The sequence below is a fragment of the Cinclus cinclus genome, chromosome 12 (genome assembly GCF_963662255.1).
Source record: "Cinclus cinclus chromosome 12, bCinCin1.1, whole genome shotgun sequence".
In the NCBI taxonomy this organism is placed as follows: Eukaryota; Metazoa; Chordata; class Aves; order Passeriformes; family Cinclidae; genus Cinclus; species Cinclus cinclus.
The window spans coordinates 6,818,421-6,948,503 of NC_085057.1; the positions used below are offsets into that span (position 1 = coordinate 6,818,421).

The window sequence follows — 130,083 nt, forward strand, 5'->3', positions numbered from 1 at the left end:
CCTGTGCTTGGACCCCTTGGTGCTCAGGGGCCATTACTTTTCTCTGATGAACTTTTCTGAAACCCAAAATACAAGCTCGGGGGTTTGGGTCATTTTTACTACTTACTGGAAGCTGTTTTGGTTGTTACCCCCTCCAAGAAGCAGGTGTTTAGCCAGAGTTTAAAGATTTACATTTGAGACAGTACTAATTAGAAGAAAATTCTGATCTTTCTTGAAAATAGGCAGAGTAATAAACAAGAACTCTAGTCTACCACCTGGTCAGCTATGAGTCTCTGTTTTGTGTGTCCACACACATGCCATTTCCTATAAATTTTTAATTGATAAAACCCAATATTCAGTCTTCTCAGACCTGCAATAACTTCTCTTGTTTTTCTACATCTGTCCCATGCCAGATAAGTAGAGGAAGGCTTTAATCAGTCTGACTTTTGGGAACATTTTTTCCGTCTTCCATAGGTGCAGGTGTGAAGCCTATCAGAAAACCATACTGTCTTCATGTCTCCACTGCCTTGAGGAATTTCTGTTTGGTGCACAAATAAATTTTCCTTTCCAGCATATTTATACATGAACTGACCTTAATTAACTACATCAAAGTTTCCATTCAGTATATATATTACTATGTATTTTTTAACTGTAAAGAGAATACAAACCTACTCAAGAAAAATTAGGCTAACAGGGGCTTCATGCATTCCAGAGAAATCTGGCTGCTCTCTTAGTGTAGGTAAGAGCAGCAGAGAAAAAACTGGAAATCCCTGCTCTGTGTGAAAAATAAAAGCACTGCTAAGAGTTCCAGTGCTCTAAGATACTTGCAGAGCTATCACCCATTTTGTCCTAACCATGGCTGTCATCCTGTGGGAGCCAAGCATTTCAGGATCCAGTGTTCTCTGCTCAGGTGGGTGAAAAATAATGCTCCAAACAGAAGTGTACAATCCTACTGCAGCAAAGAGCCGCCTTTAAAGATCCCAGCTTGCCTTCACATTTCCTGATCTCAGCCTATGTCCTGCAAAAAAGGATCCAGGGAGAGCCTGGAGATCTTCAGGATAAAGATTTTTGTTCCAAGGCCTGGCAGGAAAACATCACAGCAATTTTAGTTGAACCTTTTAAGGCTTTGTGCAGCAGTTCAGCCTCTCAGCCATGGCAAATAGTGATGGGATAAAATTCTGTGAAAGGTGAAAAGCAGCACCTCCTGAAGCCCACAGCTGGAGGCACACAGTGGAGCCAGCATGGCTGTTCACATTTTTCTGGGGGGGGGAAAAAAAAGGAAAAGAAGCAATCTGATACACAGGTTTTCCAGAGCAGGAATGCTGAGGGGGTCCAGGGTGGTCAGGCCTTGAACTGATCAAGGGAATAATTCTGTCTGTTCTTCCATGTCAAATCAGAAGCATTAGAATTTCTACTTCCTGAAGTAATTTCAAGCTGATTTTTACTGTCCTGTGATCATGTTAGTTTTCTATTCTGTTTATCTGATCTCATGGTTTCCCCTTATTTTACTCTGATTGTGAGCAGCACTCCAGACACAGGCCTTCATGCCTCGCTTTTGACACCTTTCCATGGATTTATAGTCCACATGCCAAAGTTGTACATTCTCTCTTGTAATTTAAGCTTGGGCAGTTCCTTGAGCTAATGCCATTCTCCAATTTCGCTTTGCAAGGCTGACTTCACCCTCACTACAAGGTAGCCAGAACCAGACAAGAGATTTCAAGCCGCAGCTTGAACTTCTCTCTGCAATTCATTCCCTGCATTAATGGTGGGAAAGCAGGTGGGAAGGGAAGGAGATGGGGTGGTTTAGGATTTGTTAGTAAAGCTCTGCTACAAAGCAGTTGTAATGTTTCTGTGCAAGTCTCTGTACAATTTCTGGCTCACCTGTCAATACCTCCAGTGCTCTCACTGAACACAAGAGCCAGCCTTGCCATCAAGGGACAAGGCTTTAGGAAAGAGCCACCTGTCATGGACAAGAAGGGTGAAGGGACCTAAACTCCAAAATGGAGGACAAAAAACTGCCAGCACTGTCAGAGACCACCAAGACCAAGCAGCAACACAGTCCCTGCTGATCGTGAAGAAAATTTTTGTATCAATTTGGGCACAAATATCAACACCAGGTATTTCTTATAGGCTTGGACAAAGCTTTTTACCACATTTCTCAGGCTGTGTTTCCTCCTTGGCAATAAAGTTTTAATCCACATTAGTTTGAACAAGTTCCCTAAAGGTTTTCAAAGTCTGTTGGGTCAGAAAAAGACCAAGCATATGCCACTTTTCCATGACAAAGCTCCCATGCTGCTTGTTAGGAACAAATCCAGCAGCTAACACAGCTCGGAGCCAAAGCACTGAAAAAAGCATCCAGTCAAAATAAAAAGTCCCATGGTGGATCCTACAAGCCACATGTGTTCGATTATTTGTTGCAACAGGAATTTGCATTTAAATAAAGCCAGGGCAAGCCCTCCTTTGGGTTGTTTTGGTACTCGGTGTAAACGCTACGGCCTTCAGAGAGCCCCAGGGCACCCGGCCAGCTCCACACCCCTCATCCAGAGCCGCACGGGCACAACCAGCGGCAGATCTGCCAAAGTCGGGTTGTAGCCTTTGAGCACAACACTGCTCCCTCCACAGGGGAAAGCCAAACAGCTTCGGGCTCCCAGGACACATCTCCCCAGCTTTGCTACTAAATGCAAAGGGCACTGACAAGATGCACAAATACACAAACCCGACACACAGGGAACCTCTGACCCTGGGGGTTCATCGCATGCATTGGCAGTCTCCTACATCACCAAATATTGTCCCAAATATAAACTAGAGTATTTTCCTATGAGACAGTCACTGATGGGAGAGAAACTGTTTTCCACCCAGTTTAGGGACATCTGTGCTTACTGGGTTCCACTTCAGCACCTGGTCAGAACCATTTTTCATCACTCATTCCTTTAGTGAATAGTCACCAGAAGAGAGAACCCAGGAAAGGAGCAGCTCTGCTCTGCCCCAGGGTCAGGGTGCCCTGGCACTGCACTGCACCAAATGTAGCAAAGGAAGGGGAGAGAAGGATGCTCCAACTCCACAGAGCTCCGAGAGCTCAAGGTTACACAGGGTGAATGAATGCACCTTTTTTTCCTTTCTTAACCTTGCCAGTTTTAGAGGACACTGAACCCTGTATTAAATGCAGAATTACTCCTTCAGTGTTGAAGCACTCAGAGTCAGGAACCTGCCTGAACACGATGCCAAGCAAAGAGCCCTGCTGCAAACACCCAACTCCCACGCGCTCCACGGGCTGTGGTCACTTGTACAGCTCTGCAGAATCAGCTGCAGCTCATGCAGGAAGACACAGGTGCTAGAAACTGCTACTAGGAAGAAAAAGGATTTGCAAGAAGGCAAGGCAAAAAAATAAAATACTGAGTAATACAAAAAGTAAAAGTAGAAATACTAGAAGTGCTCACTATAAAAAGACAAAGCAGAACTTGCCTGTTGTCTGCATCCCATTTTTATCTTGTACCATTTATACTAAATATTAAGAAAAACTTGTTATAAGAGGAGGAAAAAACCCAAACCAAAACAAAATAGAGACAGAATAAAGGAAGTTTTGCCACAGATGTCACTCTGAAGTCCTGTCCCACTCACAGCAGTTTTACTGGTTTTACAAAGGGCTCCAAAATCGCCCACGACACACGAGTCCAGAGTCATGTGCAGAGAACAGCTCTGCAGGAGCTTTTAACCTGCTGAATTCACACACTGGATCTTCAAACTCTGAAAACACAGAAGACACTTTTTCTGGGAGGAAAAAAAAACAACCCAGGAAACACGACGACTCAACATAAGCACACCTGTGGCTGTAAAGGCTGCTGCTCATTAGTCTGATTAGAAAATAATATAAAGTGTGAACCTTCAATAACAGAAGGTCCTTGCACAGGAAAATGCTGCAGAGGTGACACAGGCACCACCCAAAACCAGGTACCAACCCCCTGCAGGATGGAAAGCTCTGAGTCTACAGGGCCGACTTGTGATGCCAAGGGACAGTGACAGAATTTGACCACATCCAATTCTCAGAAATTAGTTCACATAGGCACCGATACAGATAATGTTTTCCTTTAATAGCGAAGGATTTTATAATGAAGCAGAAACATATAATATATTCCATGCAACCAACCTCATTTATTGAAAAGTCCTAATTTTATTGCCTTGTTTAGTAACATGTTTGTTCAACAAACTAATCTTTTTCATGAAGCAAAGCACAACTTTTTCTTATAAATAGTATAAATTATTTTATTTACAGAAACTTGTTACAAAACAAATAGACTATATATTTATTTTTCTTTTAAATATCCAAAGTAATTTTTCTATCCCATGACATTTGTTCATGTACTATACAGCAGCCAACACAGAGTTCAGCTGATCAGATGCTCTTGATTATGTATACAAATTATCAAACTATTCACACATTTTACACAGGAGATTGCTTTTAGAACCAGGCTCAACACCAAGCAAGATGCTTCCAAGGCCTACATTCACATTGACATTATGTAGTGCTCATTTCAAAATTATCTTTAAAACATAAAATATCTCGCACAAAAGGTAAAAATGATTATTTTCTGCTGAACAGTGAAACATTTAAGAATCTTTCTAAGCCCAATTCCCCTCCTCCAGGACAGAATGAGTAAAAGACGATAGATTCCTTGGCAAGAGAACTCTTACAGGAAGACAAATGCCTTAGAAATGTTATTTGGAAATCACATCTTAATTTTTTTCATTGTTTTAAGAGGTACTTACTTGGGGTTTTTTCTTCATTTTGGAATACCAACGATCCTGAACATTTTCTAAATTATTTGATTAATGAATATTGCTCTCCCCCCCTTCCCAAAATGAGACAGTTAAATAAACTTCTGGTTAAAACCATATTTCAAACCCTTGGCATTATACTAAGTACGAGTTATCAATGGGATTGTTCCAACATAAGGTATTCAAATTAAAGGATTTTACAAAAGCTACCAGCAAAATTTGCTTTCTTTTGTCAATCCATCTCATTAATTTCAGAAATATAGATATATGCATGTGTATATATATATACACACATACACATATATATTATATATAGGTGGAAAAAGCAAGCTCCAAAATTTCAACTGAACATTCAAGTCTTTTAAGGAGAAGCTGTCTAAACAGTCCAAGCTTAAAACTAGTTATATCAGGCACTTTCAGTTTTTCCGTTAGTTTTAAACCACATGAGACCCACACGGATGCGCACGCACACACACGCACACGAACACTACAAAAGGAGAAGCAGTGTGTCACTTAACTAAATGGATCTTCTGGGAGTCAGGCAACTGGTAAGCAATGCCACATCCACCACGTGGGCTCCAAGCTCCCAGGAAAGGACCTGGCCATCCTTGGTGTGGAGCCACCCACTCCCAAGACAGGGAAAAGGGACACAGCTTTCACAAAACGGAGGCATCCCTTACATTGCAAAGTAGGCATGTTAACTATTGGCTTGGCAGTGAACCACTTCAAATTATAAAAAGGTATTTGCTTTTTTTTTTTAATTAATTAATAAATAAATACTAGATGATCTCAATTGTACCAAAACTGGATATAAGAAAAAAAGACCTGTGCAAAAATACATATTTAAATATGTACAATCAATTAACAAAATATGTCTTCTGAAATAGGGATACTTCAATATTTATAATAGAACAAGAAATTCCAAAATAAAGATACAAAAGTATGTTTTTTTTCTTGTATAATTCTTTGTTCATCATTGCAGCAATTTTTAGGTTAAGAAAACTGCAGGAGTCATAACGAGAAGTTGGAAAGACTATAAAAACCTGTATCTCTTAAATTAATACCAAAATCTGTCTAGAAACAACCCAGCCACTGCAAATTCAATTTTGCAAGGAAAATTAATTTTAAGCTTCCTTAATTATTTACAGTAAGAACTATGTGACAATAAAAGCTTCAGGAACAATGTTCTGCTTATAACCAAGATCTAAAACATACTTAGAGCAGGTCTAGGGCAGGCAGAATTTATGCTCGGACTCTTTGCTCCAGTGGCTCAAGCCCACATGGTGCAGGTGGCTGCACACAGTGGCTCTGGAGGAGCAGCCATCAGGAATTCACTTTGTACACATCTGCATGCTACTGAAGGAGCACAGATTTGCCATTTTGCTTTCATATCAACAGGACCTTAAAAACCAGAGGACAGTTCAATCACAAACTCTCCAGCATCCAATCTTGCCGCATTTTTGTTTCCTTTACCTTTGTTTCTACCAAGAGTTGAATTGCACTTGTGACTGATGCTATCCTGAAGAGGAAGCTCTGCCCCAGGGACTCCATGAGAGCATGGATTTCTCTCCAAACGTGCAGAAATTATTACACTTGGGTGTCTTTTTGTGGCATTTCACTTTGGTTCCTTTTACGTTAAACCAATCGCAGTTCTAATAATCCTTTCAACAGGGTGTCCTATTAAATACAAATCCTTTTGTTCCTGAAAAGTTGTCTACTGTTTTGTTTTTTTTTTAAGTTTGCATAATGAGTCTCTAGTACATTGCTTTCTCAGTGTGATCTTTTCTATCAATTCAAAGCTAAAGTGTCTGCATAGAGGCTTCCTGTTGTTTTGCTGTATAACAATGATTTCATAGGAAGTTCAGGAAAAACTGAAAGCATTGTTACATAAACAACTAAGCAACTGCTACTCAGAGTGGCTTTGGATTCCCTGATGTACTTACTACTTGCCACCAGAATGGGGAGAAGGCTGGGCTACGTGAACAGTTGGACAGGCTCAGATTGTCTCTTCTCAGCAACAGCTGATGCCCCTTTAAGGCAGAAAATAAAAATCTTTTTTGTTAGGATTTCATCTTCCTTTGCTTTGCCCCCTTAATACAAGTTTAGTCAGTTTTGAGCCTTTACCTGTTTAAAAACTTAAAACATCCAGATGAGTCAAATCATAATAGAATGAGCCCTTTGGCGGAATTCATTTTTGAGGTGTTTTGAAGCAAGACAAAATACTTCATAAAAATTGGCTGGATTATACAAAACTCTAAAGCCCCCCATGCTCATAAAGCCTGGGATGACTGTGATGCACAAAGCAGTGCTTCACAGTGAACTCTGCTGTCAAATTGGCATTTATTCCAGAATTTTCACTAAAAACAAACAAAAAAATCTTACTGAGTGGTAGAAGGCGTCACACATCAACGATTTCGTTACACAAAGCAGAAAGAAACTAACTTTTATGGTTATTAGAAAATATTTAAATATTTTAAAAACTCAGTTTTAAAAGGGCTAATTTTATCAGCTGGAAGAGGAAGACAAATCCAGCCTAATTTTACCAATACAGGTATTTTTTAAAAAAAACAAAACAAAGGCCTGTGGTATACAGTATAGGTCAATAAATACGTTCTTTGGGCATAGAGTTTTAGAGGTTATTTGCCTTTGTCTGTTTGATATTTTTGGAATTTTTAAGGAAAAAAAATTAACTTTTCTTCCACAATAAAATCTCATTCAAAAGAATAGAAAATAGGTTTTGTATTACACAAATATGCCATTTTTATACTTGTTTTCTGAGCAGTGGCCTCAAACAAGTTTTTCTGGTTTCATTGGGTTTGTTTTGTTTTAAACTCCTGATAGCTTCTTATCCCAAATCACCTGCAAAAGGCTGGGCAAAACAGACTATTTTTTGAATTGTGCTCTTTTTTATATTCCATTAAAGGAACGTTGCTATAAAAACACTAAAGCCATATTCCCTTCTTGAGGGCTTCTTTCCATTGTGCCTCACACATTTTTCCCCTTGTCACGGGGTCCTCTCCTTTGAGGGTGTCTATCTGGTTAGCTATCACCTACAAAAGACACCATCAGTATAAAAATAAGTCCACAGTAATGTTTATTTCCCCCCAGAAAACATTCGTTTGCCCAGCCAAACTATATCAAATAGTGGCAAGATGACGTACTCCTGTAAGGAAAATCTCACAGATTTGTAGCAAACAGTCCAGACCACTGTTAACACTGATAAGAGCAATTATGTGGCTGAACTTCATCCAGTGTCCATTTCTATAATATTCACTGCTACAGACATGGCTTCAGGGAAATTCCTTGTTTAAGTGACAGTCCAGTAGATTTCCACACCTGAGGACCATGGGAAGTTGGGAAAACTCAAGGCATCTTGGAGTCCAGAAATCCAGATGGAGGTTTTGCTTGTAGTGAAAACTGTCCAGTTTGTTTCTCACCGTGGTGCTTTCAGCTATCAGGGACGGGCCTTTGGCTTGGGGGCAAGAAAAGAGACAGCCATCAGTGAGACAACCATCAGTGGTTTCAGAGGCACTGAAAACAAACATATTTTGTGGCTAACAAGGGTATATTTGGGGGAAAATCTCAGGCACAGAGGCAACCTTGATAACACGAGGCTGGCCTCTCTGAAACTTAAAAATCTTCAACTCTTCAAAGTTATAATGGTTTCAAAGCATGCTTTCCTCTTAGTTCACAAAAATTGTATTTCTCTTTTACTTACAATGCATAGTTGAAATAGTAATTATTAGGTGAGTCCGAGAATAAACTCAGCCATTTGAAGGCTTTTTTTTTGTTAAGTAAACATACACAAAGGTGAAAATCTTTCTCTGTGGCTGAAACTGAAAATTAAGAAACCACTCTCAAAAAGTTCTTAATGACTCCCGATTCTCCTGCTACAGAGATTTCAGTTTTTAGAAGCATAGAAACAAAGTTTCTTGGATTTTTAATCCTGAATGCACTACTTTTCCAGTGAGATTTGTTTTAAAAAAAAAAAATCAAAACCCCAAACTAATTTTTAAAATGGGATCTTACATACTCCTGAGATCTGCTTCTTTTATAGTGTATCTGTTTGCCTTACCAACTAAAAAGGATTATTATCTGATTTATTACTATTTAATCTCATTATTACTAAGAAATTAGTCAATGACACCTTGGGATAATAGGCTTATTTTATCACAGTATCACAGTTCTGTTATCAGCATCGTTATGTTCCACTCTGTAGAATGACACAGAAACAAGGAGTTGGGCTGAGGCACACAAGTCAGTTCCACAGCAGGCTGGCAAGCTTCACTTTTAATATTATGGTTTAAAAATAAGAGGAATGAATTTTATCTGAAAGCAATTCACAGGCACCAGCATCTGAGGAATTTGAAATAACCCATTTAAGGTTTCTTTCCTACAGTGTAGCTTTTTAATTTAGAATGTTTATAAAAGTATCACAAGAACACTCAAAATGAGTACTGGACAAAGAGAAGAACCACCTTTTACTTGAGCAGGATCTGGAGCTGGCTATTTAACACTTTACATGCATATTACAACCACGTGAGGAGGCATTTCATGCTGGCTTAATCTGAGACAAGATTTCCTACCTGATGAAACAGAGAATTGTTCATCAGTCCTTGCGTCCCTGGGATTGCACCAGTGTGTTTTGCATGAACATTGTTCACGGATGTCAATTTGGCAACTTTGTTTGATTTGCTGCTGCTGCTGTTGATGCTGCTTGAACCAGGTGAGCACTTTCTTTTCTTTCCTATTAATTTGTCAAGGGAAGTATGTGAATGTGAAAAACTGCTGTGTGAATTTACAGTCAGCTCACTAGACTGATGAACAAATGGCCCTAAGGAGAGCGTGGAGTCGCTGCTGTTCATCATCACACTCATTCTCTTTATGGATTCTGCAGGGCTCCCGGTTGGAGGACCCCTCCCTGATTGGTCATGTTTGAGGCTAACAGAGTTAGCTTTGCTAGTCATACAGTTGAGGCCAACGCCGTGGGACGAAGCTGTCACTGAAGGATGATAGGAGGTCCCAGAGTTTCCAGAGTTAACCACACAGTTTTTTCTAAAGGACTCTGTGGAATGAGAAGGTGCGAGCAGTGCGGAACTGTTTTTACGCTTCTTTCCTGAGCCGCCGCTGCTACTGACGCTGCCGGTGCTGTTACAGGTGCCACTGCCAGCAGAAGATTCCTTAGGTTTAAAAGATTTGCTGGATTTCATTTTCTGAGGTTTGCTGGGCATAGGTGAAGGTACAGAGGAAAGCACTGTAGGTGTCGAAGGGGAAGAAGACACTTGTCTTGATTGCATACTGCAGACAGGATCCACTGCACCCAGAGCAGCGGGGTTGGCATTCAGTGTCGTCCCATGGGATGGTACCGATTTGCTGTGCAGAGACACACAGGAGGGAGAGACCAACGCTGGCGATGACATAACCGTGGTGGGCAAGAGGAACCCTGCTGCACTGACACCGTGCTGAGAAGCAGGCATCGGGTTTGTCCGATGTGGGGCACGGACTGATGCTGTGTTACTGGATGCTGGAGGAATTTTCCTGCAGGTGAACAGAAAAACAAAGATAAAACCCCCCATAGCCACCATTCTTCAGACTACTACAGACTACCCAGTCTAATAATGCTACCTTAAAATGACTGTATCGTGGGGTTGATTAATGCCTCTGAAAGATTTTATTAAACTGATAGTTAATTGTTGCAAAAAATGTAAAGCACAGACCATCAACCTTCCAATCTGAACACAAGATTACTATTAACTAGAATCACACGGTTCCACGTACTTCTACAAACACCAAGAAGAGTAAGAACTTTTTCACTTCTACTCACTTCCACATCTGTGAATTAAGATGCTTCTCCAACATGTAGTCAAGTGCACATCGAATATGGTTCCACCGCTTGTCAAACACGTAATAACCTCTTCCAATTTGCTGACTACCAAATGTGCAAAACTGAAAAGACATGATTTTTATTGGTGTTTTCTACTTTCAATGACAACTCTCTGAATAACAATTTTGTAATGATAAATATGCTTTTAGATGCTTAAGTAGAGGATAAAAAAATATAGTTTTTTCATATTTATATAATTTTTAAAATATAATATAAATTTAGGGTTTTTTATGTCTATGGCCCAACAACTATTTAAAATTTTTGGCCTTGGTATATTGTGATAATTTTATTGTCTTCTGATACTCCCATACTTAATAGAAGAAGTCAAATTTGAGCTCCTCTGATTAAAGAGAGAAGATTAGCAGTATGTCTGTTTATGTATAAACATTATACACACATATTTATGTAACATCTACTTCTGAGGACCTCCCAGCTATCAGCTGGAAGTGTGTTTAAAAAAATCAAAGGATATAATTTGACATCCAGGCTGGGCAATAGATTGGCTAACTATACTAAATTTTGTGAAAATTTAAATATTAACATACCTTGCTGCTATCTTTATGGTGATGTTGGTAACTTCAGTAAAAAATGTATGTGGGTGTGGAGGGGGAGTCCAATAAGAAAACTGCACCAAAATGTCCTTATTCCAAAACCACAGCTCTTTAGAGCAGTTACCAATTTCATCCTTAGTATTCTGGCATTTTGGTTTCTTTTGGATTGGGCAAGTGAGCTATGAACACATCTTTTTAGCATTTTTATTTTGCAACCAGTTAAACCTTCACCGCCTACTAGACCACAAAATATTTTTTTCAAAATATAGGGAGGAGAATTAAAAAAAAGGAAAAAAAAAAAAATCACATACCCACAGAAAACCACCTGTAAAACCCCAAAGTAACTTGTTTACACAATGAGAGCCAGAGAGAGACTGAGGTTAACTTTGAAAACATACAGCGGCTGGTTGAGGATGATGACCTGAATAATGACAATCCAGTTTTTCAACAGGCTCTTCTTTTTCATCACATTCTCCCTCATCACTGGATAACCGAGATGCTGGCTCAGCTGCAGGCAAGGGAGGGTGTGGGGACTCGTGGACAGAAGGAGACTCACTGGGGGCATTTCCACTCTGCTGGGCTGGACAGCCTGGAGGCCTGGGCAAGGCAAGAAATAACCAGGTGTTATTGAACCAAGCCCAGTTAAAAATCCCACCCTCTGAGTGCTTACTACTACTGAGAGAAAGAAATCTACATTAACAGATCCCTGGTGTTGTCCACGGTCTCGTAACCTGCCAAAGGGAAGCACAGAGGATGGCTGTACCCCTGGAAAAGCAGTGCAGCCCAGTTGTTGCTTAACCACTTCCACTGATTGCAAGTCAGTTTTTACTACTGCAAACACCAACCCCTCCTGGGCAGGAGATACACTCAGCAGGTAATTGCTAATTGCAGATAGGCACCAGGCCTGGAGCAAACACACTGCCCTGTCCTACAGATCCATACTGCTCCCTCAAAATCCACCTCACCAAGCTCCCAGTATTCATTTCACAGCACTGCATCTGCAGGTCTTCCTTACCTTGGAAGACTGGGGGGATGAGGTTTGGGTTTATTAGGTAATAAAGGCTTTGATTCTGTAAGAGTAACTCCATGAGAATTTTGGTGCAGCTCCTGGGAAGTTTTAGTAGGTGAGGGATGTGGTTCCCTGAGAGGGGGCATCTGCTGATGATGATCCGAATGTCGAAGAAGTTCCTTTTCCCTGGTTTTGCTTTTGTGCTCAGCTAATAACACATCAAATCGTTTTCTTCGACCCTGTACAGCCCTCCGCTGGGTTAAGGAATGTGTCTGCAGAACCAGGAATAAATCATTAATCCCAGGCTATGACATTTGTGGAAGTCAAACACTCAAAATCTGTGTCTAGAGCTCCAAAACAGAGAAAATCATCACAGTCCTGCTTTAGTAAACAAATGGAAATGTGACTTAGAAAGCAATCTTTAAAATTGCTTGGTGGATGATTATATCCTTGTTTGATACAGAGTAACAAAACCACAAATTTGGTAAAAGGCTTTTTTCAAACTTCTTTTTAAAAATCAAACTCCCAAATTTTTAATAATGTTAAGACTAGAACCGAAAACTTGTTTGCACATTGATATTTCAATTGCCAACTCCTGTAAAACCAAAAAGAGAAAATATTTACTTTCACTTAAAAAAATATTCAACAATATAATGTTTAAAATCAGACTTCTAATGGGAGACCTGAAAAATATTTATAAAAGTACTGTGTTGCCTTCTATAAACTAATATATTTATTGAAAACCAACGTAATCAAATAGATATTGAGGAATTCAAAACATCCAGCTGAATCCAGAGTCAGTCAGGACTCAAAGTTCTTTGAGTGCCCTGAAAACTACACAGTAAGATGTGTATGTGTACAAATGGCACCAATTCTAAGTAAGGTGAAATAAATTGAAGCTATTTTTCTGAATTGTTACAGTCACACACGATACCTTTTTAATATGGCACAAAGAGTTTGATTTGGCTCTTTTTAGTAGGTATAAATTTTTATCACACAATTCAGACAAAAATAGCAATTCCAAAAAATATTTTATGAGTGGTATATTCTAAAGCATTCTTGAGAAATGTTTTTACTCTTTCACTTCTGATTTGCCTATTTCTCTTGTAAAATCTTGCAGCTTTTCCCTCCTCTATTAGCAAAACAATTTCCTCCCCTCTCTAATTCCAAAAGGGCAATGTGTTCAAGTTCAGTTCCTCTGGGTAATTACTGCCAGCTTCATTTACCTTTGTTCTGTACGTGGTTTATTTACCAGACATTTCCCAAACTGAGGGTAGAGCTGCTTTACAGGAAAGCAGCAAAATATTACACAAGTGCAGGGGATCTGGATTCTTGGTTCCTTGGGAGCAAGAGACAGCCCTTTGTCCCCCAGGGTTTTGGAGCCAGAGGATACAATTTGTCTGGCTGAAAGTTTTTATGATTATTTAATTTAGAGTTTGACCTCTAGGTGTGCTCCATGGCTCTTTCAGGAACTGGCTGTAGCAGTTCATCCAGCAGCATTAGCATTAACACTAATTCCTACCAAGAACCTGCTGCAGACTCTGCTGGTGGGACAGAAAAGGGTGTAAGAGGGGAAGGGGCTTGAATTATTTAAATTCCTCATACGCAAAATTTTCAATGCTTATGAGGAATTTTAAAATTCATAAAGGTTACCTCGCAAAGAGAGGAACAGGCTACCCCCTGCTACCTACATGTAGAGCAACACAGTTTGTCCCAAGTCAGCATCCATGTTTAAAGGATTTATACAAAAACACAAATCTCCAGGTTACTTTGAGAAATACTTTCTGAATAAATAATTAACTGAACTTCAGAAACAATTGCTTCTTGGTTCTGGGCAACATGTTTTGAGAGGTACCACTTAGAGTGGTAATTACCAACAGCAAAAATTTGCAGTTCTCCGTTTTCTATCATGTTCCTCAAGAATTTGAATAAAAACTTCAGATAATCTTATCTTGATTCAGATATCCTACCTTGCATGTTAAAGACCTAGTACAAGGTTTCCTGGTTTCCACATCAATGACACCACAGTATATATCAGGATCAAATTCTCTCTCTGTCAAAGACACACAGTATTGGAAAAATCATCAAAAAACATTCTGAAATACTAATATTTAGTTTAATAATAAAAATTAATCATATCGGAAACTTTTCAAATATGACAAAGGCAAGTGTACAAATAAAAACGCACAAGAAAATGTACAGATGAATTTTTCTACGCTCTCAGCAAGCTTAGGGTGTGCTGAAATACAGCTCTCAAGTCTACAAACACCTGTAAGTGACCTCAAAGGTGGATTTGATGCTGCCTGTTAGGAGCAGAAATACCATTATGGATTGTGACAAATAAATGGTGCGTTTTTGCTTGTTGGCTTTGGTGGCAAGAACTTTTCTACCATTCTACTAACACTCAAAATAATTTTCTTGAAAAGTGTGAAGAGCAGACTGGATTTCCATTGTTGAGTTTATCAGGTGCTAGTTGTTCTGTTTTCTGTGTACATTTAGACCTTCCATATAGAAAGAAGGAAACTAGAACCTTTACAGATAGAAGAGTGTAATTTTAAAACTGTCAGAACTGACAGACATTTGAGATCTGTACAGGTTTCTGAAAGAAAAAGACAATTCCAAGGTATTTGCATCCTTAAAGTGTATGTCAAATTCAAATTATAGACTTAAATATAATATTTAAAAACTCTTACTATAAGTTAAAGTATTACAGGAGTTTTACTTCTGGAACTTATTTCCATATATATATTTCTACCAAGAGGAATATAGCTAATAATAATTTTTTAAAAAATTACCTGACAATCTTTTATGTAAAAATTTCCTATTATTCGTATTTTCTTCAGGTTTCTTTTCCAAAAATGGAGGCACAGAGAGAAGACCTTTACCATTCAGTATCTGTCCAGGGGAAGGCAAGGGTGGCTTTGGTATTGAGGGACAATTAAGGCCAGTCTTTATTGAGGAACTCACAGTAGTAGAACAAGTTGGACCAACAGCAGCTTTCAGTTGGGCACCATCTATCTTTGGATGAATCTTTTCCACTTTGACAGATGGAGTCATACTGTTATTTATGAAAAACAAAGAGAAAAATTGAAAAAAAAACTAGCTAAAATATGTTATTATTCAACAATACTCTGATCCATTCCCAATATAAATGTAGATCTTCTTCCTATTATCTTTTCAGTTTTCACATTTTTTTTTGGATGCCCATAATCTCTTCTGTCCACTTGTCCTTCAGAGTGTCCAGGGATTTTAGAAACCATTATTTGCATTCATGGACAGAGAGTATCACTGTGAACTGTTGAAAGCAACTGCAATGGACCCATTAGATCCAGTCAGAAATGCACCATTCTGTATCAGCAGTGCTGTTATCTCACATATGCACATATGCAGGTCAAAAATCACCTGAATCAGAGCAAAAACTCCCTTATGATCAAAGTATGCAGATTACATCCAAGAATTAGGAGCCTCTAGTAAAATGACCTTTATCCATGGTGATTTAAGATGCAACTTTGCAAGAGTTCTTCAACACAGATATGAGCATTAACTATAATCTTTGACTAGGCTGTGGGAGAAGATCTGGAGGAGTTTAAAACTGTTATCTCCTAAACCAAAAACACTCTGAAACAAAAGGAAACTTTCTTGACATAGCAGTGTCCATGCAAGTAATGACATTTAATTCTCTTTCCAAAGTCATACTCACATTTTGTCATGGGGAACTTTGCTGTGCTGTACCGAATGCATTAACCTGTTGTTTCCGCTGATCTGCAGCTTGTCTTTGGGTGATTTCAACAACTTGGAATTTGATGATGATGATGCACTAGTACCTCCACTGGATGAACGATTGCTCCCACTTCCACTGCTACCTTTGTTTTTTGATGGGAAAGATGAAATGAGGGAAAATACTGAAGAAGAGGGAGGAGTCAAAGGTGGCTTGCTAGAGGAGCTGTGTCTTCTTTCTGAAAGAGTAAAAAGGGGTTTTAAGCTCCCATATAGAAAGAATTTGTAAACACTTCATGTAATTCACTCCATTAACATTTTTCCTTATTGACTTGGGAGGTTCCCTGCCACACACAGAGCAGAGGATTCAAGCCCCTCTGTAATCCATGAGGTGCCACTCAACACTGGTCTCCGGAGGAGTACCGGAATCTCTTTGAGCTTTGGGAGCTACATATCTCAGCCACTAAAGTTTAACTCTCCCTCCATCTCAAACAATCAGCTCTGGACCTCAGACACACAAAGCCAAGAGATCCCTATCCTCAGGCCAGGCAAGCTTAAATATCATATTCCCATACAGGATAAGAATTATCTACAAGTATGTCTTCTAAATGATATTGAATCCAACATTTTCACTTTTACTTAATGACAAACTTTTGGTATGATTGATCAGACCTCCAGTATGGAACACCTCTGAGAACATCAGCTGAAATATTGACCTACACTGGGGTTTTTGAGTACCGGTGTTTTTTGTTAGGTTGGGATTTTTTCCTTCTTGTTTCTATTTATCAGCATGATCAAAAGCAGCAACAGATATTCTTCTACAAAAATCTGAGTATTTGAATTAAGAGAGGCCAGATTCTGTCACTTCGTTTTTCAATTAGCACCAAACCACGAAAACTTCTATGTTGCTAGCACTATTTCAGGTGAAATAGTGTCTATTGTAAAGGCAGTTCTTCAGAACCATGAATTCTCAAAACACCTGACAGCTTCCAGCTCTGCCTACACCGACACAGTAATGGACTGTGCTCACTGACACAGAGACACCTGTGACTCCTCGAGGATCTGTGTAATCAACACCTACTTAAGTGACACTTCTGGCAATCAAGTAAAGGAAAACCACAGATCTAAGAGACACAAGAAAGAGCTGTGTCAGGGGAGTGCAAAGGCAGTGGTACCACATCTTTTGCAGCCAAGTATTGTTAGAGGTGCCCAAATCCACACCGATCAATCTCAGGATCACCTTACACATTTTGACTTAAGTGAACCGTGGAAGCAGCAAGCTACTCATGAAGCTACAACTACAGCCAAGAGTGACATCTAAGTCCAGTGCAGAAGCCTGCAACGCTCTGGGAAATGTAAATTAGTACATCTGTGCTCTGCTTATATGACCTATTTGGAAGGAGCACTTGAAATGTGTTCATCAGCTCAGAAAAATTAAAATAATGAATGAATATAGAGCTTGGACTAAGAAAGAAACTAAACCAACTCCTTTGTGTTTCCCTGTTTAACTGCAAAAACGGGTGCAAACCACCTTCTGCAAAATTTTGCAAAATATTCATCACTTTGGAATGGGTAATTATAGTCAAGAAGTCAAGTGTGAAATATCTGACAAAAATACCAAAGAAATTCACTAACTTATCACCCATCTCAAGAACAACTGCTTTAAAACTGTAGTACTTAAAACTATTAGTTATCCACTTAGTTTTCTAGAACCAGCTGCCACTGAAGAATCTGTGAAATATTTTAGCATATTTATGTTCTAGTAAATGCCTGTGCTTCTAATGTGACGCAGTGCTTATTGCCAAATGGCTTTTTATAGCAATGGCAGGAATCCCTGAGCAGCTCTGTTCAGTTACTATTTGAGGGCTATTAGAGTCCAGTGATGGTACACCCTGTGAGGTGAGAAACATGACTCAATACTCTTCCACATTCTGTATTTAGAAAATACAAAATCCAAGTGGTTATCACAGTTACAAATAATCTCCAATAAGCAGTGGATGATTATGCAATCCTTGGGAGGTTATGATGACTTTTGCTTTTTGAAGGAAGCGAGTATTACTTTCTTGATAAAAACTAGCAGATGAAAAGAAGGGACTAGAATAAAACTGACAAGCTCCTTGCATTCCATCATTAGGAAGAAACCAGACAGATTAGTAATCTCAGCTATTTATCTGGATGATAGGAATATTTCTCTTCTGGCAACTGTACTTGGCAGTGTTCTGGTACCAAACTGAGATGCTACTGCTATTTGCACAAATGTTCAGCAGCACCAGGCTCAACCAAGTGAGTTTAATAGAAAGTGTTTTAAATTGGCAATAACAACAAAAATTACCTAAGAGAACTAAGGCTAATGGCTGATCACACACAAATTTACAGTCTACCTGTCAGAGAGGATTTCCATACACAGACACACACATCCAGGAAAAAAACCATCAAGCAAACCATTTCTAGAATTCTGGGACAATTTCTGAAAGATATATTGTAATAATGCAGGGTTGTGAAATCTTCACTTGCCACTTCTGTGCATAAACACGACTTAACAAAACAAGAAGAATTTTCAGTTCATTTTTCATAACCTGCCTAGACCTAATTTTTTTTTTGTTGACATACATACAAATTGAGGTAGGGCTGCTACTACAATTTGCTTATATTTAAAATTTCAGTCTTTTTATAACATTCATGATCTCAAGTGAAATCTACTTAAGAACTGTTTTACAAACCATGGGAAGAGCAGTGACATCTCATCTTAATGGAGGAAGTTAATATTATTTTTGAAACAAGACGTGTTAAGAATTGCATATATGATCTGATGAATATAGTTACTGACAGACTGACACAGTTTTTACTGGAAAAACTACTACACAAACTGTCACTGAATAATCAAGACCACCATACTTTTTATGCTAAGCATATTACAATAATAAATTCTACTAATCTGCCAATTTAACTTAGTTATATTTTTAAAATTTTGGGCTGAGAGAGAATTAATGACAAATGGGAACTATCTCCAGGTGTTCAGTTTTCAAATTTTAAACGTTGGCACTCACATGCCTTCCCTTCACATAACTCTTGAGAGGAAAACAATTTTTTACGTTGTGACTGCTTATATAGCATATCAAAGTGGTATTTCCATTTCAGCAATTGTGTATGATGATTCTAAACTCTAAAATTTAGGGGGAGGAGGTATCTTATTGTTGCTGCTTCTTTTTTTCTTTTCTTTTTAAATCTATTTTAAAAATTTTGTTGTTGTTCGTTTGTTTTACTTTTTCAAATATCAGAAAATTCTAAGTTTTGGCTTTGGACAAAGAACGAGAACGTCTTCCTTGATGCCACAGCACTGGAAAGAATCTGATCTAAAATGAAAGCTGTGTTCAACACTAACAGGTAAACTCCTCCTTAAATACCTTTGCACTTATACAACAAGTTTGTGACACTATGAAGAAGGACTGGACAGAGTCAGAATGCTGTGAAAAGAGCATCCCAGAAAATGATGTGCCTGCTCCAAACTATCAAGTTGGAAAAACACAGCATCTCTGTGCTGTAGCTGAGCAAGTATTATATATGTATCAGGCCAGAGGACACAGGAGTTCCTGATAAAATAGATATTGATAATCTAAATCTCTTCCAGAGCTTAAAAAAAAAAGCTTCACCTGGCCCTTAGTCTGGCTGACGATTTTCTTGTGTTTAAAAATCCTATTTTCCATTGTCTATTTCCTACTAAACATGCAGCAATCTCTGACAAAACGCAAAAAAGTAACCTGGAAGGGGCAGGATAAAAAAAAAAAGGAAAAAAGAGCTTCTTATTGTGTTTGGCTACTACTGCGTATTCTTCTATCAATGAGTAAACATTTGGACATACTGTGATTCATAATTTATTGCTGTATTAAAGGATTATACCCTTTTATAGAAAAAAACATTTGATTTTTTTCATAAAATGCCACTTTTTTTGCTTCATGCTTACAAAAAAAAAAATTAAGAAAAAAAATAAGAGCAATGATACTCTTAAAAATTTTCAAGACATTCCTCCTAAAGTCTATGCTTATTTCCCAAAAGCTAGCAAGTATTTTGTGCTGTTCATTCTCTCTGGGCATCAATTAATAGCTTTGGGCAGCAAATACAAGATGTACAGATCAAGTTTCATAAACCCATTTTTTTTATTCTGACTCCTTACATAAGTACTGGGCAAAAAGTCAAAGTGCCCTGTGTCAGTGCTGGTGCAGCTGCAGTAAAAATGAAGCACACCCAGGAGAACACACACGACTTTGGTTCAGTTAGACATGTTGGAACTTCAGTGAACATTCAGAAAAAAGAGTTAACACAGGTTAAGAGTATTGTGTAGAATAAGTGTAAGAGTACTCCTCAAACTATAGGATTAGATATGCATATTGAAACAAAGCATAAAAAAACCTTTTTTGCTTATGCAATTGTTATTTCATGTCTGTATCACAAAGTATAAGCATGATAATCATGACACTTAAACTTGTCCTTTTCTCCATCATACTGAACTACTGTGTGACTTGTCATTTGAGAAATTTTGACAGGCATATTACAACAAACATATTTTACCTGAGGATAAAAAATATTTTTTTCTGTCAGTAAAAGTATTTCATTCCTAGAATAATGGAGACTAATTGACTTGGACAGTTAATTGACTTGGTCTTCTCATTTCTTCTCAGGAAGCTCTGATTCATGAAATGACAGCACAACACAGACACTGCTATGGAAGGGCACCTCAACATAGCTCCAGATTTCACTCAGCAAGCAACTTAAATCCTTTTTGCAGCTCTAGTCCACCAGCACTCTGAGCTCACCATAACAGATAAAGAAAAAAAAAATAGGTCCATGAGGATTTTGCAGGAGAAACTGGGAGCTAAAACAATCACAGGCAAATTACTCTTCCTTTGCTGGCACCCTGGCAGGGTGCAGCTGCTTGGTCTGTGCAGGAGCTTGATCTGCTGCTCACTCACTTACTGCTGCTTCATTATCCTGCTCTAATCACGGGACCTAGATACCATGGATTCTGCCTTAATCTTCCACTGATGTCCCTTTAATCATGCCATCAATTCTGTGCACACTGTAAGTCAGGATGAGGTCACTCCATCTTCAACTGTGTGGTGTTTGACCTTACACATTTAGCTGAACAGAGAGCAGCTGAACAAAGTCATCACTTCAGCAAGAAGGTTACAAAACAGAATATTTACGGAGCCCAAACAACCAGTATGACAGACCAACAAGGCCTGATGGGCACCAGTACTCTCTGTCATGTCCTGAAATGCTTTGTCTTACTGTTTCCTAAAAAACCACTGGTTTGCATCTGGCAGCTGATATTATTGTTTATCACTCAGTGTTAGCAAAACCACAAGAAGAAGCCAACTGATAGTCACGTGTGCTTGTGGCACTAAAAAACAACCATACACAATATCTCTTAGAAAGATAAAGGCCAAGCAATACTGATGCAACCTTATGACTTGTACTTCCTCACTTGAGAAATATTCAGCACAAGTTTATAGTTTGTCTAGACATTTATTTTGGAGAACTAAAACCCACTCCTAAGTGATCACTGTGCAAAATATATTAAATAAAACTGCATCAAATTGTGCACAACCAGGGTCAGTTTTGTTGCTGCCATTGAAGAAAAGAGAAGGAGAAATGGAATGATCATCCTCAGTAGTAAGATTCTGAATGCCAACTTCAGTACTGTCAAATATTTCAAAGAGGAGATAATTATGTACCTATAATTTAGCATAAATTATGCTTTTTAAGGTATAGCTACAGCATAGCCAGGATAGGTTTTCATTCTCTAGCAGCACACACTACCTGGGCAGGAATGCCATCTCTTCTATGGTACCTGCTGCAAAACATCCCCAAACCTAGCACACCTCCCCTGACATTCAAGACTGCCACCACACTAGAGTGAACAGCAGACTGCAAACACATTTATTAAGAATATAACAATAAATTAATGTATTTAAATAATAACCTTCAATTATCTCCCTTTCCCAGCTGCTGCTCCTCCACAACCAGTTTTTAAATTTTTCCTTATTTGCAACTAATCCTTTCAAAAACCCCTTGTAGTCAGCACACAAGTAGTACTCTAATCAATTTCCACAGGATTTAAAACTCCTCCCTAAAATACATGGGGTTTCTCCCAAGAGATGTACAATAGCCCTTGAAGAATCAAGCATAGTGCCATCCCAAGCCTGCAGACTGACTGGGGTTGTCTGTGTTGAGCAGTGGCAAACTGGCATTAAGGACACTCCCATCAGGTGTGCTTGAGCTATTCAGAGCCCCCTTCAGAGCAGTAAAACTCTTGAGAACAGTTGGGAAAACTGACAGAAGCAGGACACTAAATTATTCATGGAGCAGAACCACAAGCAAAAATGGAGCCAGGGAGACCAGCTGCTGGAATGCCTCCCCTCATCACCCAGAAAAGGATGTTCACCCCATCCTTCTCCCTGCTCAGGTAAACCCAAAGGCAAGGGCTTTAACATCTCCAGAAGACTGTGTTGTAACATCCAAGCTCAAACTTGTGGTACCATTTCACAGTGAACTTGCCAAGAGGTGTGGCCAGTAACTGTCCTGTAAATCTGTTAGGCACTGAAATACAAATATGGCAAAGTTATTATGGAAGGACAGTAGAGTGTCTTGGATTGTAATTGGGCCATGAAGAGATTATAACATCCACACTATGAACACTAATCTCTGTGTAGCCTGTTGATGACATGACAATACCTGCACTGTCTGATTAAAGGTATTGAGTAAGTAATTCTTTCACTATTAAAAAAAATAATTCTCATTTGAAATAAACTTCAGAAAAGCCACAGTGATGACAAACATGAGCATCAAATAGACAGAGGTAAGGTACAGATCAGCAGTACCTCAAGATGCACTATGGGTCAACTTTCTCAAAAACATAAGACAACAGTTTTTCAGTTGCTTATGTTTACCCTGAATGACAATAAAGAAAAGCTTCAGTTTTTCAAAAAAAGTATAAAGCAAATTCAAAATAAATACCGCACCCCAACATTATTGCAAAGTTTAATAAAAACTTTGGTAAATAAAAGATGAATAAAGAATGGTGTGTTGAAAGATGCAAATAAAAAAGGGAAGAACCACCACCTAATTTCTGCTTCTCTCTTTCTGCCCACTCTCTACTCAGAAATTAGATTTACATCTTTAACACCATGTTCTTCCTCTTCAGCATCTACAATGTTCCTTCGAAGACCTTATCACATAGTATAGTACTGTGTCATGACTTCAGATGAGCTCACCTATCCAAAAGCCTGCCTAGCTTTCATCTTCCTAATAATTCTATTCACGCCAGATTGGGGATTAAATATTTTCCCCTGTAGCTATTTCTTTACACCTTGCAAACTTCAAATGTTGTATGTTGACTGTCAGACTCAGTTCTGCTACAAAAGAAAAGATGCTGACAATGAAGACTTGCTTTAAAAGCTGTAAGTGAACCAAAATACAAAGGGGGCGACATAAAGTTCTGAAGATGGGTGTAAAAGAAAAGCCTTGAAATAGAAAGCTCTCCACACGAAAGAGATCAACAAGAAGGAATTGACTTTGTTTTGAGCATGGAAATAGGAAGAAATATCACAGTGTGTACATGAAAATAGTGATGTCAGCTAAGGAAATCACATTCTTTGATTTTGTCATTAAGAAACTAGAGGATAAAAAAGACGCTGAGCACAAATATTTTTCTTGTGTACTGCACGACTAATTAGCGACATCCACTGCCATGATACAAGAGCTAAACAAGTATTTGAACTGGCCAACTACAAAGCCCCTCTCTGCTGATGGAACTGAGGAGGGAGCTCCCGGGGCTCTCTCTGATGTCACACCTGTCCCTGCACACCTACCGATGTGACATCCCACTCGCTTCCCTTTGGCAAACAGGACACTCTACACTGCGGGGCAGTGCCCACCTACAGGAAAAACTCGCCAAGAAGAGAACAGCACAGGGCTCTGCCTGCACAGCTAGCACCCCTCTTCCTGTTCTGAGGTTTTAAGTGCAAAATTTTTAACTCTTTCACAATGGAAAAGGATGATAGGAAGCTAATCAGTGTTGTTACAGTATTTTTCAAACTTCCAAAATTTGAAATCTCTTGAAATGTAAACATGCAATTTGCAATATCAGTGGAAAACAAATAACTTGGTTTCTTCTTCTAAGTCAAATCCTTACATTACTTTACCCCAATTTAACATATTTAGGCATTAGTAAGTTTTGAAGGATAAAAAAGAATCATTGCTGTTTATCTCATCATCACTGGTCAATCACAACTGGCATAAAACAACAGTTCTCATGTTTAAAAACACTGACCAGGTTAACTTTACACTAATTAAAAAATTACTGCAGCAAAATCCAAGGGATATCACCAATACAGTCAAATGAGGGCACAGACCTACCGTACTTTCACAAGAGCGTCTTTCAAATTAAATATTACCAGCCTTTTCACACTTCCTTTTGAAAGAATGGAGCAACGCTGTAATTAGGATGTGCTAACTAAAATGTTTGTGCAGTTTAACCTTTTAAATGAAAAACATGACTGCACTTGACACATGCAGGCTGTGGCTGCATTTCCCATTTCCTGCGGGGCTGAGACACACAGCACAGACCCTCCTGCCCACAGCCAGAGCTGTAAGAGCACCGTGTTCACCCTCTGATTTATACAATTACACGGGTGAGCACACTCACAAAAACACGCTAAAACGAACGCACGCACTCTTACTAGTTTCTTTAATTAACATTTTGATGAACAGCTGCCGATTTATCTAAGGGGCTGACAGGACTGCAATTGGCTGTCGAATGCTGGATTGCTGTTTTTCTCTCTCGCCAGTCTGAGCTGTGGCTGTGGGGATTGTCAAGTTTCCGCAGGGAACCCGCTCATGGCGGAGTCCGGCGCTGTCGGGCCCTGCCTGTGCCCGGCCTGGAGCTCCGGGCCCTGCCCCTGCCGCGGCCAGCTCGCTGCCTGCCGCTCCTGGAGCAGTGCCACACGGCTCCGGTGACATTTCAGTAGGGCTCACGGGGCCGCTTGCAGCGCTTTAATCCCTGGCTGTGGGATTTTCCACGCCGTGCAGCGCTCGGCCGCAGCCGGCCGGGGAGCTGCGGGCCGGCCTCGGGCAACCGGCGGCCCCCAGAGCCGTGCCCAGCCTGGCTTCACCGCAGGCCTGGTGCCGGCCACGGCCACGGCCACGGCCACGGGCACGGCCACGGGCACGGGCACACACAGCCGCGGCTCTGTGCGTGCTCCTGTGATTGCCACCGACAGCGGCCAGGCCTTGCCGGCGGCTCCAGGCCATTTCCCCACGGCCCAGCCTGAGGGCACCCACCGTGCCAGAGCTGCAGCTCCCTGGGTTATCGGGGAGCCGCACGATCCCCGCCACCCCACTGCATGCTCCTGCTGTGCTTTTCCACTTTTCCAGCTGCAAAAAAATCGCTATTTACTGCTCTGAACTTCCACATGGGTCTCCACATTTTAAGTCTCCATGCTCTAATGTCTGACTGTCAAGGTCTGACTTCCACCCAAAACCAGCACATGGACAGGAAAATCTAATTTTTACCAAATGATTAATCTCACGACCATTTCCTAAGTAATCGTTTACAAAAATTACGGCATATCTGCTGACAACAGGAATAGGAAAAACCGGTTTGTGGCTTTTGCTCTTATTTTAAGTTACCATAATCAAAGCTGAAACTTTTGGTCTTCCCTCACTTACCGATTACACACAAATTCATTTTTAAAACCAAGCAAATTACTTTTTCACTAAAATCAGAAGTTTGCCAGGAAGAGAGGCAGCTGGCTTGTACAAACACCTTTGTGTATTAGCATTAGTGTGCTAGCATACTACTTTACTTCATTAAGAAGGTTTAAACAGAAGAAGGGAGTACCATTTCAGCAGACTGGGCTTTGTTAGGGTTGGGGGGGTTTCTTCTTTATTTAAAGAAACTTGCAGAAACCTGGAGGTTACTGCTCCTATTACCAAGCTTAGAAAGTAATAATAAATCCTAAACCACAGATACTAAATATTAACATTCCCATGTCTATGCATTCAGAATAGAAGACAACAACCAGCTCCTCTGTGGCTCCAAATTTCAAGAAGCTGACAGCTCAAGTCACCTACCCATTAATTGTTAAGGACAACTCAGGAATACAAAGACATTTCCTTGGATTATGCTGCTTTTAAAACACTACTTCTTCCACCACTAAAATCAGTACCAGAGGCATGCATGTTTTTGGAGGATTTGTTTATACTGTACACTCCTCTACTTCACACCCATAATTAAAACTGGGTAAGTCTCCAACAGATTTTAGTGGTTCACAAAATTTTTTACTTCAAAACACTGTGTGGAGAACCAGCACTGATGTACTTGTTAGAAACTAGAATTCTTAGCCTTTGATTTGGCCCATTCTTATTTTAGGGACAAGAGAGAAAGTAAGTTTTATTTTGTTGCTTATTCCACAAATAAACTGACCAAGATCAGGCAATGTAATTCCCACATGGAACAATGAAGAAAGCTGTCTTCCTTCTGGGTAAGAGTGAGGACAAAGAACCCAACTGCTAAGAAACCCCAGCAGCTGGGCATCAAGGCAGGAGCTGGAATGGAAGGGAGAGGCATGACGGGACACTCACACAGGGAGAGAGCAGCCCATGGGAAGGCACACAATGGCACAGAGAATACAATGGGATGTTTTGCCTGCCTATGTTACAGCAGGAGCACATTTGCCAACTGCCTCGATCCATGCATTTTACCTGCTACATTCCAATGTCTAAAGGCTTCTGAGTAACACTGCGCAGTAAATATTCACAAGGTTTCACCTTGAAATGGATTGTGCGTGTGGCACAGTGAAATCACATGCTGCCAGAGTACTGTGACAAATGCAGAAGGTAATTTTTCTCAACGTAGTAAAAGCAACCCATTATGTAAGGCAATGAAATTAGTAAGTTCCTGGTACTAAATATTGCAAGAGGTTTTATTTTCTATCAACAGTACTTGAAGCCATTGAAAAAAATCCCCAAAGCATCAACAACATTAGATTCAATGTAAACATTCATACCATCAGTTAATACCTGAGTTCAGAAGCCTAAAATTAGCCCTGCAAGCTGTGATAATGCACTGTGCAGATCCATACACAAAGAACACCCACCTGCTCACACAGCTCACTCCCAGGGAATGAGGCTGCAGAGGAGACTCCTGCTCTGACATCAGGACAGTGCAGGAGGGAGAGAAGCAGTTTGATATGAATCACTGCAGAGAACCTAATTTCCAGGTCTTTGGTATTACACAATCACCCAAGAAGGACAACTTGAACTGTGGCAAAAGCATTGCAATGGAAGAAAGTTTGCTTCCTACCACTCCAGATAAAGAACAACATCAGCCCCCTCTTTTTTTTTATTTTCTCACTGAACATATGTAACAAAAAAAGGTATTTATATAAATTTGTGATGCTATCACTACACACACACACACATACAGTAGCTCCCTTGTATGAATGAGTACTGCAGAATGTCAAGAAACTGAAAACAAACAAACAAACAAGAAAAAAAATGGTAAGTGGAGAGAATCCAGAAGTTGAAGTATCCTGCACATTTTGCATTGGCAGGAAAATTGATCTTAAGAATAAAAATTCTTCACCCAATCTTTTACTTGCATTACATTTCTTGTCTAGTTTTATAAAGTGAGATAAATGCAGCTCTATCACATCTCCTTTCACTTGTCTACATTATAGTGTTCTGCATTTCAAAATTAGGCTTATTTTTAGTAAAACTGAAGAGCTGGATTTGAGATGGTGCCCTCTCACTCCTTACTGGGAGATATCCCGAAGATACTGGTATTTATCATTAACAATAAAAGCACCATTCAGACAGCACAGGTAAGAATTCTTGGTGCTCTTACACAGAAGAAAGGCAGGAAGATCTTTGCTTTGGACACCATGAGCACGTTCCAGCCCAGCTGTGCACGTGTCTTATTAAATTGGCCAGGAAAAAAAAGAAGGCAAAACGCGACATGAAACCTGAAGCTATGACTGTGCACAGAGCAAGAGGTGCTGCAATGGGAGAGCCATGGCAAAACACACCAGACAAAGCCACAGACAACCAGGCTTGACTATCTTCACAGCATATTAAGACTCACTTAATCCTTTCTCAAAATTCAGCAAACTCAGGCACCAATTTCACAACCACTTTAAACTAGCTGGTGCGAGCTAATACTGCCACAGGCAAAAAGCATTCCTGCCCTCTCCCCCAACCTGAGCACTCAGTCTGAGCCTCTGCACCATCGGCTGGCTCCGTCCACAACAAAGAGCAGAACAATCCGCTCCAAGGCCCGCCGGTGTCACAAACCAAACGCCTGCTGGTGCCAAAGCCCGCAGTGAACTGAGCTAGGACTAGCAAGAATTAAACTGTGACTTGAGCCCAGGGAGAGGGGCTGCAGGGTGTAAGAACTGGGCACAAAAACGAACTGGGTTCTGAGCTGCAGTAATGATCAGTTTGCCACTTCCTAAAAGCTTTGAGGGGTACATAGAAAAAAGTCAGACTTGCAAGGAATTCCATCTGACTGATATCAACAGTGCATAAGCTGGGTTTGCTTATGCTACAGCCTGCTTATGTTTACATTTAGTACTGTCTAAGATGATTTTGTTGTAAATATTTTGCTTTAAAGAGGTTGTTTGGTTATTGGCTACTATTATTATTCTTCCTGGAAGGAAGAGAATAATGGGCCTTGAGCCAACATCAAATATCTCAAAGTTGATCAATTGAGGACTCCAGTGTGGTTACTTAGAAAATCAACTTTGCTGCTATGGGAGGTGCATGGAAAGAACGTCCTGATTTGCTACATGACACCATAAAGCTCCTTAGTAAAGGAGCAGTGAAAAAATAAAAGAAGTCGTGCCAGTGCCTTGTATTTGGAAACGACTGTTCTGAAGTTCCAGCATGAATTAAATTCCCAGAACCTCCAGAACCACAAGACAATGGATTTTGAAATACGTGGATTGGATTTTTTTTCTCTAGCAGCTGCCACTTTGGAGAGTGTTTTACATGCTGCAGAACAAAACAAATATATTGGGCAAGATTACTGGTTTTGATGTTTTCTTTTCCAAGTGAGCAAGCTCAGAAGTTCCTCAGGTTTCAGAAAACTGGAGGGAGTCCAAAATAAAACAGATGACTGAGTACAGAGGAACAACTTGACAGGCTTGTTGGTGCACAATCAAGTGACAGAATTTTATGCCTTAGTATCAACTCCACTTACACAACATACTTGTTTACACCAGAAATACAAAATATAACTGCTACTCATGTAGCACGTGTGTACACATAGAATGAAGGTTTCTGTACAGAATTGTGTCATTTCCAGGGACTAAAATCAGGAAAGGACATTGAGTCCATTAAATTTCAAGTGTACAGCCACAGCTATTGTGAATCTCTGCCACCTGGACAACTGGGACAGGGCATAGGAAACAGCAAACAGCCCAGGAGCTCTGCAGGGCTTTCAGCACATCACAACTCTCAACTCCAGCCTCCCTGGACATGTTCTTGCAATTACAGAAAAAGGGGATGAGTATGGCCCTAAATGTCAGTGGTCATCTTTAATCTGAATAGAGACCAATCCTACAGAGAGAACTGACCAGTTCCTAGGTGTCACCAGGTGTCATTCTCAGTCTGTGGCAAGCAAGATGTGAGCATCAAGCCTTGCAATACCACACACATATGTAAGTTTATATAATTTCTATGGCTATTAAAGCAGTCCCAGGTATTTTTAGAAGCTAGCTGGTGGATTTTTTCTTGATCCACATGATGACCTTTGGTCAAACAGTACATGTCACTGTGATGGGGAGGGGACTGAACTGTGGCAGTTTAAAAACCTTTCCTCTGACCTGAGAGGCCAGGAGAGGGCCAGTGTGGCATCTCTCCAGGCATATACATGGTTACATGTGGCTTGTCAGAGGCTGCAGGCCAAAATGAAACTGAATGAGTGCTAGCTAGTCCCAAGCCAATGAGCAGGGCCAGAGCTTCAGAGCTTTTCCACAGTAAAAGGCTTCTCATTATAATCTAGAAAAGTGAAAGAAATAAAAACAATTACCTCATGAAGCCCACCCTTATTCAGCAGAAAACCAAAGTGCTTAAGAACTCAGGCGACAACTTCAGCCATGTAGTAACAAAAGAAACACAGCCAATATTCCTCTTAGCAAGGAGAAGAGCCATGAATTCCTTGTGAAGACCATATGTACCATCACACAGTAATGAACAGCTCTCAGTGTACATCACATAAAACTGACAGCTCCAACCCAGCTCTACAGATAATTCACAAACATCGGGAAGTTTTAGACTCACAGGTGGAAAGGTGCCCTGAAAGGGGTACACCTTCTACCTAATGCACAGAATTCACCACAATGCTCCACAGAAACCAGGGCTTTTCCAAAGGCCAGACATGACAAACAGGTTCTTTGCAACCAGCAGGGTCACACAGAGAGGACACAGCACAAAACCACTCCTGGCCTGGAAGAGGGAGAAAATCCTGTGAGGTAAAAACATAACAAGGTGATCTAGCTAAAAGAGAAGGCTTCATTGCAGAAAGCCATTTTGTATAGAAATGTGAGTTAGAGGTTTTCTGACAATCTTGCCAAACAACAAGGAAAAACTCAGTTATGTAGGAACTGCTTCAGCCCTGCAGGAGCCTGGTCTAATTGCATCCTTTTACAAAGCAGTGCAGAGGGAGAGTGTCATACCGACCTGGGCAACTCGTTATCTGGAGAAGAGAGAACAGCAAATAGGACAAGAATCTCTTGACAGTGATCCTTCTTTCTCTAATACAACTTGGTGATACAAAACATTACTGAAACAAAACATTTGAGGCCAGCAACACTCTCTGACACAGCAGAACTTGCATAGGGCACCAGAATAGGCAAAAGTTTATCAGGATTTTACATATTAGACACACTGATGGCTTTTTCCTACATTTTTTTTTGTATTGTTGAAAAGATGAACCTGCTTCCCAGCTGCATGACAACTGCAGGAACATCGACACAAATTATAGAGTAAAAAGAATTATTTTCTATACAAACACTACATTATATATTTGTTTCATCAATAGGAGATAATAGGGTTTGGAAGTATTTTGACTGTTACTGCCTGAGATAGCTATAGCTAATGATGGCCTATTAGACAATAATATCAAAAACTTACATAAAACTATATATAATATTTATCTATTTCTGTTTATTGTCTACATTTTTAAAAGATATTTGCAATTGTTCCATATTGTTATGGAGCTCTCACAGAGTTTGATAATGCAAGAGCTAATGAAAGACTGCTACTGAAAAGCTGTTTGAATCTTTGTTACAGGTAGACACACCACTTAGAAATCTAAATTGCCTTCCAGGCCATTTACATTACTTGGATATAATTATTTAGTGTTAAACTGAATGGAGGCTAATGAGAAGCTTAAAAAGGTGGCATAAATGGTATTATTTTGAAAGTGAAACTGACTCTACAGTTATTTTTTAACTTAAAAACAAGTCACATGATTATTGATTGTTATTCATCAATAAACTTACAGGTTTCACTGTATAGAAAGTGTTATACACTCCCTCTTTCAGTTATATCTGCAACACAGTTTCTAGACTTAAAGTGTATCATATGTTAGATTTTAAGTGTATAGTATTGCTTGGAAGAAAAAAACCCTCAAGGCAGTATCATGTTTCTTTTTAAAAAGCCAGCAAACTGGTGATCAAAACCAAATAAATAACAGGTGAGAACTACTTGACATAATGCCCAACTAAAATAAGTAGCAGCTACTTTTCAGCTGCGCCTAAAACCAAAACATTATAGATTTCTTTTAATCTGGTAAGAAAAATATTGTCCAAATTCCTTGGAAAGTTTGACTTGTGCCTAATGCCTGGTTACCATTCTGTGCACTACTGCTGTAGGTGAGAATATAGATTTTAAAATGCTGCCAACTTTTCCTGAGATGGCAGATGAAGTTCCTACAAAATATTGTTTTTATGTTGGTCCAGCATGGATAACTTCCTTCCACCTAGTACACTATACCTTATCTTCTCTGGGGGGCATTCTTCTAATAGCAAAAGCTGCTGAAGGCTACATATACAGCCTACTGATTAAATCATATTATTCACAGTATAGAAAGTGAGAATTGTGAAATAACATTAAGAAGTCCAAGCAGAAACAGTAAAAGCAATGTGTAAGAAACCAAAAGATGAACTATTAATAAGTGCACACACATGCATATATCCATCTCTTCCCTTGATGCTCAGTGCCTGATAAAGCCAGATGTGTCACAAGCAGGACACACCCTTGTTGCCCTCACCTCCCCACCAAAATGTGCAAAATCCAATAACACCACAGCAGTACACAAACCACATAAACAGTATTGCTGCCAAAACATTGGGAGAGGAAAATCTTGTGAAAAAACTTTTGTTTGTTTTGCCCTCTTTAGCCTCTCCTCCTTTCTACCACTTTTACCCCTTGTTACAAAGTAATAAAACCAGCACTGTACCTACTTCATTTTTTCCTCCTCTAAGGAACGTAATTCTGTCTTACCTTCCTTATTTAGCTTCCTGCTTATTGTCTTCATCTATTTCTTTTTACATGTATTTTACTCAAATTCTTTGTTTCACGTTTCCCTTCTTAGCTATTCCCTGGCGTCCTCTCTTTCCCCTCCTCGGACACACACACACAGACTGCAAACCATTAATTCCAGCTGTGCTGAGGCAGCCCTGCCAAAGCTGCCATCCCCCTGCCTGACAAAGCTGGGCACCACTAACCCAGCAAGGTACTGCACAGTCAGTAATTTTGCAAAAAAGTAATGTAAATGATGGTTACTGATGGGATTTCCTATCTGACCTACGAAGTTGTGCTTGCAGAGAAAGAGAGACCATCCCAAACACAGCATTTGTTCAAGAGGCAGATGCTGGGATGAGAGGGTACAGTCTGTGCAAGTGGAAACTATGTACTTCCATTGGGAGGAGGGAGGGGGAAGGCAAAAAACAACCAAAATTATTTCCTTCATGACAGTTCAATACTCCAAACAATTTTACAAGCTTCCCAGAATACTCCTCCCTGGAATCACAAAGCGCTGTGGTATTCAACTGAGGACAGCAGTTATTGGAATAATCTACACAGTTCATGAGAACACATACTTCTCCCCAAAAAACAAATGATAAAGTCCTTATAAATAATTCCTCTGCATGTGGTTAGCTTTTGACATTAAACTACTACTAACCCCACCCTCCAACACCAAGTTGGTATCTCCGTGGCTCTGACACATCCCCATCTCTCCAGAACAGCAGAAATGTGTCTCTTTTTTTACTTCAACTCAGACTTCCTCCAGCTCCCCAGCTCTTGAACAGGTTGCAGCTTCGTTCTCCTGCACTCAGCTCAGGGCAGTGTGCCAGACCCTGTGTGCCCATGGCTTGCCCTCAGTGTGTGCCACCTCCCCTGGCTGTGCTCCAGCCCAGAGGAGTGGCTCAGGTGGCAGAAAGAGCCCTTTTAGTCGTGAAGGAAACCCTCCAAGGATGTGGATCTCATAAGATGATGCAGAAGAGCCTTCCCTGACCCTGCAGAAAATCAGGAGTGATGGCTGGGAGAGCTGTGTCCTGCTCCACGCGCTGCTTCCTCTCACAAAATGAGTTCTGAGTGATGAAAACAATCTAGAAGCCAAGGTTGAGTAAAGTCCTCTCATTATCAGTAATTTTTAATTGTAGACTTGATGCAACTATCCCACCTGGCTTCTTTCAAAGTGAAGCTGCAGTCAAATACACTCAATAGCAACTTTTTATTGGAATTACTTGTTCTCTTTAGATCTTATTCCAATCTATTGATCAACACGCTTCCTCCCTCTTGCTGAACAACTGTTTACTGTGGTAGTGAATAAGGCACTGCTTCTTCTTTTCCCACAAAAATAAATATACTTTTTTGTTTCTTTCTTTCCATTTGTTCTACGCATCAACATTTATTTTGAAAAGCAAGCAGTCAGTATCAGTGTCCAAGCCAATACCCAGCAAGGAAATCACTATAAAGGAGCAGGGCTGTCATGGAACTCTTGCATAATTTTGTATGTTAGACTTGTTTTAAATATTTTATCATTTCAGTAAGAAGAGACGAAAAAAATATACTCTCTCTTCAGCCAATATTAAACCAAAAGGACTTTTGCATCTAGGTCTTCTGCTATAGCAGAACAGCAAAAATTAATTTCACATTAACCAGAAGTTAGAAGAGCACATCAAGCACTTGAAGTTTGTAGAGTTTCAGCACACACTGTGCTGTAGAGAGAATAACATGAGTTACATGATAAGCAATAAACTGAATAATCAGTATTTCTTATATCTGAAGCTGAACATCACCTTTTTCTTAGCTAATACTTTAAAAAAAAATGCTTTATGTCTTCAACCAGTGCTTGACAAACTCATGTACTCACAAAAAAGGAGGAAGTTTTACTACAAAACTGCCATCAACTTCTCAATAAATACTCCCAGTGCTTTCATGTAATAAACAAAGACTACAGCCATTCTGTGCACAAAAAATAATCTCCTGCATGTGAGCAGTTTTTGATGATACAAGTAACCACAGCACTGAACTCCACCACTCTGTAAAATCTGCATGGCACATTTGGTATTCAGCTAATGGCTTGGGGGTGCACATTTCAAAGCTCAAAATATGTTTACAGAGTTTATTTCCACATAATAATAATTTCTTATTTAATGATGCATTATTTAAAAATTACTAAATAGTCAGCTGAAACTTTTCCTTCTGAAACAAATCCTGTGCTGACCTCTGAGCACATTCCCTGCTATATTCCAAGACGATTCTTGCAAAAGGTACAGAATATCACAAATCTCTACCAAGAAGTTAAACTAGTTGTTGCTGGACCCACAGATTAAGATCCAGCTGCTGGAACTTGGACTGTGTCAACTACTGCAAGAAGACTGTGCATTTAAACAGAAGCTGCCAATGATAATTTGTTAAAACATATACTTTAACTGAAGCCATAATATGCCAAATGTCACCTGTGCATATTTGGCAATATGATTGGCAGATTGTTCCAGATTGTGTGCTACACCACAGAATACTGAGGTTTTATTTTGGTTATTAGACCTCTACAGAAGATCAACGATACCCAAGAAAATTCTTATGATTTATAAAAAAACTTTTTCACACTGTTTTAGAAAGACTTTAGTGAACAGTGGACGTTAATTACTGAAACAAATTGCTTGCTGCCTAAAGTATGCAGGCCATAATGAAGGCTTATCCTTCCAAAATGAGGATGAGCTCAAGAAATCTCCCACGAGGAAAAAAGCCACACACACAAAAAAAAACCCCAAAAAAGCAGCCCAAAAATCAAGCAACAAACAACCGAGTCCTCAGGTCCAATGGCTTTGGAACAAGATTCAGTACATTCCTTTCTTTTCTTATCAGCTTCAAATGCTGCCTTGTACAGACACTTTATCTTTGACTTTGTAATCCATGAATCCACGCTAAATAGACTCTCTTATTCTACTCTAAACCAGCAATACATACACAACAACTTAAAAGCATTAAACACTGACAGATTTTTCAGAACCATTTTCTGCTGCCAAATTTAACAAAAATACAGTAGGACAAATTTATATTCCATTCATAGTGTGAGAAGAACCCAAACTGTAGAGAGTGAAATACTTGTTATGTATGATACACATCCAAAATACATCAGCACACCTACAGAGATAGTTAACAGATTGTTTTCCTCAATTAAAAGTCACAAGTATCAAGTGCTCATGTTCTCTCTGAATCCAGGCACTTAACACCAACACAAAAAAAAAAAAAAAAAAAACATCTTTAGGACTCTCCAAGTGGAGATCTGCAAATGAAAGGTGGGTGTGGGCCCTGGCAGAGGGAGGAAGGACCTCGGTTATACAATTAGATGGAGAATCACAAAAGACCTCGAACAGACTCAGGGGATGGACCCAAGTAACCAGCAAACATCCCTTTGTCTACTGCCAGGATCTGCCCTCTGAGTATAAGGTTGTGTGATGCTTTATTCCAATTCCACAACCTCCTAGAAACCACAATAGATGATGGGTATATCTATATAGTAACCCCGTTTCTGATTCCTCTACTTCAGGTTTAAACCTGCACTAATTGGAAAGCAAAATGTTTAAGCAATTCCCCATCAGCTCTCAGGACAGCAGCAGCAGGCAAAGCTCATGGTGGTTGCTCACCTTTGCCACTGTGCCAAACCCATGGAAGTAAATTAAAACACTTGACATAGCTTTTTAATGACTCAACAGCCCAACACACTATCATCATCTCTTTCCAACACGTACTGTACTCATGGTTTTCACAATCACTACATGAGTCACAGGCACTCTCAGTGTAAGTTTTACAGGTAGCCTTCATTATTATTCCTGAGAGTTTAACCCTATTTTGTATTCATGGAAACTAAGGCACAGAGATGAAAAAAAACCCTCTGAAAAATAAAAATAAGGAAAGTCAGAAGGAAGAAACCCCACACATCTCTATGCTGATGCTACTTTCACACTGCTGAGTTCTTTCTGAGCCAGAGAGCAGCCCAGCCAGGGCAGAGAAGCAGCTCTCAGTAGCCAGGAGGCTGATAACCACAGGGAGATGAGATAAACCTGTGGAACAGCTGAAATGCCAACAAAAGGTCACACAGCCTGAAAACCACAGCACTTCAGGGCTTCCACGAACAACCTGAAATAACTGTCACGATGGCTTCCTCAAAGAGCAACCTCTGGGTGCAGCACAAGAACTGTATCTAACATGTCTCTGGGGAGGAAGGAATAGAAATCAAAGGGAGACAGGCACATCCCACGGTCCTGAGGAGCGTGACATGACAGCTGGCACATGATCACCCAGAGTGTAGAGAAATACTCCTGGAGAAAAACACTTTCTGGGAATAGGTCATCATGATAAGTGATCTCAGGTGCTTCACCCACAAGACTCAATGCCTGAACATTATATCTTTTCCCATCTTTCACCTCTAAAGTAATCTTGACTCACCCAAGGAAGATGCTGATACCAAGAAAGTGCAGCCATTCACAAAGCAACAGCAGGAACAGGAGCAATAAAGGGCTGCAATCACTTGCCTGCCCCCCACCTCAAATGAAAACAGCTGTGATGTGACAGAAGAGAGGATTTCTCTTGAAATAACTTTTCCTTGGCTGGTTGGCTTGTTCCTGCCCCACCATGTCCCCAGCAGCACTGCCACCCTAAGCCAAGGGGCTAAAGCCACTGGACTGCACTGCCAGCCAGCCACTATACCACAGGCTAGAAGGAATGGCACAAGTGACTTCAGATATCTCATTAGATTAGACTGCTCTTAAACACAAACCTGCACGTGGTGTTATGCATACCAACTTTACAAATCAAGCACTGTACGTATACCAACACCACTGAATAAATTCTTAATAAAATTTAAAGCCCAAACACATGCTTGGATTGCCTAAAAAAGTAGAATTTAAGTTTAAGTTAGTGTATTTTCTAGTCAAATGCATAAAATAGAAAATCAGTTACATACACAAATCTGTAAGTTTCAATAAAGTATTTTACTAAAAATGTGACATATTCTAATTAATAAGGTTATATTTAAATTATTTCTGACTATTTAAGGTCCAGAGAAAAGCCAGCATATATCCTGCAAAGCACTTTCAGCCTACCTAGTGAAGTAGTTTATCCCAAATATGCTTTGGAAGAAATTAATTAGCTCATTAGGTTTAACTAATAGTTTGTTTAGCTTTCCTTTGACAAAAGTGACATTTTAACAGAGCATATTCTACTACTTCAGAACAAAATTTCATATGACAAATTTCAAACAACAAGTACAGCAACACACAACACCAGGAGCTGTAGAATATTTTAAGATGTTAATACTTCTCTGGCAACAATTAAAAATAAAAGACCCCAAGAACATAACAAAAAGATACATTGATGGACTGCAAATATTCAGATTTTTTAAATCCCTGAAAACAACCCATCTATAAAAAACTTAATTCAGGGTAAACAGGCTGTGGTGAATCCTAACAGCGCTTTACTTTCTTGCTATCATGATAACACACTTTTTGTTTTAAAATAACCATGTATTTTGAGGACTTCAGTAATTTCCTTCTCCTGAGCTATAAAATATTTTTTAAAATAGATAATTATCTGGTAATCATTCACCTGCCATATTTACCAGCTTTCATATTTAATTTTCTAAATTAAGGGAAACTGTGTAAGGATTTTAAAAAACGGGAAGGCTGATATAAGGCTTTCAGAATTAGTGTTCCACAAAATCACCAAGTCAGCCTTCTTACCTTTCTGAGGCTATTAGATTGGCAAATTAAGGTCCTTTAATGATGTTCACCCCACCCAAGCCTGTTTTTCTCATCAGAATGACCCCGCCTGGCCTGTTTCCTCTGCACGCCACAGCCCGTGCCGAGAGACTCTTCATTGTTCAGAACAAGCTTAAGAAACACTAAGAATAACCTCATAATTCCTACCCACTCCTTCTGCATGTCTCTTAAAGCATGAATCTGCCACTGATGTAAGGCTTGTATCAGTGAAATTTTCACGTTCAGAGATATTACTTCCACAAAGTAATACAGAATTGAAACATTATGTTAGTATTTATTACGGCTTTTAAAGATACTTTCCATATCTTCATTTTGCAGTTCTCTGTTCGCTCTGCACCTTTTAAATTGCATACAGGGCTTACAGAAGAGTTGGAATTAACTTCACGTAACAAGTCTAACAGCAGCACAAGCAGCATTACAACATGTCATGCTTTCATGTCCATGCTCAAGACACAGTGCTGCACCTAGTCAGCTCCTGAGCTGCTTCTGCCAACCTGCCCATAAGGACAAACACGATGCTGCTTCCTACCAGATGCCTGTTTGTCACACAGTGTTTGGAGATCACCTGCTCATTTCATAAAGACAGCCTTAAGTGTCTGCAGCTATCCGCAGCTCTCCGTCACTACAGTATTACTGACTTCAAGATGGAATATTCAATATGCCATCACTCAGAACTTGGTATCATCCACTCCTCCCCCATAAATTTATTTTTAGCTGTCAGAATCAGTTTAATATGATATTTTAGAAGGAGTATTGGACGTCTTATGTTGATATTCAGTGACACGTGAGGAATCTCACTGGCAAGGGGTAGACTTGCTCTTGACTAGTAAAAAGGCTTACAGCAACCAGAGCAAGAAAAGCAAGATGGCCTTTTCTTCTTCTGGTTCCAAACAGCTCTGGAGACTTGCACCCACAAAACTGTGTGTTTAAAAAAATGATTAGTACAGCTATCCACAGAATAACAAGCAAACTATTAAGAATTATGACACAAAACCTATTCAGGTTCTTCTCTGAGTCACGCTGTGTGACACAACTGCAGGATCCAACAGCAAGGGTAGGGCTATAATCCATAAGGCAATATAACACAGAGCCAAGTGAGAGGGAGAAAGGAGAAGTTCGCCCTCTACACAGCCCAGAAAGGCCCTTCTCCAGTCTTGAGGAAGCAGAAGTAAGTATGTATTTTCTTGCCAAAGCGTTGGATTATTTAAGGCAAGGAAGGTTATCCCTTTTTCTCAATGCTAGAAGAGGTTTCCTGCCCATACCCAGCTCATATCCTTATGAGCACCAAGCCAACCAGTAGATGCACTGGCCTAGAGAAGAGACAGTGTAAAAATACATGCACACATAGGGAGGAAGGACTAGTTCAGAAGATGCTTTGTCCATCACATTTATTAGGAGTTGGTCAGAAAACATCTCATGAATTTCTTAAAAAAAACAAAAAGCTGAATTCCAAAAATCCTCTTATCCAAATACTGGCATTTAATTGTTCGAGGTTAATTTTTAGTCTTGAGAGGAGCATGGAAAAGCAGAACTGCCATCCATCCCCAGTCAGGCTTGGAGGAAGTAACCAAGCACTTGAACTGGTGTAGCTCTTCACATTTTCTGTCCTCACTAAACACTGGCCAACCAACACAACAAGAGCTTCCTTACATAGTTTATATACAAAACCACTGGACCAGTAAAACAAATACAAATTGATAATTCTGAAAATAAATAAACTTACTGGCTATTGGAAGCTTACTACATTTTACAAATTTCACTATAGGTTTAGCTTTCAGTTCAAGTTCACACTGTACCAGAACCCATGTAAAAATAATCTGTATAAATACACAAAGAAAAATGACACACTACACATATTGGCTGTGTAATACACTAGGTATGTAATTTTGAAACTGAACTGTAGCTACACAGCATTTCAAGAAAGCATTAAAAAACTAAAAAGAACAAGATCTTTATGTAACTGCATTACAATGTATATAAAATTATTAAATACAGGTTATGTTCTTTGATTTTTTTTATAATTTAATGATCTATTTACCATCAATTTTTAAAAAATTGCCAGGCTTAATCCTGATTTAACCTCACCCTTAATTATTAAAAATAGTTAAGCACTTACCATAATGTGATTGAAATGCCTGTGGTTTTACGACCTGATTACAGTGGTTACACATCACCAAATAGAAATCATCATGAGCCGGGCAAAGACCAAATATTGGCATATCTAAAAACAAAAAGACAAAATGGCATCTCTCAGCTGCTGACAATTATAGAAAAACAGTTTAATTACAGAGCCATGATACTAGTGTTGAATCAAAATTGTAGAGACATTTGTATCAAATTTGAAAATGAGGAAAAAAAAGAGCATATAATGCAATAGATAATTTTGTGCTGGAGTATTACAAAAGCAAAATCTTACTACAAAGATAAATGTAAAATGAGTGATTACTTGTAGAAAACATCTATTAGAAAACTGATTTAGGACTGATTATTTTATACCAGATGCAAGAATGTAATAAAAAAAGACTGACTTCAATTGAGACAAACATAACATGAGGGGATGTTTTATGTATTCCGAAAAGGGCTTTGCATTTTATTCCAACGTCATTAAATGAATTCAAAAGTGAACTTCATTTGCTATTTAATTTTTTTAAACCATTTTAAACACACAGTCATTCACCGGGCAGAATTACATGCCTAATGGTTTTATTTGTTTAACAGTGCATTATAGTCCAGCCATCTGCTGCCAGAGATCCATGGAACAGCTACACAGGAGAGAGAACCAGAGATAACAGCATGTCAGAGCATGTGTGGATTGCAGAGATAACACACATACTTGGAGACTTTTACAAATAAAATTACTTTCTACAATTTTGTTTTTAAGAATACAGTTTGCTAAGAATGTACTTAACAGTTATAACTGAATTCAGAGACTATTGAAGCAATAAATTCAGCATACACTACACAAAAGTATATTACATTTATATAACTAAAAATATTATTCAATCATTAAAAGACAAAATGGAAGCTGCAAACATTGTATGCGGCTAAGGATCTGTAACACTATTTAAAGGTTAAAAATGGACATAAGCAAACTTATTTTCTTATAAAAACCCTCAAGCAATAGATTTATCTTAACAGAAACTTGGAAAATAAGTTAAACTTATTTACTCTTTTGCTAAAACTGACCCCAGAGTTTTGTTTTACAGCTATTAATTCGCCTGTGTACACATTTAGCAACATCCACTGCTTTGTTCATTAACAGAACAGCAATTATGAAATAAATTGAGTGTGTTACACACTGAGTGTGCCATAATTCAAGGCAACTGCTTACAGAAAGACATCATCAGCCCTGTTCACTTATTTTCTCACAGAGAACATATCCACCCCAAAACTACTTCCAGAACTAGTATGTATCTTCATAATAAAAAAAAATAAATAGTTTTATTTAAAAGACATGTGGTCTATCCCATGTGTTCCACTCATCTTACTAGCTCTACATCAAAATTAAGCATGACACCTGCAATAACAGCCCCAACTGGATCTGGCAGTTGGATGCAAATGCAATGACCAAAGACATCTAGCTTGGCTGAGAGAGATCACAGCTACCTTCACCTAAGTCACAGGCACCTTTTCACAACTGAGGTTACATCACATAACCAAATAATCTGGTTTGCACTTCTTTAGGTAGCAACCCTTGCTTATTTATTTATATGATATTTATTGAAAAAAAAGCATGAAAACCTGTGGCACACCCAATTACTGCAAGCCACGCAAATTTAGTAAATATACACTGAGGGGTAAAAATCAGATAGGAATAATAAACTTCTATTTTCCAATATCTACTTTCTGTGATGTAATATTAAGCTCCTAAGAAAACAAGTATAAGCTTAAATGTCATTGCTAATAATTCATGCAGGAGTACTCTCTTTGGGCATGCCCATGTATCAAAGTTTATACACAGAAGCAAATACTTCAGGGTCACTTTCACCAAGTACCAATACAGTGGGATGAATGGGACAGTAACAGCATGTACTGCCTGGTATTTCCATTGTTAATAGCCCATAGAGAGGCTACTCCTGTGTGATGCTGAGGCAGCTGTAAATCCACCCCCTGAACCTGTTCCCACAGCTGTACCTTTCAGACTCTGCTGGATTCTCAGATTTTACACCAGCTTGTACTGAATGCAGGGGGGAATTGTTAAAAGGAGAGAAGGATTGCAAAGATAAAGCACTCCACACCAGTCAGAGACACCACATCCATGTACCATCACTATAAGAAACCATCTGTGAGTATTTGCTGGCAATACAGAACCGCAATTTTAAATGGCAGCTGAGACAAACTGACAGCAATGGATGTAAACAAAAGTGTTTTCCTAGTTCAGTTTGAGGATCCCAAGAAATCTGAATAATTTACAAAGGTCCTTCACACTCTGAAACACCTTCAGTTTTAGAATCTTAGCTCCAAGTGACAGAAAGCAATGACAGAATGCCAGGAAATACACAATCTCACAAAGGACCATTCTAAGATTAAAAACACCTGACACAGAGAAAAGGATTTGCTGCACACACAAAAATCACAGCCTGATTTAAAAGGAAATCATGCACAAAACTCCAGCTAGATCACACAAATCTAAGTAAAAGATCTTGTACCCCATAGTGATCTCCTATAGTACTGATATCAGAACAACATCTCAACATAACCAGTGAGGGAGTAGCAAAGGTTAGAGGTCTAAATGAAATTTAACAATGGCTTTGAAACTGTAAGGAGTGTGACCCAACCAAGATCACTTAAGGCAACTGGAAGAGACCTGAGTCCACACTTCCCAGTCCAGGAGCCTCATTCTCAGGTAAGGCAGGTAAGCTCTCACATCTTTAATTTGCCTCTCTGTCATTAGTTGAGCAGGGCAAGAGCAGGTTTCAGGGAAATCTTACTTCTCATTCTGTGTTCCAACAGGACAAACACATGTAGTACTGTTAGGGAGAGACAAATTAGACCATGAAAATTTTAGAAAACAATATACAGAACAGTTTAACAAAACTTACATAGTAAGTATGTAACAGGAGTAGGTGATGGATGCCTAATTTTTCTGTCCCTCATCAGCCATTTATGAAAGTGCACACGTATCTTGCAGTTGGTATTCTAACATCTAATACTTCATACCTGATCCACTTCACGACATACACATTCTCTATTTAGAAGTGCAATCAAGTTTCTAGTATTTCACCAGTGTCATCTCAATGCACTGGTACTCTGGGTTTGAAGACTACTTTTTGAAATACTTCACTGTGTAAAGCCTGTGCCTCTCAAGGAAGAGCCTGGCAAGTGTGATTCGTATGTTCCTCTTCCAAAACTGGGCTCATTTAGCTCTCTCCATCTGGGAATATTTTTCAAGGTCACACTAAAAATTTAAATCAAGACTTCAAACTTTCCAAGTATTTTTATTAATTGTATCAACATACAGATACTATTATAAGAGCTGTTAGTTACATTAGTTCTATTAACAGAAAGAAAAACAACTTCATTTACCTCCATAAGATGAAGCCTTTGGAGACTCTGATCTCCAGAATTCACTTCTCCTTTCAAATTTGAGGTTTTTTTTAAAATAACTTTAAATTATGCATTACTGCACTCTTTACCAAGACCAGAAAAAGCCCATGCCATATACAATTCTGAGATAACTGCATCAGTTGTTGAGCATGTAATAAGGAAAATGCTTCTTACTTGGAAAAGGTCAATGTAGCATCATTTTCTAACAAAAAAAAGAAAACGCAATAATGGATAATTTGGCATATTGTACATAAAGTAAAATAGAGCTCAGCACGCCTCATCTGGAAAGTTTTCTTACACTGATCTGCCATTTTTTCTCTGAAACACACTGTGGAAGCACACAAATGATTGAATAATTTCTTAGTATGTCCAGAATTCTATTTCAGGACAGCTACACTAAAGAGCCTCATGCTCATTAAAACTAACTGTGCCTGTGTACTCTCAATCTCTCAATTCTATTACTTAATATAACACATAACAGAACAAATAAAGCAGGCTAAAACCACCTCAGAGAACAGGCCAGCAGCTTGCATTTATTTAGCTGCTAGATTTTAGTAACTATGACAACTATGTATTTTAACTGGATTTTTCTTTTTTAATTCCCCAAATTTATCAAATTTCCTACAAATCTTGTCTCTTTTCAGACTGGGACCATTTCACAGCCCCTCAATCCTAGAATCTAGTAAGACAACATCCCTTCTAGAACTGAAATTAAATATCAACAAAAAAAAGTGAGGTTAAGATCTTCTCCAGGACAGCAACTGCTGGAGGAAAAGAATAAAGGCAGCCTGTGTGCAGAGACCAGAACACCAGCTTCCTATTTGCCAGAAGTCTGCTTATTGCAATTCAGAGGAGGAGAATAAAAACTGAAACAGATGAAGAGAAAGCAAAACTACCAACAGGTGAAAGGACAAAGAACAAATTACCAAGGTTATGACAAAGAATAGAAAACTTGATCAAAAAAAAGCAAAAGGAGTATCTAAAAGCTCTGCAGAAATATTTTTAAGCCAGAGCATTGCTAATGCCCATTCCCCCCTATTCTCAGCATAAACATCTGCTTATTAAGCTTAGTTTTTCAAGTTCAAGCCTGATTTATAACGAAGATGTACACACTACTCCCCACTAAGTGTAATTTGATAATGGACATTGTAGGCAGATGCCTGATGCAAACAGTAAAAGGTCTTGGCTACAAAGACTCCACAGAACAGCACATGCCTTCAGCACTACACCAACCCAGTTATACTTCCAGAATAATTTTAATCACTATAGTTAATATTAGATGCATTAAAATCACAATGCCCTCCACTATTAGATTTATACTGACAACCCAGATATAACTCTATTATCTTTACAACCTCCCAAACAAGTTGTTTTTTTTTTTAGTGGAGTGTGATCCAAATCCACCTTCAGTAAATGTACCAACTTTTTGCAATCTACTAGGTTTTCCACTAAGACATCAGGGAACTGTTTCAGAAGTACTATATAAGGAAACTGTAAATAGATCCCATTATTCTGAAATGTTGCCAAAATCTGGATTGTTTAACTATTTACTTCATGGACCAGGCAAGTTTAAATTATATCCACCAACAGCTATGTATTGCTCTGTACTAGCTGGGTTTTGTCTTCTCATTAAAAGGTAATTAGTCTTGATACTAAGGTAAAAAATATGCAAGTACACCTTGTTTTAACTTAACTGGTAGATCTCTTTCTCTACAGGCACACTTCTAGTAGAGCTTTTATTGAAGACAACACAACTCTAACATCTGAAAAGTTTCAGCAAAGGGGAGAGAACATCACAGTTGTAGTAACAAAGTAGCTGACATCTTGGAGGAAAATAAATTTTGTGACAACTCCCGTAATTTGCTTGTAACATGTGTCTCAGGTACTGTCAGATCCTGATAAAGTAATAAAAATATTTCTATTGTTTTACCCTTTCTGGCTATGGTGAACATGACATTTAGCATCTGAAAGCAGACAAAACCTCCCAAATTGCTATTTTTAAGAGCTTGTGATCTGAGGAAGAGGCTCGAGGGAGAAGGAAGGTGACCAACCAGCACTGAGGACCACATGAAACAGACTGTACCAAAACCAGGCAAATTTCAGACAGAAAGCTCAGCTGTTAGACATGCAGTCAGCCCAAAAAACTAAACTTCTGCCAAAAAATCTGCACTGCAGGTAAGTCCTGCTGAATCTATTGCTGACATTAATTGTCAATACCAAGTAATCTTTAGGCAGAAGGAGAATCTTGGCTGCAAACTGAGGCAGCTACAAACAGCACTGCAATATCTCTTAACTAACCTGGCTATCTTAAATAAAGCTCCCATCTATTTAAAGTAATATAGACCCTTATTTTAACTGATATGAATATTCTATTTAAAAAATTAGGTGATCCAAGTCATGTCCTCAAAACTTCCCTTTTATACACAGATACTTCACTTTCTGCAATGATACCATTATTTTCTAAACAATATCTTCCAAACTATTTTGGAGAAACACTCAAGTGCTTATCATTCATGAACAGATGTGTTTTTGTATACTTATCAATGCTGACGTAAAATTAAACTACTGCATTTTTTTTTTACTGTGTACCATGCAAGATGATAACAAAAGAAGAGTATTTCTAAACAGATATTGTGAACAAAATAACTAAACCCATATAGAAATTAGAATGCTCTGGTTTACACAAGTTTTGAACCAAAGTAAGATTCTAGTAAAATACATACTTGAGGATTTTCTGCAAAATTTCAAGTAATGAACACTTAGGTATTAATAGAACACAAGTATTTTATGAACCGTATGTGCAGGCCTAACGAATTTGTGCCTGCAAAGAACATATATATAATCAAACAAATAAAACAAAGTGATCAGATCTACACACAGAAATACTGTTTTGAAAAAAATCTCTCCCATAAGGTTTATGCTCATGTTGCCTCAGATACAAAACAGCCTTTTAATACAAAATAAAACAAACCAAATGCACATTCCCATATCTGAGCTGTTTCATTTGGGTTCAGAGGGAAACACTGCTGACGTATTTTCTTCAAGGTTACCCATTTTTAAAATTCCTTGCCAACTCCGCTCTGTACATTAAATAACTTACAATTCCTGCACATACAGCTTTGGAAGCCCAGCTACTTGAGGGGACATTTGAAAGGCAGAACTGTCCCTGGCTTCTGAGCAGAAGTGCATGAACTTTGTTTCACTGAGTAGCTGCTGATTGATCAGCTGAAGGAAGGAACAGCTGAAGACTTGATTAACTGTTTTGACTGTGTTTTCCACTTCAGCAAATACAGTAATTACCCAGCATTTTACTGAACACTCAAACCTCTAAGTTTTGGCACAGAGAAATGACTTTCAGTTCAAGACCAAAAAACCTCTCAATCTGGTTTAACTAGGCACAGGAGATTTGATCACTGTCATAAATCTCTGCAAGTGTTAGAACGCCTGGTTCATCTCTACTAAAAGGGGAGTCCTCTCTGTCTCCTTTCAAAAGGACATTTCCTCTCTTTCTCCTCTTTGTCTCAGTCTCCTTTCAAAACTCATGACAGTCTGTCTTTCCAAAGCAACATGTCTGTAGATTTTACTTTGCTTTTCCCGAATTCAAGTCAGATTGCCCTGGTGAAGGGGCAAAGGATGACCTACCTCTTTTCCATAGGTTCAGCCGTGTTGTATTCCCAAAAGCCCATCCCCTAGAGCTTCACCTCCAGCAAAGAGGTTTGCTGCAGGCAGCAACACTCCTCTGTGCACACACAGGTGGCAAATCCAAACAGCCATCCTCATGCAAGGCTACAGGCACAGCAATTCCCCCAGAGCCCTTCCTCCCTCTCTCTGCCAGGATGCAGAAAAAAACCACTAAATTTTAGTTCTCTAAAATTTAACAGCTCTGGGAAGTGTCTGTATCGTACCCAAGGATAAAAACTGAGCAGCAGATACCAAAGAGAAGTATGTCATGCACACATGCACCTGCAGCCTAGTGCACAGCTGGGAGCTCTAATTTTAGGCTCCCAAGATTTCAATGTTCCTGTAATTATATATAAAGCATATTAAAGTAGACATCTAAGTATTTAGTTAAATTCTTTGTATATGAATTCATGTACACAATTTAAAAAAAAAAATCTAACACAAAAGGCATGTCAAATTCTTCATTCAAACTATTAAACAGGTTTTCTAAGTTTATTGTACAGAAAAATAAATCATTTCAGTGAAAAAGCTTATAGAAAATTCTGTAGAAAGACTGATGAGTACATTTCTCAATGAAACACAAGTAGCATATTTTAACCTGCAGAAAAGCTTGATAAGTCTCCCTACTCACATTGTATCCTGTTACATCAATTTTTCATCAGCAATTTGAATGAAGTCAGTCACCTCCAAAAACCATTCCAGTACTCTTTTTAATGAGCTTTCAGACCTAAAGATATTTTTAATTTCTCCAACCAATTTGTATATTACACAAACGTTGAACACATAATTTGTCATGCAAGATATCTTCATTCAAAGTCATGCATTATTCTTAGTCGGCATGATCTCATCGTGCCACTGCTGTATTTTGGGAAAGCCAACAAACTATTATTTATGTTTTTCTGCACAAAAAAACCAAACCAATTCTAAAATATCTCAAGGAACCCTCAAAAATGAATTGAGTTTTGCGATTATGACATAAAAATGAAACTGAATCCAGGGAATAAAAACCCTATAATTTGCACAGTAAAATTAAAATCTAGACTAAGCTAACATGAAAGTGTACACAGAAACACTTCAGTAATTATGCAGAAAACCTGCCATGAGAGGGGAGAAAAGTTCTGGATAAGCTACTAGTCAAACACAGCCTCAATTAAACTGAAATAAATCACACAGAATATTCTAAAATGTATCTTAAGTCACACAGCCTGAAGCACACTACAGTTATGAATTGTTCTAACATCAAGAGGTTTGGTATTTTTCTCCTGTTTCACACACAGCACTCCATGTACTCTGCAGCAGCTGTACCTCTGGAGTAGGAAAAAGGAAGTTTGTTTTATTTAAACCTAAACCCACAGTTTACATAAAACTGCTCGTCGCAGCAGAAGTATTTTGATACGACGTGACTGCAAGGGGTGAACATGTTCCAGGCTGCTCAGCCTCTCCCATCTCCTACCTAGACATGCTTTTAAGGGAAAATAAACCTGGCATATGTGTGGCACTTTTGCCACTTTGCTGTGTGACTGTACATATCCAGCCATGTGACTGGGTGCTGGCTGTAACTCAGTAACTGATGGAGCAGAGCAGCAACAGCCACTTCCATTTACACATTTTCTTACTATTAGGAACTGGAGGGACACACTGTGCCCATGACTACATCTTCTGTGATAGGAGAACACCCCAAAATTTCGCAATAATGAAGTGCACCTTTTTCCCTGCTACCTGGGATATGCACAGTGCTCATCTTTCCACCTCTTCCCTCTCTTCCCTGCCGGCCACAGCTCCAACTCCCATGCAACAGCAACATGGTGTTAATTCCTTAATTGTGCAAAGACAATACATCTTTGTGCAAAGAACACTCCGGCCACTTTTCACATCATGCACCTGATACCTGAGGGAGCAAATAAGCATGTTCAAAAAATAAACAACAACAACAAAAAGGTAAGGAAAACAATACACAGGACCTGTCAAACTAAATTGTATATCAATATTTTCTTTTATTAGGCAAGCCAACTACCTAAAACCACCCCACCCCTGCCACTCCCATTCTCCATGCACTGGAACATCCACCTCAAAAATAAGACTGTTTCAATCATGCCTCATATAGCCATAAGGAAACTGATGCCTGTTGATTTTCACATACCAATTTACACTTCCTCACTCCTCTCAATTTGGCAAGCACTGTTAGTTTTTCCATTAAAATTTACTTCCTTCACTTTGCAGATTTACTGGGACTTGATTTCATACAATAAAAAAAAAAATCTAAGTTGCACAGCAACAGGCATATAAATGTACTATAGCAAAAAATCCCAACAGCACTGTGATAGTTAATAAGATCAAAAGATAAAATGGAAAAAAAACCAGGTGTTTTTGTTGTTACAGTGCAGTAAAAGGGCTAATGTACTTGCTATGTATTTGAACACACATGTAGTTACACGAAGTATTTTGAACTTGGCTATTGCATACCTTTAGACAAATAAATATGACTGTTTCAATTATCTAGCTGAGGAACTGGTAAACCCTATGTCTTTACTTTTCACAGTTGATATATTCCAGCACATCCAGAGCTACTGTCATCAGAGCTTTTCTTCCAAGAGGGGGACCCACCTGTTCAGAAAGGTTAGGCTTTAAACCTGTGCTAACTGTCCTCTGACACACAGTTATATGAATTAAATTGGTAAGCAGGGAAGAAAAATCAGGCTACCTATTCACAGAATGTGGTCAGTAATTTCACTGCTGGTTATTTGTGACAGAACACACAGTTCAGCCTAAAAGGTCTTCTTATTTTTTTTTTTTATTGTTTTGGAATTTTGAATTTTTCTAGAGAAGAAATTTAGATTTTGCCTTTGCATGTTACCTCCTCTTTAGAATAAACCTATCACTATCCTTGGGAAAAACAAAAAACAAAAACAACAACAACAACAAAACCACTTTGAAAACACTAAGTGAACAAATGTGCATCAGGTATTATTCTTCCATATCTGGCACTAGTTCTCCACTACTGAAATCACCCATTTCATTCTCAACAGAAACAGGTTGGGAAGGACTGCAACTTTTAATATTTTTAAATTAAGATGTATTAAAAAATTAAGATCATTTAGATCATATTATACATGCAGAAGATCTGAAAGGATGGAAATGTTTAAAAGTAGTTTTTCTGCTCTTTCATGGTCTGGGCCTCTTTAAAATAACCAGAACACCAGACCACTTGTGATGTACACAGAAGGTAACACCTTCAGCAGAACAGAAAGGAAAGGAGAAAAGAATTTGCTCAGACTGCTTAATGTTTTGATTTAGTTGGTTTGGTCCAACTCACACTTCTGACAGATACTTCTCAGACTACTTCCCTCCACTGGTCTCTCTGCAGATAACAGCACTCAGCACACTTGGGAAGAAGGTATTGGACACTTATGAATGGACCTAAACACACAGTGGGAGGAGGGAAAAAAAGGAACTTTTCTCCCTTAGGCCAGCTAGGGAGCAAAAAGCTCCACTCTTTGGAAAAAAGCACTGAAACAGTCACTAGTTTTAATTTTTAGACATCTCATGTCAAATAGGACATAAAACCAATATAACTGATTATATAAGCAGCACGACAAAGCCATCCTTATGCAGATACAAGATTAGACACGTTCAGAGCACAACTGTACAATGAGACACAGGCAAGTGGTGTCCTGCTCCCCCAGAAAACCCTCAGGCCTTAAGTGGTGGTCCTGATGCACTGTGTTACAAGATGAAGCCTATTTGCAAAGGGGAAGTCACAGAAGACATATGGGGTCAGTATTAAGGAACTGGCACAACAAAGAACACAGAGTTGGTATTTCAAATTCACACAAAAAAAAGGACACTTCAGAGCACCAGTTAACTGCCCCTTGATGACTCAGGATGAAAACAGTAAGATCAAACAGACAACAGAAAACTGAAAGGTAAACAGGATCCTTTGGTATTTTAACAAATTTGTAGCGTTTACCACCCTCCGTACACCAAAAACAAACAGAACATCCACCTTCCTAAAGCAGATAAAAGATAACTACTGCAAACACATCCAGGATAACAAAACCACAGTTTACAACAGAAGCAGATCATCTGCCAGGCACAGCAGTTGCACACACACGACTTTCAGGACCCAGCCTGGGATCTTCAGCTCAAACTCACTGGGAGACTAAGGCAATCTCGACTGGTGCCTATCCAGGGTAGGCAGGAAGCCAAAGCTGCTGCTGCCAAACTTGTTGATCCAGTCCTCCCAGCACCGGCCCACAATGCACTGCTTTGTGTTTGGAAATTGCTCAAAAGCTTTTGCTTCCAGCAACAGCGTGGAACACTTGGGGAAAAATGCCAAAGGATCCAGGAAAGAGTACTGCCAGGCCACCATAACAGTAGGGACACCCCAAATGCTCCCGTGAGTGAGTGACATCACCCCGAGGCACCGCGATGACGAACGCCGCGCTTCCTGCGAGACCTCGCTCACTACACTTCTCACACCAGGGCAGGAAAAGTCTTGGACGGATTAAGTTATAAATAAAACTGCTGATGCTCCACCTTACCATCGTTTCTTCCTATTTCACAATGAAGGAGACACCATCTACCCAGGCTGTGATTTTTGCCCTTTCCTGGGACAGGGGCCTGTCTTCACATTGTTGTGGTTATCCATGAGAATTCTGGATGGCATCAGCAGGAGGACAGACAATTGCACGGTTGCACAGAGAGCCCCTTTTGCATCCCAAGCAGTTGTAAACAAGCCTCAGATAAGACGTTTTGACAGCACACTGATGATTTTACTCCTGTGCTCTACTCTGAGGATAAAAATAGTATTCTTATCTCCAAGGCTATCAAGATAACACTTCAGATCATTAAACTCAGGCCACAAAAACAAGAAACAAAACCTAAAAGTTTTATTCTGGCAAATGACACAGTGGTCTGCGCCCCTACATTTCAGGGCACAAGGCAGGAGTCAGGCAGAACCAGAAGGAAACCTTCCAAACAAGGAGCGATGCATTTAGGACTTCTCCAAACACCCCATGGAAACAGTGGTGCTGAAACAGTGAGGCACAGTCAGCTGGCTGTTAAAGCAGGTTCTACAAAAGAAATATCAGACAAGGAAAGGGCTCTCTCCAGCCTAGATACAAATCATAATCAAACTGCATCAGGTACAGCTCAGACACTGATATTTCCCCTAAAATCTCACAACAAAACTGGTAGTAAAAGTCTTCCCTCCATCACCTGGCCACAGAAAGCCCCAACCCTGCATTTAGGATAAAAATTATAAGCACATATTACACTATCTTTGGTAGGTAACAGAGATATATTGAATTTCGCTCAAAACTTCTCTCTATAAATTACAAACTACAACACGGAACAGAAGCTCCTTAACAAACAGGATTTCTAGACAGTTGATTTGAGTAACACAACTCCACAGAAAATGGAAAACAAAATTGGTTTTCAGAATTCATTTTTAAGTACTTTTATGAAGTAAATGTTGCCTATCACGAAATTACTTTAGGCCTTTCCTCTCAAATACTTTCATTAGTACCAGTGGGAGCAGGACAACTGCCATCTCTCTTAGCCGACCAGAATGGACACATTCAAACCCAGATTCTATGTTTTAAAAAATAAATTATCTGAACATCGGTGTTGGTTTTGCATGGCCTGGTTTTTGTTAATGAGAGGGGCCTAGAGCTGGCTTCTGTGAGAAGCTGCTGGAAGATTCCACCATGTCCAGTAGAGTCAATCCCTGATGGCTCTGAAGATGGAGATGCTGCTGGCCAAAACTGGGCCAATTACAGAGGCTGGTAATGCCTCTGTGATAACAGATTTAAGAAGAAAATCACAACATAGACCACACAGTTTTTTTCCTAGCCAGAGAAGAGGAGGAGGTGAGAACACGTGAGGGAAACAACATGGAGACACCATGGTCAATGGAGAAGGAGGGGCAGGAGGTGAACCAGGGGCCAGAGCTGGGATTCCTCTGCAGGCTGTGGTGAGACCATGGGGAGGCAGCTGTGCCCCTGCAGCCCCTGGGGATCCATGGGGATGCAGAGATCCACCCCCAGCCCCTGGGGATCCATGGGGGGATGCAGAGATCCACCCCCAGCCCCTGGGGATCCATGGGGATGCAGAGATCCACCCCCAGCCCCTGGGGATCCATGGGGGGATGCAGAGATCCACCCCCAGCCCCTGGGGATCCATGGGGGATGCAGAGATCCACCCCCAGCCCCTGGGAAGGTGCCCATGCCAGAGCAGGTGGATGCCTGCAGGAGGCTGTGATCCAGTGGGGGACCCAGTGGAGAGAGGGGCCCTGGTCCCGGGCTGGAGCAGCCTGGCCCTGGGGGACTGCACCCCTGGAAGAGTGACCCACACCACAGCAGTTCTGGGAGGACTGTCTGCCCCTGGGAGGGGATCACCCTTGCAGCAGTTTTGGGAGGGCTGCTGCTCGTGAGATTGGACCCACACTGGAGAAGTTCACGCAGAACTGTCTCCCGTGGGAGGGACCCCACGGTCCCACCGGGGATTGACTCCTCTCCCTGAGCAGTGGGAGAAAACCTGAAAAACTCAGTGATGAACTGACCAAAACCCCCAGGCTCTGTCTCCCTGTGCTGTCGGTGGAAGGAGGGAGGGGCTGGGGGAAGAAAAGGTGTTTTAAGGGCTTATTTTACTTCTCATTATCCTCCTCTGACATCGTTACCAATAAATTCACTTTGTACCTCTAAGTTGAGCCTGTTTTGCCCTTGGAGTGTTTTCACCTGGTCCTTATCTCCACTCATGAAGCCTTCATTAAATTTTTCTCTCCTCTGCCCAGCTGTGGCAGGGGAAGATGAGTGAATGACTATCATGAGGACCTGGTGTTTTGGCCAGTGTCAAACCATGACAGTATCCTAAATCCAAAATTATACTCCTTATAAACCAAGGCCTAGCAAAACCTTCTAGCTGTCAGAGGCAAGTTAAACTCCTTTAATACATTTCTAGAGTCATTCTAATTGAACAGGAATGAAATAGATGATTTTAACATTTCCTGGGAAAAGTGGAGAATTCTTTGGAAAATGTATTATTTTGAAAAGTGCTTTCCAAATTATTTTACATGGCTGTCTCAATAATCCAACACCCACACTGTCTGACTATTGGGAACACTTTTTATTCCTTTGACACATCCCTCAAAAATACTGCCAGTTAACCCAAATCTTTGCAGTGTTTGAGGCTTCTGGGTATTCCACACAACTATAGATTTGTTCTGAAGGGATAAGAAGAGTATTTGGTATGGAACATATTTATGTATATTGTATAAATGAGGCTTCTTTCTCCTTTTGGTATCGCTTGTAATTGCCCTCCAGTAAGAGATAAATGATGCTCTAAGTGTTGCTCAGCAGAATAACACAAATTCCAATGGTATTTTCTCTAGTTCATAAAGTTACTAGGAACCACCTCAGGAATGTTAGAAAAACTTCCAATTTCTATTACCTGGCCTCCTGACATAACTAAATATGAAAAAGGATTTTTTTTTTAAAAATACTAAATAATAATAATAACAACAACAAGAAGAACAAGTAGTTTTTACTTCTTTAGTTTTCACAATACACCACTTACAACTGGTCCTGATTTACACTGTGGTTATTCACTGACATGACATCTTTAACACTCAGAGATAACCAAGATACAAGATATACTATGCTATACAGTCTCGTAGGCAGACATGCAAAAATCGGATCAGATTCACTCTGAAAAGATACATAATCAAGCACAGTCATTCTAGATTTCCAGACTGAACATGTGATGGAAAATTAAGGTTCTCCTTTAAGTAGTCATCACCTTGTTTTGGAAACAACTTTACAGTTAGAATACAACTATTACTTCACAAGTGTTTCACTCAGCAGAGACATAGGAGCTGCTTAATCCAGAATTACTAGGAGGAAAAAAAAATACCGTAGAACCACACCCTAGGTGTAAACTGATACAGATTTTCCTCCATAGTTTCACCTGAAACAATAGCCAGAGGGTGTAATTTAGAGTATATACACCTTGACAAACCATAGCTGTAACAGCTAGGGACTGACATTTAAATGTTTGCATAATGAAGTACCTTTTCTGTCTGTCTGATCATGAGGTTGCAGTGAACATGGCTATCTCCTCTCTTACCCATTCAGCCCCACAACCTGGTCCTACACTCTCCTTCCAGTCACAAGAAAAGCCCTGCTGACTTCAGTGGCTCACAATAAGACCCCACATTCCCAGGTTACACCTAATAAACCATCAGAACTCCCATTTTGCTACTCAAAGCATCTATTACACCACTTATGCAGTCAATGAACACAACCATAGACTGAAAGCTAAATTTTTATGAAAGGTAAAATACAACAGAATTTCATGTCCGTGGAAAGCAAACAACCAATTTACTGTGTATTAATCACAGGACTTGATTTTCAAATTTAACTCATTAAAGCCTCCACACTTCATTTTAAGGTAAGCTGCTGTAGGACTTCCAGGCAACTGTATCAATGAGAAAGCATCCAACCAACTTGCTTGCAAAGAAAACAATGACAGCTCTGCATTTCAGGACCAAAGCAATATGGACTTAATCTCAAAACTGCTCCCTACAGAATTTTAGTCCTTCAGCTCTTTTGGATATATTTTTTTCAGTACCAGTTGAGAAAACTGAATTTTCTGTTGCACTACAGTCAATGAAGATTCAAGTCCTGCTTAGCAACAGAAGGAAGAGCAGATCAAGAACATTACATGTTTTCTGCCTAATATAATCTCCCCAGCAGAAAAACAAGGCATAACCAATAATCCCTTTTCCCTCATATTATCAATGAAGTTTATCCATGGGCAATGCCAAAGCTATCAGAAGTGGAGATCAGGGTGGGGGTGAGCTTGTAAATAAACAATCTTTCTCATTTGGAACACACATTACCACAAACCAGCTTATTCCACAGGGCTGATGGGCATGTGCACGCACAAGTAACTGAGCATTTGAGTATTTCTAATCTACCTGAGCCAATAGCCCTGAATATTTGCCATTTCCAAACCTAGCAATCATGACTCCAAGCAATGTGGGAGCAGCTGCGTGCACGGTTTACTTTGATGAAGTCACATCCTGTCATACCCTGTAGTATCTGGGGTTACCATGAGTGTCTGACTTGCCACAAGAATCACTGTGAGAGCCACCAGCACTGGTCCTGGCTCACAGCTGCACACAGCCTGCACAAGCAGGGACAGCTTTTGACTGTGCAAAGCCTTCTAGCAGTGGGAACACAGATTACAATAAATTTATTGCCTTCTGTGACAACTGCTTTTATAATCATGCTACTCCGCTACATTAGATTTTGAATTCCCTTTGTCAGATTTTAACACTTGCTGCTAAAAAACTTGAAGTGCAAGTACAAAGCTCTATTCATCTCTGTGCTGTCACCTACACTCTAAGAATGCCTAGGAAATAACGTTCAATATCATACATATGGGGAACTTCTACAGCAATGGATTATTTCATTCATTACACAGGAAGAGAAACAATTTTCAAGAATCCTAGTGATTATTTAGAATAGTTTATAATAAAGTCAAATATTACAACGGTTTGTGAAAGATTAAATCTTTTCTGTCTTGTAAGAGACAAGAGATCACACCTGTCCCCAGAAAACCTTCAGCAGTTCCAGCCACAGACTGGGCCAGGAGAGCTGTAAGAGCTGGACACATTCACTTTTATAGATCTGCTGCAATGGAAGAAATACCTTTTAAAATAGTTACCTTACAGAGAGTAATCTGCTTCCTCTTAACCCAATTTATTTAAAAGTATCCCTCACTAAGCCTTTTTGTCTTTCCTGCTCTACTTAAGATGACAAAGTTACCACCTTGTATGAAAGTCACATTTCTACATATTTATTGCATTGTTCTTCTCTCACTGAGTATTTGTTGTTAAATATAGCACAGAAAGGACACAAAACCCCATTTTTAACCAAGTATTATCAAGACATCACCCCTTCTGCACGGGGATAACCTAGCTAATCATACATACCACTTAAGAAGCATTAGATAACAGTGAATTCCTGACTGTTACGTATGTGTACAGACAACTATTTCCAAAAGTTCTTATAAAAAAGAAAATATCCTGCCTGCTCACATATTATGGATAGATAAAGACAGTCTTGTGGCTGTGGTTCCAGCCAAAGTGCCCATGGCCCTCAGGGCCACACTAATACTATGGTAATACCTAAAACCTGCAAAGCATCTTTAAAGCATATGAGATGACACAGTTCTAACTTGCAGTCTAACATCACAATATTCTATTTATAACACCTGACTCATCTTGCCAGAAATAATTAAATACTGTAAACAGAACTTAAGACTTAAAGGAAAAAAAAAATAACTAGAAAAAAATTAGGGCAAATCATTGCTTAGAATTTCAGAAGTTAACATCCTTTCAAACAGCATGTTTTTCAAGCAATCTCATAAAACCTTCACAACTTTCCTAAACAGTTCAGTGCAATTTTAAAGTCTCCCTGTAATTGTTTTATGATAACCAGTCCACAAAACCTTAAAACAATTTGTGTAGTCAATTAAAATGCAATGAAATGAAGAAGAGATGTATCTAATCGCCAACTATGAAGAGCTATGCAGAATGTCAAAAAAAAAGAAGCATGGGACTCTGTACTGCTACCTTAAAATATTTATTTCAATATATTAAAAATTCTCACAAGTGTATTTGCAGGTAGTCAAGGACCATAGAGCCCTCTAAAAATCTCTCTCAGATCAACTCAACAAAGCACTTCCCAAGGTTGAATAAAAACAAATTTAAATTTGAAATAAGATGCTGTCTCTTACTTGTGTTTACAACTTAATATTGGAAAAAAAGTTTCACCAGTGCTTTAATTATTTATGGAACCTGCTGCTGGGAAAATTCTAGACCTTGGGTCTATGTGATAAAGATGCTTCTAGTGAGGCTCTCAGGCCTGGATTCCACTGCTCAACCCTGCCTAGAAAGAGCTTAAGAAGAACAAGGGCTCATTGCATGGCTCTTAGTCACACTCTGGTAACTTCCATTAATAGCAATTAATATAATCAAACCTCAAAGCTTCTGCTGAATGCCCTAGAGGTTCACAGAGCCCTTTTCCTATCCCCAAGACGTATTAACTGTCCAAGACCAGAAGTTCAGCTGTTACCAGGTGACACAATGCTGAACAGAGTTCGCTCCCACCTGCTCTCCTGACTAAGATTCCCACTGTCACTAAGCCTTCCAGAGTGTCTTCTGAAGGTGTTGACCAAAAACTGACAATCTGTATTCCCACAGAAAATTGAAGGCCTGCTTTATTAAGACAGTTATTGTCTAAAAGCTGTAAGACTGGTACTGTACTCATCAACCCACAGTCAACAGCAGTTCTGACTTGTGACCCAAGTTACAGATGTTCTATCCTGCTCTACTTTGTTGCCAGTTAACTCTAAGCTATGGTTACTGTTGTACCAGTGAAGTGCTTGAAATAAACAGCACCAAGGGATTCACCTCTCAAGGGGTGTAACACACACAAAAATACCCAAACTAAAAAAGTGGGCTCTAGGTGTAACTGAAACAATGAGGTGCTTAAGCTCTAGTAAATACACCATAGTTTCAGCATGCACTGAATACACTATTAAAAAGAAACTATTTTAAATTGTCTAACCAAATATCTTTCCTGCTCCCCATGTTTTTATTTTCTTGAGATTCTATTTTAAAACTTATTTATAAAGTTTCCTTTCTTGCAATTTCTATAATTTTAAGTATTTCAGAAGTATGAGTCAGTATAAGAATATAACATACTTTTATCCCAACCACTTCAAAAGGGTTGCACAAATTAATAACTAATGGTGTATGTAATGATGATGTACATGGGTTGTCTGACTCTCCAACACAGATTTGGGGGTGGGGATGGCTCAGTTTTGGGTTTTTTAGTTTGGATTTTTTTCCCCGTGTTTTTGTTTTATTTGAAGGACCATACATGATAACCTTTAGCAATTGAAATTTTACTGTGGGGAGAGTCAAGAGTTCCTTGGGTAGTGGGAGAGGGTAAGACCCCGAGCCCCAATAAGTAACTTTGGTCCTCACTGTTTCTATCCACAGCTTCTCTACTCTTTCACTCACAAAATGAGCCAAGCTGTTGTTAAATTTTGCAAGAAGCAACAATTGCCTCTGTTGAAGCCTGTCAAAGTCACCACGCATGAACTCTACACTCAGAGGCACAGTTCTATTTAGAGACCATCTTCTCAACAATGGGCTAGAAAAATTCTTAAAAGAAAACTAAATCCAGCACAAGTTAGCAAGGATCTCCTGAAAAACTGTTTCAAACACTGATTATGAGGTTTAATATGAAGAATATTTTTTTTCAAATCAGTGTGAGGTACTACAGATACATCCACCTCCTTTTAAGATCTACTGCACCTCCAAGATGAGCTGAGTGTCTGAAAACATTTCGGCTGCATCCGATGGCGCTCACTCCCACTATTATACAAGTTTGGAAGATGCACTTCAGCTAAGTTTCATTTCAAAATATAAGAAAAATGCATGAAGAGGATGAGATTTTCTGCCTTGCAGTTTTGGAATTCATCTACATATTATAATGCAACATGCCATCCTTGCTTCATCACAGCACAAGTGAGTGGCAGGGGATTCACACCTTTAGCTGGTTCACAAAGCAGTAAGTAATTAAGTGACTGCATGAGCCCAAAGATTCTGTCACATCAATTACATATGAAAATAACTAATAAGCACAATTGCTTCTAACATGTTCTTACCTTGATAGGATTGCTCAGCAGAAGAAGGTTTCAGTGTACAAAGTCAAAGTAAAGTTTAAGGCTTATTTTAAAGTAAAATCTTCCCATCCCATGGGGTATCCCTCTCTCACTTCCATCCCCTGGGGATTTTCCATACCAAGAACGAGCCAAGTCCATTGGGCCCATACCTTATTCCTGCAGCTCTGATTTCTACATCAAAGCTCAGTGTGTACTGTTACTGTCTCAAAAAGCAACATGTAGAAAGGTATCCAGCAAGTTTCTCACTTTGATGAAGGTCAGTGAGGATCCCAGCAGGAACAATTTAATATTATGTATTAGCAGAACAGAAAGCATATAAGAGCAGTGAAAAAGAAACAGGGAAGTATGAGACACAAAACACTGGGAGTTTGGGAAGCTCAAATTCAAATTCTTACTTCAGCTTGGTTATGACAAGGAGGGTTAAATACAGGAAAAAAACATGTTTGAGACATGTTTCCTGATCCCTGCACAGAACTAATATCATTGGCAGGTATTAAGGACTCATCAGGCTTCACAACCACTAAAATGCTGAGAGAGGAGCTGCCTGATGAGCAAATAGAAAGTGCCACTGTCAAAGGTGTGTCTGAAATCCTGCCTCTCTCTCCACTGCTTGCAAATATTGCCCCAGAATTACACAGTTCATCCTCCTTTATTCCCATAAAAGAAATAGCATGCATCATTCTTTGCCTTTAAAGCTTAACAAAAGGAGAAGCCGGCAATGTCAAGCCCCTTTCCTAACACAGTGTTACAAAAAGAGGAACAGTCACTCTTCATTCAGGAGACTGGGACTCAACTGCCTGTGAGGCTGAAATCCACCTCTTGCCACCAGGCATGCTGAGGATGAGGCCATTCCCACCAGGAGATGCAGATAAACAGCATGTGGGAATAGAAACAACTACCACCCATACCCCAGTGGGGACACAGGCCAGTGGGAACTTGACAACTGTTAAATAAAGAAAATGGTTCTTGGTTTTGAACCTAATTCTAAATACATAGGCTGTAAAGTCATGTTCCTTCCTTTGCTCCCTCTCCAGGCCATGAATATTTAATTCTTTTATGCAAACTGCAAGAGTTGCAATGCAAGGTTAAATTAGCCTAAATAACCTTGAAATCCTTTTGTGAAGTTAGGCCTCAGAGTCAACTCCCAATCTGTAGAGAAGTAACTTTCTTACACAAGTTCTGCTGCTACTTCTATTTAAATTACTGTGGGGTACCACCACAAAAGTCTTGAGGTTAAAGTGGATTTAACAAAATTCATACTTTTGGTTCACCTTTCTCTACTAAGAACTAAGGTTTAGAAAGTCCAATTACTTAATAAATGTTTGTTCCTCAATTTTGAATGCAAAAATTCTTCCTGGGAAAAAGAATAATTTACAGTATTTTCAAAGGTTTATTTGATAACACATACGTAGACTGGCATGTCTGCTGCTCCCCTAGTTCACTAACTTAAGTTAATCTAAACTTAATTAATACTACTTTAGCTCTATTTTGCAGCAGGCCAAGCTCCCTATAGACCAGCTACAGGTATATGCCAAGTCAGTATCTTTCATATGTCATAAAGCAACCAAAATAAATAGACTTCTGGAAGCCCGACAGGGCTACTAAGTTTCACTTTTAATTCTTGAAGTATTTTATGAACTTCCTTCAACTCATAACCCTACAAATCATTCAGATGGTTTGAGTCAGTGCAGAAAAGCTGTGTCTCAGTGATCAGCCTGTGCAAAAACAGTTCCAGAATCTCTGTCCAGTGGGAAAAAATAGGATAGATTGCTCTTTACCCCACCAGCTAATCTTCAGAATCTGGAAACCTTAGATGCATGTATTTTAAGAGGTAGAAATAAGAGCAAATGTTTGAAAATCCTTACTGGCAAAATCTTTACTACGATAATGTGTATGTTTATTGTTTTAAATGCTTTTTAGCATTTGAATGATTTGCCTGTTCAGAAAAATGAATTACATATCCAGCACAATAATTAGATTGGAACTTAGCAATGAAGTAATAAAGTGATTTTTCAAGTGCCTAAGAACTCAGATGTACTTAAGATGGCAAAACATCACAAGTGAATCTGAATGCTGCAGCACAGCTGCCTATCACATCTTTCCTCCATGCCACTGACCACCAACTCTGACCCTAGAAACTGTATTTGCCAAATTTTAGCAACATTAGGAATTCTACAAAAAATAGCCATTTTGATTCAGACTCAATATGGATCACTGCCTCCCAATCCTGCTAGCCTGTGCCACCTTGCTTTAGGTTTCATTTGCTGCTTGCAGCTCACAAGTTGGTAAGTGCTGAATCAGATCATCTCCTAAGGTCACTGGCAAGTTCTGCTTCCCGTGATTGTAAAGCATGTCTACAAACTCAGTCTTCCATTTCTAACAACACTGAATAAATGACTTGGGTCTAACTGCTCTAGTATTTAAAACAGCTGGGCCTGTTCTCTGGGACGTCTCAGGCAGTCAGAGGGAAACAAGAACCAACAATATTAAGAAAGATTATAAAACTTCCTCTGCTCTAAAACAATCATTAAACTAGAAAAACAAGTAAATAAAAATTAACATAGTAAATCAGACTCACCGCTTCCTTTTTTTCCACTGCGTGTTTGAAAGTAAATAATAATATATAACTTTCATTCATCATCTGCTTACAGCTCCAAGTAGCATTGTTACTCTTGCAAGAAACTAGGCCGTACTGGGCTTTTGCTAATCACAGGTGAAAGGTCACTCTCATTTAGCAGGGTACCAAGCAAAAAACATAACACATTGATGTGACAGAGGAAGGGATTGGTATTGAAATACTGACATGGATTAGACCAAGAACAAAAAAAAATTGTAGCTCAAGAGAAGATTTTTATCAGTGTTGGTCACAGAGCTTCCTTAGGACGATTTATGGTCTTAAGGAAGGAAAAAAAAAAAAAAAAAACAAAAAACAACCATACAGAAACACAGTAAAGACAGCCTATGCCCTAACTCGTAGTTTTCAAAATATGCAGTAATTTAATAACAATGCTAACAACATCAGTCACTGACAGGCCACCAGTCCTAAATCCAAACGGATAGGAGACTCTGATCTTTTCTCCTTCACCTATCTGACCTTCTGCTAAGTAGTTATGAGGAAGAAAACTTCTCCGTGCACTTTTCTTCAAGAATGAATCGCACTCACCTTCTCGGCAAAGTCGCATTGCTTCTCGGTTTCTTCCGTATTCCTTGAAACTTTCTTCTAATGCTGTTCCTAAAAAACAAAAAGTCACAAGATCTCAATCCGTGGGAAAGCCAGAGGGTAGGACCGACCCCCCGCTCGTGAACTGTTCTCGCCAGCGGGCACAGGCAGGGACGCGACAGTAAACACGGGAGCAGAGGGACCGAGGGCTCCTGGGCCCCGGAGCGGGGCAGCCGCTGTCAGCGGCGGGGATGCCTCACCTGCGGCGGGAGCTCCCCGCCCCACGCCGAGGCTGAATCGAGCGCAGGAGGTGCCGGGCTCCGGGGACCGGCTCCGACCTCCTCGCACCGTGTCCCGGATTACAGGAACTGGGGCAGGCGCTGCCCGCTCCGCGCCGCTCCCGAGCCGGGCCGGGGGGCGCGCACCGGACGGCGAACCCGGCCTCGAATACCGGGGGTGGGGACGGACCCAACCTCCCCGCCGGGCCCGGCGCCTCGCCGTGCGTCCCGGGGCATCCGCGGGGCGCGCCGGGGAGGGAGCGGGGGGAGGGAGCGGGGGGAGGGGGATGGCAGGCGGCGGTGCCCGGCGGCCACTCACCGTCGTTCCCGTGAAGTTTAGCAGCATCGACCCAGTGGCTCCAGGGCTGCCCCAACATCGCCTCGGGGCTGGGCAGGGACCTGCGCTCCCCGACGGCCGCCATTGCCGCTGCGGTGGCGGCGGGGCCGGCGCCGCTCCCGCCTCCTCCGCCTCCTCCCTCGCCGTGGCGGGGCCGCCGCTGCCGCTGCCTGGCGGCCGCGCCGCGCTGCTCCCTCCTGACGTCACCCGCGGCCCGCGCCGACATTCTTTCCGCTGCTACAATGTAACGAGAAAAGTCAGCGGCCGCTTAAGGTGGCGCCCCGCTCTTAAGGCAGCGCCGCGGCGCTGTCAGCCCGCCCGCTCGCTCCGCTTCCTCCTCCCCGCGGGGGAACCTGCGGCCCTGCGGCGGCGCCGACTCACCTCTGCGGCGGCCCGGGGGGCAGCGCCCGGGTGCCCATTATTGTGCGGGGAGCGCTGCCTTCCTCTTCACCGTGTAGGTGAGGCGCGCTTGTGTTGGCGCTAACAAAGCGGCGGAAAGGAGCGGGGGCGGGCAGGGCTACGCCGCCCGCCAGGCGTACCCCAGCTCCATGGGCCGCCTCGCTACCGCGGCCCCGCGACCCTACAAAAACAACGGCCGCATCACAACCCCGCCTGGCACCCGCTGCCCCGGCCGGGGGGGCGGGCCGGAGAGCGACGCGGCGGGCGGAGCCGGGCGGGCGAGCCGCGCCCTCATGCCGGTCCACCTTAAACCCGGCGCCTCCTTAAAGGCAGCGGCGAGCAGGAAACTCGCTCCGGGCGGGCGCGTCCCCGTCCCTCCGGCTCCCTCCTCCCATCCCAACCCATCCCATCCCTTCCCTCCTCTCCCATCCCTCCATCCCCTCCCATCCCCTCCTTCCCAGCCCTCCCTCCGCTCCTCGCCCGGCCCCGGGCACAGGGGGGACACCGAGCGAGTTTCCTGCGCGCTGTTGCCCTCCTTATACCCGTAACCTGTCTCTCAGCAAGAGGGCCTTCTCATTGTTATTCCACATTTCTTTTTTAAAGCAGCCTTTTTTTTTTTTTTTTCTCCTTGCCTAAACTTTGCGATGACGTCGTGCCGTGTCAAAAGCGAGGTTTAAAGGATGCTGTCGTGCCTGCTAACTCCAAGTGACAAAGTCACTTTGCAAAATCAAGTTCTTTGATAAAAAACCTGGGTTTAGAATTCATTTATTACAGGGTTTTCTCCACTACAGCGTTCAAGTACCAATGTCAAACTGTCAGGTCATGATCTACAGCGATTTCTGACCATGCTTGATGCCACTGTCAGTAACATCATCCTCGAAGAACAGCTAAAAATATGTAAATCTGATGTGCTGCCTCCTCTACAGGTACTCGAGAGCATGGGACTGCCACTGTCAGTGGAACTGCTCACAGATCCCCTACGTGTATTTTGCAAAACCACACAGCAGAAATCATAAATGTAAATAAATTTGTTTCACCTGCAGAGGTGCATATACATGCAGGCTTAGGTATTTTTCATTTTCTGTTTTCATTTGAAGTGTGGAACTATACAAGCTAGAGATGTTTCTTCCCACATTTATGGATTAAAAGATCTATAAATTCAAGATCATCAAGCCATAGTCATATGGGATAGCATAGGCTGTAATTATAAGAATAGTTTCAGTGTTCCACCCAACTGATAATTTATGTCACACTCAGAGTGTCTCCCTAAAACTGCAGATCTGATACAGAGCAGCACGATTTTTCTTACCCCCTGATCAACTTGAAGTCTAACCTAGCTCCTTCACAGAAGGCCAACACCATAAAATTTAGGTAAAGAGAGCAACATGGACTTCTACTGCAGACGTTTGCAACAGGATTAATTATCAAAGGCCATCAGCCTCTTGAGTTGAGCCCTGATGTTTCAGACAGTTGCACTGACTCTTCACTGCCCTGTCTGTAGCTTCCTAAAACTCTCTATTTAGTCTGAGCATGAGTAAAGGTGTTCATGGAACCAGATAGAGTGCATTTTTGTTTGATTAATTATCAAATAGCATACTTTATAATATAGAAAACTACTTATAATTAAAGCTAAGAACATCACTGGAAGAAAAATGTCTGTCAGGTGCTGAACAATTTCTGAACAGAACCTCAGCTTTTTTTCTGGTGTAGAGTCAGATAGGAAAAAAACCTATGCCTGATTTCTTTCAAGCTTAGTTCTTCAACAGTGCTTCACAAATGGAGTCTAAGATACTACCCACAGCTGAATGCAGACTTTAGGCATAGGATAAAGCAAGTTACAGACAGATCTATATTCTCTGTGTCAAATATTCTCATTTATATTACAAACTTCATTCATGCAGCTTTCCTTTGTCCTGAAGTAAGCCGTCAGAAAGCTGCCTCAGCTGCAGATTGAAAAAAAACCTTGATATATCCAAGTGTCCATCAAATTCATAAAGGGTTTTTCTATTGTTTACTCTACATAAATCATAAAGAAAACACAATGACGAGTGACCAAACAGAGTCATAGAACACCATCACCTACCCTTTAACGGTGACAGAGTTGACCATGGCAGATCAATTTCATGTTCACACTTTTCTTTAAACATTACCAATGTATTTATGTCAAATAATGCAAAAATTGGCAAAACTACATCAATTAACAAACTACACTAACAAGCTAATAGATTATCAACTTCTTAGATACTAAAAAATGTCCTCTTAGTTTCTAAACTTCTTAGTTTCTAAAGTTGACACTCATCAAGTTACTCAGAAGTGCCTCTTGCTTCAGAATTGCCAGCCACACAGGTAAAAAGCACATGCCACTGTTATTTCATACAGCTTTGCTTATCCCCTTTATGGCTTTTCTCTGCTCTTTCAATCTGGCTGTTGCATTTTTAGCCTCCCTCTTTCACAGCTTTTCTTCTTTCCCTATATATTCCCACTCAAGATCTAATTCTGCAGTCTGGGCCTCGGGCTGTCCTTTAGTAAGCCTTCCGCTACTGAAATATTTTCTCACTGTGCCGTGAGTACATCAGTATTCCAGCAGAGGGAGGGAAGTGGCAGCAGAAGGATCAGTTCATCAGTTCAGTGCACAAGACTGATTAGTCAGACAGCAGGAATAGAGGCAGATGAAAAACTAATTTCACGAGTACTGGAAGTGGCGAGAACCTTCCTTCCCCACAAAGTCATTTGGCTGAACACACTGTTCGGGCTCTTTAAAGCACACTACTTCAATTTTCTTACATTGTTTCCACAATGCTGTAAATGGATGCATTGATTATTTTAGGCAAAAATTAGGGAAACCCCTGCAAATCCATGGTGTTAGAAGATCAGAATTGAAAACACATGTACAAGCAGCAGACTTTAACAGAGGTGACTGTTACAAATCTGAGACATCCAGTTAGAAGAGCAGTCATCCAAAGCTCCCTTGGTGGTCAGCAGAGAGGAAGGGATACCTCTGGCATCAGTTTGGCCCCTCCCTGGTGCAAACTACTATTTGAAGAAGCCCTTCTCTTCCCACTGACCACAGAAGTAGCCATGGATGGCCACACATATAAATTAGGCACCTGCATTAGACATCCAGAATTAAGTGGGGTGAACCTGGCCAGGAGCAGGGTGAACATTCGAGTGTGTAAAACTGCCTAGAAGCCAATACTTCTCTTTAACAGAACAAAAAGGAGCTTGGAAATGCTACTGGTTTTAAGAACTTATCTGAGGAAGCAGAATATCCCAAGCAGTAGCATTGGGGCTGAGACAATGTTGGAAAAACAATGAACTGCTCATACCTGTTAATAAGAATGAGTATTTGGAGAACAGAGAGAAAACACGAGGAGGAGTTAAGCTCAAAGAGAAAGTAGAGAAGGAAAAATATGAGGAATGAAAACAGCAGAAAACAGTGGATAATGTAGAGAAAACAGTCAAATAATGATGAAAGCATAAACAAACAAAACATACAACAGCCTGCAAAAGCAAAGAAAGGAGACAAAAATAGGAAACAAAACATACAGAAAAGGAAAACTCACTGTTTTAAAGCTCACTAAGTAGATTTAACAATATATTAAACATGGCTGGCAACACTATGATGAAATGTATGCCTACAAACAGCATGCAACTGCTGAAAACTGCAGCGGATGGTTATTTCATGGCATGACACTGCAGGCATTTTTTCACCTGTACCAGCAGGTTTCATTCTTTTGCCAGGTTGTCCAGGAAAGCCGTTCAAACAGGGAACACCTACTTCAGCTGTTCAGTTAGAATCTGTATGACAGCCTCTGTATAGGACCTGAGATATGACAACTCTTAACTGGAATGAGAAAGGAAGGATGAATCTGCAGCCAAACTCTTTTAAGAGCAGAAGTACAATGATACGATTCACCGATGATTTTCCACAATGGAAGTGAAAGGATGTGAGAGTTGAAGTGCAAAGGGAGAGACAGGGAGAATCCACGGGGGTGTCACTTTATCAGTACTCAGAAGAAAGGAAAATAGTGAATTCACAAAAAGTCTGTCAAGGAGAAGTTATGAGGGGCATTATGGCACTAAACGAAATCAAGTTAAATCAATCTAGCCAGAGGTATGAAATGACCAAGAAGGACATAAAAAACTAAGAACAGATGTCATTATTTGTTGGTAGGTGGGATTCAGAATGAAGTGATAACTCAAGCAGCTGATATGCTGAAGTCCTGACCCTCCCATCAGCTCCTGCTGAAAATGCTGGAGCACATCCTATGCATTTTAAAATGTATCTCCAGTATGAGAAATATAATATTATAATTGGGCAAATATGGAAGAAAGAGATAAAAAGTTCACATAAATCAAAACATCCAGATGAAGACAGAACTACCCAGCCATAACAAGCAGACCATTTAATTTAAGACTCATTATGGAAAAATATTAATACACTAAGAAAAACACATTATGGTAATTTGTAGTTTATTCTGACATCCAGGAAATCTGCAATTTCTCCCTTTATCACTATACACAGGATTGTGATCCTGCAAAATAATACTAATCATAAGCAGCACACAATAAAAAAATATATAAGAAATCATGCTAGTCTATTATTCTTTTTCCCATGGATCCTGGGAATAGGTTGATGTGTATAATTTTATTTATGAGTAACACTTCAAAGGTGAAACTGGAGATGCTCAGAAGTGTTGGAATACAGCTACTTTAAATACTGGAATATAAATTATTGTGCATACTGACTATAAACCACCTGTAACAGGGGAAAGAACAATATTGTTAAGATTAGAAGACTAACTTAAGGTATCCTTTTCTGAGAAGGAAGAACTGGGGAATGGAGGCTAGTAAGTAAATCTGCAAAGAATTCTGCATTAGGGTGAGAATGCAACAGATGCCCTTATGTGCTTATAAAAGCATCACAATAACACTTTTATACCCAAATTATATGACAATATTATTACAATGCATTAAGAACCTAGCAAAAGACTGCAACCACTTCCTTCTTTAGTTAACTTTGAAATATGTCTCCAAGAATTCATGACACAGTGATCTAAAGCAGAATAATGAATAGAGGAGCACAGATCTTTCCCCTGCTTAATGATGCCACATGCTGTCAATTCTTGAGGGGAAATTTACAGAGAAAACACTCTAGTGAGTAAAGGTAAATAGGCAAAACTACACAAAATACACCCAGCTAATGATCTGCAAATCAAACTAATGTTCACTAATTTTACATAAGGTATTGAAATTAACTTTTCAATTTGGAAAATGTTAAAACAATTTCAGCAACCTAGCTGTGCAAATGAATCATTTTAATCAGAGGAATCAAAAGGTATGACCTTTCAGACTCTCATTTATACACAGAGAATATGATATCGCAACTTAGAACTATTCAAGTACACAGCCATTCAGGCCAATTAGTGCTGGATTTCCATTTATTGAAACCAAAGCACTTGATAGGAACAATTTGGTACTACTGATCTGCTGGAACCTAACTACCATGCAAGGTTTCATAACCCTGCCTGGTTTCTTGCCAGTTTAAGACTCTGGGTCCAAGCACAGCTCACAGGACTCGAGTTCCTTGAGGCCACAGCCACACTATCTATGAAGGGAAGCTGCTGAGGCCCCATAACCTCTGATGTGCCTTGAACATCAAACCAAGGATCCTAAGAACCCTGGCACAAGGAAATGGAAATTTAAACTTTCTTCTCATGTGTGACTGCTGCCTGCTGATGCTTTGCTGATGCTACCTGCTCTGACCACATGCTTAGCAAATTAACAACAAAATATTACACCAATTGGAAATAGGCAGGTCTGTGGGACTTGACAGGATGCATGCAGTGGTCCTAAGAGAATTAGTTTGAAAGGGTCACAGATGGAGACCATGAGACTGCCAGCAAACTGGCTAAACTGCTGTGCTCAAAGGGTGGGAATGGCTCAAAACCAAATACTGGGCTCAATCCTATCTGGTATCTTTTAGAATTGTCTGGATGATTAGAATAAATACATCATCAAGTTTGCAGGTCATACAAAAACCTGGAAAACAAATAGATCCACCTGAAGTGTCCCTATGTACAGAGATTGTGACAGGCTAGAAGACTGAGTCACTTCAAGAGACACATTAAAAAACTGGACAGGGTCCAGCAGAGAGCCAAAAAAGTAATTAGAAAGTTAGAAAACTGTGTGAGAAAAACAAAAGGAACTTAGTTTGTTCAGACTAAAGAAGAGAAGATTCAGGTGAGATGTAATCAAGTCTTCCAAGAAGTAAAAGATAATTATAGAGAAGATGAAGGTAACTCTCTTCACAAGGAACAAGGTGACAGGGCAAGAGGCACAAGTTGGTTTAGAAGTTCTGTCCAGATACAACAAAATAATTACTGCAAGGACAATTACACATTGGAACAGGCTGCCCAGAGAAATTGTGAACTTCCTCTTACCAAAACTATTTAACCCTTAGCTTGACCAGACCTTAGATAACCTGCCTTAAACAGAAAGTTGGACCAGATGATGTCCAGAGGATTGTTCCAGTCTAGACTTTCCTAGCATTATATGAAAGCCTGATAGATGTTGTGGCCCTATTCAGTGATGAGGAGCAAGGAAGTAGAAAGAACAAAGCCAGGTTTTGCAACCTAGACACTCTGGGTTCACCAAAACTTCTCAGGTTGCTGGAAAATCCAGGAAAGCATTTTGCTATAAAAACTTCAAATATCACAGCTTCAAGTGTTACATATTGCAAGATCCAGACAGTCACAAATATTCTTCACAATTCTTGAGCCCAGGTTAACTCTGCCACTTAAATAAGCTCTGCAGGCCAGATCCATGCTAACCATAATGGGCCTTTCTGCTGCAATCTATTTTAAAATATATGAAAAGATGGTTTGCCCAGCAAATACTGGCCAGGCTGTAATAATCTGGATTCTTCATATCTGCACATAAGAGTGAAGTATTTTTTTTCTGTGGAGTTAAGCAAAATAGACAAAATGGTGAAATGCACGTGATGATAGAGTAAAGATAAATGTAAGGGAAACAGAGAAAGAAACAGGTAATCTTTCAATGAATTAGCAGTACCTGATAAAATAATCTGCACTAGCAGCCCTTCAGACAAATTTTCAATTATCATAATTTTCTCTTTCTTCTAACATTCTGCAATGAACACTAGTCAAGCAGAATAAATCCACTGTATTAGGCAACTGTACAGTCTTATATCAGATTACAATTCCATTTTCTGTATTGTAAAATAATAGGACTGATGTAGCTTGTAGGTTATAGCATATACCAGAGCCTAACAGCCTTCAAATGCTTTAACATATTATGGAAACATGGAAATAGAAAAAATAATTACTCAGAAAATTAATTACTTCTTATAAAATATAAAAATAAAGAAATTGAAAATACTGATTCTACTATATCCCCTGTCTGCCACAATTTAATTTTCCAAACCACCTAATTGATTGAAAGATACAATCCAGTTTAGTTTCATCTTTTTAAGTTTGGCAGTTTCATGCCAAGTTGAACTCCTTTTAGGTTGACTGAAATGACACTTTATTTCCCACTGAAACATACATTAAACATCTGCATTAAAAAACCTCTCCCTACTGCATCTGGTAACACTTCAGACTTACTTTGCAACCCTGCTAATATCCTGTTCTCTACGCTTCTCACATCTAAAGAACAAGAATCCTATGCTTAAGGAAAATATTTGGTTAAGCATATCACAGTACCTTGAAAGTATGGTGAATCGCTGGGTTGATTTATCAATTGATCTTCATCTGTTCAGATTTTGGAAGCTTTTCCTAACTTGTACCTGATTAATTCTGAAAGAAAAGAAAAAGAATACAGCACTATGACATTTGAAACCTTGACTGTTTCCTAAGAATAAACGTGTCTGTTTAAAAACTCATATGAAACATTTTATCAATTTTCCAAGCACGGTTTGTGCAATGGATTTCAAATTGAAAGGTAAGCGGGGAGCTGTTATGGTGTGTTCTGTGCAGAGCAGCTCTCTAAATGGCAGCCTGACATTACCAGAAAGGCATGCATTGGATGAAACCTCAATCTTCAGCCCAGTTACAGAACTTGCATCGACTCCTCCTGACCAGGTTCCCAAGCACATGGCTGTGTCTGTAGCACACACAAAATACAACAGTGCTGCATTTTCTGCACAGGGTTTTTCTAAGATGCAGCACGACTCCAAGAACAGGGGCTCTCAGGATGCAGCCATTGACACCTTAACCACCATGGCACAGAATATAAAGAGGTAAAAATGATCCTTCATGTAATCAACATCAGGGACCATCACTGTACTACTGATGAAGAATCTAGAGAAATGAACAGATTGAAGCCTTCCCATAAATGGGACCTTTATCATCTCAAGCTCAGGTTTTTAATATCCTTTCATTCAATGCTGATATACTTGTTCATATAAATTAAACTTAATCCCAGTTTGCTTTGGTTTAGAATAAATCAATGCTGAACTGGTAAAAGCTAAACCAAAGGCCTGTTAAAACTTAGAAAAGAGTGCAACTATTTCCATGCACAGGTTATATTTAAGATCAATGAATTGATTTTTACAAGTACTGTGAAATTAAACTCGTGATTTTTTTTTTTTCACCACTAAAAAGCCATGAAGATATATATATAGATATATATAGATATATATATATAAGCCAACCTAGCACTGGGACTGGATGACACTTCAGAGAAAACTATTTTTTTCCCCCTCAAAGGACTAAAGTCCAGACTAGAGGAATGCAGTCCAAGAGGGCATCCAAGCTGTTCCCCAGTCTGTAGGGCTCTGCTCCAGTGGAAGGTGCTGAATGAAGCTTTTCCTGGCTTCTGGCTGCTCCTCTGGGAAGATGCCTGCCAACTAAATTTATATCTTGAAAGTCTTTTTATGCACTGACGATAAACCCTTTTTTCATCTTTTCCTTTAAAGTGCATCTTAGCAGCTAACATTACCTTTACTGAGATCATCTAGAGATATATTTGCTATTTCTAAGATTGATTCTGCTCAGTGACACAGCTGAACCTAAGAACACTCTCATTTAGTTATATTCTAGTTACTGTATAAAATCCAAATTTTTATTGTTTTCCGTGGACAGGACTTGAGAGCAAGTCAAGTATTATTTTTTCTCCCCTCTGCAGGCACTATTTTGCTTTATGCTTAATAGAAGTGATCCTTAGCAAATTTCTACACTAGTAGAAGTCTTAGAAAATGCTGTATTTCCTTGTTACACATACAAATCTCACTGAATACTACAGTACAAAACTTTTTCTTCAATTCCTGCACTGCTGCTAACCAGGAAAATGCAATGCAGTGTTCATCAAAAATCATTTTTGTCCTTCATTAGTTCAGGACCATAGACTCTGAATTGATATGGATCATCCCCTTCCCAGATGATCATTCCATGTTTAGCCTCAAAGTCCCAAGCCCTTTGAGCATATGACCTACCTGCTATGCAAGTAACTCACTCTTCCATTTCTACCCCAATTTCTTTAGGGGATATGAGAGCTCTGCATGCAAAATACTCTTTCTTTTATCCTGATGTAGATGCTACTTTTTCATAAAAGGCAAGTTCTGTTGATTCATGCAAAAATGAAAACAAAAACTATAAAGCAGAAGACATCCCCAAAGACTTACAAATCTAGAAATAGGGTAGTAAAGAAATGGACAAGAAAGGGTGAAGGAAGGATCAGCAAAGATTTTATTCCTATATATGAAAGATCAGAGCATACTATGTCACCACCTGTGAATTTTGCTGTAGGGATTACACCTGCACATGAGTTTGAAAGAAGCTAAAAGAGTAAGTTTCAAAAGAATAGACTGACAACTTAATGACCCTTTAAAGAGAACTCTTTCTCTGGATAATGGGTGGCAGAGAACAGGAATGATTCTTGTTGAGAATTTACAGCAGGTCAATTACAACCACAACTGTCAGCAGAGAGTAATGCAAGGAAGTCGTGGGATGATTGAGAACAAGCCAGGTGGAGCTCTCTCCTTAGTACCCTGGAAAAGGGAGAGCTAGTTGATTGGTGGAAAAATGACCAAAAAAGCCAAAGCAGCAATCCAGAAAAATAGAACAAGGCCTGCATTTCCAAACCAGAGAAGCATTATGTCACTCTCATTGCCTGACTATGAAAGAAACTTGGACAAAATTGCTGTTTAATACTTTGAGGAGTTACTGATATGAAAGACAGGAAAGCACAACCTGGAAGAGCAAAAACAATACCCCAGTCAAAACTGTATCTACACAGATTACATATAATATAGGCATAGTTACAATTACAAATACACATTATCCATTTAAAGGGAAACACATGAAAATTGTAATTGCAAATTAACTCATTAAACTAAAGAAAACAGAAATGTATGTGATACAGCATCCCTAACTTTTGAAAACATCAAAACTAATGCCTCAGATATCCAAGGTCCTTTAACTCTGTTTCTTCTCAGGCGCCAGAAATATGCACCAAAGAACACACCTAAATTTAGGAACACTCTTTCCCCTACGTTACCTACTAAATATTCAAATTTGAGATAAAATACAACGGCTATATTTACATAAACAAAGATGTGGACATGCAGGGTCTAATCACACCCAGTACTGGGCTTCATTTAGGCATTTTGTAAGCCTGGGGATAACCTCACGAGGTTCTCATCCTGCCCCTTGGAGAGGCAGGAGCAGGGGGGGGTGTGGAGGGAGCAGCAGCAGGCAGGAGTTGCTGTTTTGGCCAGCTGGAAACTCAAGGGCAAACCCCAGCAGCTCCCAGGCTAATCCCAGCTGTGCTGGAGACTGACTCTGAACCCACCAACTACAGAATCTCAGGGGGTCAAAGATGGTATCAGTGCCACCAATTGCATAATTGGCCCTGCTAGTCTCTCCAGGAGACACAATTCTTCACGTTTTCACAGACTGAAAAATAACTACCAGCTCCATTCAGAGATTAAATACCAAACTTCTGTAAACATCAATTATAAAATAACATCTTCTCAAGATTTTGTGTATTTCCTATGTATACTGATAGCAAGTGCTTCTCAGAATTACCTAAATATTTACTATTATTTGTGCAAACACAAATGCAACAGAATATTTGGTGTAAAACATAATAATGATACAAGTTATTCTGAAATTTTTTCAAACATGCATAGGTATCTTAATAATTAATTATAGTAATTATTAATAATTAATATTAATAACAATATTAATGCTTAAAAACAAGAAGGATCAAACTTTAATAACTAATATTTTAGCTACTACATAACTAATACATTTATCAATGGAGAAACAACACTTTTTGGATAATTGATAAAAATTGCAAAATAATTATGCACAGAAAAGTGCACTTGATGGGTCTTAACTTTGACTACTATAATTTTCTTTTGTCTAATTACAACAGGCAAAGACCAGCTTTCATTATCTTCCTCAACAAATCATATCCTCACTGATTTCATCTTCCAACAATTTCTCTTTTAACTCAGAAGTCATCTTCAGCAGTAAGATTAACAAAATCATAAGAATCCTTTGCATATTCCACTTCAACAATTTAAGTGAAACCACACAAAGCATTGAACAGAAAGGTAAAAAACATACCTCATTTCAGAAATAATGCAAGATTCTCTATAAGAAAGTATTTTGTCTTATATTTCAAAACACCCACATCTTGCAGTATAATTCGTGCCACTATTTATTTGAAAGTTCAATCCCTAAAACACATTATCTTACTGCAGCAAACTAAGATAAATATGAATGGTTGAAATTATATTTATACATATCTTTAAAAATGGTATTTATGTATGTCTGTAGAGAAGAAAAAGGTATGCTCTACATTTTAAGCCACAAGAGTATTTCATGCCAATTACAACTTGTATTACATCAGAAACACAAACAATGAAAGCCTGGTAGCTAGCAGTAAGACACTGGACATCAGGATTTTCCATTTTTAAAATAAAAAAATCCTGACTGGATCATTTTAAAGGGTGCATGAAGAAAAACAGTAACAAAGTAAAAAACTAAGAAAAATATACAAACATATACTATAAACATAATTTTCAAGACAGAAAGGCACAGCTAATCAAGGCAATTGAGAGTGCATGATTAATAGGATTTGCAAAATTTATTACTGAGCTTCTCTGTTAAAGGTAACATTATTCAAATGACACCGTCACAGTTACTGCAGATTAAGGATTTCATATTAGCTCATTGTGTATATCATTATTTTGAGTAGCTGCATTTTATCTGTCTAATTTCAAATTACTGCAGGCAGATGAAAGTCATCTGAAAATCTGACTCATAATATTCAGGTACCATACCACTAACCTTAACAGAGATGCTGGTTCCTACACAGGTACAACACTATTCCCAATGTAAACAAAGGACACTGGCATGCACCCCAGGCTAAGGATGTCAGCATTTTTCAAACACCTTTCTGACTGTTCCATTTTATGGTGATGCAATATGACCTACATTTTCAACGGCCAAAGGGAGACAGAGAGATAGAAAGGGAGGAGATAGAGAAAATAAAGACAGACAGACCTTTGCTGTCCTTACCCTCTACCAACTACAGCTTTAACTGTCCCTCATTGGGGTAGTGATGGGCAAGAATAAAAGCAGAATAACCTTATCATAAATTCTGAATGAGAAGTTGAAAGACAGGCAAGTGTAAGAAATAGCAATTTTTTTTTCCTACAATCCTGTGAACATGTACATAGTGACACCCTCAATAGGAAGGAGCAGTAGAATCAATAATTTTATAATCAGTTGCCAGAACAAAGCTGTCTGCAATACAGACGCTTATTTTACTACCTTGTATTTCCTCTCATGTTCCTACCACTTAATTTCCATGTATTCCCTTAAGATCTCAAAACAAAACACAAAATAATCCACTTCATTATCATCATTTTTACAGAAAGAGGAATTGAGGAAGGAGGAGTGATTTAACAAGTTATATACCAGGCCCAAGGAAGGCTTGGGAACACAAAGCATCACTCCTCATTATCTCTGTCCTCTGCAATCTATTAGGCACTCTGATACCTATCACCCTAATATATAATCTTGACATAATACCAGAATTATCTCTATCTTGTATTTCTTGCACATGAACTTCACACAGAAATCTGTACTAAATTCCTCCTATTTCCCTGACAAATGATGGTCCAAATTTCTCAAACTGGCTCTGGAAATGCACTTGACTGAGCTGTAAAACTCAGCTCTGGAAATGTTAACGGTCTTTTTCATTATAAACATGTGAAAATATAGAACTAATTAAATCTTTCGGTGTTTTTTTGTTGTTGTTGTTGGTAGGTTTTTTTTTGGTGGTTTGGATTTTTTATTCTGCTGCAGCTAAAGCATATTTCTTTTCACAAATCTGCAGCTTTCATTGTTAAAACTAGTATGTTAATAAATTAAAAGCTTGTTGCTAGCTTTTAGCTAGCAAAAACCAAGATCTTTTGTATTTGTATTAAGCAAAAAACAAGATCTTTTGGTTTTTGATTACTCTTCTTTAGTGCAAAAATATCCTGCAGAATATCTGCAAAGCAGTTACAGGATCAGAGCCCCTTTCCTAGGGCTGACAGCTAATACAATAATGCAAAATAACAGTAAGTAATTTATTTATCTTTAAAACTGAAAGCCAAAACATGGTCTTAATTGTATCTCTGTATATCCAGAATTACTTCAGCTCTTTCCAAAGAGTTTCTTGGGATTTGCACATGGGTAAACAGGACTGTAATTTGGCATGGTATTTGAAACCAGAGATCAATAAAATGTATAGACTAATCCTGGGTTTGAACTGATTTTATGATAACAGCAGCTTTCTTATCAAGCAGCATTCATCTCATGAAGTGCAATCAGCCCTACACAGCAAGGGGTGAGGAACTGTTGCTCATTTGCTTTTCCAACAGCAAGTTTCCATCAAACTGTCCAGCAGTGAGGAGTTAGGGAGGCAAGCAGCACCTATACCAAGAGTGAAGAAGAAAAACCTCAAACCCCATCCTCATTCATAGAGAAGAGACATTGTGGAGAATTAAGAGACAGGCAGCTAACAAATATGAAGGAAGGAAATTACCTGTATAATGATGGGAAAGAGCTTGGAAATTGAGAAAGGACGGACACTGCATAGGGAGGGTGGAAGACACAAGGTCTTAAGCTAAAATGAGAACTATTTCTCCTTCAACATTTGCCCATAAGACAGTGGGGAAATCCTCACTCGATTAAATGAAATTACAATCACACATTTCTCCACTCCTATTATACCTGACTGCACTTTGGTCAATCTATTCAACTCTTTGAAACTGAAATTAGTGAAAAACTGGTATTTCTTCCATTATAAACAGATTTATGTCTGTTAATCTAGGACAGGAGTCGTGCTGATATGAAATAAATCTCTTCCGTATTGTCAGCATTACTAAAGCTCTCTTCTGTGAAATTTCTCTGCAACATTTTCTTCCTTTGTTTTTTCTCCTTTCTTCACAGTATCTCTGTCGCAGTTCCGAAGGCAAAGAAGCAGAAGTGGCACTTTTATTGCTGTCCATCACCATAAAAATTTCAGCTGGAGAAGCCAATCAGTGCAGGGACCAAGCCCAGCATCCATCCCAGAACTCTTCCCTTTGCCTACCAGTGACTGCCACCTAGAGCCAGAGTGCACAGACTCAGGACAGAAATGTTAGAGCAGCAACAGAAATGTCAACCCCAGCCAAAAGAAAAGAACAAACCAAGAACTCACACTCTAGAAAGTTACAACCAACTTAAAATACTAAATCTCGTTTCTCTACTTTTAACATGCCTTCTGAACAATAAGCATTTGGCCCATGTCTCCCTGCTTTTCTCTGAAAACTGCTATTTTGTTAAACATATTTAAGTCCCACACGTGGCAAAATACATATAAAATAGCACTATACTGCTTTTCTAGTCAATCCTGTGTTTCAGTTTGTTTGCTAAGAAATATGCTGGGCCACACTAAGAAACTTACTGCAGAATTTCATCATTAGCTGAAGATTCAACAGTGAAATTTCAAAGGCTACCCGTGTTAAAATGCTGACAAGGCTTTAAAATTCATGACATTAGTGATATTAATAAGATATGAAATGTCTTTTTAGTGGCATGAAACTTAATTTTTAAACCCTAATATTTTCATTTTAAGAAATACACTCATACTGACCCAAATATACCAGAGGCTTAAATGTCTACAAAAGCCCACCCAAGCAAACAGCACTTCTGACACACAGTAAGCTTAACACATATTTATAAACTGCATTAATTCATAGCTGCTTATTATACTGTATAAAATCATATATTTTTCTAACTACTACTTATGTAACTATTAATAAGGTGCCTAATTCTCAAGCATTAGTCAAACAACCACTAGATGCTCTCTAACAGAATAAAAGGAAGGATTTTTTTGTTATCATTTAGCTGGAGAATATAATAATTTGCATTTAAAAATATTCCCAGTAGCAGTTCCCTTCTCTGACAACTATACACAGATGCAAAACCAAAGCTGTGTGAGTGTTAGCATATTCTTCAGCTATTAAAATAATTTATTAGCTCTGACTAATAATGCCTTGCGAAGAAATCAGTTCTCCAGTTTCCTCACTCTGCTGCTCATGGACAGGCAGACTGGTAACAAGCATTAGAAAAACAGAGGATTTCTTCTCACAATTATCACTCCATTAGATACACAACCTCCAGGTTCCACAGTATCCCTCCTTTTACTGCTAGTCCCACTAAGAAATTAATTTTTTCCCTAGGGGATACATGTTCACAGATAAAATAAATTAAATGGAATCACAAATCTCACTGTTGAACACGGCTACCTAGATATGAACTAAATGTCAAGCTGCAGTTATTGAAATCAACAGTTTGAATGCAGCCAGCTGGAAAAATTGCTCATTCTGATCTACACTCAGGACATGCTTTCCCCCACAAGGCACTCCACGAATCCCCATCATTTTCCCAAGCAGAATAACAATTCTGCAACTGGCCTAGATGCAACACTACAGCAGAGAATATTTAAACAGAAGGATGACAGGGACTCACTGCAGAATTGTCCTGGAGGATGACATGAAAGAAGCACTGCCAAAAAACCCACGTTGAAAAACACAACCTTTCCTTGACAACTACCACAGCTTTTCTTACATATACAATAAATTCCAATTGAAATAGAACTGATGAACAAGTTAAGAGAGAGAATTACAGCTGGAGAACTGGTTTCAGCGTGATCCTGTTAAAATGTGTCCAATGTGTAGTTAGAGATCTGTTAACCAAAGGAGAGATAGAAGGAACCTCCAAAGGTCATCCAGTCCATCCTTCAGCCCCAAGACATGATAACTAAGCCACCTGGTGGGAACAATACAAGTAATCAAACCTGTTCTTAAAGACCTGAGGCAATGGACAAGCCATTGTCCCTGGGGTGACTATTCCAGCCTTTCAATACTTCCACAAGAGAACTGTGTTTATGCATGATCAATCTTCATTGCCTGAACATGACCTATTTATTTCTCTACCTGCCACAAGCCCCCTGCTTTGCAATGCCCTTCAACAGATCTGTGTTCTCCCCCTCTGAGTCCCCTCTTTTTTACTGTGAGGAATTGCATTCTTGTGGCAGGCACACATTGTTTAGGCATCATGTTTTTTTCAGATCTTCAAGCAACTGACTGCACTGGCATCTTCACATCTCCTCTTTCCTAATTTCATTCAAATCAGACCAATGTCTTCGGTGGGTCCAGTTAATGAGTATTTTATTTCAAAACTAAAGCAGATCAAGCAGACTGACTTTCACAAACTCAGGATCCTTAGTATTATATAGATTTACTTTGGGTTTTTTGTCTAAGGAAGTTTAGGAAGCTCAGCTAGAACACAGCACACATGCACCCCTACTCTACGCAGTGATTTGACATAAAAGTAAAACAAATAAAAGCACAGATGATATTCCTATCACTTTAAAAATTCAAACCCTGTTCATGAGTTAATAAAATGTCACTATTATGGTATGAGCACAAATATTGAAAGGAGGTTGGCCCCATTGCCCTGCAACAAAATGATGCAGTTCCCCATTGATGTCAGAGATGGTGCTCAAAGAAGCACTGTGAAAAACCAGAAACACAGAAAAATGCTCATAAATGGCAAGAAAATTAAAAGTCATAAACTGATTGGAAAGCTTCAAAGTAAATCTTCACAAAATATGACCACATGAAAGTGAGGTTTTTCTTTTATGTATCCTTCAGTACTATATTTACGTGCATAAAGTCTCAATACTTATGTTTTCTCTTTTTGAAGTATTTCTTTTTCTAAGGCAAATATCACTTGTAAGGTTTAAATTCTCTGACAGCAGACAACCGTATATCACATCAACATTGCTCTCAATGAGACACTTGCCTGTGAAGATCTTTGACTCGACACCAGAGATCATGGAATTTCCAATTTTTCCTTCCTCCTTTCTCAACCAAAAGGATAATGGAGCGTGGCCAAGTCTGGGTCCTGCTGACAACTGGATTAGTACAAACCATCCTTTTAACTGCACTGACATATAGTTAAGGTACTATTTTCCTATTTCTAAAGCTTTGTTTAAAAAAAAATTACATTTTGTTGTGAATTGCTGTACATTTCTCACCCACAACACATGGTGCTGTACCCTACCCACACCTCCCAGAAGGTGCCCTGTGCTAGGGCTGCCTGTTACTTATTTTTTCCCAAACCATGACAGTTGCTGCAGGTGCTTAAAAGATACCACCTGCACAGAAGCCAGCAGAGAACAACTGCTTTTTCAAAGACAATTTAACTTTTAGAGGCCTTTGCAAAGAAGCAACACCTTCTCATAGCATCCATCTCAAAAGAAGATGCAGAACAGCAATTTCCCTAGCTGCTATTAACAGCACGAGAAGAAAGTGTAGATTGCAAAATGGCTGTCTTAGAGATGAAACTCTCTGTGCTAAATTTAGTTGGCCAGTCCTAGAAAGACTGTGAGGCAATTACAAATCAAGATTCGATAAGAATAATCCAGTCATTGGGAAATTTGTTACCTGTATTATCAACGTAAGTCTATTCCAACATTTGAGAAGAAGAGTAATGTTCAAAATCCCTTCAAGGGCTTGCAAGGACAGACTTCTGTAAACATTTGAAAACAACAGCTCTTGAGCTATTTCCTTCCATTTGTTTGATGACATGAACTACAGTTACAGTCACTCCTGCTTGTGCAAGCCGTTCACATAACAACAGGATAGAAAAGATCCACCAGAAGATCTGACAATAAATATCCTCCTATTCTAATCCAGACAAAGTGGCTGCAGCTCAAGTGCAATTTGTGTACTTCTAAAATTAAATTTCAAACTAATGACATAAAAAAAAAATCTTATGTTTCATTTTAATATACATGTACACAATTTTATTTCAGGATATGTTATTGTTCAACACCATACTAAATTTATGTGCTCACACACACAAAATAAAAACCACAAGCAGTACTCAAAAATGAAAAAAACCACACCAACTCTTAACTGCCAAAGTGGCACTGGAATGAAACTGAAGTGAAAATATTTACCATGAACCACAAAATCACAGGTGCATACTTATTAATAGCATGGCTTTGTTTTACTCTGATCTCCTACAAGCCAATCTTTATTAATCTAAGTTATAAAATCCAATTTATCTGCCTTGCCTCTTTTATTAGTTCAATTCTCTTTGTGTATAATAAAAATATAGTATTTTATTAAAATAAAAGCAAAAGGCAGAGGACCAAAAAGAACTCACGGTTTTCAAGCATTCTGCACTAATGTTTTGCAAAAGAAGACCCCAACAAGCAAATCTGAATGCTTGTTAATAAAGTGTCTACTAAACATTATAAGAAAAAATTACCTTGTAACCTACTTGAAATAAAACACTGTGAGAACAGATACATTGTTACCTAGCTTCATAACTACTACTAAGAGAAATAACACTTTGGGGTTAATGTTTTGGGCGCATATACAGCCACTTGCATATCTCAACAGAAAATGCACATGTATGTATACATACATATGGATATACACATACTTCATAGAAAACGTGTTTTGTGTTCAATTCCTCTTTTTCCCGATGGTTGACATCAGCTTGTCTATTTACGTTTTGTAACTCACCAAAACATTTTATGAAGCAGATTATTTTATTCCACAATATGTTGGGGTTTTTTTTTTCTGTTCCTAGTACTTTTCAAGATCAAATTCTATCCCTGCTTGAAAATAAAGTACAGATATCACCAGGGAGGCACTCGTACATCTTTCAATGGAATCTGACCTGCAATGCAAAAATTATCTTGATTGCTCTTTTCTTGCACTTCTGAAATTAATGGTTTGCTTTTATGAATTACTCCCTTAAACACCTTAGTCCTCAGCCACTGAATATCTTTTGTGTTGGGTTTCACTGCTGTGTTCAGTCTATCATTCTGACAGCAACACCACCTCGTACTAGTCAACAGTCTGGTGATTACAAAATTCACTCTGATGGAAAGAATTACGGGCATTAATCCCCTCAGGAAGGAGGATAGCTGGGTTGAAGTCTCCCACACATGTGGTGAGCAGTCCAGCAGATAACAGCTCTGCTAATGATGAAAAGGGAACCAGAACCACCACCACCTCCTGGGTTTTGAAAGCAAAGATTGACCTTTGCTCCCTTTTTGAAAGAAAGAGCTTATGATCCTGATTTCAAGAGAGCGCGAATCCAAAATGCTCCCTGGAGAAAGGTGCTTAGCCCTGGAAAGAGGCAGGATTTAAGCACATTCCTATTTCAGTTACTGCGTAGAAAATGTGCAGATTCATCGTCTCCTTCAAGCCTTTCTAGCTGGTATAATTTTAACAAAACACCAACAAATACGAAAGAATTTGGCCCCCCCACCTTCACGGAAACATGACCCAACTGGCCTCAGCCAGACCAGCCTTCCCTTTTGGTACAACCAGCTTGAGCCACAACCTGGATCTGCCCCTTCTGGATCTGACAGTCTCTGCTGGAAATGCTCAGTTATCCTCTCACCACATTCCTCTTGAAATACTTGTTTAAACCATCTGTTTAGACAGCAACTGAAGCAATTGTTTAGAAGCTACATTTGGCACACCAGAAAAAGAAAGTGAAGAGAATATGCCATCTTCCTAAGGCCACAACTCCACTTTGGGGTTTTACACTGTTTCCAGTCCTTATTGGTAAGTTAACAGTGGTCAGAAACAAAGTTCACTGTTTTCACAGGATCACAGGACCACAGAATATTATGAGCTGGAAGAAACCCACAAGGATCATTGAACCCCAACTCCTGGCCCTGTTCAGGACACCCCAACAATCTCCCCTGTGCCCGCGAGTGTTGTCCAAAATCTCCTTGAGCTCTGGCAGGTTTGGGGCTGTGACCATTCCCTGGGGAGCCTGTTCCAGGGCCCAACCAGTGTCGCCTGTATTTCATTCAACATTTTACAAACAAAACCCGAGCAGGCATCACCCAAGTATGCAACCATGCCTCCAATTATTTCTATTTCTCTGCTCAGGCATGTACCTCAGAAATTGGGGGTGAGAACATGTTGTCAGTATATCGTGTTTAATGGGAACTGTAAATTGTAGATGTGTTTGAACATTACCCACTGGCACTTTCTCTATTACAAAAATACAAACCATAAAATAATCCAAAACAAAATATAAACCAAATTTAAAACAAAAAACAGATGTTTATCAATAGACCTGATATTCTTTTTCCATCTCCTGTGACAGAAGCCTTTCTTTCAACACCTCTCCATGATGTGGCCAAGCTCAAAGCCTTGTAAAATTTCTGTCTTCTTTTACAGTTTGGGACTGCTTTTAAAAAAATAAAGAAAACAAACTTAACCAACCAATCAATTGTTTTAAACTTCAAAAAGCTGACTCAGAAGCTGTGCAATAGCTCTGATTCAGCTTTCTTAGATGAGTCAAAGCATCTGGCCACGTGATTCAGAAAACACTGCTCTGAAGTCGGGCAAGGGCTGCTTTCCAAAGGAGGAAATGCCTGCTTTCCCTTGTAATCGTTGTGCAAAATTTCCTTGGTAGCACTAGCAGTATTTATTTAAACTTGATACAAGTAAATATGATATTCACAGCTCTCTTTGTTCATCCAATGTTTCAAACCACAGTTATATAAAAATATTTACCATTTGGCCCAATGCCAGCAAAGACAAATTCTTCTAAGTCAGTGGTAAAACCTCATTAAACATCCACCTCTTCCTCCGAAAAGCCTGGCACAACACTGATCACTACCACGGCCATGAACTGAAGGACTGAGGAAGGAAAAAACGAAAATATCCTCTTTTTCCTTAGTAAAAGTTTTAAAAGTCACCCTGAACACTTCCTGCCAACAAATTAGGAGAACGCCAGATAACTGACTAATCCGGTCAAAAAGCCCTCAAAAATAATAAATGTCTGCTTTCTTACAAAACACATGAAACAGAATCACAGAACAGCATGAAATGCCACCCTAAAACTACCTGAGTCACTTTAAATCACAGGATGCATTTAAATCACAGACCTCATGTGGGATCTCAGAGCCATTGCGCAGGCAGCCGAACCTACAGTGTTAATGATTTCTAGATTAAAAGAAAATTCTAACCAGCTAATCTGTCTCACAGTAGCTTCATGACAGAGTTTCTCAAGACACCTGTTAAAACACCTTGATTTTCTCACTAAGTGGGAATCTACCAAGCCCCTGGGACTATTCCACTCCTCAAACAGAGCCCCTTCTGGCACACACACAAGGCACACTTTCCTTTGCATCCCCGCACCTGAAAGCTCTGGCTTCTACACTCAATACCCACACTTCCAGTATCGTGAAATTTCAATCTGAGTTTGACAAGCTTTAATAAATTAGTCACAGATCATCCTAAAGTGTACAATAATTGATCCTCAAGCTTCATAAATATTCAGTAAGATCCAGATATGAAATTTGGAAAGCTGTTATATAATTCCTGCGACGATAGCTGAAAGAGGACAAAATCAGAATGCCACCTGTGTCACTGAGATTAACCAAGACATAGAGCCCTTACTTAAGAAAAAATATTTCAAAGGATCATGCTGCACTATTTTTTTTATGACTAAGATAAGATTTTCACCCTTCAGGAGAAATGTAGTAGTGACAAATTATCTTTCTAATGAACAAAATATTTCCAGGACTAATATTTTGCAAAGTGCTGGAATTTCACAGGCTTCTTACAGTTACAAAATAAAAAAATAACAAATTAAACCAATACTGTAGACCACAACTTGTGTTTACACTATTATCTGATATGAGCCTGGTTTTTAAAGTATGGGATTAACAGTACATTTAATCAATCTTGGTAACACAGGCAGTAGACAGCAAAATTGATTACTGTTCAGAAAACAAAATGTTGCATTTTTAAATTATTGGTATTATCACTACAGTCGTAGTGATAATACTTCCCTTCTCTCGTTCTGCTGCAATTCTATGAAAATGGGCTAGCTCTGCAGAAGCACAACGGTCCATGGCAGGAAAGCTTTTTACAAGGCTAAGAACCACTCACTACTTTTTATGCCTCAATCACTGGGTTGAAAAATTTCAGATTTATCTGCCAAGAGTGCCTATTTTAATATCTGCAGAATTAGACAGCCAGTGTCTTGGAATTTTTACAGAACGGGATGACAAGCTCTTGGAACACTGATGGCTAATTTTCAGTAAATGCAGAGGCTACAGAAGACTGCAAAGAAAATAAAACACTAGCATAATTTGAAATGAGAAAAACAGCCGGTTAGGTTAGCTTGGTACCAGTCTTGCACAAAATCCTGGTATATAATCAACAGAAATTTAAAAGATGGTGGTAAAAAGTAATGCTAAACATAGGCTTACAGAAAATAGGTCTCGCTAAATAAATTTGGTATGGCTTTCTGACAAGAATATAGGTTGGACTGGATAAAAATACCCTGCAGTTTCTGACCGACTATACTTAGATCTCTGTAAGATTTAGTTCTAAACAGAAGTCTGATTTAGAAGTTAGTCAACATGAAGAAAACCTGGAAACTAAAACCACCTCATAAATTATTAGGGAGGCTAAAGAAAAATATTTTAAATCCACCTGGTCAATACTTAAAGTTGTTTTCTTAGCTCTTGAAAATCATAGCTCATTATAGCCTGGAATACTATAAAAAGCTTCTTTCCCTCTAACTTTTTGTGTGGTTGGGGAAAAAAAAATCATATATATTTACACAGTTAAAGAAAAAGGGAGGAGGTATAAAGTCACTTTAAACTTTTACTCTCACAGATTGCTTTTCAGGAAAGAAAACTTCAGCATTAACAGATTTCCTCAATAAAAAAACCATCAGTGCACTTAAGGAAAAAAAAAAAGTATACCTACGAAAAATCAAAGCCCGTTCCACACACGTGTAACATGTTGCAGCACCAAACTTACCTAGGCTATATTTCTTGCATCCACAGTCACCTGGAAACATTACAGAGGATTATTTAACACTTTTGACAGGGACAGATGTGCAACAAATTATTATGTATAAGCTGCTCCAGGGTCTTACCATATGGCACACATAAAAGAATTCAAGGAAAGATGGAAAACTGCATGATATTTTAGCTTGGTTAAAAGCACACACAGGTACTTATTCCAAAAGAACTGGCAGAGTCAGGTACTATCCTCTGTGCAAGACATTTTTTTTCTGTTGCGTGAATCTCCATTACTGATGCTTTAGGGAAGGTCCAGTGTTACTCACTGTTTCTGCTGGTCACTCATAGGATTATATAAAAGACTGCAGCTGACAGAATCTGCACAGAATACCCAAAGTGGTGAAGGACAAATAAATAAGAGTAAGCCAATCCTGTTCCAGTGATCTACATCACACATGACACTGAATTAATGGCAAAGACAGCTGTATACAGCCCAGTGCAAGAGCCTCCACACATGAGAAACACGGGCTGTTTCACACTTACGAGATGAGGAATTCTTCTTGGAAATGGAGCAAAGCAAAACAAAAACTCCTAAGACACACTGAATTCTCAAATGTGTATAGAAACCCAGCAAGCTGGAACTGGCTTCCCAAGCAAAAACATCTGATGGATATTTAATATGTCAAAATAGAGTAGAAGAGAGAATAGGCTGCTGCATCAATACCTAGCCTTAGTGAGATTCTTGATGATATATTTACCAAGTTCTACTTCCATTCTAAAGGAGAAAAGTTAATGAACATCGATGATGCCTGAAAGCCCTGTCTTAAAAAGAAAAATAATGGCTTTGTTCTCAAAATTGTTCTTACGAGCCTAAGACCCAGAACAAAAAATTTCATAAAAGCTCGTAATTAGTAACACATGAAGAATGGCACAAAAGTCATTAAATATTATTAACTAGTCATATGTACTGGTGTATTCTAAATTAATTACTCAAGGACTATCTATTTATCATCGTGCACAGCTTAGTAAGACTTTCTGACCAAGAGTGGAATGATGAACAAAGTGAGAAAAGATTGTATTGGATTAAATGACAGAAAATCACACAGTTTTGAGATGATTAAATAGATAATTGTGGATTTTCACCTACAATAGTCTTTAGTTCAGACCAACCTACCTCTGTGATAAAAACCAAAAGTGCTCAGAAAATGGAAAGAGAGGTGTAAGAAAAATATTAAGTCTTGAGTAAACTGGATGTTTAAAGATGCTTAAGACTTCCAAAAGGAAATTAGTGGATAAAGAGAGAAAGGCAGTAACTGTACAAAATTTTCATAGAAAAGTTCAGCTATGGCTTCTCATCCTTTTGCAAAATACTAGGCTGTACCATAGCAACCAAAGTCTTAAGAAAAAGACTTTGGAAAGAAAGTTTTTAGTCAAACCAAATAAATGGCAACATAATCAGAGTCCATTAAAGTGAGTACTTTCAGTAGCACTTACACAATTCGTGAATGCATGGCCCATTCTTTGGCCCAAACCTAGGTAACTGGATAGATCATTAGGTTTCTATATAAAATTATATCAGTCTCCAATCACATAATACTAGATAAAAACTTCAAGAACAGAAGCCACTTATCCAAGTTTCCCATATGGGAAATGCTTTATTCCTAAAAGTTCAGACTGAGTTTTAATGACCATTCCCAGTAATGCTTTCCTAATAGCACCTTCCAAAGGCCCTGACCAGTTGCCCATTGAAGACAAAGTACTGACTTGAAACGATCTACAAACCCGTAAAGAGCTGTTTCCATGCCTCTATCCAGAACAAAAATGTGCCTCCTAATCACTAACAGCTCTAAAACCAGGAACTAACAGATTACAGCACTTATTTACTTCGTTCTTTTCTCACCCTGATTTTCCCCACCACCCAAAAACCATCAATGAATAGCACTAAGCAGAACAAGACCATAAGCCACCAAACTGCCCAAACCAAAATGAAGAAGGAATAGGAAGGTGTCAGGCTCTGGCAGCTCCCCAGGTACTGTGAGCTACAGCACATACACTACAATAACATTGCCAGCATCCAAACCTATGGACCAAAAGCCTAAAACTCAACACATGGTAACACCTTAACATTTCTTTTCTCCAGACACCTCTAGCCACTTTTTCCAGCACCAGCTTAGTTTGGCAGGACAGAAAGAAACAGCTATTGTTCCTACGTGCTGATCATAGTCAAACACGCTAGGAAACATCAGAATAATGATTTTTTATGCACAGCCCAGGCCCCGCTGCTGGTCCTCCCAGCATGGGGATGATGTCAAGGGTGGCCAGGGGAGGCCAGCCCAGCTCCCCAACACCTATGCCATGGGCACATCCTTCACACCCTCACCAGGGAAAAGGCACCGAGGAGCCAGTGCTCCTGCTCCCTCCAGGCACAAGGGCTGGACAGCCACACCAGGGGATCCCACCACCCTCACAGTGCCATCCATGTCCATGGCATGGGGCACTATGACAGGACCATCCACCTGCTCCCTTGTGCCATCACCACCACGGCAGGACCATCCACCTGCTCCCTTGTGCCATCACCACCACGGCAGGACCGTCCACCTGCTCCCTTGTGCCATCACCACCACGGCAGGACCATCCACCTGCTCCCTTGTCCATCGCCACCACGGCAGGACCGTCCACCTGCTCCCTTGTGCCATCACCACCACGGCAGGACCGTCCACCTGCTCCCTTGTCCATCGCCACCATCGCTACAGGTGGGATGACATGGCAGGGCCGTGCTGGAGCCCTGCGCAGGGAGGTCGGGACCACCGAGGGCACCCCGGGGAGGTCACCCCGAGCCAGGGCCGTGGCGGGAGGGCAGTCGAGGCGGCCCCGACCCCGGCGGCCTCGATGGCGCGGGACCATGTGCCGGGGGCATGGCGGGGCGGCCGGGCGGGGGGCGGCGGGGCCGGTGCGGGTGGCGGGGCCGGGGAGGTGGAGCCTGGCTGCGGGACCGCCGCTTCCCTCCCCCGTCGGGCGCTCACCTGGCGGGGCCGCCCCTCGCCAGGGGGCCGGTTCCACGTGGGGCGCGGGGCTCGCCCGCCCGCCCTCCCCGGGCCGCGCGTTCGCCGCCCGCCGGCTCAGGCCCCAGCAGCCGCCGCCTCCCCCTCCATGGCCGCCGCTCTCGCCGGCTGCATTGTGGGAAGCTGACCTCACTCGCTGCTGCCGCCGCCCCGCCGGCTCCGGCACTCGCCGCCATGGGGGCCGTGACCGACGGTGAGACCTCCCTCCCTCCCCGTCGCCATCCTCCCCTCCTCCCTCCCGCCCCGCGCCGCGACCCCCGCCGGGGCTCCCCGCAGAGCCGCGCCCCCCGCCCGCCCTCCGGGGAGCGGCCGCCCGCGGGCCCCGCGCCCTGCCCGGGGCCGCTCACCCTGCGGTCCGGCCTCCATCGCGGCCCCGGCCCCGCGGCCCTGCTCCTCCATGCAGCCCCGGCTCAGCAGATCCGCCCGCTCCGGCTCCGGGAATCGTTCCCCGAGGGGCCGGGAGGGACCCGCGCGCGGCGCTGGCAGGCGGCTGCCATGGCGTGAGGGCTCAACGGGAGTTTTTCCTCAGATGAAGTTATCCGCAAGCGGCTGCTGATCGATGGCGATGGAGCTGGTGACGACAGGCGGATCAATTTGTTGGTGAAGAGTTTCATTAAGTGGTGTAATTCCGGATCTCAGGAGGAAGGGTATCTGTTGTTTTGCTTTGGCTTTTTAAGTCCTGGAATTGCTTAGCTTGCGTTTCAGTGGAAAGCAGGGCTCGATCCATTTGGAAGAGATCCGTGTCAAAATGTACGCGGCCGCTTTTCTTCGGCTCTGTGGTGTTTCCAGGACAAACGCCGGGGGCTGTGCTGGGAGAGGAGGGCTGCAGACGGGTCCGAAATCACTGAAGGCTGTATGGTGAAATCTGCCAGCACCGCTCGAATGCCCTCAGGATTGCTGTGCCTGCTGCGTGATCCAGCCGGGAGTCCCGCTCTTTTAACAGGATCATGACTCGGATATTTTAGTTGGCAATTCTGCGTTTGTTCTGTTAGGGAAGGGAAACACTGCTGGTATTTCTGCTGCTGTCGTTCTCTTTATTTTTATTTTTTTTTTTTTTTTTACGTGTAACTTAGTAAGGTACGAGTGACAGCCTGCTGTGGTGTCTCTGTTAATAGTGGATATAAATTCCCAGAGGACACAATATTACGAGTGTGTATACAGAGTGTGCACACTACAATATTAATACTGCAGTATTAAAATACTGTTTCGGTGGTCACAGAGCCAACCGTAGCTGGAAAATTTGTAAGCTTTGGGTCAAAGTGCTCACTGCTTCACTACCCACATTACACTGATAAGGACATGATAGTGGAATTAATTTGTGCAGTGTTTCTAACTGCAATCCCAAAAAATTATACACGAATCTTTGAAGTGTTTTATTTATTGAATAATCGTTACTTAGCTGTCCCTTATGTTACATGAAATTTTGTTTTCTTGCTCTGTAAAGTTAGGAACTGTTTTTATGCTGCTTGGGAGTAAACGTCTTGTCCATTTTCAGATACACCCAGTACCAACGAATGCTGAGTACATTATCACAGTGTGAATTTTCAATGGGAAAAACTCTTCTGGTGTATGACATGAACCTGAGAGAGATGGAAAACTATGAAAAAATCTATAAGGATATAGGTAAACATGAGAAAATATTACTGATTTCTGTTTGACAGTTTCTCTTATGAACAAGCTCAAGCCAGTTCTCGTGAACATAATATATACATCTGATGAGTGGTTGGAGATTTTTTGGGTTTGTTTATTGCCTTACTAGACAGCACTCATATATGCTATAAGCATCTTATAATTATATAGAATACATACAAATAGGAGTTGTTACAAGTGTATATAGTTTTTAAGCTGATGGAGCTAACAAGCCACCATGTCACAAGTAGCATTTATAGTTTAGTAGAATAGCTTATTTTCATGTATTGTTTGAGTTCAATATAACTCTATTTCTTATTTTTTTTTTTAAGAAAACAGTATAGCTGCAGCCCATGAGAAGATCTCTGAATGCAAAAAACAAATCCTGCAAGCAAAAAGGATTCGAAAAAATCGCCAGGGTAAGGTGCCATATCTCTATTTACAGTGGTGGGCTTCATTGTTTTGTTATCTTTTAGAATACATTGTATTGGAAAATACATTCTAAATTTTTGAAAGTGCAAGGCATCATGATTACTGTATTCAGCCTAGTGAGTTCCACTCACTGTTCAAAGTTTTTTGTGGATGACACAGGCAAGACTGGACCAGATCTCAATGACGTGCAGTGTCAGGAAAACCTAAAGGTATCCTTTCTGAACAACTATTTTAAGAGGCATATTTTTTCCTACTTTTAAAATTATATACTCATAATTCATTGAAACTTAAAACACTCTAAAAGATGAGCAGTTGAAAAGAAGCAAAAATTGCTTTTTCATGATAAATGAAACGACAAAAATAAATTTTAGAAGTATAACATGAAAGGTTGTATATACAACTGTTTGATCAATGCTGTGGATAGTTTTGAACTCTGCTATAAATTAAAATAACCTGAACCAGTGGGAATGTGGAGTTCTTACATCTTCACAAACGTAGGTCTGAATCTGTTTGCTTTTTCATATGTTCTGTCCAGTCTGCAGCACAAATTTTTCCAGGTGAATGAGGTAGTTGGCATATGTGTCATCTTACAATCAGGAAATGTCTGTGTTAGTTGCTGAAAAACCATAATATTGTTCTTAGTGTGTAATAGTTTTTAAAAAAATCCTAAAAATGAAAAAAAAAATCCATGGGTAATTTTAGACTTTTTTCTAAAAATCCTTAATGTTCATGTGTAACATCAGCACCATTTTCTGTACACATACATTTGATTTTATCTAAACCCAATGTTTATGAACCAGACACAAAAGACTAAGTGTGAAGCAGTGCAGAGCTATCTTAAGGTGTTTTGAAAAACATTATAACAGTTTTTCAAGGAAAAAGAATCTCCCATTCTGTGGCACCTGAGTTTAGATTCTTGAATCTGTATTTTCAGAAGTATTTAGATTAACTGTTTAAATGTCTTTCAGAATATGATGCATTGGCCAAAGTCATACAGCATCACCCAGACAGACATGAAACACTGAAGTAAGTATAAAACTACATTAAATTATAATACAGCAGTAAACTAAAAGTCACCAGACTTGACATTTTCTTGATTTCAGTCTGACTTTTCTTCACATGTATATAATTTCTTTGACACAATAAAAGCTTGTGTTTCTGTGCCCTTATGAGCTTTAATTTCCCATCTGTATGGGTCAGAAGCATTGCTAATTGTTCTCTAGTTGAATTTTTTCCACTATTAAGGTGAATAAGTGAACTGTAAATGCACATCTCATGTCAGTTTACCTCTGAGTTACTCAGAAAAGGGAGATGATGGGAAGTCCTTGCTCCAGCCAGATTAAGTAGTCACTTGAAATGCATAACACACAAGCAGATAAGGTGGAATGAGAGAAAGCAGGAGAAAGCTCCTAGGGTTCTTTTTTTGTGTTTTCCTTCTCGTCACTGTTCCTGCATGCCCGGTTATAAATGGCTGTGTTGTGCACCACACATAACCTGCCCTGGCATGCAGGTCAGACCTGCCTGTTGTCCAGTTCATCTTGCATGTAACTCACAGTGCTGCTTGTCACATTCTGGGTTTGCATCACTATCTGTGCTTTTGGGGCAGCTGTGGGGAGATTAACTTTATTGAGCCATTGAAGCATTCCAGGACTTATTGCATCTATGAGTTTGTTGTTCTAAAACTGATTAAAGATGCAGTGTGGGATTACTGTTCCCATTTAAGTGCAGCTGTGCACATATCCTGTTCCCACTTTCAGTGAAATTGCCAAGGGAGGCTGTCTTTTCATATTCCATAGCCTTTCATAGCAAATGGAAGTGTTTTGGTTATACTATTACCCTAATAATAGCATTTTTAATAGCTATAAACTGCTGACAATATTTCACACATTTTTCTTGTTAGTTGTTTTTCTGTGCCTTAATTTCATTATCCCAACTTTGATTATTACAGGAAATTCTCATGAGGCTTGAGTACTTCTTACTTCATTAGCCAGCATGTGATATTGATCAAATGAGATTTTAATAAAGAACTACCAAAAATGCAGTTTTTCAGATAAGTCAATTAAGAATAGAAACAACTAAATGAGAGAAGTTGTGACTGCCTCATCCCTGGAAATGTTTAAGGCCAGTTTGGATGGGGCTCTGAGCAATTTAGTGTAATGAAAGATGTCCCTCCCCATGGCAAGGGGTTGGAACTATTCTACAATTCTGTGATAAATTATACTTTTTTATCTTAGAGGATGCTGGGTTGTTTAGGTTTGGAGGGATTATTCTAATTTTGCTTAACACATCCAAGCATAAGTTTTTTTAGCAAAGCTAGAAAGAGCATTTTGTTACAGATGGTAAGAATACAGTCTACAGGAAAGTATACAGAAAATGATACAACAACCCAAAGGCCACCCTTAATTCAGAATACAGAAAGCCTCACTAACAATGTCACACTTTTCATGGAACTCTTAATCACTAAAAACATTTGAGAAAACTTCTAGAGAGAAAAAGCAGAAGGGTTTATTGCAAGAGTTACATTTATAGCTTTTGCAGGTTATGTGGCACAATAGGACACAGTTTAGAAAAATACTTTATGCTTTTAAGAGTCTGTTTCTTGGAACAATGAGTCATACAGCACAAAAGAAGCTGTTAACATCTTTGTCACAAGTAGTGCACAGGAACCAATTCAGGAAGTGATAGGAGCTGAAGTACCAAACAACAGTGCCCACAGTGTAATTAGATGCAGTATCAGAAGAGCTGTTCAGAAGACCAAGAAATGACATGGAGTCTTAGAAAAGGAGATATGAGAGTAAGAAGGCTAAACAAAGGTTCTCTGGAGTGTAAAGTGAGTAAAATTCCAGATGTAGCTTGGATGTTACTAGAAAAAAAAAGGCTGTCCTCTCACAGTCTGCTTACACCTGACAGCACAGTGTGAACAGCAAGATTTGGCCAAATGGAAGTTTTTCAGAAACTAGAACCCAAATGCTTCCAAAATTGGTGTATGAGCCTATCAGCTGTTAGCCTTCTTCCATCAAAGAAAGGGATAACGTCACACACAACTCTCTCAGGTATTCCCTTTGAGGTACCAAGCATGCTGGCTCAAAAACAGACAACACCCTCAGGTAGCACTGAAATAGACCTTTTCCCATCCACAGGGAATACTTAGGACTGTGGAGGGTTTTTGTGGTTCCCTACCCACACTAGTTGTAGCAGCTGTCAATGGCTTCAGGAAAAAAAAAAAGGTTGATTTCCTTGCTGACCTCTCTGTTACTCTTCCTGCTAATTAATCAGGGATGATCAGCCTCAGTCCACTTCACCTTTAAAGAAGTTTGCTCTCATTGCATGGTGCATAAATTATGATAGGCATTAGAAGCAGAAGGACCAACTGGAGGTTTGGCTGTAAGACTTGGTGTTCCATCATCATTTGAAAGGTGTATTATGGTACCTGCTCTTTGCCTCAGAAAGGATTATGGTGGTGCATGGTGAGTTCAAGTGAGAGCAAGAAAGTTCTTCCCCCAGAGGGTGGTCAGGCACTAAACAGGCTCCCCAGGGAAGTGGTCACAGCACCAATCCCGACAGTTCAAGGAGCATTTGGAGAATGCTCTCAGGCACAGGCCATGACTCTTGGGGTATCCTGTGCAGGGCCAGGAACTGGAGTTCCTTGTGGGTCTGTTCTGGCTCAGGATATTCTAAGACCATATGAATTTGCTTCTTTAACTTGTAGGGTCAGGTAAATAACATGTTGTGTCAGGACTGAATTGTTACAAATGCCCAGGGTACAACTGTATTCCAGCTTGGAGGCCTAATTTTTTGTAAAAGTCCTGAAATTACAAGTCTAGAACATAATTGTTTAACAATTACATGAAGTGACCTTACCTCTAAATCCTTTCACTTGTTTTGTTTACAAAAACAGTTTATTTTATAGTTCTTTCTCCTCTACTTCGAGCAAATCTGTTTTGCAAGAATTTTACAGAACTTTTTAAGACTACTCTGACAATCTCTTTTCAGGCAGCTAGAAGCTTTGGGAAAAGAGCTGCAAAATCTTTCTCACATTAAAGAAAATGTTGAAGATAAGGTAGGTTTTTCACAGAGGTGGTTATATAATACTTTTTTAGGAATACAACTAATGTAGAATCTGCTATGGGTTGTTTGGCTGTATGTGCCCTCTGTTTCCTAAAACACAGTGATATTTTATCATTCCAGTTGGAGCTGAGAAGGAAGCAGTTCCATGTTCTCCTGAGCACCATCCATGAACTTCAGCAAACCTTGGAGAGTAAGTGCTGTTCTTTGGTAATAGGTATAACTGGGTTAGGTTTTAGCAGATGAAAAGGAATCACAGCTTCCAGGAGGGGGATAGCTCTGTGCAATGGAGGCTGATGACCTCTTGCATTGGCAGAATTCTTTCCCCAGTAGTAGTCCAGAGCCTGAGACTGCTCTGATTTTTTTTTTCTTCTACAAGCTACCCACTGTGCCATTTCCTAACTAGCTTCAGGTTAATTTGTAGGCAGCAGAATTCTTTAAAATATGAGGATGGGGGATAGCAATTTGAGGTTTGGGGGTTTTTTTAACAGAAAGTATTTCTTAGAGAAAATTATTCTTGTGCTTATTTCCAAATTTATTTTTATAATTCCTATTTCAATAGTTTTGAACATGTCACTGCTATCATCGTATCATTTGAGGCTTTACTAAAAACAAATTGAAATACAAGGAAGGTAAATGACAACCTACTTAGACTGAATCTGTGATAGGGCAGGGACTAAAACTGTCAGACACCAGAGCTAAATTCAGGAATTAGTTGTACTCATCTTTCCTCGTACAAAGACTTAATATTTTCAAATCAGCACTTTTTGTGCTCTAATATCAGTAATATTGCTTTAAATATTGTTTTCTGTATATTTGTTGTGTCTTTCAGAGACAGAACAATTAGTACAGCCTCTGAGCATGACCTGATTAAGTGCAGAGATGGCTGTAAGAGCAGACTTTCATTCTGTAAGGCCATCTAGATCTTCTTAAGCAGAATGAACTGTTAATCCTAGGTGCACTTTAGCAGAAGGTTATTGTTATTATGTGTTACCAACACCTGCTTAAGTATTAGTCTTGAAAATGCATTTTCATTACAAAATAGATTATATATAGATATATAGATTATCTTTCAGGAGTTTGTGAAGGAAGTAGCAGTTTAGTGCAAAGCACAGCTTCAGTATAGAATAAATAAACTCTTAGTAGGCAAAGAGAAAGAAGGGGTTAGAAGGAATCTGGTACCATTTGCTTCAATTGATACTATGGAATTTACCACATATTTCCAGTAACAGGTCTTAGCGATCCTTAAAAACTCTAAAGATTTTTTGTTTGAACATAGAATTTTATGGAATGAGATACTCCACTACACTTTTAAAGCAGTCAAAATAAAAGCTTTAAGTGGGGCAAAGTTCTGCAATATAGTCTGTATATATGATCAAGCATGTCTGACTAACAGTAATTGAATTTTAGATGATGAAAAGCTTTCAGAAGCTGAAGAATCCCAAGAAACTCAGATGGAAGCAGAGGCCAAGCAGTAGATGTCATATGAGGACTAACAATGCTACTTAAGAAAGTCTAAGCATCTTCACTTTCTGTTGAAATCAAGAGTAAGAGAGATGGAGCTGGAAATAGTTTTCTACTGCTGCTGTGAAATTTTATACAAAAATATGTGTTTTGCATGTGCTTCGGGGAAAACAGTTGCAGATGTTTGCAGACAGGCACTCAGTGTTAGTCCACAAACTCTGTAATTTGTGACAAATATACTTTGTTTCACAAAGGATGGAGCTTTTACACCATACTTGTGAACTAAGGTGTTTGCAAAACTTTGCCAATAAAAGGTGTTTTCACAGATTTTTCTATTTTTAGTCGGGATTGAGCCTTATAATAAAGGCTCTTTTTCTTACATGATAGTCTGAGGGCAGTGCATCTTTACATGAGTCCCAGTTTCCATACCCTATTCTAGATAGGACCTAAACCTGAATTAAGTAGGCTCTTAGTTTTTCAAAGTAGCTGCCATTTTAGAACTTACTGTGACTAGACTAGAATATGATAGTTTCATAGAAAATAAATTACTTCTACAGAAGTAATGCTTGTTAAGGGTTATAAAAAACCAAAACTCATACTAGGTTTAAATTTTTCCTCCAAGTGATGTGAAGAACTGCAGTGATCCAATCCTTGCTCTGCTGTGTTTGTTGTGCCACATCAATAGTCACATTTTGAAATGGCCCATTTGAAACTTCAATTTAAAAGCTTTGTTCTTGAAGAACCAGGAGTCTAATCCCGATACCATTTATAATCTGCTTCTGGATTTTATCTCTCAATTGACTATTATCAAAATACATCGTAATTTCTGAAACAGATGGTGGAACCCTTCTTTTCTCATGATGAAAAAATGAAGCAGTAAAGCAATGATCATGATATTAAAGAACCAGAGATACTTTTGTTATTAGTAGGCAAAGTGGAATTTATCCATCCACCTGGATCATCCTGATGTCTGAGCAAGCTGTTGGGAAGTAGGAAAAGTTTCAACCTTCCCAAAAAAGAGAAGATAATAGAATATGCTCTATGCTTTTGTAAGGCAGGAAGGAAGGAACAAGGGGTAAGAGTAGGTCATGTTCTAAGAACACTCACTAAATGGAACCTTCCAGTGGTTTGGGTAATGGAAAACATTTGGGATCTCACTCAGACTGCCATAAGCATATGTGGTTCAAGTGAAATAATGTTACACAGAATAGAACTGCTGTCTCACTAAATGACAGCAGAGGGGATTTCCACTATTGAGATTTCAGACATGTATAACCTAAATGCTATATAATTCCCATTCTGAGTGGCTGTGGATCTGTGTGGATTGGGCTGAACAGACATATCTGAGCTTGTTTTGCTAACATTCCAAGTTTGCTAAAGGCAAGCCAGCTGGATAAGAAGTCACACAACTTCAGTAGGGCAGTGCAGCCCTGAACTACTAAGCTGTCAAAAGTCTTCTAGTTCACAGCTGGTCAGCTCAGAACACAGGGGAAGCTCAGGTTTGCTTCATGGAGCCTGTACAGACATGCAGTGCTTCTCTCTGCACTTGGCAAGTTGAGGGATGGCTAAGCAAACAACAGGCATTTAACAGGAGAAGTACACCATCAAAAAGTATTAAGTGTATGGTGTTTTTCCCCTCCTAACAACAGGGAATGGTAAAATATTTTGTAAAGCAGCAACACTAAGTTATTGCCAAATCAGGGAGGAGTCTTTGTCATGAATGTATGAATTATGAAGAGGGTAAGTGACAAGGACTCAAGGACAATTTTAAACCGTATTAATTTTTTTTTGTGGTTGAAATGGCCTCCATGACCTATCTAGACTCTATTTTGGTACAGAGGAGGATTATATTCACCAGTTAAAAACAGTCTTTCTAACAGTGAAAATCTCAAATTTTTCCATTCATTGTTTTACACAAGTCTTTGGAAATTACTTGGATGAGTCAAATACCTTATCTCAGAACTCACACTGCTCTGTATACAACCTGACCAGAAACATGCCAACACCTAAGTCTATCCCTCTGGTAAGGAGTATTTACAGAGAAATAAGATATGTACACAAGAGAAGCAATACAAATGCATGGCAAAGGAATATATTCCAATTATGCTGATGCAATCTTGAAAAGAAGTTGCTGCCCTAGAAAATCAAGTTGTCCTGGTGCATTGTGTCAGCAAGAACATGATGTCACCAGGCCAGTCAAAGAAAAAAGTAATATCAATTAATTGCAAACACAGCCTCAGTGGGACACCCAAAATACTTGCTTCTATTTTTTTCAGTATTTATACTTATAACCTCTTGAACATTAGATTTGTACCATAAAAGAAACAAAACCAAATGGAATTAATATATCAGCCAATATTTTAACCTGCTTTATTACCAAGACTCAGATTCCAGCTTTAAATCTGCCCTGCATATGCTGGAAATGTGTATATGCATGTCCTTTAATTTTCTGTTCCAGCAGTTTCTTGTGTGTCATGTTTGCAAGGCACACATGATGGTCACACATGATGTAACATGATGTTAACATCCCTGCCTAGAAAGCTCTCCTGTCATGCTGCTTACCTGCATTGACTCTAAATATACACGTATAAAAACCTAGGTACATAAATTCAGAATCTCAACAACCATACTGTTTTATAAAGCCGTTTCCTGGATTTATGATTTGCCTTGACCCTATCTAAGATGAAAGATATTATATGCCTAAATGGTCCATCTCAATGCCCTTGTCATGTGGATGCAGTAATACAAGCAGAAAGAGAACTGCTGAAATGATAAACTGACATTTTCAATGGCAGGAGTTTTTCTTCTGTCCTGTCCAAATAAGAGCAGCAGAGGGAGAGTTGAACATTGGATAGAACTGGTTACTTGGGCAGGATTTGTTAAGACAGATTTAGCAAGATTAATGAAGGGATGGAAGAAGGAAGAGAAAGAATGTCACCATGACACACTGTCAAATGATGGGATCTCTGAAACCATGTTAATTTGAAGAAAGCTGCTGCCAGCAAAGAAAATTGCAAAATATATATATATATCCAAAAGATTTATGAGCTAGAAATTACGAGTTATTTGAGATAATTATAAGTTTTTCAGATGTCACAGCTGGCTTGTACCATGCTTTCCCTCCTTTACTCGAGGCTCTGGTAGGTTTCTTTTCATATGAGTTTAAAAAAATAAAACAAAAAATTCAGAAAGGCAGGCAAGTACTGTTAGATCTGCTCTGGGAATCTGTGTGGCTTTTTCTTTTTAGACTAGCTGCATTAGGGACGCATCCAGTGGATGAACCATTTTACAGATCTATGTGCAACAGACCCTGGGGAAAGCAAGTTAGCAACAGAGAAGTGCTCCACCTTCTGTGCTTCACCCCAACTGTCAAACGTGTTCTTGGGTTACCTCAGCTTTCGTTTCCCAAGTCTATTTTAATAAAGGTTGTTAGCACTGTTGCAGAATTCTCTCCACTCATAGCCCAGGGCTGTGTGTTGCTGGGCACCGTGCAAAGGTAGAACAGAAAGGCTGTTCCTGTGTGCTGCTGCAGCCAGGAGGCAAAGTCAAGTTTGGCTTTGGCTTGTGTCCACCCTAGCCTCGTGTGATTCACCTGCCTGCTGGCAGCGGGAAAGTATCCAGCAGAGCTGGAATGGCAGGGCTGTGTGAGGCTGTTCTGAAGGCACTCGGGGAATGGGACACCAGGACATCCCGGGAAAGGAAATTCAGCGTCCTTGTACCAAGGAGCTTCCCACATACTCAAGAGTAGTCCTAAAGCCAGGGATGCAACATGATGTGGACTTTGCCTGGTCTAGCAGAGACCTGAAGGGAAGGATGAGGGCCCTTACACCTCTGAGCCAGGTGGAACGACGGAGGGATTGTTTCATGGAAAGAGCACCTCTGGACCTGTCCTGGCCAGAGGCAGCACTGGCTGTGTTGAGCAGTCATTGCTGGCTGAGTGGCAGGAGCTGGTTTAACCCAGGAACCCACGAGGAAGGAACCTGGTAACAGACTCGTTTCCCCACACCTGTTACATTTATGTCTGTTTAGCTTTTGTGAGAGGCCGCACGTTCGGAGGACGCAAACCACGGCAGTTCGAGGGAGCCGCAGGAGCGAACCCGGGGCGGCGCGGCGGGGAGGGGCCGGCAGGGGGCAGCAGAGCCCGGGCTGGGCGGGCACGGCGCTTCCCGGGACACGAGCATCCCTCCGAGCATCCATCCCAGCATCCCTCCTGGCATCCCTCCCTGCATCCATCCCAGCATCCCTCCCTGCATCCCTCCGAGCATCCATCCCAGCATCCCTCCCTGCATCCCTCCCTGCATCCCTCCGAGCATCCATCCCAGCATCCCTCCCTGCATCCCTCCGAGCATCCCTCCGAGCATTGATCCCAGCATTCCTCCTGGCATCCCTCCCTGCATCCCTCCCTGCATACCTCCGAGCATACATCACAGCATCCATCCCATCATCCCTCCGTGCATCCCTCCCTGCATCCATCCCAGCATCCCTCCCTGCATCCATCCCTGCATCCCTCCCTGCTTCCCTCCCTGCTTCCCTCCCTGCTTCCCTCCCTGCTTCCCTCCCAGCATCCCTCCCAGCATCCCTCCCAGCATCCATCCCTGCATCCCTCCCTGCTTCCCTCCCTGCATCCCTCCCTGCATCCCTCCCTGCATCCCTCCCTGCATCCCTCCCTGCTTCCCTCCCTGCATCCCTCCCTGCTTCCCTCCCTGCATCCATCCCTTCATCCCTCCCTGCATCCCTCCCTGCATCCATCCCTGCATCCATCCCTGCATCCATCCCAGCATCCCTCCCAGCATCCCACCAGCCCATTCTCAGTACCCGAGCATCCATCCCAGCATCCATCCCATCCTCCCATTGGCTTGTTCCTGGGATCTATGGAACCCACAAACCCATTCCCAGAATCCATGCATCCCACCAGCTCTGTTCCCAGCACTTCCCTGCCTTGTGAGCCCTTTTCAGACCTTTTTTGTTTGTTTGTTTGTTTCACTACTGTTTCACACGCACAGCCAGTCCTAGCACTGTCTGGAGAGCTTAAAATCCTGGAGAATCATAGAATATCCTGAGTTGGATGGACCCACAATTGTTCACGGTGCCCAAGTCCTGGGCCTTGGGGCTCAATCCCATGAGGGTATTCTTACTCCCACACTTCAATTTTCATTGTCTTGCCTGAACCACCCTGATTCTCAAAGCCTCTCTCTAAAATGTCCCAAAACACAGAAAACTCTGCCAGGAGCAGAAGGCGCAATCCCAAAACCTCCTCTCTTTGGGATACCACATGATGCAACACAAGTGCATCCAATACTTTATTTTCCTAATGATGATGACAGATCCCAAACCCTCCACGCTGCCTCTCTCATGCAAGAGCTGGAAGAGCAGTCTGACAGTGTTTGCAGCAGGAACAAAGCACCCTCTGGCATGCAAAATTCTACACATCCAGCCCCATCATCCTGAAAGCAGGGCAAGAGTTGTTTCAGGATCATTACATGCCAGGTTGCTCTGAATTTACACAATCACAGTGAGAAACTTGGCAAAAGTTTGCTGAGAGCATTATAGTGCATGAGAGTTCTTAAAATATTTAACAGCAAAGACATGTGTTTTTGAATTGCTCTCACAATAGAGAGAAAATAAAAAGCAAACTACCTAAACAACCTTTTTTTATGTTTTGCCAGTTTGCTCACAATGAAAAGTCATCATCAAGAGAGTTTAAAAGGATGGTTTATCTCCAAAGAAGAAAGGATTTGGCTTTTCTCAACACAAAAGATTCATTAGAAGTATATGCTGGAAATAACAATGTGTGCTGCACGTAACAAATAGGCTCCAGTAGGAGTCCATTTGGAATAAAACCAAAATATATAATTTATGATCTGGTAGGGCAAGTTGACTGCAAACATATTCCCAAATATTTACATAAAATATTACTACACTTAAATCTTATATGACCCTGAATGAAATTAATATTTACATTTGCTGCACCAAAATCCCATGCATGATCTCCTATTTCAATATATATATATTCTTCCTATACAGTAAATAGCCAACATATTGACCAGATGTAGAAAGGTAAGAAGGGGATTTGTGCTCCACTGCCTCAAGGTAAAAAGGGGATTTGTGCTCCACTGCCTCGTCGCTCAAGATGCAGGTGGAGACATTCCCTAAGCTTGATAAGACCAAGACCTAAAGTCTAAACCCAGACCCCAATCCTACAAGAACATCAGCCAACACTGTGCCATCCTACACCAAATCAATGAAAGAAAACTGTTCACCTCTGATTCAGGCCTCTCACATGATGCTAATTTGCTAGGTATCACATAAGGGCTGCAGCTAGTACCCAACAAGCAAGTTTTAGGAAGGAAATCACACAACTCCTGCAATCTGGGCAAGGGACTGTGCAGAGAATGGCGCAAGGAGGTTGCAAAACTATTCAGATACAACAAAAATTTTAAAATAAGAAAGAAAAAAATATCACAACATGGTTAGAGACCAAATTCCTGTGGGAAGCAGCAGGGTTATTTGGCAGGACAGCATTTCCCTGCAGTTTGACATGCACGAGCCCAGCCTTGGTGACACAGCCAGGGGCTGCAGGCTCTGCCTGGGGCTGCCTGCTCCCTGCACCCACAGGCCCAGGCCTTGCCAGTGATTGATTACTTGGCCTGTGGATCCTTTGGAACCCGATGTCACTGGCTTTTCAATTGTGCCAGTTGCCATTGTAGCCCGCTGTCAACTGATACATGGTTTATGCCACTAACAGCGCCTGAGTGGAGAATTGCTGAAAAGCAGTGGGAATATTTACTTTCTCCTGCTAATGCAAGTAGCAAGCAGAGGATTTAGAAACCCTTGTAACCTGCATGTAGTGAGCTGCAGACCAAGCCTGGCTGGGGGCAAACAGAAACCACGGGATACAGCGCCGTGGGGACAAACAGCCAGAACACAACAAATGCTCAGGGCAGAGTGCTTGAAGACAGGCTGCAGCATCAAACCACTGTGCTGCCTGCAGGGAGTGACCGTGGAAGGGATGAGAGCCAGCAGGCTTTTTGTCTTGGAAGAGCAGAAAGGAAGCAAAAAGAAAGGGAAAGCAAAGCCAAGTAACTGCGAGCTGATTGTCCCTTCCTCGTTCCCCTTCTCCAGGACAAGACCTAGAGCCTCACTGTGTGCATATATGAAGGCATATGTGTACATTTGCAAACATATGCACACCCAGCAACTGGAAGCCTTGCAGATTGCTGGGTACACTGTACAATGCACATCTGAAAGGTTAAATTGATTGAATCAACACACATCTCAGTGACTCCCGTTTTCTCTGAGTGCAGCTCACGGCCTCACACCCATCACTACCGCAGCTTTTCAATCGAGCCAGCCCAGAGCCCCTTCTGCTGCCTCCACCCCCATGCTCCCACCAACAATAGAAACACAGAGCCACTGTGGAGGAGTAAATACTTGATATCATTTGTCTTGACACTTGGGGAAGCACTGGAAAGTTCAGCTACCTTGCTATTTCTCATTGTTCTGTTACCACCCATTGTCAAACTTCCTCCTCCTGTTTGTTTTACAATTGCTCATCCCTTGGGGAAGCAGCAGGAAGGAGACTGGGCACATGGAGCAGAGAGCTGCAATTTCACTGAGAAATAATAGCAACCGACCAAAATGTACTGATTGCATGGATGCATCAACGCGAATGAGACAAGAAACATTCCCAGTTGTGTTATTTCCAAATTGCTCCCTGCCAGTCTGTGCCTGTGATTAACCACGTCAGACTCAGCAGGCTGGGCTCAGCACCCTGTCCTTTTCCTGCTCATTCATTTCAGCAGCCATTCCCAAGGCGTGAAACGGCAGCAAGTAGTGTTTGCTTGCTAAAAGGCTCTGAAGCTCCGTGGATGGCGTGCTCAAGACAGAAAGACACCGAGTCACATTGAGCTGTGTGCTCCTGGGGCTCCACAGCAGCTCCTGGGGGGCTCACCAGGTCCCACACTCTCTGTGTGGATGCTGCACGTCCCCCCATCCCCTCCTGCACCTGCTCCTCTCCTGCCTTCCTCTTAACTCACATGTAAAAGTAAGGTACTTGAACTGACCATACAGGACCATTCCATTATTTCAGCTGAAAAGGCTTTTTGGAGGTGAGAGGAATGTCGGATTTGTCTTTAGAAAAGAGCTGTGGATCTGCTGGTAGATAAGACTAGCACTGAGAGATAAAAGAAACAATGGGATGAATTCCGCTGATTGATGAATGGAAAAGGATATTTGCCTTTACAAACAAACTGCAGTTTTGCTGATAAATGAAATTGGATATTGAAAAATGAAAGAAGCAATGGGGGAAAACTATGAATTCTATAAGAATTAAAAATTAAAAGGGAAGGTTATACATTAGAGGGGAATCTCAGGTATCAGGTGTTCTGGGAAGTCTGCACCTCTCAAGTACATTGGCCATGGGGAAAGAGAGAGGGAAATGCGACCGGGAAATTGGGATAAAAAGGAGGCTGTGTCCTCCAAAATTTTGAGAGATCCCAGGGGAATGTCCCATGACCTCTCCCTTTATTCAAATAAAGTAAAAGGACTCCTCTGCTACTGCTCGTTTAAACAAAGCATTGAACAGGTTAAAAAAGCTCCTCTATTGATTGTGCTCTAGTTTTCCTTGTGGCAAAACAGGAGATGAAGAGTTAGAGCTGCACATAAGACCGAACTGAGCTTTCAGGCAGTGTTATTATCTCCCTACCATCAGTGCATCACGCCAGCATTTCAGCAGCCAAGGGGAGAGACCAATCACCGGATTTATCATGTCAGAGTCTACCCTCCCATCAGACTGGATAGCTGAAAACCTCACCCCCATGCTTTTCTTTCTGGAAGCATTTTTGCCTGCAGAGTCACCTCCTGAACACTCACACTGTGTGTTGCACTAGCAAGGCACACTCCTTCCATTAACAGAGTGACACAATAAACGTGTCCTTTCCAATAATGTTTTATTTGAAAATCATGAAGAAAAATAAATACTCATGCTTCCCATCAGAAAGGCAAAAAATTAGAGTGGTGAATGATATTGTAGCAGTGCCTGTAATTAAGGAACTGGCAGCATTTTAATTATAAACTAATATATTCAGTGGCTGACGATCCAGCTGTTCAGCAGACCCGATAAAAATGAGATTGCCAGTTCCAGACTTACAGACCAGCAATTAAAGTTTTAGGGAGGTTTTCTGTACTTCTTGATGATTAAGATGTGTTTCCTGCTTGTTAAAGACTTTAGGGAAATTTTAGTAAAGTCCTTATGTGTATGAGTAGTGAGCTTTCCATCCACTTTCAATTATTCCTCTGCCACAACATTGGGTGATGACATCCTGAGACCAGCAAATGTCTCACCAGGCTTTCCCCCATCACATTAAAGCCAGCTCAGTGTTGCTTTAACATTTTCCACCTTCAAATCATTGGTCCAGCTATGCCCAGTATCACCAAGATGCTTAGCTGAACCCTTTTTAGAGGGTACCTCAAGCACCATTGGGGATTTATTTAGTTATTACATAAAATTTAGAACTACATTTTAAGCACTGAGACATCATTAAGCATAACAAGGCTAGGAGCTCAGCAGTTTGCAATTAAAAATACTAAAAACAGGATGAAGCTCATCCCTTCCCCAGCTTCTGCTTCTGACCCACCGTAGAATGAAACTGTGGTTCACTTTATGTTTTTCTTCATTCAGGAATTCAGACAAAGTGTTAAGATGTAGATGTGGAGTCTCTCTGGGCTGACCTGAAAACCCTAAAAGGATTCCCACCTTCCATGCCCAGGCTTGACCCAGCAGTGGGGCAGCTCAGGGGGCAGAGCAGCCACCAGCACATGGCCCAGAGGCCACCAGTGATGGACCCTGAGCGTGCAGGCACCAGACACCAGGATTTTGCTGGCTGCTCCCAGGACACATGGGTTACAGCAGGAGATGCTCATGGCAGCTGATGTTACCTGCCTGCAAGGTAGGAGTGTGGAGCCCCATCCGTCTCCTGACACAAGGCATTATGAGCTGTGCTGGCTGGCTTCCAGGAGGGACAAAACCCCAGCCAGGGCAGCCCAGCCCCCTCCTCATCTCCCTGCCTTTTCCAGCACATGTCTCAGTGAGGATCAGCATACAGGCTTTTCCCTCATCCCTTGCCTGGGGGCACCCAGGGATGCTCACACTTCCCACAGACACACTCACTCCATGGAAAATCACCCACATGGGCATGCACTTCTGAGAGCACATTTCTATCCTGCAAGCCTGGCTCAAGGGAAAGGTCCCCACAGAGCTCAGCAACCCTTGGGAATAAAAACCTGCTGAACGAGACAGGCTGTGTCTTAATTACATGGAATCAGTATTCCCAGCATCACCAATATGAGAATGGGGAAAAAAAAGATGTGAAGCCTGTCAGGCAGTGAGTTTACCACAATGCACCCAGTGCAGGGGTCCCTCAGATGGACGAGGCTCCTGCTGTCACCCACAGCCTCTCCCTTGGGGCATCACCCCCCCAGTGACCCCCACATCTGGCAGGGTGGCAAGAGAAGAGCTGTGATTAGGTAAGGGCAAAGCATGAACTTCAGCTACAAGAGCTGCTGGGCAGAAAGTTCACTCAACCAGCTCCTTCCCACTCCTCCAGACCCTGCAACTCTGCTTCTTCCAGCAGCTGCTGCCTTCCTGCCCAGCTGTGCCTGCCCTCCCTGGGCACAGAATCTCCTTCTCCTCTAGCAGCTCTCTCGTCAAAGAGCAGGAACAAAGCTGTGCTGTTTGCAGCAGTGCCTCAGCCTCCACAGGCACACAGGAACATGCTTGCCACAGGTGTCTGTGGTTTCCCAAGGGAAAAGCAACCTCTCCAGGGAAGATTACTGGAAGAGTGGCAATCACTTTGGTGGAACTACCTTTACAAAGAGAGGATAAAATGCATACATTCTAGACAAAAGATGATGTCACAGAAATCGTTCCAGTATTATCAACAGTAAATGCTTTGCTCCTGCATAAAAGCTCTAGGTAGCTCTGTTGCATACATGAAAAGAAGGATGCTGCAAGTTCTATGGACATAATCCCCACATTTCTTAGTGTGTTATACTTTGAAGACGTTAAGCCCAAGCACAAGACGCTTAATAGTAACAAAATCCCAGCCTTCACCCTTTGCAGTGAGTCTGTTCTCTACTACCATTGAACGTCACTGCAGCAAAGCTTGAAGAAAGATCTACACTGTAAAACTTCATTATAAGGTTTTAATAATATGAAAACTAAATTCCATGGCAAATGTTAGGGCTGACCAGTGTTCTGACATGTAGTTATGCAAAATCTGCTGCCAGTTCAAATTAACATATCTCATAACTAGCCCTGGAATAAGAAGTGATCAGCTGAGTGATGAACAAGCCCCAGTTTCTGTCCTTGCTCATGACCTGCCCCAAGGCTAATCCTCCCTCCTTCACCACAGCTCCAAAGTTGGTGGAAAAGGTGTCAAATCATGGCTCATAAGGTTTCAGCAGGAAACAGAAGTATTTTTTATTATAGCTTAAATGTCACTAGTGCCTGCTAGAAGCTCACATTTGAAGTGCATTTGGTGCCTGCATTCTTCTATGGAAGGGAGACAGATTCTTTCCCCCCCAGAAGAGCCCAGCTTAGGACCCTGGGGTTATCTTTGTCTGGACAGCAGGTCCAGGTCCCATGTACCTGTCATCCCTGTGCAGGGCTCAATGCTGGCAGCAGAGACTCATTTGTGTCTGGAGTAAACTGGAAGATTTGTGAGGTACTGCGTGCTATGACAGACCCCTGCACATTTGGTGTTGGGGCTTTCCAGCATAGAAGATCATGCTTAACAACCTGGGGTTTAGAAAGATATTTTGAAATGTTGAAAACTTTGTTTTTTTTTTTTTCTAACTAGAAAAAAACCTCTTGGATCCTGAAGTTGTATCTTAAAAACACTGATGGCAAGCCCTGAAGTCATTCATTTGTTCTGCATATACAGCTCCTTAGGCACCACAAGATTCTTACCTATTCACTTCCAGTTCTTTGTTCAGGCCCTTTATCTCCTATTTTTCAAATAAAAATAACCAAGAATCAACCCTGTTAAAGGACTTGTTTTCCTCTCTGCTTGTGTCTGTGTTGTCTGCATAGGGCTGCCCTTGCAACTTGCCTTGCCCTTGGCCACCTTTTCTCCACTCACATCAGCAGTATTTGGAGCAGAGCTCTTCTAGCATCACTCCCCAGCAGGAAGGAGAGATCCTCAGCTGCCAGTGGTCCACCTGCTGCAGCCTGGCAGGTTCCTGTACTTGCTGAGTAATGACCCACAGTCCTGAGTGTAAAAGAGCAGCAAAAAACAGGAGAAAGATTGATGCTCTTTGCTCATGCTAATTATGGATGGCATTTTTAAACACAGGCACAGTGTTAATGTCAGGAAAACACATTCCTGTCCTGTAGCTTCCCTTACTTATTCAGCACTCTTCTTAGGATACAGGAGAGAGCAACTCCTACATGCAATTTATATATATCTGTAGATAAGTGTGAGAAATTTTTATTAAAAAGAGGATGACAGTTGTCACGGGAAGTTATGAACACATGCATATATACATTCACTCAAATATGCACCCTGAGCCTTTGAGACCTTTCAATTTCTTCAAGGAAATACTATTTAAAGAAGTGTGATGGCCCCCTGTTAGATTTCACTGAAACCAAGAGTTCAGCAACAGAAAAGGGGTTGAACCTTAGTCTTCCTCAAGAGTTCTGATATAAGAGAACATGTAACAAAAAACACGTAAAGAGAACATTTTGTGGCATGGGTATGTGAATAAGTTGTCTCCAAGTCAACCATAGCACAGCTACTCTAATAAATATGCATTTCCCCTCCCATTACTGCAAGGTAGGACACGTGGAGGGGTGAAAACTTTCTGTGACAACTGAGTGCATCAGCAGTCCTCTACAAGAGAGGAGAGTGGGGCTTCACATCTTCCTCACTTCCAGTGGAGCTAACAAAGATATGAGGCAGCTCCACGTGAAATCCAGCCACTGACTCACAAATTACATTCAAAACCTTGGGCTTTTGTGTTCTTCTAAAACTCCTCTAATTGCCACATAAAAAAAAAAATCACTTTGGTGTAGATGGTTCAATCAATCTGGCCCTGAGAAAACAATAACTTTTGTGCAAGCTGCAGAGAAGAATCCTTATTAAAAAACTACATCAAAACCTATGTCCAGTCCAGTCTATTCACGTCACTGCTCTTGTTTTAACCATGCTCATACACCAGAGAGTCCTGATGGATTGGAGCTGTAGGAGGTAGACCAGCAGTTTGAAGAGGTTAGATGTATTTCTTTGTTAATGGGGCTGATGCTGTTCAAAGCTCCCATGAAAATTCAGCATGAAGATCTTCCTAAGCTCAGGACCTTCATGATCATCCAGCCTTTAAGCAGATACAAAGAAAATTTTTTTCTGCCTTTCTCTGAATATATCCATCTCCTCAGAAGCAAGGGAAAGACTTTAATAGAGAGCTTGATAGAATTTGTGAGACAGCTCATTAATTCCAGTCACTTCAGCAGTGACTTCCCTGCCACTTGTGGCACTCAAAGAAGTTATAGATTGCTTAGTAATAACAAATCCTATTCATTAGCCATGTCTCTGCACTTGCATATTAATATTGTCTGGCCTTGTTAAATATAGAAGCCTATTCTCTTCAATATGTTTTTAACAGGCATTTTTTTCCCTAAGGTTAGCCATGAAATAATTGATAATTATAGTCATCCCACCTCCAAAAAGCTTGTGAAATTCCTTAACTGCTGCTGGGGAGCTGGGGCAGGCCATCTACCTCTGTTGGTACTGTGACTTCACCCCTATTTGATGGGAAATCTGGAAATTTTTGCACTGTACACTCTCCTCTCCACTTTACAGAGACATCATTTAATCAGCAGAACTTTTATCTCCATTACATGTGTGCATCTAAACAGGATCCAGCGGTGAGAATAGGAAATACACACAGTGCAAGGGGTGGGTGTGAAGGACTTTACAGGACCCCTTATCCTCTCTAGGGCTCCACTTCACAACCCAAGCAAGCACCATTCCTCATAAAATTACAGGATGGCTTAGGTTGGAAGGGACCTTAAAACTCACACCAAAACTCAACCTTCCTGCCTTAGGCAGGCACACCTTTTACTAGACCAGGTTGTTCTAAGTCCCGTCCAACCTGGTCTTGAACAATTCCAGGGATGGGGCAGCCACAACTAACTCTGCTCTCAGGTAACTCAAAAGCAGAAAGACTTGGCAGCAGTAGCAGGTAAGTTGATACCAAAGTCTCTTCTACAGGGTAAAGAGCGTTGTGTTCACTTATTTGCCTAAAATGAGAGCTGGTTGAAACCTCTCAACTGTGTTCTATTGAGTAAGGCCTTTCATGCAGACAGAAGTTTTGAAGGACCTTGGAAGGAGGAGGTGTGTTGAAGAGAATATTGCTTTCTTGACAACAAAAAACTTAAAGCTTTGGAGGTTTCTGTGAAAATTATGTCTCTTATGCTGTTAACTGCCTTAGGAACAGTGTTACACCATGAAATAGGAAATAGGATTTTTCATCTCTTTTATCAGCTTCCAAGATTAGTAGCTTTACAAGAATCTGGTAATTTCAGAAATCCATCAAAAATATTTCCTTCTTGCACCTTAGATCAGATATAAAGAAAAAAAAAAGCTTTTTTACTATGAGGGTAGAGATGCACTAGAACAGGTTGCCCAGAGAACCCGTGGATGCCCAAAAAGCAAAATATTCAGGCAAAGTGGACGCCCAAAAACCTAGCCCTATTTTGAGATAATTTGGCCATCCTGACAAAACTGCAGGAAAAGAACCAAAGACAGAAATATTACAGGGGAACTCTCAATTATCAAGTGGCAGCCAAAACCTCCCCCTGTTCCTGGCAGGGCACCATAAACCAGGAGCAGCTCAAACCAATGGCTGCTGCTAAGGTCCTGATTGTTGGTGTGGAAATGTTTTCAATATTTATTATACTGAGGAGTTCCTGATGAACTCTTGCTGCTGTTTATAGCACAAGCCCAGGTATAGCTCATTTTCCAAGAATAAGTTTGGCAAGATATCAGTATCTGTTGCAGCCTTTTGACAGCTTATAAATATGGTTGAAAGTGCAGTCGAGCAGTTTCAGGCAGCAGAGCAAGTAATTTCCCAGATTTATCCACTAGGGCAGAACCCTCTGCATCTGAACACCCATGGAGAAAGGAGCATTCCCACTGCTCAAGTTCCTGCAGAGGATTTGCATGTGGAAAAAAAGCACTTTTTTCCCTTAATGAGAAAAAAAAAAATCCAGTTTTTCTCTCCTCTACAGCCTTTAGTGATTTTCTGCATGCTAAAAATACACCAAAAATCCCAGTGTTCCTACACAGCACAATTGTGAGTGTCAAGCTGAGTCCCCAGGAGCCCACAGCTGTGTGGTGAGCATTGCACTTCAGCTTTTAATTCTGCAGTGTTAGTGACTCACCTTTTGTCATCTGATTCAACACACAACACAGCCAGGACAAAAGATCCTTTCCTGCTCTTTTGGGAGTCTCTGCCCACCCTCAGTACCTGTGCAGGATGCTTGATTCACTCCATTCAGACTCTATTAACAGTGAATCAGGTCCTCTGGAGCTGGCCCCTCGTGGGGCTGCACAGACAGCTCTGGGACAGCAGCATCATTTTAATAATTTCAATAATTTAAACCATCTAAATCAATGCTGACTTCAGTGCCAGAACAGCTGAACCCGCAGCCAGCAAATTTCACCACTAGGCTGATGCACGACTGACATAAATGCAATCACAAGTGTGATTCATCACTTTTAGAAGCTGCTTTGCTGTGTTTTTCAAGAAACATGACGCTCCCTCAGACAAATTTTACCAAGAAATCAGTTACCTGCTAGCTACTACTTTTATCAGAATAGGTTTCCAGTGATGCAAACGAGCATCACCTTGCTGAAGCCATGGCAAGCACCAAGCCCACCTGCACAAACCAGGCAAGCAGCTTGTCTCCTATGAGGATGGATGGCAAAATATGAGCCTTGCACAGCTGACAGACATTTATGGGGGATAATTATGTGGACTACAAGTATATCAGTTACCTTGACAGGTTAATGGTTTATTTTTAATTAGATGCAAGGGGAGACTGCCAATAATTTGCTTGTGTCTTTACCAGGACAGGTCCCCAGATGTACTTCATTCTGTGCTAGAGAGCAGTCCATCAAGTGTGGGGAAGCTCTTCAAGCAAAATAAAGGCTGGGAACAACATCTGTGAAGTAAAACTTAGCCCAAGTGCCTTGTTAGCAGAAAACTACCCAGTTTATGGTGGTGTCCAGCCTGAGCCAAGCCCACACGTAGATGGAAGGTGGATATGAACAAAGCAGTTGGTGCTACAGGGTTTGGGTACATGGCTGCAGCAGGGAAAGGAGGAGAGATACCTGGGAAGGGGATGATTCTGCTGGGGATGGAGGCGGCTTTGAACAGGAGATGGATTATTGCCTCTAACATACTATTTTCAGAGTTTAAAAAAATCAAACATGAATGCTCTTTTGCTTTTGACCTCAGATATGAATATTGCATAGAATTACCTTGTCATTATATGGAATTTATTTTTAACAACCACCTAGAACTGGAGATCTGGTTTGCTTTATCAAGCTTTCAAGGTCACTGAAGAGTGAATTTATGAGGATCCAACTGAAGCTGCAGCTGTCAATGTACATGAAATGATGGCATCTGTAACGTGACATGAGGCCTTTCCACACAGGAATATTTTTAATGTTAACTCTTTGTTTAAAAATCCTTTTTGCAGACCCATCAGCTGGATTTCACCAAAAAATTCAATCCATTTCCAAGAAAGTTGGCCAATGCAGCAGATTCCACTCCACACACTACAGCTGTGTTACTGTGACCAATCATCATCCCCATGCTCCACTCCCCAGAATTTCTCCTTTGCTGTCTGCAGTGAATGCTACTGAGTAAAAGAGCAGTGAGTTTTTAATTGCTATTGAATCCCTTGTTTGTAGGAGTAGGATGCAAAGTTGGCTGCATTTCCAGGATGGATGCTGACTCAGTGAGTTTTTCCAGTGTTCTGTAACAATCCCATTGGCAAACACCATTCCCTACACAGGCACCACGAGTGCCTGGACACGTGTGAGTGCAAAACCTACACGGTTTCAGCTTCTCTTTTTTAACCTAAATGAGGATAAGGAAACATGGCATGGAAAATCGCAGTTTTCTGGGATTTAGGGCAAGAAAATCCCCCTTCATCCCCTTGCTTGCCTCCAGCAGTCTCAACAAGAAACTGAGCTAATTTGTTTAGTGTCAGCCATCCTCACTCAGAAAGAAAATATTCTTTCAAGGCATACAATTACTACACATGGCACTCATAAACAATGCCATGTTTAGCAATTTGTAGCATGGAACATTGAAAGGAATTTTCTTTGGTGGAGTTTGACAATTTTGTAAAAAAAAATCATTTCTGTAAGCTGCAAATAGTCTTTAATGGAAACAGATTTAAATAAAAACTATAGTTCCTTCACACTGTGCTGTAAATCACAAGGGAAACATAATTCATTTGCAGCAGTTTTCAACAAGAAAACTTGGCAGTCTTTCAGCAAGTTTCATAATTGCTCTATTTTAAACTTCATCTTGAAAAAGCTCAAGATAGCTTTTAGTTTTATTGAAAGGTTAATTTCACACCTACAGAAAAATATCAGCTTTCCATTAGATCTAACAGAGTGTTAAATGAAAAAATTACCGTTCCTTCCCTATGAATGTGCAAAGTTTGTTGGATTTTTTAACCCACCCTAATTTTCCATTCTTTCCTGGTCGAGCCAAGGCACAGCAGGTATGGGGCTGCCTGGAGCAGCAACACCAACAGCATGTGATCCCAAATCAGCCCTGGGTGAGAGCTGCAGGACATCACCAGCTGCAGTATTTTGGGTGCCAGCTATGCAGGGTGGGGGGCAGGAGAAGTCCACACCTGAAGAACCCACCAAAGAAGGCAAAAGGGGACATTTCCCTAGGAGAAGGTTTGAACAATACTAATTCTTCACAGATTTATGCCAAGTTGTCTCAAAAAGCACCACAGCATCTCTGGCTTCACCTTATTGCTGGGAAAGTACAAACAAGGGGTAGGTAAAGAAGAAATTTGCTCATTCTCCTTCCCATGCCATCAGCTGTATTTTCTTTGGGAGTGAAACATGCCATTGAGAGCCAGCCTGATCCCATGCTCTTCTCCCATTGGAGGGGGAAGATGAGGGCACAAACAATGAAACACTTCTGGTGGCCTGTGCCCTTGTGCAACATCCCATGCCACCAAGGTACACCGAGTCCATCACTCATTCAGGGTGGGGCAATGTTTCCCGGGGACCAATCCTGAAGAGCCAGAGGAGTCCTAAGAGAACACTTCTTATCATCTCGGGTTATGTAATTACCTTGTAATTATTTTGTGACACAGCCTGAACTTCAGCCTCTCAAGACTTGAGAAAGTCCCTACAAATGAGATGCTTTTGTGTCTGGCAACCTGCACTTCCCCAAAACCAGCACTCCCCGCTCTGCTTCTCAGACTCCAGCATCCCAGCAATTAAACACAGAGAGCACTTGCAGCAGTAGTTTCAGCTAGCTCTGATGGATGCAGACACCTCCTGGCTCCCAAAGCATCATTCCTCCATGCAACAAGTGCATGTGTGAGCGTGAGCGTGCACAGTGCTGGAGGGGGTGGATACAGGCAGAGAGGAGAGGGTTTGTGCAGCCGTAGGCACAAGGAATGCCATTAGGGAAAAGAATAGATTTTGCCTCCAAGAAAACCATGATTCAGTCACTACCTTATGGGAGGGGTGGGGGGGAAAGTCACACTGAATTTCATTTAGGTATTTTAAGTTCAGTCACACCAGAAATTACTTGTCAAGGGAAGAGGAAGAGGGAGGGGATTAATTTATCCCAATGAATGCTGGTTCCATGACTCTGTGCAAGGCGTATTTATCATTGCACAGTGCTCCCTGTCATTGCTAGGGGCTGCTGCAGGAGGAACAAAGGACAGAGGGACTGTTCCCAGGGCTCAGGGGACCTGCAGAGCTGCCAGCCCCCCCACCCCCCCCCCCCAGGTCTGACTGGGCCACTGACACACCCAACTGGGATCAGTGTGTGGGCTATTCCCTGACTGATCCAATTAATCACTATTTGCAGACAAAGGATTAATGCAACAGAAGAAACAGGTTTATTGACTGAGAGTTACAGCCCTGCCTGTGCTTCTCTATGGCAGGGAGCTGCAGGGGAGGCAGAGTGGCACAGCTCAGGCACCATCATGGAAGCACCTTCTCCTCCAAGGCACCTTCTCCAAGTCCCTCCTGTTCAGAAACAGCTCTTGGGTTTGTGGCAGTTTGGGGAAACTTTGTTGAAAGCCTTTGATCCACAGCCCCAAAGAAATAACTGAGGGCATCCCATGCTCCAGAGCTTGGCTTAAAGTTAGTTAAATGCTCCTCCCTGCAACAGCAAAGCAAACCTCAGTGTGGCAGAGAAAGTCAGGCCTGCGAACAGCTCAGTCTGAATTCATCACCAGCAAGGGGATATAGAAAACAACTTGGAGGAGCAGCCTTCAACCAGGTGTGGAGGCTGGGAGCAGCCAGTTCTTCCTAAGCTGTGCTCTGGGACAGCTGGGACCTTGTCTTTGTAAAGGCTGGTATGGCTGGGAAGTGAGGTACAGCCCTGATAAGAGCCAGGCAAGAGAGTGATAAAATAATTGGGTTTCTTTAGTTGCTTGCATCCTTTTTTAAAAAGGGCTATAATTTCTCTCCACAATTATGAGAATGAATAACTTCGATGTCTTGGTTTCTGTTGTCTAGAAACAGCAAGAAAAATGTAGCTTAAGGAAAAAGTCTTTTCAGAAATAAGGTTTCCTTTTAACATTTGCGAGTTATCAGCATTGCCAAGATCCTGGTAGTGGGTGAGCCATCCTGCAGGAGATGGATGGGCAATTGCTCAACAAAGGCTCCTGCAGTTTGGCTGAGCTAGTGAAAAGTTAAAAAAAAAAAAAAGTTCACTCAATACTGAGAGCACCTCTGAAAGTCGCAGGTGAGCACCATCCCTCATCCCAAAGGCAGATAACCTTTATATTCCTCTCTTGTATTCAGTCTCTAGCCTTTAGAATTGCTTCTGTTCCAATCTTCCTCGTGTAAATCATCACACTTCCCCTTTTTATGATATTCTAATTAAGAAAACTGTGATAACAGTAACTAATTATGTCCATAACACATTTTGAAGTGCTCTCTCCGCCTGTCAACACTCAGAAGGGGAGTCTAAACTTTGGCAAGGGTCCCAGAGCCAAAAAAAGGGTCTCGAGCAAGATGCCACTAACCTCCTGTCATTAATCTCAGATAAAGAAGTTCCTATGAACAACCAGCAATTCGTTTGCCATCAGACTCCTGAATCCTTGTTCAGCTTTTCTGCTACAGCTCAGTTACATTCTTCTAATCACTCACTCCAAAGCATGCAGTCACAGTCACTTCTGATTTTCCTGAATAAATGATAGCTGTGTGGAAGGACTGGGTGAATTAGGATGGGCTACAGAGCAGTATTTTATCTTTTGGGAGATTCCTAGCTGTGCCAATCCTTTAAAAAGAAACAACAAAACAAACTACCAACAGAGCAGTGGAATTGAAGAGCTTCCCAAATACACACATTTTGTCACCTCAGTGCTTTAGTTCAACATCTGTGTCCCAGCTTGCAGAGCTGCTCAGTGCAGCACACGTGCACCAGAGGAAACAATCCAGAGAGCCCCTCTGGCTGTGGCCAGAAAGGAGATCTTCCCAGAAGTTAGGACAAGGATTTTCACGGTTGAGGGAATACAATTTAATTTTAGGATCATAAAAGTTCTTGAGCCCATTTAACAGTTTGAGGAAACAAACACACACCTCTAAATTTCAGAAGTTCCAGCAATTAGCAGGGACTCTCACACCTGCTTTGCTGGGACTTTACCAGAGAGGTGGGGATCAAAACATCTCATGGGAAGCACCTCGAGGTATTTCCATCACCAACCAGCCTCCTATATCTGCAATTCCTCCATGTCTTCCTCCACCAGCAACATGCTGGAGCTGTGACTTCAACCTCCCCCCACCAGTCCAAACTGGGACATCTGCCCCTGCTTTCCAGTGCCTTCCTCCCACACCACAAAGCACTGCTGCAGCTGGAGCCCTGCAGGCATCTCTGCCTCCACAGGGGATCTTCGTGTTTGCAATGATGGCAAACAGACTCCTGGGTGTCAAATAAGGGCTTCAAATTCCCCTATAGCATCTCTGGCTGAAGATGTTTATACCATTTCCCCCCTTGGTTAAATTCCTGAGAAAATAATTTAATACACTGGATTTCATATTGCTAAAAGAGATGCAAACTGTTTGAATGCCACAGCCCTGGGCTATACCTGCAACATCAAAGGAAACCCATTTTGACAGATAAAGGGTGAATTTTGCAGGTATCTGGCTGTCTAGATGGTGGGGAGTGCCTCTCTAGGGAGTTTTAATATTTTGGCCATGTCAGACCTGTGAATTACAGCTTTTTGCAATGAGTAGATTGATTATGTAGATTCATGTGGTCTATAGGATGTGCACAGAAGGTGACATAAATACACATTACAGTGACAACAGCTTGCTTTATTTCAACGCCTGGCAGGTTACAACTGACATTGAAGAGAACAGTGATGAGCAGCCACTTTGTGAGCCCTCCCTGTAAAAGGCAATTGCATCCGACAGTGGAACTGGTGGGACAGACCTCCAAAGCCCCCAGCTGCTCTGTTCTGTTGGGGACTGGAGCAGCTCTACACTGTGGATTCAGAGAGCAGTTGGTAATGTGCTGCTCTCCTGTGCTCACTGCAATTAGGGATGAGTTATTGGTCATTTCTTTTGGATGAACTTGTCTGTGCAACACAGCAGAGTCCTACCTCCCATTTAGAGACCAAAATGTATTAGAAGGACTAGGACTGGATAATGATCCTATCAACCATGCTAATTTCATTATGTTATCAAGGTTCAACCCCACACAGCTATTGCTAAGCCCATGGGTGCAATTCAGTGTCTGAGAAACAGCAAGTGTGAACTCAGAGAACAGCCCCTGGGTTGATCAGGGCAGCCCAGCCAGGGGCTGAAGGTGTCCCCCACATCTTCCATAACACACTTGCAGAACAACCCCCTGCCCTTCTGTGACATTAAAAGGCACCACGAAGAGCTGCAGACTCAGACTCCAAAACAGCCTGGCTGGCCATGCTTGGATGGGGCCAATCCAGACATCTCAATCATCCTTACATTACACTTAAATTACACATCCTCATCATTACACTGAATGCTGTTCTGTGTCTGCACAATGAAATCTCTGCCCACGGGAAATTTGTGTGTAAAGTGGAGACAGCACCGGCATGGAGTCTGACCAACATGGGCTTGCAAAGCAGCACAGGAAATATATTAGCCACTGCAAAAATCACTGAATCATTCAGGTTGAAAAAACCTCCTGAGATCATCAAGTCCAACCATTAACGCAACGTGGCCAAGCCCACCACCAAACCATGTCCCTGAGTGCCATGTCTAAGTGTCCTTTAAATTCCTTCAGGGATGGTGACTCCACCACTTCCTCGGGAAGCCTGTTCCCACACTCCAACCGTTCTGGTGGCAATACATTTCCTAAACCTAAAAACCCAACCTAAACCTCCCCCCAGTATAACCTGAGGCTGTTGCCTCTTGACCAGTCACTTTTCACCTGAGAGGAGATGCTGACCTTCATCAGGCTACAACCTCCTTTCAGAGAGCTTTGAAGAACATTATTATTTCCCCTGAGCCCCCTTTTCTCCAGGCTGAACAAGGATTAGTTATTTCCTGTTGATGCTGCTCCCCACACACAGTCATCTGTCATGGGAGGTTTCTCATTTCTTCTATTCTATTCCGTGGCAAAGCAAAAACAAAAATGTTGCCGAGCTAGAATAGCAGCCCTGTGCCCCATGTGAGTACAGCAGGTTACACTCTGCTCAAGGAGTTTATAGCAGCAGTGGTGGTGCTGGGCTTCCCCTGGGAAGATGGAAGATTTGGGGGTTAAACCATGGCTGGGCTCACAGGGATGGTTTGGCACAGCCAGCATGCTGCAAAGATTGATTTGTTTCTACACAACACACCCGGAGGGGATTCACATTCTGATCCCAGCAACAAGGACAGGAAAGACTCTGTGGAGTCTCTCTCAGGGTAATTTTGCACTAGAATCTCCTAAAATAGTGTTGATGGGGGGCTAGTGGCCTGACTGGGAAAAGTGAAGGAGTAATTAAAAGAAAAAAAATCTAGGCTTCAAAAGAAATGTACTTAATGATTAAAAGGAGATAAAGAACAAAAAGAGAATTGTTTTATCCTGCTAAAAAAAAAAAAACACAAAACAACTAACCAGCTGAAAAAAAGCTTTCATTTCATGGACAGAAATTATATTTCTAGTGCTCTCTGCTTCTTCTGAGGAACTAGAATTTTGCAGAATGAGACAACTCTCACTTAATAGAAAAGCAAAATGTTTGGCGATAATTAATTTCTGGGAGTTTTAACCATACAATGGGACACAACACAGCATCTGCTCCTTTGGCAAACTATTCCCTCACATTTGTTTTGGTATATCAACAGCTTTATTCATTATTAAGGATTATTCACATGCCAAGGAGAGATTGGCATTTCTGAGACATGCCCACGAAATTTCCGTGAGTTTTAGCACATGCCTCCTTATTCAGTTTACACCAGAAATATGGCATCCACCATCCTCTTGTCCTTAAAAATATTTCTCTCATTCATCAGCGCATGGTTTAGATCAAAACCAGAAGGCAGGAACAATTCCAGTCAATGATCTGTGAGCAGTCCCTTGTCTGAAACAAACACATCCAGAAGTGATGAGTTGTTGATCACTTGGATAAAAAAAAAAAAAAAAAAAAAAAAAGAAGAAAATAAAAAAGCAACAGTCCTAAAAATGCTTTTAAATTAACTGCTTATTGAGAAGTAGATCTAATTTGCAGCTCATCACCTGACTGTGTCAGCTCCACACTGATTGCTGCTCCCGCCTTGCCGGTGGATGGCACTTCTGTCCCAGACTGGTGTTTCTGTGGTGATCCCTGCCCCGGGCCAGGGCACACACAGACTGGAGGTGTTTCCCCAGCTTCGTGCACACAGAGTTACAGAACAGGCAGAAAGATTATCAAACCATCAAGAAAACCAGACCTATCCCTAGTCTGCAATGAACTGTACTTGAAATATGGGTATTTCCTGACACAGGTGCCCTTGAACTTTTCTGTCACATCCAGAGGAAAGTCCAGCTCCTCTGTACCACAAGCCTCTGTCTTCTGGTTCTTCAGAGCTGGGCGGGGACCAACCACCATCCCCAAAAGACAAGACTGCACAATTTTCCATAGGGAAACTTGGCCAAAGACACAGAGCAGAAGATGTAACTCCTCCCAAGATGATAAGCAGCTGAACTCCATAAAAAGCCAGAACTGATTCAGAAAAGGCAAGAAGAGACCCTCCATGAGCAAAGCACAGGGCTGACCCCTTTCATACAAGGTCCCAGAAGGTGTTAACTGCCATAATCCTCTCCCAAGAATCCTTTTTAAGCCCCAATTTCACAGATCTTTTAAAACCATATACTTGAATATTTCCATGCATATAAAGGTCTGTTTCACTACCCTTGTAGGATAACCAATAATCCCTACATGTAAAGTGTATCTGCTGGCTGCAGCATTCCCATTCCCATGGATGCTGTGCTATCTCAAGCATCTATTGAGTGGCCACAGCTCCAAGCTCAGCAAATTGAGCCAAGTTGCATCAGCTGTGCAATAATGTGCTCATCTGCCCAGGGCAGCAGCTCAGCAGCTGCTCTACAGCCAATTGAGATGTCTCTGCCTCTGGCAGAGGAAAAAAGAAACCCTACAAAGCCACTGTTTGTGAGTTACAGCCCAAGCACACAGTTATGTCAGGCTAAATCAGGTTAAATCACTGCAGGCAAGGGTAATCTCCTCCTGTGCATACATTGCCATACCCTCTCCCTCTACTTACAGGATGCTCTGTTTGCATCCCTCATCCCCAGCATGTACCTTTTGCTAGGTATCACCCTTCAGCAAGCACAGCACACTCTCCCTTTCATTGGGTCAAGTACAGGAATTGACATTTATAAGCTTTCTCAGCCTTGGACACCTGACTATACAGGGAACAAAAGCCTTCTCCAATTTGGGTGACAGCCAGCTGTAGCACGGTGTTTTTTTCATCAGACAGGCTTAAAGTCTGCATTCAGCCCTGCAGGCAGTGCTGCCAAAAGCTGAGACCCAGAGCAGTGCAGAAAAGATGCACACACTGTTGCTGTTAGGGCTGTGCTGTTTGCATAAAGGGGAATTTATTCAGAGGAGGCTCCTTTTTGAAGCAGTGCTACAATATTTGCACACATGGTTTATGTTATAAGCTGCTTTTGGCGTTTTCTAGAAGACATCTTAAGTGAGTTGCTTGAAGATGCAATATTGCAGAGCCAAGGTTATTCATATTTATATCAGGAATCATTTACCCTTCAGAGGAAAATGTGTTACAAAGTCAAGGAAAAAAAGTCATATATAAGGTGGGGGTAGAATCTGTTGTGCATGAGACACAGATTTCGGCAATGATTTGTCTGCAATGATTTAATTTAGCGAAATGTGTTGTACTCAAGTGTTTAAATTAGAAACCTGCGCTGAGCTGAGGAACTTTGATTAGACAAAGAGAACACTAATCACTTGGAGCACTGCATGCAAGGGGCAAGCAGCCACTCAGAATCCCTAATTTGTAACTTATTTATGCACTGCAGAGCCCACACACCTTAATGGTTTAGATGTTCTGCTTCATGCCAAACGACTAAACACTCCTCTTGTGAGCAGAGTGTCACTTGCAGTCAGGTCATTTATCTTTAAAAAAATCAACAGAGAAATCTTGTCCTCTCTGCTTGGAGGTCTCTTGAGACACAGGCATTTCAAGGTGCCTCCATTTCAATATGCATCATTTGAGAACCTGCTGTGGACAAGTTCAACCAGGCAGAAAGTTGTAAAGGTGCTTCCCATATGCAAACTGTGATTGTTATTTTATGCTATGAAAGAACTAACACATCACCCTGCACGGTGACCACGTGAGAGCTGCTTCTAGAAATTGTGAGAACCTAAAAACAGACCTCTATTTCTATCACAGAATGGTTTGGGTTGGAAAGGATATTAAAGATCATCTAGTTTCAGCCCTCCTGCCATGGGCAGGGACACTTTCCACTAAACCACATTGCTTCAACCCCCATCCAGCCTGGTCCTAAACACTTTCAGGCATGGGGCATCCACATCTCTGGGCAGCCTGTGCCAGCACCTCAGCACCCTCACAGGAAAGAACAACTTCTTACTATCCAATCTAAACATACTCTCAGTTTAAAGCCATTCCCCCTTGTGCTATCACTACATACCCTTTAAACAGGTTTTGTAAAATTATACAGGGTATGTGTGGAGAGCCTGAGCCAATGAGCTGCCTACCCAAATACGTCAGGAACAAGGCAGAGTCTCCCCTTTGGACACTTGAACTTGGCCTCTTTCCAGCACAGTAACAGGACCATGGGGCTTCTGACTTGTCTTCAAATCTACGTCTCTCCCTGGGGTAGATTTGCAGATATTAGCTGCGAGCTTCTTTCCTCAGGCTCCAGCATCAGGCAATCAAATCTGCAGGACCAGAGCCCTTGCAGCAGGGAGGATGCACTTGGGCAGCCAGTGCAGAAGAATCACAACCTACAGTGGGCTCCGGGATGGGGTTCATCCTCCACAGCCTTAAAAGAAACCCTCTGGAAGGGAGGTTTGAGTGTCACCATTCAGCGTGGGCACCTCTGTCCAGTGCACTCGAGAGCAGAGTCCCAGCATCCTGCACTTCTTTCCCAAAGATAATTGTCCACAGTCTTATCCGAGAGGGAGAGGAGAAATGAAAAGCTACAAACACCTTCCTGTGAGGCTGCACAGATACTGCTGTTATCTGTGTGGCAGTTTTTAGTGGCATCAGGACATACCATGCCCAGCAGCACAGCTGAAATCAGTCATGTCCGGGATCAGCAGACAGATCTTTGCCTGCTGTCTTTGCTGGTACATTAGCACTTCTCACATTAATTCATCAAATTAAGAGCCCTGCAGTAAAGCAAAAAAACCCAAAAAACTTGTTGGGGGAAAAAAAAACTTGTTAAATATTCCCCACAATTTTGTTTTGGGTACTTCAACAAACAGCATCCTTATCCTGTGGTGCTGCAATCACTCAACAGTCTCTGGGACAAAGTCTGTGTATGGGGAGTCAGAATAGTTTAGGTTGGAAAAAACTTCTACTCTCATTGAATCCAACCACTAACCCAGCACTGCCATGTTCACCATAAAACCATGTCCCTAAATGCCACATTCACATATTTTTTGAAAACTGTCAGGAGTGCAAATTCCACTACTGCCCTGGGGAGCCTGTTCCAATGCCTGAACATCCTTCCAGTGAGGAAACATTTCCTAATATCTAGGCTAAATCTCCTCTGGAGCAACTTCAGACTATTTCCTCTTGTCCTGTCACTCTGGGAGAAGAGACTGGCCCCAGTCTGGCTACAACCTCCTTTTAGGGAGTTGTGGAGTGAGAAGGTCCCCCCTGAGCCTCCTTTTGTCCAGGCTGAGCCCCTTTCCCCTTTCCATCAGCAGTTCCTCATCAAACTTGTGCTCCAGACCCATCCCCAGCTCCATTGCCTTCTCTGGACACACTCCAGCCCCTCAATGTCCTTCTTGTAGCGAGGGCCCCAAAACTGAAGGCAGGATTTGAGGTGTGCCCTCACCAGTGCCAAGGACAAGGGGACAGTCACTGCCCTGGTCCCACTGGCCAGTGACCAGGTCACTGTGAAGGCTCCCCATGACCATGAAATCAGGATCACACAGGGCATCTCCAGGACATTTGATCTTGTAAAGATGAGCCCTTTGTATCTTTGAACTTGTATTTCCAGACAGTCCCAGGCTTCCTTACATCCCCAGGGAACCATTAACTAATGAATAATTGAAAGACATGATTTTGGAGCAGTGTCTCAGAGATAACACCTCGTGAGCATTTGGCTCCTGCCACCTGCAGCTGGGGGAGGTGTGGGGTGTGTGTCTGGAGAAGGAGCTGATGACTTTTCCATGGTAATTACCTTCAGCAAGACAGCTAGAACACAGCAGTGTGTCACAGGCAAAATGGCAAAGCAGCAAGGCTCTGCTATCATCATGGCCCCCTCCCTCTAAACTAATGGGCTAGATTACAGTGGAGGAGCTTCTGAGGAGGAAAAAAAAAAAAAGAATAAAGTATATTTAAAGAAAAAAAAAGTGGTGTGTGCCAGGAAAGTCCCAAATCCTCATGAAATATTTGGCACCCTGTGGGCTCTAACTAGCAGGAAAGGAGAGAATAAAAGCATTAAGTTATGAATAAGACTGGTTCTGTACTCTTTACACTTTCACTGGCAGTAAAGCAGTACTTAGTTCACAGATATTAAAAAAGAAAAAAAAAATATTTTTTCAAGGATCTTCCAGCATAGGTTCCAGTCACAGCTGCCTGTGGTGGGTGATAACCCTGCTCTCATTAGCATCAATACCAGAGACAAGAGAAAGACAATTGTGAGAAGAGGTTTAAGCCTGCTAAAGGTTGGGAGACCAGTACCTGCAAGCTGGGGAAAGGCTTTGTCAGAACCAGCAGCAGGGAGGGACCAGAAAGTCTCCTGGCAGAGGAAGGCACTGTCACACCAGCAGAATGATTGCCTGCTCCCTTCAGCAGCATTTTGATGCCAAAGGGCTTTTAACAAAGCCTCTCTCCAAGGTACTTAAAGCTTCTAGGATGTCACAGGATGAGAAGAAGGATCTTTTAATGCATTAATAAATAGAGGGATTAAAAAACTGAACCCCACAAGACTATGAATAAGCCCCAGTTTTTCAACAGAAAAGGAATGTATCCAGTGATTTGTACTGCTCACTGCAGTCATAAGTGGCCTAGAAAGCCATTTAGAAGCAAAATGAAGTTTTTAGGTACGATAAGTCTGGACAGTGAAAACTGGAAGAGATTTTATGTGTGTATATGCACATAGAGATATTTTACATATAGCATATGCATGTTAGTAGTTATATATTGTACATATTACACATATATTAAAACTTGTGTGTAGATAAGTCAGAATATATTATATATATTATAAATCAATATATTTTATATACATACACAGTTGTACATAAACTACCACCCCATTTTCTGCCACCTTTCCCTGGGCACCAGGCTCTAGGGCAGATAAGGAGGGAGGCAGCACAGCAACTTGTGGGACTCCATGGGAGTACATCAGCAGAAGCACATTTTAGCAACAAGTTAAACACATTCCTTCAGAGCAAAGCAAGTGCCAAACCAACTTCCTGGGCTCCCATTCTCTCTCGCCTGGGGCAGCACCAGCCCATTTCCACCACAGCCCCAGCACACGAGGCAGGCAGGGACAGCCACCACACTCCCAGAGAGACCCTGGGGGCTGTGCTCACTCTTGAGTCGCTGCAGGGACCCGAGAGGTTGCAGCAATCCATACACAACTGCTTCCATGGATTCCTTTATTAGCTAAAGTTCAAGCTCTCCCCCATTACGTTAACAAACTGACTGAGTGCTCCAATCGATCTCAAGGCACCTCTTGGCCCCTGTTAGCTCCTGGTACTCATCAGCATGCACACATCTCACCAGGAATCTTGTTAGGAAGTAATTGTCAACAGCAAAATGCTCCCAGGCTACAGCATAGCACACAGACAAATCAAGTGGCTTCCAGCTCAAGGGGACAGTCCTGCCTTTCCTAAGCTCCTGCTGCTTATTTAAAACAAAAACACAAAAAACCCCATGACCTGCCTGGACCTCTCAAGACAGCTACATAACTGCATTAGGTCATGGACACCAACAACTTCCCATCTCCAATTAACACCAGCAGTTATTTTCTGTTATATGAACAGATTTCTAGCACAAGGAGTATTTCACATACCTGTAAGGCAGCACAAAACCACTCTCCAGCTACTCAGCCTGGGATGGCCACCAACCTGATATCTCTCCCAAGAGCTCTATAAAAAAAAGAGTGTTTTCCTTTGATCAGAATTTCTCAGCTGATTTGAAATATGTAGCAGCTGAGAGCTCCCAGTTAAATGCCTGAGGAAGAGCTGCTAAACATTTCTCAGGGCTAGAAAAAAAAGGAGAGAACTAGAGCCAAACTGTTGTGTGTGAAGGCTCTGGCTATAACAGGTGGGGGTGAGAGGCAGCAGATGTGTCCAGAGTGTGGCTGCCCCCAGGAAAACTACAAGCCAGTTTCCTTAGGAGCCCTTTGCCCATGTGTTAGATGTATGCATCCAACAACATAAGGAAAAGGGTCGCTTGAGATTTCCAAAGTCTCCAGTTTCTCTTAACCTTCTTTCAAGTCCAAATCCCCCTGTCCTGCTACACCCATGGTCTCTTTACTCCACAGAGGAGGTGAATTCTCCCAGACCCTGCAACAGGCAGCACAAACCTGCCTCTGCTGCAGTCCCAGGTACTGCCTGCTTGTCCCAGGACATCAGCACACCCCAAGCAGCCCCCCCCCAACACCCCCAGCCCCACTCAGCAGCACCCACACACTGCCCAGACTGTGGGGCAGCCTCTCCCTCCTTGGGGGGCAGCTCAGAGCAGCACTGCTCCTCAACCAGAGTCCAGCATCCTGGACACAACACAAGCCTGGGAGTTTCTGGTTTAATTCAGTTCCATGTGGAAGAGCTTTCCTTTTGACCTTTGTCATCCTCTAACAGGGATAAGAAATCTATACTGCTTTTACAGTCTCAAGGGCTGGAATATGTGTTAGAGAAGAATTAAGGATTTATCTTTAATTTGCTGTCCTTACCCACTTTTTCCTTCACGTATACTTGAGCACTCCCAGCATTGCTTAACCTCAGGCTGCCTTCAGCAGAAGGCTTTAGGTGCTCATTAATTAATGCTTAATTTGTGTGGGCCTCTGCTTACAATCCTTATGCAAATCCTTATCAAATTGTGTTCTGTTTTCAGCTGAGCTGGAGCCAAGCCCAAAAAAGTTAAAATAGGAAAGACAAATTGAGGAGTATATGTGCAGGTAATAAAGCCTTTCTTGTCCTCAGAGGCTTTGCAATAACCTTGGGTCATATGTACTACAAGTATAAATTAGAGGAGAAATAAAGAGTGCCTTAATGATTGAGTCTTGCAGAATGTACAGGAGCTGTTGTTGGAAAGCAACGACCAACAAACACTTACTGATGTGTTGGTTATTAATGTAATGTTTTTTATATAAATGCTTCTTCCACTAGAAAGAAGATAGATCTTTACCAGGGGAGAAAAAATTAGCTTTTCCTGTATAATTTAATCACTGTGTGTGTGTTGCCTGGTACTAACACAGCATTGGATAAAGCCACATCTAGTATGATCTGGTTTTAATTTGTGCTCCTTATTACAGTTTGTTGTAGCTGCCTAATTAAAATTTGTCAGGGAAGTAATCAGCCTTATTTCTGCAGTGAGATCAGTTTAATAAGAAAGCAATTTTGCAATTTGGTTTTATTAATTAATTAGGCAAAACCCTATATAATCCATGTAGTGGTGTATAAACCCAGGGATGCCATGACAG

General features: G+C 40.9%; 2 protein-coding genes across 5 annotated transcripts; one reads left to right on the forward strand and one right to left on the reverse strand.

The window, feature by feature from the left end:
* Nucleotides 1-8,082: 8,082 nt before the first annotated feature.
* On the reverse strand, nucleotides 8,083-64,478 carry ATXN7 (ataxin 7). Of its 4 annotated transcripts, XM_062500389.1 has the most exons (12): nucleotides 64,415-64,478; nucleotides 64,016-64,270; nucleotides 63,422-63,490; nucleotides 40,385-40,489; nucleotides 15,897-16,152; nucleotides 14,992-15,254; nucleotides 14,167-14,249; nucleotides 12,203-12,468; nucleotides 11,586-11,784; nucleotides 10,577-10,698; nucleotides 9,339-10,290; nucleotides 8,083-8,224 (listed from the first exon to the last, which is right to left on the reverse strand). In XM_062500389.1, the coding sequence occupies exons 2-12, from the start codon at nucleotides 64,257-64,259 to the stop codon at nucleotides 8,207-8,209; spliced, it is 2,577 nt and encodes an 858-aa protein (XP_062356373.1). In that variant the 5' UTR covers nucleotides 64,260-64,270; nucleotides 64,415-64,478; the 3' UTR covers nucleotides 8,083-8,206. The 4 variants fall into 4 exon arrangements, with proteins under 4 accessions (XP_062356373.1, XP_062356374.1, XP_062356377.1 ...); XM_062500390.1 differs by lacking the exons at nucleotides 40,385-40,489; nucleotides 64,415-64,478 and having other exon boundaries at nucleotides 64,016-64,136; XM_062500393.1 differs by lacking the exons at nucleotides 63,422-63,490; nucleotides 64,016-64,270; nucleotides 64,415-64,478 and adding an exon at nucleotides 52,038-52,065.
* A 26,566-nt stretch (nucleotides 64,479-91,044) lies between these two features.
* Nucleotides 91,045-98,770, forward strand: THOC7 (THO complex subunit 7). The gene is made up of 8 exons (XM_062500750.1): nucleotides 91,045-91,072; nucleotides 91,409-91,526; nucleotides 92,375-92,502; nucleotides 92,841-92,927; nucleotides 93,909-93,966; nucleotides 96,934-97,000; nucleotides 97,129-97,198; nucleotides 98,416-98,770. Exons 1-8 carry the CDS (start codon nucleotides 91,054-91,056, stop codon nucleotides 98,481-98,483), a joined length of 615 nt encoding a protein of 204 aa, XP_062356734.1. The 5' UTR covers nucleotides 91,045-91,053; the 3' UTR covers nucleotides 98,484-98,770.
* The last annotated feature ends 31,313 nt before the right edge of the window (nucleotides 98,771-130,083 follow it).

Bases quoted from the DNA above. Each gene is read 5' to 3' on its own strand.
- THOC7 (XM_062500750.1), top strand. The intron at 91,527-92,374 runs GTATCTGTTGTT...GTCCATTTTCAG, and splicing joins TCCGGATCTCAGGAGGAAGG to ATACACCCAGTACCAACGAA. The intron at 92,928-93,908 runs GTAAGGTGCCAT...AATGTCTTTCAG, and splicing joins GATTCGAAAAAATCGCCAGG to AATATGATGCATTGGCCAAA.
- ATXN7 (XM_062500389.1), bottom strand. From the start codon at position 64,259: ATGTCGGCGCGGGCCGCGGGTGACGTCAGGAGGGAGCAGCGCGGCGCG. The intron at 63,491-64,015 runs GTGAGTGGCCGC...TTTGTTTTTTAG, and splicing joins TAAACTTCACGGGAACGACG to GAACAGCATTAGAAGAAAGT. The intron at 14,250-14,991 runs GTAATTTTTTAA...TGTCTTTGACAG, and splicing joins TTTACATAAAAGATTGTCAG to AGAGAGAATTTGATCCTGAT.